At 37.5% G+C, this 109,775-nt stretch overlaps 1 long non-coding RNA gene across 1 annotated transcript; it reads left to right on the forward strand.

Annotated features, from left to right (window-relative positions):
- Positions 1-8,110: 8,110 nt before the first annotated feature.
- Positions 8,111-103,305, forward strand: LOC125378372. Its single transcript, XR_007220235.1, has 3 exons — positions 8,111-8,165; positions 102,504-102,584; positions 103,117-103,305. It is a non-coding gene; the product is annotated as an uncharacterized LOC125378372 (long non-coding RNA).
- The last annotated feature ends 6,470 nt before the right edge of the window (positions 103,306-109,775 follow it).

Here is a 109,775-nt window from a genome sequence, read left to right on the forward strand (position 1 = left end):
AATGGTGCCAAGATCTTGCAAACTCTGTGGTTGGTTCTAGAGAGTGCGCAGACTTCTGCCAAGAGCATCCCAGACGTGTTTGATGGGATTGAGGTCGGGAGACCTTGACGGCCAGTCCATGACGTTGACTCCCGCATTCTGAAGGAAATTCCTTGTCTAACTTGCTGTGTGGGGTCTGGCATTGTCGTGTTGGAAGATCAAACCGGGTCCATGTGCTGTCATAAAAGGTTGGTTGGTTGGTTTGTTGTTTAACGCCGCAATCAGCAATATTCCAGCTATATGACGGCGGTCTGTAAATAATCGAGTCTGAACCAGACAATCCAGTGATTAATGTCATGAGCATCGATCCACGCAATTGGGATCGATGACTTGCATCAACCAAGTCAGCGATCCTGACCACCCGATCCCGTAAGTCGCCTTTTACGACAAGCATATATAGTCACCTTTTACGGCAAGCATGGGTTGCTGAAGACCTATTCTACCTCGGAATCTTCACGGGTTTGCCATAAAAGGCAGAAGTTTTGGTGCCAGTTCCTGGTCGCGGTAAGCAGCAGCGTTGATGTTGCCACGGGTGACAAGAAGCCTGGAACGTGCATTGCCACAGAAAGCACCACACACCATCTGTCAACTTCGTGCACACAACACTGGGCGTAACGTTCATGACGTCGCCTCCACACCCTCGCCCTACCAACAGCAAATCGAAGATTAAATCGGGATTCTCCACTAGTACTGAAGACGACTTAATTCCAATTCCTCTGAGTCCATCGTAAGTGTCGCTGTGCCCACAATTGACGTTGACGTCTGTGTAATTGAGTCAGAATCGGCCCGCAGTATGGCCGTCGTCCTTGAAGGTGAGCAGTTCTCAGACGGTTTCGAACAGTTTGCGCACTCAGTCTACGCCTAAACAGTTATTTTTTGGTTGATGTAGCCGTCAAAAATCGGCTACGGAGGTGACGTAAAGACAATATGTCGATCCCCTGCATGTGACGTCACACGTGGTCGGCCTGGCCGAGGGCGACCAGCGGTGGTACCCGTTTGCTGTAGACGCGCCTGTAAATCACAAACAGTCCGTCGACTACAACCCATCGTGCTTGCGACTTCAGCTACGGACGTTCCCGTCTGCAACATGCCAATGGCACGTTCACGCTGCACATTTGAAAGGCGTGGCATGACAAATGGCCGTTAAGATTTTTGTTTTCTTGTGATTTTTTTGTTTTTTTTATTAATGACTGCTAACAAGTATGGCTGAAAACACGTGCGGTATTATGGCCACGTGACCAGTTGCCACTTTTGCCACTATAGTGCTGTGCACATGATGTTGATCGATTCACCTGCACAAAAACGGGTGTTATCTGAAGACAATACGTGGCCATTACTGTTTAAATACACAAAAAGGGCCCACAATGATAACTGGTCAAAATGTTAAAATTTTAGGATTGTGAAGATTTTAATTTGGTTCAGTATATGTAAAGGCAAGCTTCTTCCCTTTGTTTAGTCAGCAGCTGTCCTCCTGGCTATGAATGTGAAACACAAGCTTTAGGGTTACATATGAATCTTGTTATCATTGTATTTTAATGCGATTTGAATATTATTAGTTACTATCGTACTTACTTCATGTTTTAAATGAGACGTTTTATATTTATATGTCACCACAAATTACAATTTTTGCTTGTAAGCTCGACACAATTGACAAATACTCTAAAAGATATGACTAGTAAACCATTAATGTACGTTGAAAATGCCAAAATGATGTATCCAGGATCAAGTAGAAGATATATGGACAGCAGCGCCGGGAATTTAATCAACAGGCCCGTGAAAACAATACTGCTTTAGCTCAATGTTTAGCGCTCCTGGCGGCCATTATGCAACGGCCATCTCACACACAACCCCGCGCTCACGTCTACAGGTATCTTCCTGTGGTACGGTAATTAGTAGAACCCTCTCCCTCAAGTGTATCCTCCATGATATAACCTACTCTCATTAATTAAATGCTGCCCTTTCCCAGCGTCACGGCTATGGAGCTAAGACAAATAGAACCAACCATCATAAAATAATTAGGGTCCAATGAAAACAATGCTCCACCAAACCTCATAAACATGATCACTGAAAGTCGTACAACAGACGTTTAATGTCAAATCACAAAAAAAACCATTTGAATAGCAATAACATTTAACAGGATCATGTATTCTCTTAACACCATCGGAAAACATCATGTAGAAGCCACAACAGTACTCCTCATATTTTCCAACAAAATCACATCTAAAAATGAGACATCAGCAAGTACATAAAATAAAATGTGTGTTAACATTTTTCGTCAGGAAATCAAAACGTTATCTCCTTGTTACCACGTCCAGGTTCAGCCTGCATGGTGGGACGCAGAGTGTGATAGAGTGAAGTCGGAGAAGTATTTTGCACTGGATAGATTCAGAGACACGGATAGAGATGAAGATTACCAAGTATATAAAAACAGCACAGACGAACCTTTAAAGAATTATGCAAACAGAAACAAGATGAATTTCAGCGTTCACTCAGAGATAGATTTAATGAGATAAAAAGTGATAACAACAAACTGTGGAAAGAAATCAAGAAAATAAAAGGTTGCAGGAAAACAAACAGTATCAGTTCTTGGGGATGGTTTTCATATTTCCAGAATCTATTAAATTCTCCCCGTTCGAAGTCATCTTTTGAAGATTTAGTAAAATCAGAAATCACAGCATGACAATGATGTATGTGAGGCTTGTGAACGTGGATCGCCTGAAGACGTAAACAGAGAGATATCAAGTGATGAAGTGAAGACAGCCATTATCAACATGAAATCAAATAAAGCACCAGGATGTGATGGGATCTCTTCTGAACTATTTCTGAATTCTTTGGATATTATTGTTCCTATATGTGTGCATCTGTTTAACGAGGTAATGAAATCAGGTGTTTATCCGGAATCATGGTGCAGAGCAGTTATATGTCCGCTGTATAAAGATGGAGATACGAACAGTGTGAATAATTATAGAGGCATTTCATTATTACCCGTTTGGGCGAAAATATTCACAAAAATGATCAACGAACGCCTGCAGCTATGGTGTGATGACAATAATATATTATATGAAAACCAGTTTGGTTTTAGAAAAGGACGCTCAACAGTCGACAGTATTTTCACATTGTATGGAATGATACAGAAATACCTATATAAATCAACCGGTGGAAGATTTTATTGTCTCTTCATTGACTTCAGTAAAGCGTTTGACTGTGTTCACCCTAACTTGCTTTGGCATCGGCTTATGAAATATGGTATCCATGGAAACGTTCTAAAAATTCTACGAGATATGTATTCGAAACTAAAAGCTTGTGTGAGAACTGATAATGGTTTAACTGAATATTTTAACTTTTTTATTGGAACACGACAAGGATGCATGATCAGCCCGACACTCTTTTGCCTGTTTATAAATGAATTGGTCAACGAACTAAATCAATCTGACTGTCGTGGAATATTCATCTCAGAAGAAGCACCAAATATTTGTTCTTTATTATAAGCCGATGATGTTGCCAACACTGCCGATACCACTGGAAGATTACAACAACAGATCAACTGTATAAGTGAATTTTGTAAAAAATGGGGACTGTCTCTAAATATGAACAAATCAAAGATAATCGTTTTTAGAAATGGTGGACGTTTAAGGAACTATGAAAATTGGACTTACAGAGAAGAAAAGATAGAGACTGTTTCATCTTATAAATATTTGGGACTATTTGTCACTGCTAAATTGCTATGGACAAAAGCAACGGCAACACTTTCACAACAAGCAGAAAAAAGTATGTCATTATATCTATAAAATAAACTATCTATGTGGAGGATTACCAATCACTACTGCAATCAAGATGTTCGAATCCATGGTTTTACCAATATTAACATATGGCTCTGAAGTTTGGGGTTTCCAATACTACGAAACTATAGAGATGGTACAGACTAAATATTACAAACGGATTCTCTACCTACCAAATAATGCAAGCAATGACGCTGTTCTTGGTGAAACTGGAAGACAACGATTATATGTGTATTATATTAGTAAATGTATTAAATATTGGACAAAATTAATCTCTATGAACACTGATCGTCTACCGAAGCAAACGTATTTAATGATGTACAAATTAGATGAAGCTGGCCGTATATCATGGGCAACATATATAAAAAACATTCTTTTCAAGTATGGATTTGGCTACGCCTGGATAATTCAAGATGTTGGAGATCCGCAAATATTCATTTCACAATTCAAACAACGTATCGTGGACTGTGGTCAACACCGTTGGACTGAAAACCTATCTCAAAAATCAAAACTTAAAACATATTTAACTTTCAAATCGGTATTAACAATAGAAATTTACCTTCAGGAAGTAAACAAGGAGATCTATAAAGAAACCCTAACAAGATTCCGATGCAGCTGCCATACACTTATGATCGAAACTGGACGTCATGCCAATACAGAAGAAAACAAAAGATTTTGCCCACAATGTCAAAAATTTGACTTCAACTACAGTGAAAATGAATATCATTTCCTCCTTATTTGTACTTCATATTCAACATTACGTTTACATTTTATTGATATATATTTTCACACTAATCCATATTATGAAAAATTTGTAAATCTTATGTCTTCTAAATGTAAATACACTATTACACAACTTGCTAAATATATCTCCCACGCTTTTAGATTACGCGAGTCACTCACAATTCACTGATATATTATTTATGTATTATATTAATTTCATGTATTTATGCATACACTTTATTGATATCATGTATGTTCTATGGGCCTATGGCCTGAAACTTGGAGGAAATAAACTCTAGAGAACGTCGAGGTTCAGCTAGACATGGATCCCTACTTTGGACAAAAGTTTGTTCTCCCTCTAATGAGTGTGTCACGCGTTGCACACGGGTATCACACACGTGGCGGGCGGGTTCGAGTGACCAACGGGGTGCACACGGGTTGTGTAACACGTTTCCCATGCGTGTAAGGGGAATGAACTTCAAGGCAGTAGTGTAGCTATACATAGTGATACATGCACACCCTGGAAGTCAGTTTACAACGCAGTTATATATAGTAATACATGCACACCAAGAATGTCAGTATACAACGTAGCTATAAATAGTGACATACATGTATGCACACCTAAGATGTCAGTATACAACGTAGCTATATATAGTGATACATGCACACCGAAGATGTTAGTATAGAACGTAGCTATATATAGTGACACAGGTACACCCGGGATGTTAGTATACAGCGTAGCTATCTATGGTGACACATGCACATCCAGGTTGTTAGTATACAACGTATCTATACATAGTGACACATGTACACACAGGATGTCAGTATTCAACGTAGCTATACATAGTGACACATGTACACCTAGGATGTCAGTATACAACGTAGCTATATAAAGTGACACATGTACACACAGGATGTCAGTATGCAACGTAGCTATATATAGTGACACATGCACACCCAAGATGTCAGTTTTCAACGTAGCTATATATAGTGACACATGTACACCTAGGATTATATATTGTGGTACATGTTCACTCAGAATGATAGTATATAATGTAGCTATATGTAGTGAAAGCTGTACACCCTGGGTGTCAGTAAACAACGTAGCTATATATAGTGGTACATGAACACCCAGGATGTCAGTTTGCAAAGTAGCTATATATAGGGACACATGTACACCCAGGATGTCAGTATACAACGTAGCTATATATAGTGACACATGTACACCCTGGATGTCAGTATACAATGTAGCTATATAAAGTTACACATGTACACCCAGGATGTCAGTATACAACGTAGCTATATATAGTGACACATGTACACCCAGGATGTCAGTATACAGCGGAGCTATATATAGTGACACATATACACCCAGGATGTCAGTATACAACGTACCTATATATAGTGACACACGTACACACAGGATGTCAGTATGCAACGTAGCTATACATAGTGACACATGTACACCTATGATGTCAGTAAGAACGTAGCTGTATGTAGTGGTATATGTATACACAGGATGTCAGTATACAACAGCGTTATACATAGTGACACATGTACACGCAGGATGTCAGTATACAACTTAGCTGTATATAGTGGTACAAATATACAGGGAAATTCAGTATACAGCGTAGCTATATGTAGTGGTAGATGTACATATGTATACACAGGATGTCAGTATACAACAGAGTTATACATAGTGACACATGTAGACCCAGGATGTCAGTATACAACTTAGCTGTATATAGTGGTACAAATATACAGGGAAATTCAGTATACAGCGTAGCTATATGTAGTGGTAGATGTACATATGTATACACAGGATGTCAGTATACAACAGAGTTATACATAGTGACACATGTACACGCAGGATGTCAGTATACAACTTAGCTGTATATAGTGGTACAAATATACGGGGAAATTCAGTATACAGCGTAGCTATATGTAGTGGTAGATGTACATATGTATACACAGGATGTCAGTATACAACAGAGTTATACATAGTGACACATGTACACGCAAGATGTCAGTATACAACGTAGCTATATAAAGTGACACATGTACACAGAGGATGTCAGTATACGACGTAGCTATATATAGTGACACGTGCACGCCAAGTATGTCAGTATATGAAATAGGTTTACCTGGTGACACATGCACAACCAGGATGTTAGTATATAATGTAGCTATATATAGTGACGCATGTACACCCAGGATGTTATTTTACAACGTAGCTATATATAGTGACGCATGTACACACAAGATGTTATTTTACAACGTTCCTATATATTGCGATACATGCACTCCCAGGATGGGAGTACACAACGTATCTATATTTAGTGACACATGCACACCCAAGATGTCAATTTTCAACGTAGCTATATATAGTGAGACATGTACACCTTGGATTATATATAGTGGTACATGTACACCCAGAATGATAGTATATAATGTAGCTATATCTAGTGAAAGGTGTACACCCTGGGTGTCAGTATACAACGTAGCTATATATAGTGGTACATGACCACCAAGGATGTCAGTTTGCAAAGTAGCTATATAAAGTGACACATGTACACCCAGGATGTCAGTTTGCAAAGTAGCTATATAATGTGGCACATGTACACCCTGGATGTCAGTATACAACGTAGCTATATATAGTGGCACATGTATACCCTGGATGCCAGTATGCATCGTGGCTTTTTAAAGTGCTACATGTGCACAGCCCGGTTGTCAACACATAACATTATGTTTCAGACAATGTGTGTAATCAGTCAGCGTGTCAATGGACAATGAACAGATTTGTCACTTAATTTGTAAAATGACTAAAATATTTAGACATTTTAGAAATTGCCTAAATGAATCAGATTTAACACATTGAGTGCAACATGTATATTGGTACGTATTCACATTGGGTGTTAGTGTAGATCATAGCAGGATGCGCATGCGCCTGAATAGCATGTCGCTGAAAAGAATGCTCCGTCACAATCGCGTTAATTATGAGATGATGTTGTGCAAAAATAATGTAATTTGACCTTGAAGCAACCCGGAATGGGTATTTGTGAGTGAATCATGAACATTATTGAGCGTTTTGCTTAAAATCAAGTGTCCAAAATGTAAACAAATGTGAAGGCGAATTTACACAAGTATTGTCACTGCTGACTGACCCAGCGTCCAGGCAATCAACAAACAATGGGCAGCCCGTGCAGGGTCATAGAAGCACTGACCAGTTCTCACAGCAAGGAAGACGATATCCAAAGTGTGGAGGATACACGCATTGACATTTTCAAAGCAATACACAGACGGCTTGGACAACGTGATGGAATTTATTTTGAAAATGAACTGTTTGAAACATACATTGATGATAAAGAAAACGGAACGAAGGGAGGAAGAGTAGACATGAATAGTCGACGTGATCCCCAAAATGGACGTCCACCAAAACGTGTTCACAGAGAGCATTCCAAGAAGTCGGTGATTGAGAAATGTGCGTCTGGTGTATATTGCCTATATGACTTTTTTACAAACACAACCCCCTCCCACTCACTGGAAAAAAAACAAGCACGCAGCAATTGCAAGCCCGAACCCCGCCCGACCCACATGGAGACAGTTCAATGGACAAACAACGAGGTAAAGATTTTTTTACCCTTATCTATACCACGTCCAATTTTCATTCTTTAAACATCCGTTGTCCAGAAACTCTAAGCATTGTGGCCGGTTTTACACAGTTGATCGTGTTGTTTCCACGGAGACATCCTAAGGTGTGAAAAGCGCAGCAATATGTTGTCGAAAAACCACGTGGTGACCAATTTTCCTTTGCACAAGTCTGATATTTTTGGCAGTCAAGACAAGACTGTCTAATATAATTCAATGTTTAGCGTCATGTAAACATTTGTCCCAGGAACCAGCGCGTGTTCCTTCACTCAAAAATCATTTCTTTGTTTTGAAGAAACACAACCGTGTAAATACAAATATCACCAAACGTAAGTTATGCTTTTATTAAATATAATTTAATAGACACTGTGATTTCACAAAAAATCCATGTTGTAAAACAACCGTGTGATAAAACCTGCGCCCTTGTCAACACTTACTTACTTACTTATATTGGAGATTTTACGTGCGCTTTCCGACTGCAGCGTATTTCGCACACGGGCCCGGCCAAGCCATTTAATGTGTTTCCGAAAAAGGGGAAAAAGTTGTTTGGCAATCCAGTAAGGGTGTTTTAGTGGTTGCTGATATAGAGTTTTGGAAATTTTGAGATTTGGAAAAAATGCCAAGAGGGTTTGGGGGGCGAACTAAGGGACCTGAGTATGGAAGTTTGTTAGTTTTGTTAGATTATGTGGTTTGGTTTTGGTAGTTTATTGGGGTTTTAAATGCGATTTATTAGTCCTGTTTTGATTAAGTATACGCCTAAGGCTTTGAATTTTTCTATTTTATTTTGTGGGTATAGTATTGCTTCTAGAGTAAGAGCCTTATTTAGATTTAGGGTGGTTTGTAGTGTAGTTCGGTAGTGGGTGCAGTGTATGAGTGCGTGTTCTGGGGTTTCTTGTTGTTTGCAATGTGGGCAGGTTCCTGTTGCGTGTTTTCTTATTATTTTGAGGTTGTTATTTAGGTTGGTATGTCCTGTTTGGAGTTTAGTAATTACTCTGTCGATTTTTTTGGACGGATGTAGAATTTTTGGTTTGGCTAGGGGTATTTTTAGAACCTTTTTGATTTGGCTATTTGAGTTTTGATATAGATTATGCCATTTTTTGGTGATTTTTTGTTTGTTGACACTTTTAATTTCTGATTTGGAGATGGGTAGGTTTAAGCTTATTTCTAGGATTTTAAGGGATAGTTTAGCTGCTTTATCAGCGTTTTCATTGCCGTATATTCCTACGTGGGCGGGGATCCAAATGAATACTATTTGTTTGCCTGCCTTAGTTAAATCGTTTGAGCTTTTTAGTATTTGATTTATTAGTTCAGGGCGGTTTTTGGTGTTTTTATTTTGGAGGGCTTGTAGTCCACTGAGCGAGTCGGTAAGTATTAGGATTTTTTGGTTTTTTTTAGATTGTTGATTATGAAGGGCTGAGGCCATGCCCATTAGTTCGGCCGTGAATATTGATTGATTGTTTGGGAGTCGGTAGGATTGTGTGGCTTTAGTCGGTTGTGTGATGTGGACTCCGAAACCTGTGTGTTTGGAGATCGGATCTGAGGATCCGTCTGTGTAAATGTGACACCCAATTTGGCCAATTTTCATGTATGTATGCTAGTGTGGTGGTTTTTGCTATGTTTGGGTCGGTTTGTTTATTTATTGTGCTAGCTAGTGTTTTCTCTATTTTTGGTGTTTTAAGTTTTGGGGTGAAGATATTTGATTTTTTACAGTTTTGTTTAAGATTGTTTATTTGGTGTTCATTTAAGTAATTGGTTATTCTTTGGGATATTGGAGTAAGTAGAGGGTGTTTTCGAGCTAGGGCTTGGTTTTTGGGGCTGATATTTTTGTTTATTAGGTTTTGAATTAGGGGGTTGGATTGAGACGCGGCCCAGAAATTTAGAGTTCATTGTTCCCTACGTAGATTTAGTGGCATTTCTCCTGTTCAGGCCTGGAGTGAAGTGTAGGAGGTACCATGTTGAGTGCGTGTTATTAGTTTTAGAGCCTGATATTGGATTGAGTCTTGTTTTTTGCTTAGAGATTGGTTTAGGGTGTCGTATATTGCACATCCGTAGTCTATTTTAAATCTAATTAGTGATATATAGAGTGAGAGGAGGGTGTCTTTGGAGGCCCCCCAGTTTGAGCCAGTAAGGCATCTTAGCGTATTTAGATCTTTGCTACATTTAGTTATTAGATTATTTATGTGAGCGTCCCAGGAGAGATGTTCATCGAAAATTAGTCCTAAGAATTTGGTTTGTTTTAGGAATTGGATTGGTTTGTTGTTTAGCTGGAGTTTTGGGGAGGCGGGTTTCATGTTTTTGTGTTTAAATACTATTCCTGTAGTTTTTTCCGAGTTAAGGGAGAAGCCCCATTTGTCAGCCCATTGCTGTATTTTGTTTAGAGATTTTTGAAGTAGGTTTTGGGCCATTTTAATGCTTTTTGTGCGGATCCAGAGGGCTCCATCATCCGCGAATTTAGATGTGTTTATTTTAGGGGATAGGCCCTCGAATAGATCATTTATCATTATATTGAAGAGTGTGGGGCTGAGGATACTGCCCTGGGGAGTGCCATTTTCTAGGGGACATTGGTCCGATAGCGTTTGGTCCATACCCACGGTTATTTTACGATTGTTTAGGAAGTCCTGGATGTAGTTTATTATTTGACCTTTGAGTCCTATTTTTTGTAGTTTTTGTAATAGCCCGTCGTGCCATACCATGTCGAAAGCTTTGGAGAAGTCTAAGAAGATGCCTGTAGTATATTGTTTGCTGAGTTGTCCTGTTTTAATGTCCTGCTCTAAACGGGCGAGGTTATCTAAGGTTGAGCGGCCAGGAGTGAAACCACTTTGATCTGGGTTTATGATGTTATTTTGAGTTAGGTAATGTTGTAGTCTGTATTTAGCCATAGATTCCATTACTTTACATAAGTTTGAAGTTAAGGAAATTTGTCTATAGGAGTTAGCCTGATTAGCTGGTTTATTAGGTTTAGGGATTGGTATGACTAAGGCCTGTTTCCAGGGAGTAGGTACTTGTCCGTTTTGATAGATGAGATTGTATAGTTTAAGTAGTGCCTGGAGTAGTTTAGGGGGGAGTTTTTTAATTATTTGGTAGGAAGTTAGGTCCAATCCTGGGGCTGTGCCCTTTTTCCTGTTTTGGATGACGTAGAGTAGCTCCTCCATTGTGTAAGGGTGGTTTATTTCTAGGTTGTCATTATTTGGTTCTTTGGTGTATTTGTTTTCTGTTTTAAGTTTATCTTGAAATATTTGGCTAAAGTTGTTGTTGCTGCCAACGGCCGAAAAGTGGTTGGCGAGGTTATTTGCCTTTTCAGCGGGGTTTGTTGAATTATTAATGTTCGGTGTTTTTTTATGACGTTTTAAGCCTCTTATGGCGTGGATTTTGCGCCAGACCGTTCTGGCGTCTGTACGGTTATTTATTTCTTCACAGAATTTTTTCCAGTTTCTGGTTTTAGATATTTTGACTAGACTTTGAACTTGGTGGTTTAGTTCGTGAGCTATTTTTAGATGTTTAGGGTCGCGTTTGGCTTTATTGAAGGCCGATTTGCGTTTACGTCTAGTTTGTTCTCTTTCCTCGTTCCACCATGGTACTGCAGGTTTCCCTGTTTTAGTTGTTTTAAAAGGGATGGAGGTTTTGGCTGCTTTTATTATGTAATCTGTTAGGTTTTTACAGTAGATTTCTGGATCATTATTTTCTAATTCGTTTAAATTAGAAAATAATGATCTTGTCAACACCTACCGTTCGATATTTATGATCAGTCAGACGGGTGATTGGTAAAACAATGAGGGTAGGGGTGGGGTACTTGTGTTAGGAGGGTCACCTCACCTGTTAGTGACAGCTTGGTGTGTCACTTGTAACAGGACAGGCTTTGGGCACATTTAGACACCTAATATTTTCATGACTTTGCGTTGTGATTTTTTTATCAAGGAGATATTGATGCCGAAAATACTAAAGAATGTGTCTACGGTCCCTCCGCCTATCCTTTACGACCTCAGTTCGTTGGATGTAGGGAGGTGATTCACGACAAAATATAATCAAGTTTCAACAGTTTATTACAGAAAATAAAAAACACACAACAAAATATAAAACAACAATTACAAATTAGTCAATACTATTCCTTACTAAAATTTACATTATTAAGCCAAAAATCCTACTTACTTATACCTTAAGAATAAAACCCAGAAGCAGCCTAAAGCAGACGAACAAACCCCTAACTAAGCCACTTTAATAAATAATCACTACAGCATCCTTAACACAGTCTACGAGGACAAAAAAAACACCCTTCCAAACCTCCCAACACAATCGGTCAATGTAGCTACATCACATTGCTTACATTATTTCCAAATTAAATCCACCCGTCCAACCAACCTTTATAACCATAAAACACTAAATCGGCATGCAACCGACAAACGCACGTGCCCGCACGTGGGGCAAGATCTGAAACGTGCTGTCCCAAAGCGAACTACATATCGGTAAGGAGCTATTAACCACGTAAATGATATCATATATCCAAATAATCAGAGGAAATTTTAATGTTTCTACACCAGAATAAGGGTAGGGAGTTCGGACATTACCGCAACAATCAGATGCACTTTACAACATGCGCATGCGCCGCAATGTAACATGTCTGCAGTTTCTAAATACGATGTCTATATTGAATGTTTACTGATAAAAGAAGCTGTCATATTACGATTTCGCGACAGAAACCCTGTAAATTCATTTACAAGTAATTGCTGCAGTTTGTCAACATTCATTGTTACTGACTAGTATATCACATAGATGTTTCTTTGACGATATTCATCTTTACTCACGTGCTTCCAAAAGCTTTACATTCTCAAGTTCGACTACTTCAAACGTGTAAACCTAATTAAATTGCATCAAACGTTATCTTGAAATGAAATGGCATAGTTTTCGTATTTACAGCTGTTACTTCCGTGTGTTTACCGATTAGCATACACCGCTTACACAATAACATAGCGAAACAGATGGTCATGAGCGCCTATTGAAAATCTTTATTAACAAAGTATGTACGTAATTAAAGTTTTAATGCCAGAGTAATTTATACGTAATTTAAAGTCTTAATTTTGGAGACAAAAAGGTCTTGCCGTGACCTCGTGAACAGAAAGTAATGAACTATTACTCAGTGAACTCTGACATAATCTCTGGTGTTCTCACGAGTAGTGTCGGTTATGGTCGACACATTTCACTCACTACCCCGAACATAACTCGGTGTCTGTTTGTTGCATAACATTGATGAGACATGAGTTGACTGTCAAGCCAGTATTCCTCTTTTAAACAGCAAGATACTACTTTGTATACACCGGTCTAATGCTCATTTAATTGTAAAATACTCTTTGTTAGCCATTTAGAAGTTGTAGGAACATGGGGACATAAAACAGTTATGGATAGCAACTTTAATGTTTGTAGCGATGTTTCAGGGTTACTCTATCATGCGAATACTGAGTAAGATTATTGAGTAACATTGTTTTTCACACATCACACATCACGCATCACATATTACATTTCATACATGCTACCCGTCATCTATCGCATGGCACACATGACATGACACATAACGCATTTCACATGTATCCACGAGGAATCACAAATATCAAATATCACATGAAACATATAACATAAGGGCCGATGGAGTAGCCTTGTGGTTAAAGCGTTCGCTCGACACGCTTCAGACCCGGGTTCGATTCCCCACATGGACACAATGTGTGAAGCCCATTTCTGGTGTCCCCCGCCGTGATATTGCTGGAATAATGCTAAAAGATGCGTAAAACTATACTCACTCACTCACTCATTCACTATAACATATTACATAACATTCAATGTATGCCATGACATATTTCGCGTGACACAACACATGATACATCACACAAATCACATTTCACATGATACGACATACGACATATGAGACGTATATATCACCTAGGACATGACACATGACAAAACAGGACACTACACACATCATATGCCACATGACAAATACCGGACGCCCCATATTACGAAAAACCTTTCGGGGCTCATATCACAGAATACATGACACATATCACAGGTAAAATGATACATATCATAAACATATCGAATATCACATGAAACAAGACACATCACGCATAAAAAATTAATCACATATCACATAACACATTACAGAACACATATCACAGGATACATGATATATATGGCACATTACTTAGTACATGACGCACGATACAGGACACATATAAACGAACTCATGACAAACGTCACATGAAACATATCTCCTGATATATATCGCAAGACACAGGACACATTGCATATAACATCGCATTACACATATATCACCTCACATATAAAATGACAAATGATATATGAAATGAAAAAAACCCACATGATATGACGCATATGGCACGCATACATGACATATATGGCACATCACAAATATCAATTGATCACATCACATATAACAAAACAAAAAATTGCATGCTACAGATCACAGGATACATGACACATATTGCACATGGCACATCACACTTATACAATTACTCACATAACACAAAAAATACATGACAGATATGGCACATGCCACATCACACATATACAATGACTATGATATGACGCATATGGCACGGATACATGACAGATATGGCACATGCCACATCACACATATACAATGACTATGATATGACGCATATGGCACGGATACATGACATATATGGCACATCACAAATATCCATTGATCACATCACATATTACAACAAAAACATTGTATGACAGATCACATGATGCATGACATATAAAACACATCACATATATACAGTTACACACATTACATGACATATATCACGGGATACATGGCGCATATGGCATATCACACATATACAATTTCTCCTGTCATATATCACAAACAACATTCCATGACACAGATCACTGGGCCCAACGTTAGATTACGCCTGTTTTAATCCTCAATACCTCCCTGGCAGCCAGAAATGTTTGTACCAATCTGGTTAAAATATCAGGTAACAAGCCCTACTTTTTGCAAACTGAAATCACTTTGAACTCTAGCCGTGAAAGAATTGAAATAAAAAGAAATATTCAAAGTTAAAAACATGTAAAGAATCATATCTTTTTCAGAAAATATACACATCATAATCAAACTTTGCACCAACATTGGCCCAACGTAGGACCGCCGATCAAAATAACGTTGGCCCAATGTTGATAGCTAACGTTGGCCCACTTTGAACTCTAACCATGAAAGAGTTGAAATAAAAATAAATACTCGAAGTTAAAAACATGTAAAAAATCACATTTTTCCGAAAATATACACATCATAATCAAACTTTGCACCAACGTTGGCCCAATGTAGGACCGCCGATCAAAATAACGTTGGCCCAATGTTGATAGCCAATGTTGGCCCAACGTTAGATAACGCCTGTTTTATTTCTCAATACCGCCAAGTCAGCCTGAAATGTTTGTACCAATCTCGTTAAGACATAGGGTAACACGCACTTCATTCTGCAAGCTGAATTCACTTTGAACTCTGACCATGAAAGAGTTGAAATAAAAAGAAATATTCGAAATTAAAAACATGTAAAGAATCATATTTTTCAGAAAATATACACATCATAATCAAACTTTGCACCAACATTGGCCCAATGTAGGACCGCCGATCAAAATAACGTTGGCCCAATGTTGATAGCCAATGTTGGCCCAACGTTAGATAACGCCTGTTTTATTTCTCAATACCGCCAAGTCAGCCTGAAATGTTTGTACCAATCTCGTTAAGACATAGGGTAACACGCACTTCATTCTGCAAGCTGAATTCACTTTGAACTCTGACCATGAAAGAGTTGAAATAAAAAGAAATATTCGAAATTAAAAACATGTAAAGAATCATATTTTTCAGAAAATATACACATCAAAATCAAACTTTGCACCAACATTGGCCCAACGTAGGACCGCCGATCAAAATAACATTGGCCCAATGTTGATAGCTAACGTTGGCCCACTTTGAACTCTAACCATGAAAGAGTTGAAATAAAAATAAATACTCGAAGTTAAAAACATGTAAAAAATCACATTTTTCCGAAAATATACACATCATAATCAAACTTTGCACCAACGTTGGCCCAATGTAGGACCGCCGATCAAAATAACGTTGGCCCAATGTTGATAGCCAATGTTGGCCCAACGTTAGATAACGCCTGTTTTATTTCTCAATACCGCCAAGTCAGCCTGAAATGTTTGTACCAATCTAGTTAAGACATAGGGTAACACGCACTTCATTCTGCAAGCTGAATTCACTTTGAACTCTGACCATGAAAGAGTTGAAATAAAAAGAAATATTCGAAATTAAAAACATGTAAAGAATCATATTTTTCAGAAAATATACACATCATAATCAAACTTTGCACCAACATTGGCCCAATGTAGGACCGCCGATCAAAATAACGTTGGCCCAATGTTGATAGCCAATGTTGGCCCAACGTTAGATAACGCCTGTTTTATTTCTCAATACCGCCAAGTCAGCCTGAAATGTTTGTACCAATCTCGTTAAGACATAGGGTAACACGCACTTCATTCTGCAAGCTGAATTCACTTTGAACTCTGACCATGAAAGAGTTGAAATAAAAAGAAATATTCGAAATTAAAAACATGTAAAGAATCATATTTTTCAGAAAATATACACATCATAATCAAACTTTGCACCAACATTGGCCCAACGTAGGACCGCCGATCAAAATAACATTGGCCCAATGTTGATAGCTAACGTTGGCCCACTTTGAACTCTAACCATGAAAGACTTGAAATAAAAATAAATACTCGAAGTTAAAAACATGTAAAAAATCACATTTTTCCGAAAATATACACATCATAATCAAACTTTGCACCAACGTTGGCCCAATGTAGGACCGCCGATCAAAATAACGTTGGCCCAATGTTGATAGCCAATGTTGGCCCAACGTTAGATAACGCCTGTTTTATTTCTCAATACCACCCAGTTTTCCGGAAATGTTTGTACCAATCTAGTTAAGACATCAGGTAACAAGCACTTCATTCTGCAAGATAAATTCACTTTGAACTCTGACCATGAAAGAGTTGAAATAAAAAGAAATATTCGTAATTAAAAACATGTAAAGTATCATATTTGTTTTCCGAAATTATACATATCATAATTAAACTTTGCACCAACGTTGGCCCAACGTTGGACCGCCGATCAAAATAACGTTGGCCCAATGTTGATAGCCAATGTTGGCCCAACGTTAGATAACGGCTGTTTTATTTCTCAATACCGCCGAGTCAGCCTGAAATGTTTGTACCAATCTAGTTAAGACATAGGGTAACAAGCACTTCATTCTGCAAGCTGAATTCACTTTGAACTCTGACCATGAAAGAGTTGAAATAAAAAGAAATATTCGAAATTAAAAACATGTAAAGAATCATATTTTTTCAGAAAATATACACATCATAATCAAACTTTGCACCAACGTAGGCCCAACGTAGGACCGCCGATCAAAATAACGTTGGCCCAATGTTGATAGCCAATGTTGGCCCAACGTTAGATAACGCCTGTTTTATTTCTCAATACCGCCAAGTCAGCCTGAAATGTTTGTACCAATCTATATGAGACATGATGTAACAAGCACTTCATTCTGCAAGCTGAATTCACTTTGAACTCTATCCATTAAAGAGCATGTCAATGAATGCGCTGTCTTCTGGCAGGGTACCTCGGCATACATAGTTTCAAATACGGCCAAGACAAAATTCAAAATGTTTTTAATTACGTGAACAATTTCGTGATATAATATTTACTTTCCAAAACAATTTTCAAGACTATGTGCAAATTGTTCACAAGTGTTTCAACACTATTAAAATATATATGATTTTCCCACGAGTTTGCAAATTAAAACCATCAGACAATAAGCCCGGCACAAATTGAAACATTTAATTTTCCTTGCCCTTATCCCATACATTCAGCATTGAGAGCAACACTGAGACAGGCAAAATAGTCCATGCATCGGATGTCCTATGATTGATTGCCTTGATCCATTAAAAAATATGATGACAGCAACAAAATGACAATAGAGTTCTGGTTTAGGTGACCTTTATTTATTTGTTAAATGACAAGTCAGAACTTGGGCTGAGTGGTTGAGGAGCCTTTTCAGTCCTCAAATGAGGAATCAGACAAACTTATCACAGGGTGGATCTTCAACCTTATCCATGGTCACTGCTTTTGCCTTGGTAACTGAATAAAACAATTACACAAATATAATTAAATTCCAAGGTAAGAGACATAATTTTGATCCTTAAAAAGTTGCCTTCCCTCAAACAATAATTTGATGTCTGAAAAAGTTTCAGCAGTGCTACCTCCACCCGTCCAAGTCATTAAACTGTTCAAAACTGCTAAAACTGGGAAGGTGACATGGACAGTAATACCATGATGCTCTTGAATCATACATTGGCAGAAAAGCTTTTAACACTAAAATGAACAAGGGTAACCTCAACTCATTCAAACAATACTTGTTCCGAAAATACACATATCAAAATCAACATTTGGACCGCACCTCTTCTATTAGTATAGAAAGTGTTTCTCATATTTGGAAAGAATCCATGCATCAGTTCTCAAGTAATGGGTAGCACAAACATAGAATTAAAAACAACATTCTAGGTTCAAAATATGCAAAAAATCATATTGTTTCATAAAATACATATATGTAAATCAACAGTTGCACTGCACCTCTTCTATTAGTATAGAAAGTGTTTCTCACATTTGGAAAGAATCCATGTGGGAGCTCTCAAGTAAAAGGTAGCACAAACATAGAATTAAAAACAACATTCTGTGTTCAAAACATGTGAAAATTTCATTTTGTTTCATAAAATAGACATATCAAAATCAACCTTTACACTACATCTCTCTAATTAATATCTCAAAATAAAGGTCGCACAATGTTGAATTAAAAAAAAATTCTAAGTTCAAAACAAGTAAAACATCATATTGTTTCATAAAATATACATATCAAAATCAACCTTCCACTACACTCACAAAAAAAAATGTCTTTGGATAAACGGACAGACGGATATCCTTGGTATGTCTTTATCAACCCGCCCTTTTAGATTCGGGCTATCATTAAAAAAGAAACATCTAATTTTTTATTATTAAAGATGTTTGTATATATTATTGCAGGGCACATCACACATTAACACTTAATCACATCACATATCGCATAAAAAGACATTAGATGACACAGATCAAAGGGTATATGACACATAAGCCACATGGCACATCACAAATATACAATTAATCACATATCACACAAAAAAATACATAGCACAGATCACAGGATACATGACACGTATGTTACATGGCACATCACACATATAAAATCAATCATATCGCATATCACAAACAAAAACATAAAAAGGACACAGATCACTGGATACATGACACATGGTACATAGCACATCACACATCACACATCACACATATAAAGTTAATCACATTGCATATTAAAAAAACCAAACATTTCAATGACACATATCACAGGATACATGACACATATGGTACATGACAGATCACACATCACACATAAAAAATATAATCACATTGCATGTAAAAATTAAAAAAACCAAAAACATTCCATGACACATAGCACAGGATACACGACACATATGTGACATGGCACATCACGGATATACGAATAATCACATCACATATCACCAAATAAAAACATCACATGACACAGATCACAGGATACATGACACATATGGTACATGGCACATCACTCATCACACATATAAAATTAATCACATTGCATATAAAAATAATAATTTTAAATTCAATGACACATATCACAAGATACATGACATATATGTCAGATGGCAAATCACAAAAATACAATTAATCACATCACATATCACAAAAAAATACATGACACAGATCACTGGATACATGACAAATATGGTTCATGTCACATAACGCAAATACAAATAATCACATCACATATCTCAAACAAAAACATTACATGACACAAATTACAGGATACATGACACACACGGCACATGGCACATCATAAATGTACAATGAATGACATATTACGAAAATACGTTACATGACACAGATCACGGGATACATGACACATATGGTACGTAGCACATCACATATATAAAATCAATCACATCACATATCACAAACAAAAACATTACATGATACAGATCACTGGATACATTACACATATGGTACATGGCACATCACACATCACACATATAAAATTAATCACATTGCATATAAAAAAAATTATTAAAAATTCAATGACACATATCACAGGATTCATGACATATATGTCAGATGGCAAATCACGCATATGCAGATAATCACATCACATATCACACACACACAAAAAAACATGACACGGATCACAGGATACATGACACATACATGTATTGTACATGGCACATCACACATTACAAATATGCAATTAATCACATCAGTTATCACCAAAAAAAATATTACATGACACAGATCACAGGGTACATGACACATCCCAGAAAGAAATCAGACGTTGTGCCATCCGTCAAAACAACGTTGGCCCAACGTTGATAGACAGCGTTGGCCCAACGTTAGATTACGCCTGTTTTATTCCTCAATACATTCCAGGCAGCTTGAAATGTTTGTACCAACCTGGTTAAAATATCAGGTAACAAGCAGTAAGTTCTGCAAGCTGAATTCACTCTGAATGAACTCTATCCGAGGAAGAGCATGTAAATGAAATGCGCTGTCTTCTGGCAGGGTACCTCGGCATACATAGTTTCAAATACGACCAAGACAAAATTCAAAATGTTTTTAGTTACGTGCACAATTTCGTGATAAAACATTTACTTTCCAAAACAACTTTCAAGACAATGTGCAAATTGTTCACAAATGTTTCAACACTATTTAAAGATATATGATTTTCCCACGAGTTTGTTAATTAAAAATCATCAGCCTGGCACAAAATGAAACATTTAATTTTCCTTGGCCTTACCCAATACATTCAGCATTGAGAGCGACACTGAGACAGGCAAAATAGTCCATGCATCGGATCTCCTATAATTCATTGCCTTGATCCATTGAAAATTATGATGACAGCAACAAAATGACAATATAATTCGGGTTTAGGTTACCTCTATCTATTTGTTAAATGACAAGTTAGAAATTGGGTCGAATGGTTGAGGAGCCTTTTCAGTCCTCAAATGAAGCATCAGACGAACTTATCACTCTCAAGTAAAAGGAAGCACCCGTTAAAGGTCGCACAATGTTGAATTTTAAAAAAACCCATTCAAAACTTGTAAAAAAACTAATAATGTTTCATAAAATACACACATCAAAATCAACATTTCGACTGCACCTTTTATATTAGAATAAAATGTGTTTCTTACATTTGGAAAGAATCCATGTTGCAGCTCTCCAGTAAAAGGTATCACAAACATGGAATAAAAAAAAACATTCTTGTTTGATATATCTCCTTTTTACTATCCCATCACACCACGAAATCCGGTTGAATTGTAGTGATTTTGTTGATTGAATACCCAGAATAAGTTTGCATTAGTTTCAAAATATACGTTAATATTAGTTTGCAATATACATGTAAAAAGAAATATAATTATATGGATCGATTGTTATATATTCATTGGTACCAAATCACGTATTATTTTGGGTAGAAAATATTTTTATGGTACGTCACAAACATCACGTGTATCTTGTTTCATCCGTTCTGAGATAGGCTGTCGGATAGCATAGTGGTTAAAGCGTTCGCTCGTCACGCCGAAGACCCGGGGTAGATTCCCGACATAGGTACAATGTGTGAAGCCAATTTCTGGTGTTCTCCACCGTGATATTTCTTGAATATTGAAAAAAGCGGCGTAAAACCATACTCACTCACCCACCCATCCCTTCTGCGAACGGGAGATTCTCAGAAAAAGTTTGTAAAGACTTTCTAAATTGTTCTTCTTGCAATGATAGACCAATAACACCATTATTTGGATACAATTATGTCACATCAATATGTTATATATCTATCCCCGCCGCCCTGTTTCAGAAAACAATTCGAAAATCATCGAGCGTAGAATCCATGACTATTTCCGATTTCGGCTTCAAAACTTAGACTTCGATATGTACAATGCTGTATGTGCTTCCGATTTCAGCAAGGAGTCATAAAATTACAAATAGTTTGATTATTTTACATAATCTGCATTATACTGCAAATAAATTGTTTTGTTACTATGTAAATAAGTTCAGATTATAAATAAACTTATTAAAGTTTTGATACTTAGAAAGCTTGAGGCAGAAAAGTTTCAAGAGGATATTTCGAAGCAATGATTGCAAAGAATGTAATAAGTGGCACTTCTCTGGGGACACCCTGGGGGTTGAAGAGATCCAATAGGACTGTCACGAAGACACCCTGAAGGCAGACGATTTCTCAGATAACATTTCGAGGCATTGACTGCTGAGATGGTATTCAGTGACACGTGGCACCTCACTGGCACGAATACACCCCAGAAGAGAGCTAAGAGGACATTTCGAGGCATTGATCGCTAAACAAATATTCAGTGACTCGTCACTGTCACGAAAGGCAGAAGGTATGAAACTGCACATCTAGAGGCATTAATTGCTAAGAATGTATCAAGTGGCACTTTTCTGACACGAATACACCCTGGAAGCATAAGATTTCTAATTGGACATTTCGAGGCATGATTACTAAGAAAATATTCAATGATACGTCACTGTAACGAAGACACCCTACAGGCAGTAGGTTTCTGAGAAGACATTTCGAGGCATTGATTGCTTAGAAGATAGTCAGCGATATTTCACTGCCACGAAGACACTCTGGAGGCACAAGAGATCCAGGAAGACATCTCGAGGCATTCATTGACAAGAATATTCCAAGTGACACTTCTCTAGAAGAGATCTAATAGGACATTTCGAGGCAATGATTGCTAAGAATATATTCAATGATACTTCACTGTCACAAAAGACCCGTGAAGATTCCGGGATAGAATAGATCTTCAGCAACCCATGTTTGCCGTAAAAGGTGACTCCGCTTGTCGTAAAAGGCGTTTAACGGGATCGGGTGATCAGGCTCGCGTACTTTGTTGATGCATGTCATCGATCCCAATTTCGTGTATCGATGCTCATGATATTAATCACTGGATTGTCTGGTCCAGACTCGATTATTAACAGACAGCCGTCATACAGCTGGAATATTACTGAGTGCGGCGTTAAACAACAAACCAACCAACCAGTGTCACAAAGACACCCTTGGGTCAGAAGAATTCTATAAGGACGGTCACGAAGACATCCTGGAGGTAGAAGATTTCTAAGAGGACATTTCGAGGCATTGATTGCTAAGAAGATATTCAGTGACACTTTACTGTCACGAAGACACCCTGGATGCAGTAGAATGCCATGAGGACATCTCGAGGCATTGATTGCCATGAATATATCAAGTGACACTTCTCTGTCATGAAGAGACAGCAGAAGAGATCTAATAGGACATTTCGAGGCATTGGTTGCTAAGAATATATTCAATGACACTTCACTGTCACGAAGACACCCTGGGGGCAGAAGAGATCAAAGTGCATATTTCGAGGCATTGATTGCCAAAAATATACCCTGAAAGCAGAAGTGTGCTAAGAGACATTGATTGCTGCAAAGATATTCAGTGACACTTAACTGTCACGAAGACACACTAGAGGCAGAAGCGTCCCATTAATACTGTCACGAATACGCCCTGGATACAGAATTCAATGAGGACATATCGAGGCATTGATTGCTAAGAAAATATTCAGTGGTAATTCACTTTCACGAAGACAAACTGAAGGCAGAAGTGTGCTTAGGGGACATTTCGATATTCATTGACACTTCACTGTCACGGAGACACCCTGGAAGGAGAAACGTTTCAATAGAACATGTCGAGGTATTGATTGCTGAACAATCATTAATACTGTCACGAAGACACCCCGGAGGCAGGACAGGGCCAATAAGCCATCTATGAGTTATGATTGCCAAAAAGATTTTCAGTGAAAATTCACTTTCACGACGGCGTCCTGCAGCTCATGAAGCAATTGATTCCTAGATGATATTCGGTGACAATTCACTGTCAAGAAGACATACTAGAATTCTTGAACCAATGACTGCCAAGAAGATATTCAGTGGCACTTCACTGTCATGACGACACCATTGAGGCTGAAAGGTGCCTTGATTTCTTCTGGAAACATTGCTGTCCAAGAGGATAGTCTGTAACAAATCACAGAAGAGACACAGACGAGTTGCAAGGAGACGTCTGGAGGCAATATTTGCCAAGAAGCTGTTCAGTGGCAATTGACTGTCACGAAGAAACACTGGAAGCATTAGAGTGCCAACAAGACTTCTGGGGGCGGAAAATGACCAAGAAGACATCTATTGGAATATGTCTGCCAATAAGACATCATTGAGGCAAAAGGCATCACCAGGAGACTCTCCAGGACCAGGTTTCCCAACTCCCATGGTCACTGGTACCCAAAATAAGACCTCTGGAGGCCTCGAGCTAAGGGTCGGGTATGCTTCTGAGGCACGTTAGGTTCAGAGACTTAACACTGTACTAACCTGCACTAACCCGCACTAACAACCTGCACGTAGGCGCATCACTTTATAGAAAGACACTTCCAAATTATTTAGAATTAGGTTCAAAATCGGGGATTGTTTGGTTGTCAGAGGCAGTGTCAGCCTCTTTGTATCCGCCTGAAGCATGCCTGACCACTGGATAACGACGGTCACACACTGGAGGCAAAAAGGGGTCAAGAAGACTTATGAATGCAGTGATGCTGCTAATAAGATATTCAGTGGAAACTGACTGTCACGAAGGCACCATGGAGGCAGAAGAGATCAAGTGCACATTTCGAGGCATTGTTTGCCAAGAATTATTAAGTGGCACTTCTCTGGCACGAAGACACCCTGGAGGGAAAACAGCGACATTGCGCATCTTGAGGCAATGAATGTCAAGAAGATATTCAGTGGCACTCACTGTCATGAAGACACTCTGGATGCAGAAACGTTTCAAGAGGGCATTTCGAGGCATTGATTATTAAGAATATAGTCAGTGACATTTCACTGTCACGAAGACACCCTAGAAGCTGTCATGAAGATATCCTGGAGGCATTGAATGCTGCCAAGAATATATCAAGTGACACTTTGCTGTCACGAAGACTTTCTGGAGGAAGAAAAGATTTCCAAGAATGTATTAAGTCGAACTTCTCCTTCACGAAGACACCCTGGAGGCAGAAGATTTCTAGGAGGTAATTTTGAAGCATTGATTGCTGAGAAGATATTCAGCAACACCTCACTGTCACGAAGACATTCTGGAGAGAAACGGTGACATAACGCATCTTCAGGCAATGAATGCCAATAAGATATTTAGTGACACGTCACTGTCACCAAGACACCCTGGAGGCAGAAAGCTTCCAATAGGATATTTCGATTAGTATAGAAAGTGTTTCTTACATTTGGAAAGAATCTATGTAGAAGCTCTCAAGTAAAAGGTAGCACAAACATAGAATAATTAAAAAAACATTCAAAACATGCATGTTCAAAACATGCAAGAGTTTCATATTGTTTCATAAAATCAACACATCAAAATCAACCTTTGCACTGTACCTCCTATTTGTATAGAAAGTGTTCCTCAAATTTGGAAAGAATCCATTTAGCAGTTCTCCGGTTAAATGTAGCACACACTTTTGAATGACATATTTTGACATAAAAAATGTTAAAAATAATAATTTGATGTCTGAAAAAAGTCTCACAAGTGCTACCTCCACCCGTCCAAGTCATTAAACTGTTCAAAACTGCTAAAACTGGGAAGGTGACATGGACAGTAATACCATGATGTTATTGGATCATACATTAGCAGAAAAGCTTTTAATTCTAAACTGAACAAGGGTAACCTCGACTTATTCATTTTTCAAAGTTCAAAACATGTACAAAATCATATTGTTTTATAAAATACACATATGAAAATCAACCTTTGCTCTGCACCTCTCCTATTTATATAGACAGTATTCCTCAAATATGGAAAGAATCCATGTAGTAGTTCTCAAGTTAAAGGTAGCACAATGTTGAATTAAAAAACACATTCTCAGTTGAAAACATGTAAAAATTCATATTGTTTCATAAATTATACATATCAAAATCAACATTTGCAATGCACCACTCCCATTTGTATAGAAAGTGTTCCTCGAATTGGAAAGAATCCATACAGGAGCCTTCAAGTAACAGGTCGCACAATGTTGAATTAAAAACAACATTCTATGTTCAAAACTTGTAACAAATCATATTGTTTCATAAAATACACATTTCAAAATCAACCTTTGCACTACACCTCCTATTTTAAAAAAAAGTGTTCCTCAAATTTTGAAAGAATCCATCTAGTAGTTCTTAAGTTAAAGGTCGCACAATGTTGAATTAAAAAAATCATTCTCGGGTCAAAACCGGCAAAAAAATTCATATTGTTTAATAAAATACATATATGAAAATCAACATTTGCACTGCACCTCTTCTATTAGTATAGAAAGAGTTTCTTACATTTGGAAAGAATCCATGTGGGAGCTCTCAAGTAAAAGGTAACACAAACATAGAATAATATTAAAAAACACATTCCATGTTCAAAATAAGCAAGAATTTCATATTGTTTCATAAAATAAACATATCAAAATCAACTTTTGCAAAACATCTCTCCAACTGATATCTCAAGTCAAAGGTCGCACAATGTTGAATTAAAAAAACATTCACAGTCCAAAACATTTACAAAATCATTTTGTTTCATAAAATATACATATCAAAATCAACATTTGCAATGCACCACTCCCATTTGTATAGAAAGTGTTCCTCGAATTTGGAATGAATCCATGTAGTAGTTCTGAAGTTAAAGGTCGCACAATGTTGAATTAAAAAACACATTATCAGTTAAATACATGTAAAAAATCATATTGTTTTCATAAAATACATATATCAAAATCAACATTTGCACTACACCTCTCCCTTTTGTATAGAAAGTGTTCCTCAAATTTGGAAAGAATCCATGTAGAAGTTCTTAAGTTAAAGGTCGCACAATGTTGAATTAGGAAAATCATTCTCAGTTCAAAATATGCAAAATATCATACTGTTTAATAAAATACATAAATCAAAATAAACATTTACAATGCACCTCTTCTATTATTGTCTCCAATTAATATATCAAGTTAAAGGTCTCACAATGTTGAATTAAAAAACACATTCTAAGTTAAAAACATGTACAAAATCATATAGTTTAATAAAATACATATATCAAAATCAATATTTGCACTACACCTCTCCCTTTTGTATAGAAACTGTTCCTCAAATTTGGAAAGAATCCATGTAGAAGTTCTTAAGTTAAAGGTCGCACAATGTTGAATTAAGAAAATCATTCTCAGTTCAAAATATGCAAAATATCATACTGTTTAATAAAATACATATATCAAAATCAACATTTGCAATGCACCTCTTCTATTAGTATAGAAAGAGTTTCTTACATTTGGAAAGAATCCATGCAGCAGTTCTCAAGTAAAAGCTTGCACCAACATAGAATTAAAAACAACATTCTCAGTTCAAAATATGCAAAATATCATAATGTTTCATAAAATACACATATCAAAATGAACATTTTCACTGCACTCACACACAAAATGTCTTTGGAAGGACGGACAGACGTATATCCTTGGTATGGCTTTATCAACCCGCCCTTTTAGATTTGGGATATCATTAAAAAAGGAAACATCTACATTTTTATTATAAAAGATGTTTGTATATATTATTGCAGGGAACATCACACATTAACACTTAATCACATCACATATCGCATTAAAAAAATTACATGACACAGATCAAAGGGTACATTACACATATGGCACATGGCACATCATAAATGTACAATGAATCACATATCACGAAAATACGTTACATGACAAATATCACTGGATACATGACACATATGGTACATGGCACATTTAAAATCAATCACATTGCATATCACAAACATAAACATTACATGACACAGATCACTGGATACATAACACACATGGTACATGGTACATCACACATATAAAATTAATCGCATTGCATATAAAAAATTAAAAAAACATTCCATGAAACATATGACAGGATACATGACACATATGTCACATGGCAAATCACGCATATACAAAAGATCATATCACATATCACAAACGAAAACATTACATGACACAGATCACAGGATACATGACACATGTGGTACATGGCACATCACACATCACAAATATGCAATTAATCACATCAGATATCACAAAAAATATTACACGACAGATCACAGGGCACATGACACATCCCAGAAAGAATTCAGACGTTATGCCGTCCGTCAAAACAACGTTGGCCCAACGTTGATAGACACCGTTGGTCCAACGTTAGATTACGCCTGTTTTATTCCTCAATACCTCCCAGGCAGCTTGAAATGTTTGTGTCAATCTGGGTAAAATATCAGGTAACAAGCAGTAAATTCTGCAAGCTGAATTCACTCTGAACTCTATCCGAGGAAGAGCATGTTAATGAGATGTGCTGTCTTCTTGCAGGGTACCTCGGTATACATAGTTTCAAATACGGCCAAGACAAAATTCAAAATGTTTATAATTACATGCATAATTTCGTGATATAATATTTACTTTCCAAAACAGCTTTCAAGACTATGCGCAAATTGTTCACAAATGTTTCAACACTATTAAAAGATATATTATTTCCCCACGAGTTTGCAAATTAAAAACCATCAGACAATAAGCCCGGCACAAATTGAAACATTTAATTTTCCTTGGCCTTACCCAATACATTCAGCATTGAGAGCAACACTGAGACAGGTAAAATAGTCCATGCATCGGATGTCCTATGATTGATTGCCTTGATCCATTAAAAAATATGATGACAGCAACAAAATGACAGTCGAATTGTAGTTTAGGTGACCTTTATTTATTTGTTAAATGACAAGTCAGAACTTGGGCTGAGTGGTTGAGGAGCCTTTTCAGTCCTCAAATGAGGAATCAGACGAACTTATCACAGGGATAATCATCAACCTTATCCAAGTAAAAGGTAACACAAACATAGAATAATTAACGAAAAACATTCTATGTTCAAAACATTTTCAAGAATTTCATATTGTTTCATAAAATAAACATATCAAAATCAACTTTTGCAATACATCTCTCCAACTGATATCTCAAGTCAAAGGTCGCACAATGTTGAATTAAAAAAACATTCACAGTCCAAAACATTTACAAAATCATATTGTTTCATAAAATATACATATCAAAATCAACATTTGCAATGCACCACTCCCATTTGTATAGAAAGTGTTCCTCGAATTTGGAATGAATCCATGTAGTAGTTCTCAAGTTAAAGGTCGCACAATATTGAATTAAAAAACACATTCTCAGTTAAATACATGGAAAAAATCATATTGTTTCATAAAATATACATATCAAAATCAACATTTGCAATGCACCACTCCAATTTGTATGGAAAGTGTTCCTCGAATTAGAAAGAATCCATACAGGAGCTCTCAGGTAAAAGGTAGCACAAACATAGAATTTAAAACAACATTCTGTATTCAAAACGTGTGAAAATTTCATATCGTTTCATAAAATAAACATATCAAAATCGACCTTTGCACGACATCTCTCCAATTAATATATCAAGTTAAAGGTCGAACAATGTTGAATAAAAAAACATATTCTAAGTTCAAAACATCTACAAAATCATATTGTTTCATATAATAAACACACCAAAATCAACCTTTGCACGACATCTCTCCAATTAATATCTCAACTTAAAGGTCGCACAATGATGAATTAAAATAAAACATTCTAAGTTTAAAACATGTACAAAATCACATTGTTTCATAAAAAATACACTTATGAAAATCAAGCTTTGCTCTTCACCACTCCTTTTTGTATAGAAAGTGTTCCTCAAATTTGGAAAGAATCCATGTAGCAGTTATCCGGTGAAAGGTAGCACAATTTTGAATTAAAAAACACATTCTAAGTTCAAAACATGTACAAAATCATATTCTTTCATAAAATAAACACATCAAAATCAACCTTTGCACTGCATCTCTCCAATTAATATCTCAAGTTAAAGGTCGCACAATGTTGAATTAAAAAAAAACATTCTAAGTTCAGAACAAGTAAAAAATCATATTGTTTCATAAAATACACATATCAAAATGAACCTTTTCACTGCACTTACACACAAAATGTCTTTGGAAGGACGGACAGACAAGATAAATTCACTTTGAACTCTGACCATGAAAGAGTTGAAATAAAAAGAAATATTCGTAATTAAAAACATGTAAAGTATCATATTTGTTTTCCGAAATTATACATATCAAAATCAAACTTTGCACCAACGTTGGCCCAACGTAGGACCGCCGATCAAAATAACGTTGGCCCAACGTTAGATTGCGCCTGTTTTATTCCTCAATACCGCCAAGTCAGCCTGAAATGGTTGTACCAATCTGTTTGAGACATGATGTAACAAGCACTACATCCTGCAAGCTTACATTATTAAGCCCAAAATCCTACTTACTTATACCTTAAGAATAAAACCCAGAAGCAGCCTAAAGCAGACGAACAAACCCCTTACTAAGCCACTTTAATAAATAATCACTACAGCATCCTTAACACAGTCTACGAGGACAAAAAAACCACCCTTCCAAACCTCCCAACACAATCGGTCAATGTAGCTACATCACATTGCTTACATTATTTCCAAATTAAATCCACCCGTCCAACCCACCTTTATAACCATAAAACACTAAATCGGCATGCAACCGACAAACGCACGTGCCCGCACGTGGGGCAAGATCTGAAGCGTGCTGTCCCAAAGCGAACTACATATCGGTAAGGAGCTATTAACCACGTAAATGCTACCATATATCCAAGTAATCAGAGGAAATTTTAATGTTTCTACACCAGAATAAGGGTAGGGAGTTCGGACATTACCGCAAAAACCAGATGCACTTTACAACATGCGCATGCGCCGCAATGTAACATGTCTGCAGTTTCTAAATACGATGTCTCTACAAATATTGAATGTTTACTGATAAAAGAAGCTGTCATATTACGATTTCGCGACAGAAACCCTGTAAATTCATTTACAAGTAATTGCTGCAGTTTGTCAACATTCATTGTTACTGACTAGTATATCACATAGATGTTTCTTTGACGATATTCATCTTTACTCACGTGCTTCCAAAAGCTTTACATTCTCAAGTTCGACTACTTCAAACGTGTAAACCTAATTATATTGCATCAAACGTTATTTTGAAATGAAATGGCATAGTTTTCGTATTTACAGCTGTTACATCCGTGTGTTTACCGATTAGCATACACCGCTTACACAATAACATAGCGAAACAGATGGTCATGAGCGCCTATTGAAAATCTTTATTAACAAAGAATGTACGTAATTAAAGTTGTATTGCCAGAGTAATTTATACGTAATTTAAAGTCTTAATTTTGGAGACAAAAAGGTCTTGCCGTGACCTCGTGAACAGAAAGTAATGAACTATTACTCAGTGAACTCTGACATAATCTCTGGTGTTCTCACGAGTAGTGTCGGTTATGGTCGACACATTTCACTCACTACCCCGAACATAACTCGGTGTCTGTTTGTTGCATAACATTGATGAGACATGAGTTGACTGTCAAGCCAGTATTCCTCTTTTAAACAGCAAGATACTACTTTGTATACACCGGTCTAATGCTCATTTAATTGTAAAATACTCTTTGTTAGCCATTTGGAAGTTGTAGGAACATGGGGACATAAAACAGTTATGGATAGCAACTTTAATGTTTGTAGCGATGTTTCAGGGTTACTCTATCATGCGAATACTGAGTAAGATTATTGAGTAACATTGTTTTTCACACATCACACATCACGCATCACATATTACATTTCATACATGCTACCCGTCATCTATCGCATGGCACACATGACATGACACATAACGCATTTCACATGTATCCACGAGGAATCACAAATATCAAATATCACATGAAACATATAACATAAGGGCCGATGGAGTAGCCTTGTGGTTAAAGCGTTCGCTCGACACGCTTCAGACCCGGGTTCGATTCCCCATATGGACACAATGTGTGAAGCCCCTTTTCTGGTGTCCCCCGCCGTGATATTGCTGGAATAATGCTAAAAGATGTGAAAACTATACTCACTCACTCACTCATTCACTATAACATATTACATAACATTCAATGTATGCCATGACATATTTCGCGTGACACAAACGTGATACATCACACAAATCACATTTCACATGATACGACATACGACATATGAGACGTATATATCACCTAGGACATGACACATGACAAAACAGGACACTACACACATCATATGTCACATGACAAATACCGGACGCACCATATTACGAAAAACCTTTCGGGGCTCATATCACAGAATACATGACACATATCACAGGTAAAATGATACATATCATAAGCATATCGAATATCACATGAAACAAGACACATCACGCATAAAAAGTTAATCACATATCACATAACACATTACAGAACACATATCACAGGATACATGATATATATGGCACATTACTTAGTACATGACGCACGATACAGGACACATATAAACGAACTCATGACCAACGTCACATGAAACATATCTCCTGATATATATCGCAAGACACAGGACACATTGCATCTAACATCGCATTACACATATATCACCTCACATATAAAATGACAAATGATATATGAAATGAAAAAAACCCACATGATATGACGCATATGGCACGCATACATGACATATATGGCACATCACAAATATCAATTGATCACATCACATATAACAACAAATCATTGCATGCTACAGATCACAGGATACATGACACATATTGCACATGGCACATCACACTTATACAATTACTCACATAACACAAAAAATACATGACAGATATGGCACATGCCACATCACACATATACAATGACTATGATATGACGCATATGGCACGGATACATGACATATATGGCACATCACAAATATCCATTGATCACATCACATATTACAACAAAAATATTGTATGACAGATCACATGATGCATGACATATAAAACACATCACATATATACAGTTACACACATTACATGACATATATCACGGGATACATGGCGCATATGGCATATCACACATATACAATTTCTCCTGTCATATATCACAAACAACATTCCATGACACAGATCACTGGGCCAAACGTTAGATTACGCCTGTTTTAATCCTCAATACCTCCCTGGCAGCCAGAAATGTTTGTACCAATCTGGTTAAAATATCAGGTAACAAGCCCTACTTTTTGCAAGCTGAAATCACTTTGAACTCTAGCCGTGAAAGAATTGAAATAAAAAGAAATATTCAAAGTTAAAAACATGTAAAGAATCATATCTTTTTCAGAAAATGTGGATATCAAAATCAAACTTTGTACCAACATTGGCCCAACGTAGGACCGCCGATCAAAATAACGTTGGCCAAATGTTGATAGCTAACGTTGGCCCACTTTGAACTCTAACCATGAAAGAGTTGAAATAAAGATAAATACTCGAAGTTAAAAACATGTAAAAAATCACATTTTTCCGAAAATATACACATCATAATCAAACTTTGCACCAACGTTGGCCCAATGTAGGACCGCCGATCAAAATAACGTTGGCCCAATGTTGATAGCCAATGTTGGCCCAACGTTAGATAACGGCTGTTTTATTTCTCAATACCGCCAAGTCAGCCTGAAATGTTTGTACCAATCTAGTTAAGACATAGGGTAACAAGCACTTCATTCTGCAAGCTGAATTCACTTTGAACTCTGACCATAAAAGAGTTGAAATAAAATGAAATATTCGAAATTAAAAACATGTAAAGAATCATATTTTTTCAGAAAATATACACATCATAATCAAACTTTGTACCAACATTGGCCCAACGTAGGACCGCCGATCAAAATAACGTTGGCCAAATGTTGATAGCTAACGTTGGCCCACTTTGAACTCTAACCATGAAAGAGTTGAAATAAAAATAAATACTCGAAGTTAGAAACATGTAAAAAATCATATTTTTTCAGAAAATATACACATCATAATCAAACTTTGCACCAACATTGGCCCAACGTAGGACCGCCGATCAAAATAACGTTGGCCCAATGTTGATAGCCAATGTTGGCCCAACGTTAGATAACGGCTGTTTTATTTCTCAATACCGCCAAGTCAGCCTGAAATGTTTGTAGCAATCTATATGAGACATGATGTAACAAGCACTACATTCTGCAAGCTGAATTCACTTTGAACTCTATCCATTAAAGAGCATGTCAATGAAATGCGCTGTCTTCTGGCAGGGTACCTCGGCATACATAGTTTCAAATACGGCCAAGACAAAATTCAATTTTTTTTAATTACGTGAACAATTTCGTGATATAATATTTACTTTCCAAAACAATTTTCAAGACTATGTGCAAATTGTTCACAAGTGTTTCAACACTATTAAAATATATATGATTTTCCCACGAGTTTGCAAATTAAAACCATCAGACAATAAGCCCGGCACAAATTGAAACATTTAATTTTCCTTGCCCTTATCCCATACATTCAGCATTGAGAGCAACACTGAGACAGGCAAAATAGTCCATGCATCGGATGTCCTATGATTGATTGCCTTGATCCATTAAAAAATATGATGACAGCAACAAAATGACAATAGAGTTCTGGTTTAGGTGACCTTTATTTATTTGTTAAATGACAAGTCAGAACTTGGGCTGAGTGGTTGAGGAGCCTTTTCAGTCCTCAAATGAGGAATCAGACGAACTTATCACAGGGATAATCATCAACCTTATCCATGGTCACTGCTTTTGCCTTGGTAACTGAATAAAACAATGACACAAATATTATAAAATTACAAGGTAAGGGACATATTTTGACATACAAAATGTTGCCTTCCCCCAAAAGATAATTTGATGTCTGAAAAAAATCTCAGCAGTGCTACCTCCACCCTTCCAAGTCATTAAACTGTAAAAACTGCTAAAACTGGGAAGGTGACATGGACAGTAATACCATGATGCTCTTGAATCATACATTGGCAGAAAAGCTTTTAACACTAAAATGAACAAGGGTAACCTCAACTCATTCAAACAATACTTGTTCCGAAAATACACTTTTCAAAATCAACATTTGGACCGCACCTCTTCTATTAGTATAGAAAGTGTTTCTCATATTTGGAAAGAATCCATGCATCAGTTCTCAAGTAATAGGTAGCACAAACATAGAATTAAAAACAACATTCTAGGTTCAAAATATGCAAAACATCATATTGTTTCATAAAATACATATATGTAAATCAACATTTGCACTGCACCTCTTCTATTAGTATAGAAAGTGTTTCTCACATTTGGAAAGAATCCATGTGGGAGCTCTCAAGTAAAAGGTAGCACAAACATAGAATTAAAAACAACATTCTGTGTTCAAAACATGTGAAAATTTCATTTTGTTTCATAAAATAGACATATCAAAATCAACCTTTACACTACATCTCTCTAATTAATATCTCAAAATAAAGGTCGCACAATGTTGAATTAAAAAACATTTCTAAGTTCAAAACAAGTAAATCATCATATTGTTTCATAAAATATACATATCAAAATCAACCTTCCACTACACTCACAAAAAAAAATGTCTTTGGATAAACGGACAGACGGATATCCTTGGTATGTCTTTATCAACCCGCCCTTTTAGATTCGGGCTATCATTAAAAAAGAAACATCTAATTTTTTATTATTAAAGATGTGTGTATATATTATTGCAGGGCACATCACACATTAACACTTAATCACATCACATATCGCATAAAAAGACATTAGATGACACAGATCAAAGGGTATATGACACATATGGCACATGGCACATCACAAATATACAATTAATCACATATCACACAAAAAAATACATAGCACAGATCACAGGATACATGACACATATGTTACATGGCACATCACACATATAAAATCAATCACATCGCATATCACAAACAAAAACATAAAAAGGACACAGATCACTGGATATATGACACACATGGTACATGGCACATCACACATCACACATCACACATATAAAGTTAATCACATTGCATATTAAAAAAACCAAACATTTCCATGACACATATCACAGGATACATGACACATATGGTACATGACAGATCACACATCACACATAAAAAATATAATCACATTGCATATAAAAAATTAAAAAACCCAAAAACATTCCATGACACATAGCACAGGATACACGACACATATGTCACATGGCACATCACTCATCACACATAAAATTAATCACATTGCAAATGAAAAAAAAACACACCAAAAAACATTCCTTGACACATATCACAGCATACATGACACATATGTCACATGTCACATCACGCATATACAAATAATCACATCACATATCACCAAAAGAAAACATTACATGACACAAATCACAGGATACATGACACATATTGTACATGGCACATGGCACATCACACATCACAAATATGCAATTAATCACATCATACATCACAAAAAAATATTACACGACGCAGATCACAGGGTACATGACACATCCCAGAAAGAAGTCAGTCGTTGTGCCGTCCGTCAAAACAACGTTGGCCAAACGTTGATAGACAGCGTTGGCCCAACGTTAGATTACGCCTGTTTTATTCCTCAATACCTCCCAGGCTGCCTGAAATGTTTGTACCAATCTGGTTAAAATATCAGGTAACAAGCACTACATTCTGCAAGCTGAATTCACTCTGAACTCTATCCATGAAAGAGCATGTCAATGAAATGCGCTGTCTTCTGGCAGGGTGCCTCGGCATACATAGTTTCAAATACGGCCAAGACAGAATTCAAAATGTTTATAATTACGTGAACTTTTTTGTGATATAATATCTACTTTCATAAACATTTTTCAAGACTATATGTAAATTGTTCACAAGTGTTTCAAACACTATTAAAAGATTTATGATTTTCCCACGAGTTTGCAAATTAAAAATCATCAGACAATAAGCCCGGCACAAATTGAAACATTTAATTTTCCTTGGCCTTACCCAATACATTCAGCATTGAGAGCAACACTTAGACAAGCAAAATAGTCCTTGCATCGGATGTCCTATGATTGATTGCCTTGATCCATTAAAAAATATGATGACAGCAACAAAATGACAATAGAGTTCTGGTTTAGGTGACCTTTATTAATTTGTTAAATGACAAGTCAGAACTTGGGCTGAGTGGTTGAGGAGCCTTTTCAGTCCTCGAACGAAGCATCAGACGAACTTATCACTCTCAAGTAAAAGGTAGCACAAACATAAAATAAAAATACATTCTAAGTTCAAAACATGCAAAATTAAATATTGTTTCATAAAATACATATACCAGAATCAAGCTTTGTAATGCATGTCTCCAATTAATATAAAAAAGTGTTCCTTAAATTTGAAGAGAACCCATGGAGCAGTTCTCATGTTAAAGGTCGCACAATGTTGAATTAAAAAAACACATTCAAAACTTGTAAAAAAATAATATTGTTTCATAAAATACACACATCAAAATCAACATTTGGACTGCACCTTTTTTATTAGAATAGAATGTGTTTCTTACATTTGGAAAGAATCAATGTTGCAGCTCTCCATTAAAAGGTAGCACAAACATGAAATAAAAAAAATATTCTTGTTTTAAAATGTGAAAAGGAAACCTACAGGCGATATATCTCCTTTTTACTATCCCTTACACCACGAAATCATAATTTCTGTTGATTGAATACCCAGAATAAGTTTGCATTAGTTATGCAAGATATACGTAAATATTAGTTTTATACTTTTTAATTTACAATAATTTTCCTATCAAAACATTACAATCAACTAAGGTTTAATCAATTTCACTGTCCTATCAGAACCAAACAATCAGTTTGAGTTTTGTCAATTGGATTCCCCTCACTCAGTCACATTCATTCATATTCATCAGTCATATCATAAAATTGATCATATGTTTTTTTACATGTTCTGCTCATTTACTATTGCTTGCAACATACATGTTGTAAAAAGAAATATAATTATAGAGATCGATTGTTATATATTCATGGGTACCAAATCAATAAACATTTTGGGTAGAAAATATTTTTATGGTACATAACAAACATCACGTTTATCTTGTTTTATCGGTTCTGAGAGGATAGCATAGTGGTTAAAGCGTTCGCTCGTCACGCCGAAGACCCGGGGTAGATTCCCGACATGGGTATAATGTGTGAAACCAATTTCTGGTGTTCTCAACCGTGATCTTGCTTGAATATTGAATAAAGCGGCCACCCACCCATCCGTTCTGAGAACGGGAGATTCTCAGAAAAAGATTGCAAAGACATTCTAAATTGTCCTTCATGCAATGATAGATCAATAACACCATTTTCCAATTTCGGCTTCAAAACTTAAACTTCGATATGTACGATGCTGTATGTGCTTCCGATTTCAGCAAGGAGTCATAAAATAACAAATAGTTCGATTATTTTACATAATCTGCATTATGCTGCTATTAAATCGTTTTGTTACTATGTAAATAAGTTCAGATTATAAATAAACTTATTAAAGTTTTGATACTTAGAAAGCTGGAGGCAGAAAAGTTTCAAGAGGACAACTCGAGGCATTGATTGCCAAGAATATATTTAGTGGCACTTCTCTGGCACGAAGACACCCTAGAGGCAGAAGAGTTCTATGAGGACATCTCGAAGCATTGATTCTCAAAAATATTTTGAGGGGCACTACACAGTCACGAAGACAACCTGGAGACTGAAGAATTCTAAGAGGACATTTTGAAGCATTGATTGCCAAGAGTATACCAAGTGACACTTCTCTGCCACGAAGACACCGTACAAGAGGCATTTCGAGGCAATGATTGCTAAGAATATGTTCCAATGACATTTCACTGTCACGAAAACACCCTGGAGGCAGAAGATTTCTGAGAGGACATTTCGAGGCATTGATTGCTAAGAATATATTCAATGACATTTCACTGTCACGAAGACAACCTGGAGGCAGAAGAGTTCCATCAGGACTGTAACGAAGACATCCTGAAGGCAGATTTCTAAGAGAACATTTCGAGGCATTGACTGCTGAGAAGATATTCTGTGACACCTCACTGGGAGGAAGAATGCCAGAAGAGATCTAAGAGGACATTTCGAAGCAATGATTGCAAAGAATGTATTAAGTGGTACTTCTCTGTCACGAAGACACCCTGGGGGTTGAAGAGATCCACTTCAATGTCACGAAGACACACGATAGGCAGAAGAGATGAAACTGCACATCTCGAGGTATTGATTGCTAAGAATGTATCAAGTGGCACTTTTCTGACACGAATACACCCTGGAAGCAAAAGATTTCTAAGAGGACATTTCGAGGCATTAATTGCTAAGAATATATTTAATGGCACTTCACTGTCACGAAGACACCCAGGAAGCAGAAACGTTTCAAGAGGACATGTCGAGGCCTTGATTACTAAGAAGAAAGTCAGTGGTAATTCACTTTCACGAAGAAAGGCAGAAGGCAGAAGTGTGCTAAGGGGACATTTCGAGGCATTGATTGCTGAAAAGATATTCAGTGACACTTAACTGTCACGAAGACAACCCGGAGGCAGGTAGGGCCAAAAGGTCATGAGTTATGATTGCCAAAAAGATTGTCAGTGAAAATTCACTTTCACGACGGCGTCCTGCAGCTCATGAAGCAATTATTTCCTAGAAGATATTCAGTGACAATTCACTGTCAAGAAGACATACTAGAATTCTTGAACCAATGATTGCCAAGAAGATATTCAGTGGCACTTCACTGTCACGACGGCACCATTGAGGCTGAAAGGTGCCTTGATTTCTTCTGGAAACATTGCTGTCCAAGAGGATAGTCTGTAACAAATCACAGAAGAGACACAGACGAGTTGCAAGGACACGTCTGGAGGCAATATTTGCCAAGAAGCTGTTCAGTGGCAATTGACTGTCACGAAGAAACACTGGAAGCATTAGAGTGCCAACAAGACTTCTGGGGGCAGAAAATGGCCGAGAAGACATCTATTGGAATATGTCTGCCAATAAGACATCATTGAGGCAAAAGGCATCACCAGGAGACTCTCCAGGACCAGGTTTCCCAACTCCCATGATCACTGGTACCCAAAATAAGACCTCTGGAGACCTCGATCTAAGGGTCGGGTATGCTTCTGAGGCACGTTAGGTTCAGAGACTTAACACTGTACTAACCTGCACTAACCCGCACTAACAAACTGCACGTAGGCGCATCACTTTATAGAAAGACACTTCCAAATTATTTAGATTTAGGTTCAAAATTGGGGATTGTTTGGTTGTCAGAGGCAGTGTCAGCCTCTTTGTATCCGCCTGAAGCATGCCTGACCACTGGATAACGACGGTCACACACTGGAGGCAAAAGGGGGTCAAGAAGACTTATGAATGCTGTGATGCTGCTAATAAGATATTCAGTGGAAATTGACTGTCACGAAGGCACTATGGAGGCAGGAGAGATCAAAGTGCACATTTCGAGGCATTGATTGCCAAGAATTATTAAGTGGCACTTCTCTGGCACGAAGACACCCTGGAGGGAAAACTGTGACATGACGCATCTTGATGCAATGAAGGCCAAGACGATATTCAGTGACTCATCAGTCACGAAGACTCCCTGGAGGCAAAAGAGTTCCAAGAGGACATTTCGAGGCATTGATTGCTAAGAATATATTCAATGACACTTCACTGTCACAAAGACACCCTAGAGGCAGAAAAGTTCCATTAGGATTGTTACGAAGACATCCTGAAGGCAGACAATTTCTTAGAGGACATGTCGTGGCGTTGATTGCTAAGAAGATATTCAGTGACACTTCACTGTCACGAAGACACCCTGGAAGCAGAAACGTTTCAAGAGGACGTTTCGAGACATTGATTACTAAGAATATATTCAATGACACGAAGACATCCTGGAGGCAAAGGATTTCGGAGAAGACATCCCAAGGCATTGATTGCTGCCAAGAATGGGAGGAAGAAAAGGTCAAAGTGCACATTTCGAGGAATTGATTGCAAAGAATGTATTAAGTCGTACTTCTCCTTCACTAAGAGAGAAGATATTCAGTAACACCGCACTGTCACGAAGACATCCTGGAGAGAAACGGTGACATAACGCATCTTGAGGCAAAGAATGCCAATAAGATATTTAGTGACACATCACTGTCACAAAGACACCTTGGAGGCAGAAAGATCCAAGAGGACATTTCGAGACATGAGACACTGATTGCCAAAAATATGTTCAATGACACTTCACTGTCACGAAGACATCCTGGAGGCAGAAAGCTTCCAATGGGACATTTCGATAAGTATAGAAAGTGTTTCTTACATTTGGAAAGAATCTATGTAGAAGCTCTCAAGTAAAAGGTAACACAAACATAGAAGAATTAAAAAACATTCAAAACATGCATGTTCAAAACATGCAAGAATTTCATATTGTTTCATAAAATCAACACATCAAAAGCAACCTTTGCACTGCATCTCTCCTATTTGTAAAGAAAGTGTTTCTCTAATTTGAAAAGAATCCATGCAGCAGTTCTCCGGTTAAAGGTAGCACAATTTTGAATTACGAAACATATTCTTAGTTCAAAACATGTGCAAAATCATATCGTTTCATAAAATAAACATTTCCAAATCAACCTTTACACTGCATCTCTCCTATTTATATAGACAATATTCCTCAAATATGGAACAAAAACCGTGTAGTAGTTCTCAAGTTAAACGTAGCACAATTTTGAATTACGAAACACATTCTTAGTTCAAAACATGTACAAAATCATATCGTTTCATAAAATAAACACATCAAAATCAACCTTTACACTGCATCTCTCCTATTTATATAAACAATATTCCTCAAATATGGAAAAAATCCGTGTAGAAGTTCTCAAGTTAAAGGTAGCACAATTGTGAATTACGAAACACATTCTTAGTTCAAAACATGTAAAAAAATCCTATTGTTTCATTAAATATACATATCAAAATCAACCTTTGCACTGCACTCAGACAAAAAAAAAGAATATCTTTAGAAGGACGGACAAACGGATATCCTTGGTATGGCTTTATCAACCCGCCCTTTTGGATTGGGGGTATCATTAAATAAGAAACATCTAAATTTTCATTATCAAAGATGTTTGTATATATTTTGCAGGGCACATCACACATTAACACTTTGTCACATCACATATCGCACAAAAAACATTACATGACACATATCAAAGGGTACATGACACATATGGCACATGGCACATCACAAATATACAATTAATCGCATATCACAAAAAAATACTTATCACAGGGATGATCTTCAACCTTATCCATGGTCACTGCTTTTGCCTTGGTAACTGAATAAAACAATGACACAAATATTATAAAATTACAAGGTAAGGGACATATTTTGACATACAAAATGTTGCCTTCCCCCAAATAGTAATTTGTTGTCTGTAAAAAGTCTCAGCAGTGCTACCTCCACCAGTCCAAATCATTAAATTGTTAAAACTGCTAAAACTGGGAAGGTGGAATGGACATCAATACCACGATGCTCTTGGATCGTACGTTGGCAGAAAAGCTTTTAACACTAAAATTTGTTCCGAAAATACACATATCAAGATCAGCATTTGCACGGCTCCTCTCATATTTGTATAGAAAGTGTTTCTCACATTTGGAAAGAATCCATGTGGCAGCTCTCAAGTAAAAGGTAGCACAAACATAGAATAATAAAACATTCTATGTTCAAAACATGTAAAACTTTCATATTGTTTCATAAAATAAACATATCAAAATCAACCTTTCCACTACTTATTTCCAATTAATGTCTCAAGTTAAAGGTAGCTCAATGTTAAATGAAAAAAAAAAACATTCAAAGTTCAAAACATGTAAGAAATCATATTATTTCATAAAAAACACATATCAAAATCAACATTTGCACTGCACCTCTCCTAATTGTAGAAAAAGTGTTCCTCAAATTTGGAAAGAATCCATGTAGCAGTTCTTCACTTAAAGGTCGCACAATATTGAATGAAAAAAACAAACATCCTAAGTTCAAAACATGTAATAAATCCTATTGTTTCATAAAATACACATATCAAAATCAATCTTTTCCACTGCATCTCTCCAATTAATATCTCAAGTTGAAGGTCGCACAATATTGAATTAAAAAGAAAACATTCTAAGTTCAAAGCAAGAAATGAAATCATATTGTTTCATAAAATAAACATTTCCAAATCAATCTTTGCACGGCACCTCTCCTATTTGTATAGAAAGTTTTCCTCAAATTTGGAAAGAATTCATGTAGCAGTTCTCCGGTAAAAGGTAGCGCAATTTTGAATTAAAAAACACATTCTTAGTTCAAAACATGTACAAAATAATATTGTTTTCATAAAATAAACATATCAAAATCAACATTTGCACTGCATCTCTCCAATTTATATCTCAAGTTGAAGGTCGCAAAATGTTGAATTAAAAAGAAAACATTCTAAGTTCAAAACAAGAAAAGAAATTATATTGTTTCATAAAATATACATATAAAAATCAACCTTTCCACTGCACTTACACAAAAAAATGTCTTTGAAAGCACAGACAGATATCCTTGGTATGGCTTTACCAACCCGCCCTTTTAGATTGGGGGTATCATTAAATAAGAAACATCTAAGTTTTTATTATCAATGGTGTTTGTATATATTTTGCAGGGCACATCACACATTAACACTTAATCACATCACATATCGCGAAATCTTTTTTAAAAAATGACACATATCAAAGGGTACATGACACATATGGCACATGGCACATCACAAATATACAATAAATCACATATCACAAACACATATATGACACAGATCACAGGATACATGACACATGCGGCACATGGCACATCTTAAATGTACAATGAATTACATATCACGAAAATATGTTACATGATACAAATCACTAGATACATGACACAAATGGTACATGGCACATCACACATATAAAATCAATCACATCACATATCACAAACAAAATCATTACATGATACAGATCACAGGATACATGACACATATGGTACATGGCACATCACACATCACACATATAAAATTAATCACATTGCATATAAAAATAATAATTTTAAATTCAATGACACATATCACAGGATACATGACATATATGTCAGATGGCAAATCACAAATATACAATTAATCACATCACATATCACACAAAAATACATGACACAGATCACTGGATACATGACAAATATGGTTCATGTCACATAACGCAAATACAAATAATCACATCACATATCTCAAACAAAAACATTAAATGACACAAATTACAGGATACATGACACATACGACACATGGCACATCATAAATGTACAATGAATCACATATTACGAAAATACGTTACATGACACAGATCACGGGATACATGACACATATGGTACATAGCACATCACATATATAAAATCAATCACATCACATATCACAAAAAAAACATTACATGATACAGATCACAGGATACATGACACATATGGTACATGGCACATCACACATCACACATATAAAATTAATCACATTGCATAAATAAAAAAAATAATTTTAAATTCAATGACACATATCACAGGATACATGACATATATGTCAGATGGCAAATCACGCATATGCAGATAATCACATCACATATCACACAAAAAAAACATAACATGACACGGATCACAGGATACATGACACATACACGTATGGTACATGGCACATCACACATTACAAATATGCAATTAATCACATCAGTTATCACCCAAAAAAATATTACATGACACAGATCACAGGGTACATGACACATCCCAGAAAGAAGTCAGACGTTGTGCCATCCGTCAAAACAACGTTGGCCCAACGTTGATAGACAGCGTTGGCCCAACGTTAGATTACGCCTGTTTTATTCCTCAATACATCCCAGGCAGCTTGAAATGTTTGTACCAACCTGGTTAAAATATCAGGTAACAAGCAGTAAGTTCTGCAAGCTGAATTCACTCTGAATGAACTCTATCCGAGGAAGAGCATGTTAATGAAATGCGCTGTCTTCTGGCAGGGTACCTCGGCATACATAGTTTCAAATACGGCCAAGACAAAATTCAAAATGTTTTTAGTTACGTGCACAATTTCGTGATACAACATTTACTTTCCAAAACAACTTTCAAGACAATGTGCAAATTGTTCACAAATGTGTCAACACTATTTAAAGATATATGATTTTCCCACGAGTTTGTTAATTAAAAATCATCAGCCTGGCACAAAATGAAACATTTAATTTTCCTTGGCCTTACCCAATACATTCAGCATTGAGAGCAACACTGAGACAGGCAAAATAGTCCATGCATCGGATCTCCTATGATTCATTGCCTTGATCCATTAAAAATTATGATGACAGCAACAAAATGACAATAGAGTTCTGGTTTAGGTGACCTTTATTTATTTGTTAAATGACAAGTCAGAACTTGGGCCAAGTGGTGGAGGAGCCTTTTCAGTCCTCAAATGAGGAATCAGACGAACTTATCACAGGGATGATCTTCAACCTTATCCATGGTCACTGCTTTTGCCTTGGTAACTGAATAAAACAATGACACAAATATTATAAAATTACAAGGTAAGGGACATATTTTGACATTAAAAAGTTCCCTTGTCCCAAATAGTAATTTGTTGTCTGTAAAAAGTCTCAGCAGTGCTACCTCCACCAGTCCAAGTCATTAAATTGTTAAAAACTGCTAAAACTGGGAAGGTGGCATGGACATCAATACCATGATGCTCTTGGATCGTACGTTGGCAGAAAAGCTTTTAACACTAAAATGAACAAGGGAAACCTCGACTCATTCATTTTTCAAAGTTCAAAACATGAAACAGATCATATTTGTTCCGAAAATACACATATCAAGATCAGCATTTGCACGGCTCCTCTCATATTTGTATTGAAAGTGTTTCTCACATTTGGAAAGAATCCATGTGGCAGCTCTCAAGTAAAATGTAGCACAAACATAGAATAATAAAACATTCTATGTTCAAAACATGTAAAACTTTCATATTATTTCATAAAATAAACACATCCAAATCAACCTTTGCACTACTTCTCTCCAATTAATATCTCAAGTTAAAGGTCGCACAATGTTAAATGAAAAAAACAAAAACATCCTAAGTTCAAAACATGTAATAAATCCTATTGTTTCATAAAATACACATTAAAACTCAACATTTGCACTGCGCCTCTCCTATTTGTAGAAAAAGTGTTCCTCAAATTTGGAAAGAATCCATGTAGTAGTTCTTAACTTACAGGTCGCACAATGTTGAATTAAAAAAAACACATCCTAAGTTCAAAACATGTAATAAATCCTATTGTTTCATAAAACATACATATCAAAAACAACCTTTCCACTGCATCTCTCCAATTAATATCTCAAGTTAAAGGTCGCACAATGTTGAATTAAAAAGAAAACATTCTAAGTTCTAAACAAGAAAAGAAATCATATTGTTTCATTAAATATACATATCAAAATCAATCTTTGCACGGCACCTCTCCTATTTGTATAGAAAGTTTTCCTCAAATTTGGAAAGAATTCATGTAGCAGTTCTCCGGTAAAAGGTAGCGCAATTTTGAATTAAAAAACACATTCTTAGTTCAAAACATGTACAAAATAATATTGTTTTCATAAAATAAACATATCAAAATCAACATTTGCACTGCATCTTTCCAATTTATATCTCAAGTTGAAGGTCGCACAATGTTGAATTAAAAAGAAAACATTCTAAGTTCAAAACAAGAAGAGAAATCATATTGTTTCATAAAATATACATATAAAAATCAACCTTTCCACTGCACTTACACAAAAAATGTCTTTGAAAGCACAGACAGATATCCTTGGTATGGCTTTACCAACTCGCCCTTTTAGATTGGGGGTATCATTAAATAAGAAACATCTAAATTTTTATTATCAATGATGTTTGTATATATTTTGCAGGGCACATCACACATTAACACTTAATCACATCACATATCGCAAAAAAAATAAAAAAATGACACATGTCAAAGGGTACATGACACATATGGCACATGGCACATCACAAATATACAATCAATCACATATCACGAAAATACGTTACATGACACATATCACTGGATACATGACACATATGGTACATGGCACATCACACATATAAAATCAATCACATCACATCACAAACAAAAACATTACATGATACAGATCACAGGATACATGACACATATGGTACATGGCACATCACACATCACACATATAAAATTAATCACATTGCATAAAAAAAATAAAATTTAAATTCAATGACACATATCACAGGATACATGACATATATGTCAGATGGCAAATCACGCATATGCAGATAATCACATCACATATCACACAAAAAAACCATGACATGACACGGATCACAGGATACATGACACATACATGTATGGTACATGGCACATCACACATTACAAATATGCAATTAATCACATCAGTTATCTCAAAAAAAAGTATTACATGACACAGATCACAGGGTACATGACACATCCCAGAAAGAAGTCAGACGTTGTGCCATCTGTCAAAACAACGTTGGCCCAACGTTGATAGACAGCGTTGGCCCAACGTTAGATTACGCCTGTTTTATTCCTCAATACATACCAGGCAGCTTGAAATGTTTGTACCAACCTGGTTAAAATATCAGGTAACAAGCAGTAAGTTCTGCAAGCTGAATTCACTCTGAATGAACTCTATCCGAGGAAGAGCATGTTAATGAAATGCGCTGTCTTCTGGCAGGGTACCTCGGCATACATAGTTTCAAATACGACCAAGACAAAATTCAAAATGTTTTTAGTTACGTGCACAATTTCGTGATACAACATTTACTTTCCAAAACAACTTTCAAGACAATGTGCAAATTGTTCACAAATGTGTCAACACTATTTAAAGATATATGATTTTCCCACGAGTTTGTTAATTAAAAATCATCAGCCTGGCACAAAATGAAACATTTAATTTTCCTTGGCCTTACCCCATACATTCAGCATTGAGAGCAACACTGAGACAGGCAAAATAGTCCATGCATCGGATCTCCAATGATTCATTGCCTTGATCCATTAAAAATTATGATGACAGCAACAAAATGACAATAGAGTTCTGGTTTAGGTGACCTTTATTTATTTGTTAAATGACAAGTCAGAACTTGGGCCAAGTGGTGGAGGAGCCTTTTCAGTCCTCAAATGAGGAATCAGACGAACTTATCACAGGGATAATCATCAACCTTATCCATGGTCACTGCTTTTGCCTTGGTAACTGAATAAAACAATGACACAAATATGATAAAATTACAAGGTAAGGGACATATTTTGACATACAAAATGTTGCCTTCCCCCAAATAATAATTTGATGTCTGTAAAAAGTCTCAGCAGTGCTACCTCCACCAGTCCAAGTCATTAAATTGTTAAAAACTGCTAAAACTGGGAAGGTGGCATGGACATCAATACCATGATGCTCTTGGATCGTACGTTGGCAGAAAAGCTTTTAACACTAAAATGAACAAGGGAAACCTCGACTCATTCATTTTTCAAAGTTCAAAACATGAAACAGATCATATTTGTTCCGAAAATACACATATCAAGATCAGCATTTGCACGGCTCCTCTCATATTTGTATAGAAAGTGTTTCTCACATTTGGAAAGAATCCATGTGGCAGCTCTCAAGTAAAATGTAGCAAAACATAGAATAATAAAACATTCTATGTTCAAAACATGTAAAAATTTCATATTATTTCATAAAATAAACACATCCAAATCAACATTTGCACTGCACCTCTCCTATTTGTATAGAAAGTGTTTCTCAAATTTGGAGGGGCGTTCGGGTAGCCTAGTGGTTAAAGCGTTCGCTCGTCACGCGGAAGCCCCGCGTTCGATTCCCGACATTGGTACAATGTGTGAAGCCCATTTCTGGTGTCCCCCGCCGTGATATTTCTCGAATATTGCTAAAAGCGGCGTAAAACCAAACTCACTCACTCACTCAAATTTGGAAAGAATTCATGTAGCAGTTCTCCGGTAAAAGGTAGCGCAATTTTGAATTAAAAAACATATTCTAAGTTCAAAACATGTACAAAATAGTATTGTTTCATAAAATAAACATATCAAAATCAACATTTGCACTGCATCTCTCCAATTAATATCTCAAGTTGAAGGTTTCACAATTTTGAATTAAAAAGAAAACATTCTAAGTTCAAAACAAGAAAAGAAATCATATTGTTTCATAAAATATACATATCAAAATCAACCTTTCCACTGCACTTACACAAAAAAATGTCTTTGAAAGGACAGACAGATATCCTTGATATGGCTTTACCAATCCGCCCTTTTAGATTGGGGGTATCAATAAATAAGAAACATATAATTTTTTATTATCAAAGATGTTTGTATATATCTTGGAGGGCACATCAAACATTAACACTTAATCACATCACATATTGCATAAAAAACATTACATGACACAGATAAAAGGGTACATGACACATATGGCACATGGCACATCTTAAATGTACAATGAATCACATATCAAGAAAATACGTTACCTGACACAGATCACAGGATACATGACACATAAGCTACATGGCACATCACACTTCACACATATAAAATTAATCGCATTGCATATAAACATTTTTTTTTTAAACAACAAAACATTCCATGACACATATCACAGCATACATGACACATATGTCACATGGCACATCACGCATATACAAATAATCACTTCATGTATCACAAAAAAACCATAACATGACACATATCACAGGATACATGACACATATGGTACATGGCACATCACACATTACAAATATGCAATTAATCTCACCAGATATCACCAAAAATAAAGAAGTCAGACGTTGTGCCGTCTGTCAAAACAACGTTGGCCCAACGTTGATAGACAGCGTTGGCCCAACGGTAGATTACGCCTGTTTTATTCCTCAATACCTTCCAGGCAGCTTGAATTGTTTGTACCAACCTGGTTAAAATATCAGGTAACAAGCAGTAAGTTCTGCAAGCTGAATTCACTCTGAACTCTATCCGAGGAAGAGCATGTTAATGAAATGCGCTGTCTTCTGGCAGGGTACCTCGGCATACATAGTTTCAAATACGACCAAGACAAAATTCAAAATGTTTTTAATTACGTGCACAATTTTGTTATATAATATTTACTTTCCAAAACAACTTTCAAGCCAATGTGCAAATTGTTAACAAATGTTTCAACACTATTTAAAGATATATGATTTTCCCACGAGTTTGTAAATTAAAAATCATCAGCCTGGCACAAAATGAAACATTTAATTTTCCTTGGCCTTACCCCATACATTCAGCATTGAGAGCAACACTGAGGCAAAATAGTCCATGCATCGGATCTCCTATAATTCATTGTCTTGATCCATTAAAAATAATGATGACAGCAACAAAATGACAATATAATTCGGGTTTAGGTTACCTCTATCTATTTGTTAAATGACAAGTTAGAAATTGGGCCGAATGGTTGAAGAGCCTTTTCAGTCCTCAAATGAAGCATCAGACGAACTTATCACTCTCAAGTAAAAGGAAGCATCCGTTAAAGGTCGCACAATGTTGAATTTTAAAAAAACCATTCAAAACTTGTAAAAAACTAATAATGTTTCATAAAATACACACATCAAAATCAACATTTCGACTGCACCTTTTATATTAGAATAGAATGTGTTTCTTACATTTGGAAAGAATCCATGTTGCAGTTCTCCAGTAAAAGGTAGCACAAACATGGAATAAAAAAAACATTCTTGTTTTAAAATGTGAAAAGGAAACCTACAGGCGATATATCTCCTTTTTACTATCGCATCACACAACGAAATCCGGTTGAAATGTAGTGATTTTGTTGATTGAATACCCAGAATAAGTTTGCATTAGTTTCAAAATATACGTTAATATTAGTTTGCAATATACATGTAAAAAGAAATATAATTATATAGATCGATTGTTATATATTCATTGGTACAAAATCACGTATCATTTTGGGTAGAAAATATTTTTATGGTACGTCACAAACATCACGTGTATCTTGTTTCATCCGTTCTGAGAGAAGCTGTCGGATAGCATAGTGGTTAAAGCGTTCGCTCGTCACGCCGAAGACCCGGGGTAGATTCCCGATATAGGTAAAATGTGTGAAGACAATTTCTGGTGTTCTCCACCGTGATATTTCTTGAATATTGAAAAAAGCGGCGTAAAACCATACTCACTCACCCACCCATCCGTTCTGCGAACGGGAGATTCTCAGAAAAAGTTTGTTAAGACTTTCTAAATTGTTCTTCTTGCAATGATAGACCAATAACACCATTATTTGGATACAATTATGTCACATCAATATGTTATATATCTATCCCCGCCGCCCTGTTTCAGAAAACAATTCGAAAATCATCGAGCGTAGAATCCATGACTATTTCCGATTTCGGCTTCAAAACTTAGACTTCGATATGTACAATGCTGTATGTGCTTCCGATTTCAGCAAGGAGTCATAAAATTACAAATAGTTTGATTATTTTACATAATCTGCATTATACTGCAAATAAATTGTTTTGTTACTATGTAAATAAGTTCAGATTATAAATAAACTTATTAAAGTTTTGATACTTAGAAAGCTTGAGGCAGAAAAGTTTCAAGAGGATATTTCGAAGCAATGATTGCAAAGAATGTAATAAGTGGCACTTCTCTGGGGACACCCTGGGGGTTGAAGAGATCCAATAGGACTGTCACGAAGACACCCTGAAGGCAGACGATTTCTCAGATAACATTTCGAGGCATTGACTGCTGAGATGGTATTCAGTGACACGTGGCACCTCACTGGCACGAATACACCCCAGAGGAGAGCTAAGAGGACATTTCGAGGCATTGATCGCTAAAAAAATATTCAGTGACTCGTCACTGTCACGAAAGGCAGAAGGTATGAAACTGCACATCTAGAGGCATTAATTGCTAAGAATGTATCAAGTGGCACTTTTCTGACACGAATACACCCTGGAAGCATAAGATTTCTAATTGGACATTTCGAGGCATGATTACTAAGAAAATATTCAATGATACGTCACTGTAACGAAGACACCCTACAGGCAGTAGGTTTCTGAGAAGACATTTCGAGGCATTGATTGCTTAGAAGATAGTCAGCGATATTTCACTGCCACGAAGACACTCTGGAGGCACAAGAGATCCAGGAAGACATCTCGAGGCATTGATTGACAAGAATATACCAAGTGACACTTCTCTAGAAGAGATCTAATAGGACATTTCGAGGCAATGATTGCTAAGAATATATTCAATGATACTTCACTGTCACAAAAGACCCGTGAAGATTCTGGGATAGAAAAGGTCTTCAGCAACCCATGTTTGCCGTAAAAGGTGATTCTGCTTGTCGTAAAAGGCGTTTAACGGGATCGGGTGATCAGGCTCGCGTACTTTGTTGATGCATGTCATCGATCCCAATTTCGTGTATCGATGCTCATGATATTAATCACTGGATTGTCTGGTCCAGACTCGATTATTAACAGACAGCCGTCATACAGCTGGAATATTGCTGAGTGCGGCGTTAAACAACAAACCAACCAACCAGTGTCACAAAGACACCCTTGGGGCAGAAGAATTCTATAAGGACGGTCACGAAGACATCCAGGAGGAAGAAGATTTCTAAGAGGACATTTCGAGGCATTGATTGCTAAGAAGATATGCAGTGACACTTTACTGTCACGAAGACACCCTGGATGCAGTAGAATGCCATGAGGACATCTCGAGGCATTGATTGCCATGAATACAGCAAGTGACACTTCTCTGTCATGAAGAGACAGCAGAAGAGATCTAATAGGACATTTCGAGGCATTGGTTGCTAAGAATATATTCAATGACACTTCACTGTCACGAAGACACCCTCGGGGCAGAAGAGATCAAAGTGCATATTTCGAGGCATTGATTGCCAAAAATATACCCTGAAAGCAGAAGTGTGCTAAGAGACATTGATTGCTGCAAAGATATTCAGTGACACTTAACTGTCACGAAGACACCCTAGAGGCAGAGGCGTCCTATTAATACTGTCACGAATACGCCCTGGATACAGAATTCAATAAGGACATCTCGAGGCATTGATTGCTAAGAAAATATTCAGTGATAATTCACTTTCACGAAGACAAACTGAAGGCAGAAGTGTGCTAAGGGGACATTTCGATATTCATTGACACTTCACTGTCACGGAGACACCCTGGAAGGAGAAACGTTTCAATAGAACATGTCGAGGTATTGATTGCTGAACAGATATTCAGTGGCATTAATACTGTCACGAAGACACCCCGGAGGCAGGACAGGGCCAATAAGCCATCTATGAGTTATGATTGCCAAAAAGATTTTCAGTGAAAATTCACTTTCACGACGGCGTCCTGCAGCTCATGAAGCAATTGATTCCTAGATGATATTCGGTGACAATTCACTGTCAAGAAGACATACTAGAATTCTTGAACCAATGACTGCCAAGAAGATATTCAGTGGCACTTCACTGTCATGACGACACCATTGAGGCTGAAAGGTGCCTTGATTTCTTCTGGAAACATTGCTGTCCAAGAGGATAGTCTGTAACAAATCACAGAAGAGACACAGACGAGTTGCAAGGAGACGTCTGGAGGCAATATTTGCCAAGAAGCTGTTCAGTGGCAATTGACTGTCACGAAGAAACACTGGAAGCATTAGAGTGCCAACAAGACTTCTGGGGGCAGAAAATGACCAAGAAGACATCTATTGGAATATGTCTGCCAATAAGACATCATTGAAGCAAAAGGCATTACAAGGAGACTCTCCAGGACCAGGTTTCCCACCTCCCATGGTCACTGGTACCCAAAATAAGACCTCTGGAGACCTCGAGCTAAGGGTCGGGTATGCTTCTGAGGCACGTTAGGTTCAGAGACTTAACACTGTACTAACCTACACTAACCCGCACTAACAACCTGCACGTAGGCGCATCACTTTATAGAAAGACACTTCCAAATTATTTAGATTTAGGTTCAAAATCGGGGATTGTTTGTTTGTCAGAGGCAGCGTCAGCCTCTTTGTATCCGCCTGAAGCATGCCTGACCACTGGATAACGACGGTCACACACTGGAGGCAAAAGGGGGTCAAGAAGACTTATGAATGCTGTGATGCTGCTAATAAGATATTCAGTGGAAACTGACTGTCACGAAGGCACCATGGAGGCAGAAGAGATCAAGTGCACATTTCGAGGCATTGTTTGCCAAGAATTATTAAGTGGCACTTCTCTGGCACGAAGACACCCTGGAGGGAAAACAGTGACAATACGCATCTTGAGGCAATGAATGTCAAGAAGATATTCAGTGGCACTCACTGTCATGAAGACACTCTGGATGCAGAAACGTTTCAAGAGGGCATTTCGAGGCATTGATTATTAAGAATATAGTCAGTGACATTTCATTGTCACGAAGACACCCTAGTAGCTGTCATGAAGATATCCTGGAGGCATTGAATGCTGCCAAGAATATATCAAGTGACACTTTGCTGTCACGAAGGCTTTCTGGAGGAAGAAAAGATTTCCAAGAATGTATTAAGTTGAACTTCTCCTTCACGAAGACACCCTGGAGGCAGAAGATTTCTAGGAGGTAATTTTGAAGCATTGATTGCATTCGGCAACACCTCACTGTCACGAAGACATTCTGGAGAGAAACGGTGACATAACGCATCTTCAGGCAATGAATGCCAATAAGATATTTAGCGACATGTCACTGTCACCAGGACACCCTGGAGGCAGAAAGCTTCCAATAGCATATTTCGATTAGTATAGAAAGTGTTTCTTACATTTGGAAAGAATCTATGTAGAAGCTCTCAAGTAAAAGGTAGCACAAACATAGAATAATTAAAAAAACATTCAAAACATGCATGTTCAAAACATGCAAGAGTTTCATATTGTTTCATGAAATCAACACATCAAAATCAACCTTTGCACTGTACCTCCTATTTGTATAGAAAGTGTTCCTCAAATTTGGAAAGAATCCATGTAGCAGTTCTCCGGTTAAATGTAGCACACACTTTTGAATGACATATTTTGACATAAAAAATGTTGCCTTCCCCCAAATAATAATTTGATGTCTGAAAAAAGTCTCACAAGTGCTACCTCCACCCGTCCAAGTCATTAAACTGTTCAAAACTGCTAAAACTGGGAAGGTGACATGGACAGTAATACCATGATGTTATTGGATCATACATTGGCAGAAAAGCTTTTAATTCTAAACTGAACAAGGGTAACCTCGACTTATTCATTTTTCAAAGTTCAAAACATGTACAAAATCATATTGTTTTATAAAATACACATATGAAAATCAACCTTTGCTCTGCACCTCTCCTATTTATATAGACAGTATTCCTCAAATATGGAAAGAATCCATGTAGTAGTTCTCAAGTTAAAGGTAGCACAATGTTGAATTAAAAAACACATTCTCAGTTGAAAACATGTAAAAATTCATATTGTTTCATAAATTATACATATCAAAATCAACATTTGCAATGCACCACTCCAATTTGTATAGAAAGTGTTTCTCGAATTGGAAAGAATCCATACAGGAGCTCTCAAGTAACAGGTAGCAAAAACTAGAATTAAAAACAACATTCTATGTTCAAAACTTGTAACAAATCATATTGTTTCATAACATATACATTTCAAAATCAACCTTTGCACTACACCTCCTATTTGTAAAAAATAGGAGTTCCTCAAATTTTGAAAGAATCCATCTAGTAGTTCTTAAGTTAAAGGTCGCACAATGTTAAATTAAAAAAATCATTCTCGGGTCAAAACCTGCAAAACAATTCATATTGTTTCATAAAATACATATATCAAAACCAACATTTGCACTGCACCTCTTATATAAGTATACAAAGTGTTTCTTACATAAGGAAAGAATCCATGTGGCAGCTCTCAAGTAAAAGGTAGCACAAACATGGAATAATATTAAAAAACACATTCCATGTTCAAAATAAGCAAGAATTTCATATTGTTTCATAAAATAAACATATCAAAATCAACATTTGCACGACATCTCTCCAATTGATATCTCAAGTTAAAGGTCGCACAATGTTGAATTAAAAAACACATTCTAAGTTCAAGACAAGAAAAACATCATATTGTTTCATTAAATATACATATCAAAATCAACTTTTGCACTGCACTCACAAAAAATGTCTCTGAAAGGACAGACGGATATTCTTGGTATGGCTTTATCAACCCGCCCTTTTAGATTTGGGGTATCATTAAATAAGAAACATCTAAATTTTATTATTAAAGATGTTTGTATATATTATTGCAGGGCACATCACACATTAACACTTAATTACATCACATACCGCATAAAAAAACCATTACATGACACAGATCAAAGGGTACATGACATATATGGCACATGGCACATCAGAAATATGCAATTAATCACATATCACACAAAAATACATGACACATACGGCACATGGCACATCATGAATGTACAATTAATCACATATAACGAAAAAACGTTATATGACACAGATCACTGGATACATGACACATATGGTACATGGCACATCACACATATAAAATCAATCACATCACATATCACAAATAAAAGCATTACATGACACATATGGTACATGGCACATCACACATATCAAATTAATCATATTCCATATAAAAAACAAAAACATTACATGACACAGATCACTGGATACATCACACATGCGGTACATGACAGATCACACATCACACATAAAAAAACCCACAAAAAACAAACATTACATGACAAAAAAACAAAACAAAAAAACATTACATGACACATACCACAGCATACATGACACATATGTCACATGGCACATCATGCATATACAAATAATCACTTCACATATCACTAAAAGAAAACATTACACATCACAAATATGCAAATAATCACCTCATATATCACAAAAAATATTACATGACAGAGCATGTCAATGAAATGTGCTGTCGAATTGGAACGAATCCATTCAGGAGCTCGCAAATAAAAGGTCGCACAAACATAGAATTAAAAACAAGATTCTATGTTCAAAACATGTGAACATTTCATATCGTTTCATAAAATAAACATATCAAAATCAACCTTTGCACGACATCTCTCCAATTAATATCTCAAGTTAAAGGTCGAACAATGTTGAATAGAAAAACACATTCTAAGTTCAAAACATGTACAAAATCATATTGTTTCATAAAACATACACATCAAAATCAACCTTTGCAGTGCACCTCTCCTATTTGTATAGAAAGTGTTCCTCAAATTTGGAAAGAATCCATGTAACAGTTCTCCGGTTAAAGGTAGCACAATGTTGAATTAAAAAACACATTCAATGTTCAAAACATGTACAAAATCATATTGTTTCATAAAATAAACATATCAAAATGAACATTTTCACTGCACTCACACATAAAATTTCTGGAAGGACGGACAGACGTATATCCTTGGTATGGCTTTATCAACCCGCTCTTTTAGATTTGGGATATCATTAAAAAAGAAACATCTAATTTTTTATTATTAAAGATGTTTGTATATATTATTGCAGGGAACATCACACATTAACACTTAATCACATCCTTTATCGCATAAAAAAACATTACATGACACAGATCAAAGGGTACATACCACATATGGCACATGGCACATGGCACATGATAAATGTACAATGAATCACATATCACAAAAATACGTTACATAACACAGATCACTGGATACATGTTACATGTTACATGGTACATCACACATCACTCATCACACATCACACATATAAAAGTAATCACATTGCATATGGAAAATGAAAAAATTCCATGACACATATCACAGGATACATGACACATATGTCACATGGCAAATCACGCATATACACATAATCATATCACATATCACAAACGAAAACATTACATGACACAGATCACAGAATACATGACACATATGACACATATAGTACATTGCACATCACACATCACAAATATGCAATTAATCACATCAGATATTACAAAAAATATTACACGGCACAGATCAAAGGGTACATGACACATCCCAGAAAGAAGTCAGACGTTATGCCGTCCGTCAAAACAACGTTGGCCCAACGTTGATAGACATCGTTGGTCCAACGTTAGATTATGCCTGTTTTATTCCTGAATACCTCCCAGGCAGCTTGAAATGTTTGTACCAATCTGATTAAAATATCAGGTATCAAGCACTAAATTCTGCAAGCTGAATTCACTCTGAACTATATCCATGAAAGAGCATGTCAATTAAATGTGCTGTCTTCTGGCAGGGTACCTCGGCATATATAGTTTCAAATACGGCCAAGACAAAATTCAAAATGTTTATAATTACATGCATAATTTCGTGATATAATATTTACTTTCCAAAACAACTTTCAAGACTATGCGCAAATTGTTCACAAATGTTTCAACACTATTATTTCCCCATGAGTTTGCAAATTAAAAACCATCAGACAATAAGCCCGGCACAAATTGAAACATTTAATTTTCCTTGGCCTTACCCAATACATTCAGCATTGAGAGCAACACTGAGACAGGCAAAATAGTCCATGCATCGGATGTCCTATGATTGATTGCCTTGATCCATTAAAAAATATGATGACAGCAGGAAAATGACAGTCGAATTCTAGTTTAGGTAACCTTTATTTATTTGTTAAATGACAAGTCAGAACTTGGGCTGAGTGGTTGAGGAGCCTTTTCAGTCCTCAAATGAGGAATCAGACGAACTTATCACAGGGATAATCATCAACCTTATCCATGGTCACTGCTTTTGCCTTGGTAACTGAATAAAACGATGACACAAATATGATAAAATTACAAGGTAAGGGACATATTTTGACATACAAAATGTTGCCTTCCCCCAAATAATAATTTGATGTCTGAAATAAATCTCAGCAGTGCTACCTCCACCCGTCCAAGTCATTAAACTGTTCAAAACTGCTAAAACTGGGAAGGTGACATGGACAGTAATGATGCTCTTGGATAATACATTGGCAGAAAAGCTTTTAACACTAAAATGAACAAGGGTAACCTCAACTCATTCAAACAATATTTGTTCCGAAAATACACATATCAAAATCAACATTTGTACTGCACCTTTCATATTTGTATAGAAAGTGTTTCTCACATTTGGAAAGAATCCATGCAGCAGTTCTCAAGTAAAAGCTAGCACAAACATAGAATTAAAAACAACATTCTAGGTTCAAAATATGCAAAATATCATACTGTTTAATAAAATACATATATGAAAATCAACATTTGCACTGCACCGCTTCTATTAGAATAGAAAGAGTTTCTTACATCTGGAAAGAATCCATGTGGGAGCTCTCAAGTAAAAGGTAACACAAACATAGAATAATTAACGAAAAACATTCTATGTTCAAAACATTTTCAAGAATTTCATATTGTTTCATAAAATCAACATATCAAAATCAACTTTTGCAATACATCTCTCCAACTGATATCTCAAGTCAAAGGTCGCACAATGTTGAATTAAAAAAACATTCACAGTCCAAAACATTTACAAAATCATATCGTTTCATAAAATATACATATCAAAATCAACATTTGCAATGCACCACTCCCATTTGTAAAGAAAGTGTTCCTCGAAGTTGGAATGAATCCATGTAGTAGTTCTCAAGTTAAAGGTCGCACAATGTTGAATTAAAAAACACATTCTCAGTTAAATACATGTAAAAAATCATATCGTTTCATAAAATATACATATCAAAATCAACATTTGCAATGCACCACTCCCATTTGTAAAGAAAGTGTTCCTCGAAGTTGGAATGAATCCATGTAGTAGTTCTCAAGTTAAAGGTCGCACAATGTTGAATTAAAAAACACATTCTCAGTTAAATACATGTAAAAAATCATATCGTTTCATAAAATATACATATCAAAATCAACATTTGCAATGCACCACTCCCATTTGTATGGAAAGTGTTCCTCGAATTGGAAAGAATCCATACAGGAGCTCTCAGGTAAAAGGTAGCACAAACATAGAATTTAAAACAACATTCTGTATTCAAAACATGTGGAAATTTCATATCGTTTCATAAAATAAACATATCAAAATTGACCTTTCTACGACATCTCTCAAATTAATATATCAAGTCAAAGGTCGATCAATGTTGAATAAAAAAACACATTCTAAGTTCAAAACATCTACAAAATCATATTGTTTCATAAAATAAACACACCAAAATCAACCTTTGCACGACATCTCTCCAATTAATATCTCAACTTAAAGGTCGCACAATGATGGATTAAAATAAAACATTCTAAGTTCAAAACAGGTACAAAATCACATTGTTTCATAAAAAATACACTTATGAAAATCAAGCTTTGCTCTTCACCACTCCTTTTTGTATAGAAAGTGTTCCTCAAATTTGGAAAGAATCCATGTAGCAGTTCTCCGGTGAAAGGTAGCACAATTTTGAATTTAAAAACACATTCTAAGTTCAAAACATGTACAAAATCATATTCTTTCATAAAATAAACACGTCAAAATTAACCTTTGCACTGCATCTCTCCAATTAATATCTCAAGTTAAAGGTCGCACAATGTTGAATTAAAAAAAACCCATTCTAAGTTCAAAACAAGTAAAAAATCATATTGTTTCATAAAATACACATATCAAAATGAACCTTTTCACTGCACTCACACACAAAATGTCTTTGGAAGGACGGACAGACGTATATCCTTGGTATGGCTTTATCAACCCGCTCTTTTAGATTTGGGATATCATTAAAAAAGGAAACATCTAAATTTTTATTATAAAAGATGTTTGTTTATATTATTGCAGGGAACATCATACATTAACACTTAATCACATCACATATCGCATTAAAAAAATTACATGACACAGATCAAAGGGTACATGACACATATGGCACATGGCACATCATAAATGTACAATGAATCACATATCACGAAAATACGTTACATGACACATATCACTGGATATATGACACATATGGTACATGGCACATTTAAAATCAATCACATCGCATATCACAAACATAAAACATTCCATGACACAGATCACTGGATACATAACACACATGGTACATCACACATATCAAATTAATCGCATTGCATATAAAAAAAATAAAAAAACATTCCATGAGACATATGACAGGATACATGACACATATGTCACATGGCAAATCACGCATATACAAATAATCATATCACATATCACAAACGAAAACATTACATGACACAGATCACAGGATACATGACACATATGGTACATGGCACATCACACATCACAAATATGCAATTAATCACATCAGATATCACAAAAAATATTACACGACAGATCAAAGGGCACATGACACATCCCAGAAAGAAGTCAGACGTTATGCCGTCCGTCAAAACAACGTTGGCCCAACGTTGATAGACAGCGTTGGTCCAACGTTAGATTACGCCTGTTTTATTCCTCAATACCTCCCAGGCAGCTTGAAATGTTTGTATCAATCTGGTTAAAATATCAGGTATCAAGCAGTAAATTTTGCAAGCTGAATTCACTCTGAACTCTATCCATGAAAGAGCATGTCAATAAAATGTGCTGTCTTCTGGCAGGGTACCTCGGTATACATAGTTTCAAATACGGCCAAGACAAAATTCAAAATGTTTATAATTACATGCACAATTTCGTGATATAATATTTACTTTCCAAAACAGCTTTCAAGACTATGCGCAAATTGTTCACAAATGTTTCAACACTATTAAAAGATAGGGGCGGTCGGGTAGCCTAGTGGTTAAAGCGTTCGCTCGTCACGCCGAAGACCCGGGTTCGATTCCCGACATGGGTACAATGTGTGAAGCCCATTTCTGGTGTCCCCCGCCGTGATATTGCTGGAATATTGCTAAAAGCGGCGTAAAACCATACTCACTCACTATTAAAAGATATATTATTTCCCCACGAGTTTGCAAATTAAAAACCATCAGACAATAAGCCCGGCACAAATTGAAACATTTAATTTTCCTTGGCCTTACCCAATACATTCAGCATTGAGAGCAACACTGAGACAAGCAAAATAGTCCATGCATCGGATGTCCTATGATTGATTGCCTTGATCCATTAAAAAATATGATGCCAGCAACAAAATGACAGTCGAATTCTAGTTTAGGTAACCTTTATTTATTTGTTAAATGACAAGTCAGAACTTGGGCTGAGTGGTTGAGGAGCCTTTTCAGTCCTCAAATGAGGAATCAGACGAACTTATCACAGGGATAATCATCAACCTTATCCATGGTCACTGCTTTTGCCTTGGTAACTGAATAAAACAATGACACAAATATTATAAAATTGCAAGGTAAGGGACATATTTTGACATACAAAATGTTGCCTTCCCCCAAATAATAATTTGATATCTGAAAAAAATCTCAGCAGTGCTACCTCCACCCGTCCAAGTCATTAAACTGTTCAAAACTGCTAAAACTGGGAAGGTGACATGGACAGTAATACCATGATGCTCTTGGATCATACATTGGCACATAAGCTTTTAATACTAAAATGAACAAGGGTAACCTCAACTCATTCAAACAATATTTGTTCCGAAAATACACATATCAAAATCAACATTTGTACTGCACCTTTCATATTTGTATAGAAAGTGTTTCTCACATTTGGAAAGAATCCATGCAGCAGTTCTCAAGTAAAAGCTAGCACAAACATAGAATTAAAAACAACATTCTAGGTTCAAAATATGCAAAATATCATACTGTTTAATAAAATACATATATGAAAATCAACATTTGCACTGCACCTCTTCTATTAGTATAGAAAGAGTTTCTTACATCTGGAAAGAATCCATGTGGGAGCTCTCAAGTAAAAGGTAACACAAACATAGAATAATTAACGAAAAACATTCTATGTTCAAAACATTTTCAAGAATTTCATATTGTTTCATAAAATCAACATATCAAAATCAACTTTTGCAATACATCTCTCCAACTGATATCTCAAGTCAAAGGTCGCACAATGTTGAATTAAAAAAACATTCACAGTCCAAAACATTTACAAAATCATATCGTTTCATAAAATATACATATCAAAATCAACATTTGCAATGCACCACTCCCATTTGTAAAGAAAGTGTTCCTCGAAGTTGGAATGAATCCATGTAGTAGTTCTCAAGTTAAAGGTCGCACAATGTTGAATTAAAAAACACATTCTCAGTTAAATACATGTAAAAAATCATATCGTTTCATAAAATATACATATCAAAATCAACATTTGCAATGCACCACTCCCATTTGTATGGAAAGTGTTCCTCGAATTGGAAAGAATCCATACAGGAGCTCTCAGGTAAAAGGTAGCACAAACATAGAATTTAAAACAACATTCTGTATTCAAAACATGTGGAAATTTCATATCGTTTCATAAAATAAACATATCAAAATCGACCTTTCTACGACATCTCTCAAATTAATATATCAAGTCAAAGGTCGATCAATGTTGAATAAAAAAACACATTCTAAGTTCAAAACATCTACAAAATCATATTGTTTCATAAAATAAACACACCAAAATCAACCTTTGCACGACATCTCTCCAATTAATATCTCAACTTAAAGGTCGCACAATGATGGATTAAAATAAAACATTCTAAGTTCAAAACAGGTACAAAATCACATTGTTTCATAAAAAATACACTTATGAAAATCAAGCTTTGCTCTTCACCACTCCTTATTGTATAGAAAGTGTTCCTCAAATTTGGAAAGAATCCATGTAGCAGTTCTCCGGTGAAAGGTAGCACAATTTTGAATTTAAAAACACATTCTAAGTTCAAAACATGTACAAAATCATATTCTTTCATAAAATAAACACGTCAAAATTAACCTTTGCACTGCATCTCTCCAATTAATATCTCAAGTTAAAGGTCGCACAATGTTGAATTAAAAAAAACCCATTCTAAGTTCAAAACAAGTAAAAAATCATATTGTTTCATAAAATACACATATCAAAATGAACCTTTTCACTGCACTCACACACAAAATGTCTTTGGAAGGACGGACAGACGTATATCCTTGGTATGGCTTTATCAACCCGCTCTTTTAGATTTGGGATATCATTAAAAAAGGAAACATCTAAATTTTTATTATAAAAGATGTTTGTTTATATTATTGCAGGGAACATCATACATTAACACTTAATCACATCACATATCGCATTAAAAAAATTACATGACACAGATCAAAGGGTACATGACACATATGGCACATGGCACATCATAAATGTACAATGAATCACATATCACGAAAATACGTTACATGACACATATCACTGGATATATGACACATATGGTACATGGCACATTTAAAATCAATCACATCGCATATCACAAACATAAAACATTCCATGACACAGATCACTGGATACATAACACACATGGTACATCACACATATCAAATTAATCGCATTGCATATAAAAAAATTAAAAAAACATTCCATGAGACATATGACAGGATACATGACACATATGTCACATGGCAAATCACGCATATACAAATAATCATATCACATATCACAAACGAAAACATTACATGACACAGATCACAGGATACATGACACATATGGTACATGGCACATCACACATCACAAATATGCAATTAATCACATCAGATATCACAAAAAATATTACACGACAGATCAAAGGGCACATGACACATCCCAGAAAGAAGTCAGACGTTATGCCGTCCGTCAAAACAACGTTGGCCCAACGTTGATAGACAGCGTTGGTCCAACGTTAGATTACGCCTGTTTTATTCCTCAATACCTCCCAGGCAGCTTGAAATGTTTGTATCAATCTGGTTAAAATATCAGGTATCAAGCAGTAAATTTTGCAAGCTGAATTCACTCTGAACTCTATCCATGAAAGAGCATGTCAATAAAATGTGCTGTCTTCTGGCAGGGTACCTCGGTATACATAGTTTCAAATACGGCTAAGACAAAATTCAAAATGTTTATAATTACATGCACAATTTCGTGATATAATATTTACTTTCCAAAACAGCTTTCAAGACTATGCGCAAATTGTTCACAAATGTTTCAACACTATTAAAAGATAGGGGCGGTCGGGTAGTCTAGTGGTTAAAGCGTTCGCTCGTCACGCCAAAGACCCGGGTTCGATTCCCGACATGGGTACAATGTGTGAAGCCCATTTCTGGTGTCCCCCGCCGTGATATTGCTGGAATATTGCTAAAAGCGGCGTAAAACCATACTCACTCACTATTAAAAGATATATTATTTCCCCACGAGTTTGCAAATTAAAAACCATCAGACAATAAGCCCGGCACAAATTGAAACATTTAATTTTCCTTGGCCTTACCCAATACATTCAGCATTGAGAGCAACACTGAGACAGGCAAAATAGTCCATGCATCGGATGTCCTATGATTGATTGCCTTGATCCATTAAAAAATATGATGCCAGCAACAAAATGACAGTCGAATTCTAGTTTAGGTAACCTTTATTTATTTGTTAAATGACAAGTCAGAACTTGGGCTGAGTGGTTGAGGAGCCTTTTCAGTCCTCAAATGAGGAATCAGACGAACTTATCACAGGGATAATCATCAACCTTATCCATGGTCACTGCTTTTGCCTTGGTAACTGAATAAAACAATGACACAAATATTATAAAATTGCAAGGTAAGGGACATATTTTGACATACAAAATGTTGCCTTCCCCCAAATAATAATTTGATATCTGAAAAAAATCTCAGCAGTGCTACCTCCACCCGTCCAAGTCATTAAACTGTTCAAAACTGCTAAAACTGGGAAGGTGACATGGACAGTAATACCATGATGCTCTTGGATCATACATTGGCACATAAGCTTTTAATACTAAAATGAACAAGGGTAACCTCAACTCATTCAAACAATATTTGTTCCGAAAATACACATATCAAAATCAACATTTGTACTGCACCTTTCATATTTGTATAGAAAGTGTTTCTCACATTTGGAAAGAATCCATGCAGCAGTTCTCAAGTAAAAGCTAGCACAAACATAGAATTAAAAACAACATTCTAGGTTCAAAATATGCAAAATATCATACTGTTTAATAAAATACATATATGAAAATCAACATTTGCACTGCACCTCTTCTATTAGTATAGAAAGAGTTTCTTACATCTGGAAAGAATCCATGTGGGAGATCTCAAGTAAAAGGTAACACAAACATAGAATAATTAACGAAAAACATTCTATGTTCAAAACATTTTCAAGAATTTCATATTGTTTCATAAAATCAACATATCAAAATCAACTTTTGCAATACATCTCTCCAACTGATATCTCAAGTCAAAGGTCGCACAATGTTGAATTAAAAAAACATTCACAGTCCAAAACATTTACAAAATCATATCGTTTCATAAAATATACATATCAAAATCAACATTTGCAATGCACCACTCCCATTTGTAAAGAAAGTGTTCCTCGAAGTTGGAATGAATCCATGTAGTAGTTCTCAAGTTAAAGGTCGCACAATGTTGAATTAAAAAACACATTCTCAGTTAAATACATGTAAAAAATCATATCGTTTCATAAAATATACATATCAAAATCAACATTTGCAATGCACCACTCCCATTTGTATGGAAAGTGTTCCTCGAATTGGAAAGAATCCATACAGGAGCTCTCAGGTAAAAGGTAGCACAAACATAGAATTTAAAACAACATTCTGTATTCAAAACATGTGGAAATTTCATATCGTTTCATAAAATAAACATATCAAAATCGACCTTTCTACGACATCTCTCAAATTAATATATCAAGTCAAAGGTCGATCAATGTTGAATAAAAAAACACATTCTAAGTTCAAAACATCTACAAAATCATATTGTTTCATAAAATAAACACACCAAAATCAACCTTTGCACGGCATCTCTCCAATTAATATCTCAACTTAAAGGTCGCACAATGATGGATTAAAATAAAACATTCTAAGTTCAAAACAGGTACAAAATCACATTGTTTCATAAAAAATACACTTATGAAAATCAAGCTTTGCTCTTCACCACTCCTTATTGTATAGAAAGTGTTCCTCAAATTTGGAAAGAATCCATGTAGCAGTTCTCCGGTGAAAGGTAGCACAATTTTGAATTTAAAAACACATTCTAAGTTCAAAACATGTACAAAATCATATTCTTTCATAAAATAAACACGTCAAAATTAACCTTTGCACTGCATCTCTCCAATTAATATCTCAAGTTAAAGGTCGCACAATGTTGAATTAAAAAAAACCCATTCTAAGTTCAAAACAAGTAAAAAATCATATTGTTTCATAAAATACACATATCAAAATGAACCTTTTCACTGCACTCACACACAAAATGTCTTTGGAAGGACGGACAGACGTATATCCTTGGTATGGCTTTATCAACCCGCTCTTTTAGATTTGGGATATCATTAAAAAAGGAAACATCTAAATTTTTATTATAAAAGATGTTTGTTTATATTATTGCAGGGAACATCATACATTAACACTTAATCACATCACATATCGCATTAAAAAAATTACATGACACAGATCAAAGGGTACATGACACATATGGCACATGGCACATCATAAATGTACAATGAATCACATATCACGAAAATACGTTACATGACACATATCACTGGATATATGACACATATGGTACATGGCACATTTAAAATCAATCACATCGCATATCACAAACATAAAACATTCCATGACACAGATCACTGGATACATAACACACATGGTACATCACACATATCAAATTAATCGCATTGCATATAAAAAAATTAAAAAAAACATTCCATGAGACATATGACAGGATACATGACACATATGTCACATGGCAAATCACGCATATACAAATAATCATATCACATATCACAAACGAAAACATTACATGACACAGATCACAGGATACATGACACATATGGTACATGGCACATCACACATCACAAATATGCAATTAATCACATCAGATATCACAAAAAATATTACACAACAGATCAAAGGGCACATGACACATCCCAGAAAGAAGTCAGACGTTATGCCGTCCGTCAAAACAACGTTGGCCCAACGTTGATAGACAGCGTTGGTCCAACGTTAGATTACGCCTGTTTTATTCCTCAATACCTCCCAGGCAGCTTGAAATGTTTGTATCAATCTGGTTAAAATATCAGGTATCAAGCAGTAAATTTTGCAAGCTGAATTCACTCTGAACTCTATCCATGAAAGAGCATGTCAATAAAATGTGCTGTCTTCTGGCAGGGTACCTCGGTATACATAGTTTCAAATACGGCCAAGACAAAATTCAAAATGTTTATAATTACATGCACAATTTCGTGATATAATATTTACTTTCCAAAACAGCTTTCAAGACTATGCGCAAATTGTTCACAAATGTTTCAACACTATTAAAAGATAGGGGCGGTCGGGTAGCCTAGTGGTTAAAGCGTTCGCTCGTCACGCCGAAGACCCGGGTTCGATTCCCGACATGGGTACAATGTGTGAAGCCCATTTCTGGTGTCCCCCGCCGTGATATTGCTGGAATATTGCTAAAAGCGGCGTAAAACCATACTCACTCACTATTAAAAGATATATTATTTCCCCACGAGTTTACAAATTAAAAACCATCAGACAATAAGCCCGGCACAAATTGAAACATTTAATTTTCCTTGGCCTTACCCAATACATTCAGCATTGAGAGCAACACTGAGACAGGCAAAATAGTCCATGCATCGGATGTCCTATGATTGATTGCCTTGATCCATTAAAAAATATGATGCCAGCAACAAAATGACAGTCGAATTCTAGTTTAGGTAACCTTTATTTATTTGTTAAATGACAAGTCAGAACTTGGGCTGAGTGGTTGAGGAGCCTTTTCAGTCCTCAAATGAGGAATCAGACGAACTTATCACAGGGATAATCATCAACCTTATCCATGGTCACTACTTTTGCCTTGGTAACTGAATAAAACAATGACACAAATATTATAAAATTGCAAGGTAAGGGACATATTTTGACATACAAAATGTTGCCTTCCCCCAAATAATAATTTGATATCTGAAAAAAATCTCAGCAGTGCTACCTCCACCCGTCCAAGTCATTAAACTGTTCAAAACTGCTAAAACTGGGAAGGTGACATGGACAGTAATACCATGATGCTCTTGGATCATACATTGGCAGAAAAGCTTTTAATACTAAAATGAACAAGGGTAACCTCAACTCATTCAAACAATATTTGTTCCGAAAATACACATATCAAAATCAACATTTGTACTGCACCTTTCATATTTGTATAGAAAGTGTTTCTCACATTTGGAAAGAATCCATGCAGCAGTTCTCAAGTAAAAGCTAGCACAAACATAGAATTAAAAACAACATTCTAGGTTCAAAATATGCAAAATATCATACTGTTTAATAAAATACATATATGAAAATCAACATTTGCACTGCACCTCTTCTATTAGTATAGAAAGAGTTTCTTACATCTGGAAAGAATCCATGTGGGAGCTCTCAAGTAAAAGGTAACACAAACATAGAATAATTAACGAAAAACATTCTATGTTCAAAACATTTTCAAGAATTTCATATTGTTTCATAAAATCAACATATCAAAATCAACTTTTGCAATACATCTCTCCAACTGATATCTCAAGTCAAAGGTCGCACAATGTTGAATTAAAAAACACATTCTCAGTTAAATACATGTAAAAAATCATATCGTTTCATAAAATATACATATCAAAATCAACATTTGCAATGCACCACTCCCATTTGTAAAGAAAGTGTTCCTCGAATTTGGAATGAATCCATGTAGTAGTTCTCAAGTTAAAGGTCGCACAATGTTGAATTAAAAAACACATTCTCAGTTAAATACATGTAAAAAATCATATTGTTTCATAAAATATACATATCAAAATCAACATTTGCAATGCACCACTCCCATTTGTATGGAAAGTGTTCCTCGAATTGGAAAGAATCCATACAGGAGCTCTCAGGTAAAAGGTAGCACAAACATAGAATTTAAAACAACATTCTGTATTCAAAACATGTGAAAATTTCATATCGTTTCATAAAATAAACATATCAAAATCGACCTTTCTACGAAATCTCTCCAATTAATATATCAAGTCAAAGGTCGATCAATGTTGAATAAAAAAACACATTCTAAGTTCAAAACATCTACAAAATCATATTGTTTCATAAAATAAACACACCAAAATCAACCTTTGCACGACATCTCTCCAATTAATATCTCAACTTAAAGGTCGCACAATGATGAATTAAAATAAAACATTCTAAGTTCAAAACATGTACAAAATCACATTGTTTCATAAAAAATACACTTATGAAAATCAAGCTTTGCTCTTCACCACTCCTTTTTGTATAGAAAGTGTTCCTCAAATTTGGAAAGAATCCATGTAGCAGTTCTCCGGTGAAAGGTAGCACAATTTTGAATTTAAAAACACATTCTAAGTTCAAAACATGTACAAAATCATATTCTTACATAAAATAAACACGTCCAAATTAACCTTTGCACTGCATCTCTCCAATTAATATCTCAAGTTAAAGGTCGCACAATGTTGAATTAAAAAAAAACCATTCTAAGTTCAAAACAAGTAAAAAATCATGTTGTTTCATAAAATACACATATCAAAATGAACCTTTTCACTGCACTCACACACAAAATGTCTTTGGAAGGACGGACAGACGTATATCCTTGGTATGGCTTTATCAACCCGCTCTTTTAGATTTGGGATATCATTAAAAAAGGAAACATCTAAATTTGTATTATAAAAGATGTTTGTTTATATTATTGCAGGGAACATCATACATTAACACTTAATCACATCACATATCGCATTAAAAAAATTACATGACACAGATCAAAGGGTACATGACACATATGGCACATGGCACATCATAAATGTACAATGAATCACATATCACGAAAATACGTTACATGACACATATCACTGGATACATGACACATATGGTACATGGCACATTTAAAATCAATCACATCGCATATCACAAACATAAAACATTCCATGACACAGATCACTGGATACATAACACACATGGTACATCACACATATCAAATTAATCGCATTGCATATAAAAAAATTAAAAAAACAAACCATGAGACATATGACAGGATACATGACACATATGTCACATGGCAAATCACGCATATACAAATAATCATATCACATATCACAAACGAAAACATTACATGACACAGATCACAGGATACATGACACATATGGTACATGGCACATCACACATCACAAATATGCAATTAATCACATCAGATATCCAAAAAAATATTACACGACAGATCAAAGGGCACATGACACATCCCAGAAAGAAGTCAGACGTTATGCCGTCCGTCAAAACAACGTTGGCCCAACGTTGATAGACAGCGTTGGTCCAACGTTAGATTACGCCTGTTTTATTCCTCAATACCTCCCAGGCAGCTTGAAATGTTTGTATCAATCTGGTTAAAATATCAGGTATCAAGCAGTAAATTTTGCAAGCTGAATTCACTCTGAACTCTATCCATGAAAGAGCATGTCAATAAAATGTGCTGTCTTCTGGCAGGGTACCTCGGTATACATAGTTTCAAATACGGCCAAGACAAAATTCAAAATGTTTATAATTACATGCACAATTTCGTGATATAATATTTACTTTCCAAAACAGCTTTCAAGACTATGCGCAAATTGTTCACAAATGTTTCAACACCATTAAAAGATATATTATTTCCCCACGAGTTTACAAATTAAAAACCATCAGACAATAAGCCCGGCACAAATTGAAACATTTAATTTTCCTTGGCCTTACCCAATACATTCAGCATTGAGAGCAACACTGAGACAGGCAAAATAGTCCATGCATCGGATGTCCTATGATTGATTGCCTTGATCCATTAAAAAATATGATGCCAGCAACAAAATGACAGTCGAATTCTAGTTTAGGTAACCTTTATTTATTTGTTAAATGACAAGTCAGAACTTGGGCTGAGTGGTTGAGGAGCCTTTTCAGTCCTCAAATGAGGAATCAGACGAACTTATCACAGGGATAATCATCAACCTTATCCATGGTCACTGCTTTTGCCTTGGTAACTGAATAAAACAATGACACAAATATTATAAAATTGCAAGGTAAGGGACATATTTTGACATACAAAATGTTGCCTTCCCCCAAATAATAATTTGATGTCTGAAAAAAATCTCAGCAGTGCTACCTCCACCCGTCCAAGTCATTAAACTGTTCAAAACTGCTAAAACTGGGAAGGTGACATGGACAGTAATACCATGATGCTCTTGGATCATACATTGGCAGAAAAGCTTTTAACACTAAAATGAACAAGGGTAACCTCAACTCATTCAAACAATATTTGTTCCGAAAATACACATATCAAAATCAACATTTGTACTGCACCTTTCATATTTGTATAGAAAGTGTTTCTCACATTTGGAAAGAATCCATGCAGCAGTTCTCAAGTAAAAGCTAGCACAAACATAGAATTAAAAACAACATTCTAGGTTCAAAATATGCAAAATATCATACTGTTTAATAAAATACATATATGAAAATCAACATTTGCACTGTACCTCTTCTATTAGTATAGAAAGAGTTTCTTACATCTGGAAAGAATCCATGTGGGAGCTCTCAAGTAAAAGGTAACACAAACATAGAATAATTAACGAAAAACATTCTATGTTCAAAACATTTTCAAGAATTTCATATTGTTTCATAAAATCAACATATCAAAATCAACTTTTGCAATACATCTCTCCAACTGATATCTCAAGATATCATTAATGTCCAAAGAAGGACTTTAATTAACGGTGGTAACTATAATTTGTTCCAAGCACTTACGGTATTCGGTAATAACATCAACAGTTTAAATCATAAGTCCCAAGCACGAGAATCTGCTGGCACACAAGTTCGGTAGCGTATATGGCCATCATGTGCGTTGACAACTGCCACACAATGCCTCCGCATGGACCTTTTGATGCTTGTGAACACATGATTGGAAAGACGACGCCATTGTTGCTGCAAAATGGTGCCAAGATCTTGCTAATTCTGTGGTTGGTTCTGGAGAGTGCGCAGACTTCTGCCAAGAGCATCCCAGACGTGTTCGATGGGATTGAGGTCGGGAGACCTTGACGGCCAGTCCATGACGTTGACTCCCGCATTCGGAAGGAAATTCCTTGTCAAAATTGCTTTATGGGGTCTGGCTTTGTCGTGTTGGAAGATCAAACCGAGTGCATGTGCTGCCATAAAAGGCAGAAGTTCTGGTGCCAGTACCTGGTCGCGGTAAGCAGCAGCGTTGAGGTTGCCACGGATGACAAGAAGCCTGGAACGTGCATTGCCACAGAAAGCACCCCACACCATGACACTTCCGCCTCGAAATCTGTCAAATTCCTGTACACAACACTAGGCGTAACGTTCATGACGGCGCCTCCACACCCTCGCCCTACCATCAGCAAATCGAAGATTAAATCGGGATTCATCACTGAAGACGATATGATTCCGATTCTTCTGAGTCATTCGTAAGTGTCGCTGTTCCCAGAAATTGACGTTGACGTCTGTGTAATTACGTCAGAATCAGCCCGCAGTATCGTGGCCATTACTGTTTTAATACACAATAAAGGCCCACAATGATAACTTGTCAACATGTTAACATTTTAGGATTGTGAAGTTTTTAATTTGGTTCAGTATACAGTCAATGACACTTCACTGTCACGAAGACGCCCTGGATGCAGAAGAGTTTTATGACATCTCGAGGCATTTATTGCCAAGATTATATTGAGTGGCACTTCATTGTCACGAAGACACCCTTGAGAAAAAAAAGAGTTTGAAGAGGATAATTCCATTCATTCATTGCTGAGGATACGTTCAGTGACACTTCACTGTCAGGAAGACACCCAGGAGGCAAAATATATCCATGAGGACATTTCGAGGCATTGATTGCTAAGAATACATTCAGTGACACTTCACCGTCACAAAGATACCCGAGGGGCAGAAAAATTCCCTGATGACATTTCGAGGCATTGCTTGCTGTGAATACATTCAGTGACACTTCACTGTCACGAAGACACCTTGGTTTCAGAAGAGATCCATGACAACTCGACGCATTGATTACCAAGATTTTATTAAGTGGCACTTCATTGTCATGAAGACACCCTCGAAACAGAAGAGTTTGAAGAGGATATTTCGACTCATTGATTGCTAAGAATACATTCAGTGACACTTCACTGTGTCGAAGACACCTTGGATGCAGAGGAGTTCTCTCGAGGCATTTATTGCCAAGATTATATTGAGTGGCACTTCACTGTCAGGAAGACACCTTTGAGACAGAAGAATTTGAAGAGGATACTTCGAGGCATTGATTGCTAAGAATATATATAGTGACATTTCACTGTCACGAAGACACCCTAGAAGCAGAGGAATTCGATGAGGACATTTCGAGGCATTGATTGCCAAGAATATACTGAGTCAAATTAAAAACTTCACATATTTAAAAGTAATCCCATGTATGATATATACCGGACAAATGTATCAGAGAAGGTAATTTTTAATCATTAATGTCCAAAGAAGGTTTTTAATTAACGGTGGTCACCATAATTTGTTCCAAGCACCTACGGTATTCCGTAATAACATTAACAGTTTAAAGTTCGGTAGCGTATATGGCCATCATGTGCGTTGACAACTGCCACACAACGCCTCTGCACGGACCTTTTGATGCTTGTGAACACATGATTGGAAAGACGACGCCATTGTTGCTGCAAAATGGTGCCAAGATCTTGCTAATTATGTGGTTGGTTCTGGAGAGTGCGCAGACTTCTGCCAAGAGCATCCCAGACGTGTTCGATGGGATTGAGGTCGGGAGACCTTGACGGCCAGTTCATGACGTTGACTCCCGCATTCGGATGGAAATTCCTTGTCAAAATTGCTTTATGGGGTCTGGCTTTGTCGTGTTGGAAGATCAAACCGAGTGCATGTGCTGCCATAAAAGGCTGAAGTTCTGGTGCCAGTACCTGGTCGCGGTAAGCATTAGCGTTGAGGTTGCCACGGATGACAAGAAGCCTGGAACGTGCATTGCCACAGAAAGCACCCCACACCATGACACTTCCGCCTCGAAATCTGTCAACTTCCTGTACACAACACTAGGCGTAACGTTCATGACGACGCCTCCACACCCTCGCCCTACCATCAGCAAATCGAAGATTAAATCGGGATTCATCACTGAAGACGATATGATTCCAATTCCTCTGAGTCCATCGTAAGTGTCGCTATTCCCACAATTGACGTTGGCGTTTGTGTAATTGAGTCAGAATCAGCCCGCTGTATGGCCGTCGTGCTTAAAGGTAAGCAGTTCTCAGACGGTTTCGAACAGTTTGCGCACTCAGTCTACCCCTAAACAGTTCATTTCTGGTTGATGTAGCCGTCAAAAATCGGTTACGGAGGTGATGTAAGACAATCTGACGATCCTCTGCATGTGACGTCACACGTGGTCGACCTGGCCGAGGGTGATCGGCGGTGGTACCCGTTTTCTGTAGACGCGTCTGTAAATCATAAACAGTCCGTCGACTGCAACCCATCGTCCTTGCGACTTCAGCTACGGACGTTCCCGTCTGCAACATGCCGATGGCACGTTCACGTTTCAGATTTGAAAGGCGTGGCATGACAAATGGACGTAAAGACTTGTTTTCTTGTGTTTTTCTTTTTTTATTAATGACTGCTAACAAGTATGGCTGAAAACACGTGCGGTATTGTGGCCACGTGACCAGTTGCAGGTGAAGAAACCCTTTTGTCACTATAGTGCTGTGCACATGATTTTGATCGATTCACCTGCAAAAAATGGGAGTTATCTGAAGACAATACGTGGCCATTAATGTTTAAATATACAATAAGGGCCCACAATGATAACTTGTCAAAATGTTAAAATTTTAGGATTGTGAAGTTTTTAATTTGGTTCAGTATACAGTCAATGACACTTCACCGTCACAAAGGAACCCTGGAGACAGAAGAGTTTGAAGAGGACATTTCGCGGCATTGATTGCTGTGAATACATTCAGTGACACTTCACTGTCACGGAGACACACTGGAGGTAGAAAAATTCCATGAGGACATTTCGAGGCACTTCATTGCTAATAATACATTCAGTGACACTTCACCGTCACGAAGACACACTGGAGGTAGAAAAATTCCATGAGGACATTTCGAGGCACTTCATTGCTAATAATACATTCAGTGACACTTCACCGTCACGAAGACACCGTCACGAAGACATTTCGCGGCATTGATTGCTGTGAATACATTCAGTGACACTTCACTGTCACGGAGACACACTGGAGGTAGAAAAATTCCATGAGGACATTTCGAGGCACTTCATTGCTAATAATACATTCAGTGACACTTCACCGTCACGAAGACACCTTGGATGCAGAAGAGTTTCATGACATCTCGAGGCATTTATTGCCAAGATTATATTGAGTGGCACTTCATTGACGCGAAGACACCCTTGAGACAGAAGGTTTTGAGAGGATATTTGGAGGCATTGATTGCTATGAATACATTCAGTGACACTCCACTGTCACGAAGACACTTTGGATGCAGAAGAGTTCCTTGACATCTCGAGGCATTGATGGCCAAGATTATATTGAGTGGCACTTCATATTCACGAAGACACCCTTGAGACAGAAGAGTTTGAAGAGGATATTTCTATTCATTCATTGCTGAGGATACATTCAGTGACACTTTACTGTCCAGAAGAAACCTTAGATGCAGAAGAATTCTATGGCATCTCGAGGCATTAATTGCCAAGATTATATTAAGTGGCACTTCACTGTCACGAAGACACCGTTGAGACAGAAGAGTTTGAAGAGGATATTTCTATTCATTCATTGCTGAGGATACGTTCAGTGACACTTCACTCTCACGAAGACACCATGGAGGCAAAAGAGTTCTATGACTTCTAAACACACGGATAACCAAGATTATATTGAGTGGCACGTCACTGTCACAAAGACATCCTTGAGACAAAAGAGTTTGAAGAGGATATTTCTATTCATTCATTGATGAGGATTCGATCAGTGACACTTTACTGCCACGAAGACACCTATGAAGCAAAATATGTACATGAGGACATTTCGAGGCATTGATTGCTAAGACTACATTCAGTGACACTTTAATGTCACGAAGACACCAATGAGGCAGAAAGAATTCTATGACATCTAGACGCACTGATTGCGAAGATTATATTGAGTGGCACTTCATTGTCACGAAGACAGCCTTGAGACAGAAGAGTTGGAAGAGGATATTTCTAATCATTCATTGCTTAGGATACGTTCAGTGACACTTCACTGTCAGGAAGACACCCTGGAAGCAGAAGAATTCCATGAGAACATTTCGAGGCATTGATTGCTATGAATACATTCAGTGACACTTCACTGTCAAGAAGACACCCTAGGGGCAGAAAAAGTCCATGTTTTCATATCGGGGAATTGATTGATAAGAATACATTTAGTGACACTTCACTGTCACAAAGACACCCTGGAAGCATAAGAATTCCATGATAACATTTCGAGGCATTGATTGCTATGAATACATTCAGTGACACCTCGGATGCAGACGAATTTTATTTCATCTCGAAGCATTAATTGCGAAGATTATATTGAGTGGCACTTCATTGTCACGAAGACAGCCTTGAGACAGAAGAGTTTGAAGAGGATATTTCTATTCATTCATTGCTTAGGATGCGTTCAGTGGCACTTCATTGTCACAAAGACAGCCTTGAGACAGAAGAGTTTGAAAGAGGATATTTCGATTCATTCATTGCTGAGGATACGTTCAGTGACACTTCACTGTCACGAAGACACCTTGGATGCAGATGAATTTTATTTCATCTCGAAGCATTAATTGCGAAGATTATATTGAGTGGTACTTCATTGTCACGAAGACAGCCTTGAGACAGAAGAGTTTGAAGAGGATATTTCTATTCATTCATTGCTGAGGATACATTCAGTGACACTTCACTGTCACAAAGACACCTATGAAGCAAATAAATTCCATCTCGAGGCATTGATTGCCAAGATTATATTAAGTGGCACTTCACTGTCACGAAGACACCCCTGGGATAGAAGAGTTTGAAGAGGATATTTCGAGGCATTGCTAAGTCAATCAGGACATTTCGATTAATTGATTGCTAAGAATACGTTAAGTGACACTTCACTGTCACGAAGACACCTTGAATGCAGAAGAATTCTATGACATCTCGAGGCATTGATTGCCAAGATTATATTGTGTGGCACTTCATTGTCACGAAGACGTCCCTGAGACAGAAGAAGTCGATGAGAACATTTCGAGGATTGATTGATAAAAATACATTCATTGACACTTCACTGTCACGAAGACACCTTGTATGCAGATGAATTCTATGACATCTCGAGGCATTTATTGTCCAGATTATATTGAGTGGCACTTCATTGTCACGAAGACACCCTTAAGACAGAAGAGTTTGAAGAGGATATTTCTATTCATTCATTGCTGAGGATACATTCAGTGACACTTCACTGTCACAAAGACACCTATGAAGCAAATAAATTCCATCTCGAGGCATTGATTGCCAAGATTATATTAAGTGGCACTTCACTGTCACGAAGACACCCCGGAGGCGGAAGAAGTCAATCAGGACCTTTCGATTCATTGATTGCTAAGAAAACATTCTGTGACACTTCACTGTCACGAGGACACCTTGAATGAAGAAGATTTCTATGACATCTCGAGGCATTGATTGCCAAGATTATATTAAGTGGCACTTCACTGTCACGAAGACAGCCTTGAGACAGAAGAGTTTGAAGAGGATATTTCTATTCATTCATTGCTGAGGATACGTTCAGTGACACTTTACTGTCACAAACACACCCTTGAAACAGAAGAGCTTGAAGAGGATATTTCTATTCATTCATTGCTAAGAATACATTCAATGACACTTCACTGTCACAAAGACACCTATGAAGCAAAATAATTCCATCTCGAGGCATTGATTGCCAAGATTATATTAAGTGGCACTTCACTGTCACGGAGACACCCCTGGGATAGAAGCGTTTGAAGAGGATATTTCGAGGCATTGATTGCTAAGAATACATTCAGTGACACTTCACTGTCACGAAGACACCCTGGAGGCAGAAGAAGTCAATCAGGACCTTTCGATTCATTGATTGCTAAGAAAACATTCTGTGACACTTCACTGTTACGAAGACACCTTGAATGCAGAAGATTTCTATGACATCTCGAGGCATTGATTGCCAAGATTATATTAAGTGGCACTTCACTGTCACGAAGACCCCCCTGAGATAGAAGAGTTTGAAGAGGATATTTCGAGGCATTCATTGCTAAGAATACATTCAGTGACACTTCACTGTCACGAAGACACCCTGGAGGCAGAAGAAGTCAATCAGGACCTTTCGATTCATTGATTGCTAAGAAAACATTCTGTGACACTTCACTGTTACGAAGACACCTTGAATGCAGAAGATTTCTATGACATCTCGAGGCATTGATTGCCATGATTATATTAAGTGGCACTTCACTGTCACGAAGACCCCCCTGAGATAGAAGAGTTTGAAGAGGATATTTCGAGGCATTCATTGCTAAGAATACATTCAGTGACACTTCACTGTCATGAAGACACCCTTGAGGCAGAAGAAGTCAATCAGGACATTTCGATTAATTGATTGCTAAGAATACGTTAAGTGACACTTCACTGTCACGAAGACACCTTGAATGCAGAAGAATTCTATGACATCTCGAGGCATTGATTGCCAAGATTATATTGTGTGGCACTTCATTGTCACGAAGACGTCCCTGAGACAGAAGAAGTCGATGAGAACATTTCGAGGATTGATTGATAAAAATACATTCATTGACACTTCACTGTCACGAAGACACCTTGTATGCAGATGAATTCTATGACATCTCGAGGCATTTATTGTCCAGATTATATTGAGTGGCACTTCATTGTCGCGAAGACAGCCTTGAGACAGAAGAGTTTGAAAGAGGATATTTCGATTCATTCATTGCTGAGGAAACGTTCAGTGACACTTCACTGTCACGAAGACACCTTGGATGCAGACGAATTTTATTTCATCTCGAAGCATTAATTGCGAAGATTATATTGAGGGGCACTTCATTGTCACGAAGACAGCCTTGAGACAGAAGAGTTTGAAGAGGATATTTCTATTCATTCATTGCTGAGGATACATTCAGTGACACTTCACTGTCACAAAGACACCTATGAAGCAAATAAATTCCATCTCGAGGCATTGATTGCCAAGATTATATTAAGTGGCACTTCACTGTCACGAAGACACCCCTGGGATAGAAGAGTTTGAAGAGGATATTTCGAGGCATTGCTAAGTCAATCAGGACATTTCGATTAATTGATTGCTAAGAATACGTTAAGTGACACTTCACTGTCACGAAGACACCTTGGATGCAGAAGAATTCTATGACATCTCGAGGCATTAATGGCCAAGATTATATTGTGTGGCACTTCATTGTCACGAAGACGTCCCTGAGACAGAAGAAGTCGATGAGAACATTTCGAGGATTGATTGATAAAAATACATTCATTGACACTTCACTGTCACGAAGACACCTTGTATGCAGATGAATTCTATGACATCTCGAGGCATTTATTGTCCAGATTATATTGAGTGGCACTTCATTGTCGCGTAGACAGCCTTGAGACAGAAGAGTTTGAAAGAGGATATTTCGATTCATTCATTGCTGAGGAAACGTTCAGTGACACTTCACTGTCACGAAGACACCTTGGATGCAGACGAATTTTATTTCATCTCGAAGCATTAATTGCGAAGATTATATTGAGGGGCACTTCATTGTCACGAAGACACCCTTGAGACAGAAGAGTTTGAAGAGGATATTTCTATTCATTCATTGCTGAGGATACATTCAGTGACACTTCACTGTCACAAAGACACCTATGAAGCAAATAAATTCCATCTCGAGGCATTGATTGCCAAGATTATATTAAGTGGCACTTCACTGTCACGAAGACACCCCTGGGATAGAAGAGTTTGAAGAGGATATTTCGAGGCATTGATTGCTAAGAATACATTCAGTGACACTTCACTGTCACGAAGACACCCTGGAGGCGGAAGAAGTCAATCAGGACATTTCGATTAATTGATTGCTAAGAATACGTTAAGTGACACTTCACTGTCACGAAGACACCTTGAATGCAGAAGAATTCTATGACATCTCGAGGCATTGATTGCCAAGATTATATTGTGTGGCACTTCATTGTCACGAAGACGTCCCTGAGACAGAAGAAGTCGATGAGAACATTTCGAGGATTGATTGATAAAAATACATTCATTGACACTTCACTGTCACGAAGACACCTTGTATGCAGATGAATTCTATGACATCTCGAGGCATTTATTGTCCAGATTATATTGAGTGGCACTTCATTGTCACGAAGACACCCTAAAGACAGAAGAGTTTGAAGAGGATATTTCTATTCATTCATTGCTGAGGATACATTCAGTGACACTTCACTGTCACAAAGACACCTATGAAGCAAATAAATTCCATCTCGAGGCATTGATTGCCAAGATTATATTAAGTGGCACTTCACTGTCACGAAGACACCCCGGAGGCGGAAGAAGTCAATCAGGACCTTTCGATTCATTGATTGCTAAGAAAACATTCTGTGACACTTCACTGTCACGAGGACACCTTGAATGAAGAAGATTTCTATGACATCTCGAGGCATTGATTGCCAAGATTATATTAAGTGGCACTTCACTGTCACGAAGACAGCCTTGAGACAGAAGAGTTTGAAGAGGATATTTCTATTCATTCATTGCTGAGGATACGTTCAGTGACACTTTACTGTCACAAACACACCCTTGAAACAGAAGAGCTTGAAGAGGATATTTCTATTCATTCATTGCTAAGAATACATTCAATGACACTTCACTGTCACAAAGACACCTATGAAGCAAAATAATTCCATCTCGAGGCATTGATTGCCAAGATTATATTAAGTGGCACTTCACTGTCACGGAGACACCCCTGGGATAGAAGCGTTTGAAGAGGATATTTCGAGGCATTGATTGCTAAGAATACATTCAGTGACACTTCACTGTCACGAAGACACCCTGGAGGCAGAAGAAGTCAATCAGGACCTTTCGATTCATTGATTGCTAAGAAAACATTCTGTGACACTTCACTGTTACGAAGACACCTTGAATGCAGAAGATTTCTATGACATCTCGAGGCATTGATTGCCAAGATTATATTAAGTGGCACTTCACTGTCACGAAGACCCCCCTGAGATAGAAGAGTTTGAAGAGGATATTTCGAGGCATTGATTGCTAAGAATACATTCAGTGACACTTCACTGTCACGAAGACACCCTGGAGGCAGAAGAAGTCAATCAGGACATTTCGATTCATTGATTGCTAAGAAAACATTCTGTGACACTTCACTGTTACGAAGACACCTTGAATGCAGAAGAATTCTATGACATCTCGAGGCATTAATGGCCAAGATTATATTGTGTGGCACTTCATTGTCACGAAGACGTCCCTGAGACAGAAGAAGTCGATGAGAACATTTCGAGGATTGATTGATAAAAATACATTCATTGACACTTCACTGTCACGAAGACACCTTGTATGCAGATGAATTCTATGACATCTCGAGGCATTTATTGTCCAGATTATATTGAGTGGCACTTCATTGTCGCGTAGACAGCCTTGAGACAGAAGAGTTTGAAAGAGGATATTTCGATTCATTCATTGCTGAGGAAACGTTCAGTGACACTTCACTGTCACGAAGACACCTTGGATGCAGACGAATTTTATTTCATCTCGAAGCATTAATTGCGAAGATTATATTGAGTGGCACTTCATTGTCACGAAGACACCCTTGAGACAGAAGAGTTTGAAGAGGATATTTCTATTCATTCATTGCTGAGGATACATTCAGTGACACTTCACTGTCACAAAGACACCTATGAAGCAAATAAATTCCATCTCGAGGCATTGATTGCCAAGATTATATTAAGTGGCACTTCACTGTCACGAAGACACCCCTGGGATAGAAGAGTTTGAAGAGGATATTTCGAGGCATTGATTGCTAAGAATACATTCAGTGACACTTCACTGTCACGAAGACACCCTGGAGGCGGAAGAAGTCAATCAGGACATTTCGATTAATTGATTGCTAAGAATACGTTAAGTGACACTTCACTGTCACGAAGACACCTTGAATGCAGAAGAATTCTATGACATCTCGAGGCATTGATTGCCAAGATTATATTGTGTGGCACTTCATTGTCACGAAGACGTCCCTGAGACAGAAGAAGTCGATGAGAACATTTCGAGGATTGATTGATAAAAATACATTCATTGACACTTCACTGTCACGAAGACACCTTGTATGCAGATGAATTCTATGACATCTCGAGGCATTTATTGTCCAGATTATATTGAGTGGCACTTCATTGTCACGAAGACACCCTTAAGACAGAAGAGTTTGAAGAGGATATTTCTATTCATTCATTGCTGAGGATACATTCAGTGACACTTCACTGTCACAAAGACACCTATGAAGCAAATAAATTCCATCTCGAGGCATTGATTGCCAAGATTATATTAAGTGGCACTTCACTGTCACGAAGACACCCCGGAGGCGGAAGAAGTCAATCAGGACCTTTCGATTCATTGATTGCTAAGAAAACATTCTGTGACACTTCACTGTCACGAGGACACCTTGAATGAAGAAGATTTCTATGACATCTCGAGGCATTGATTGCCAAGATTATATTAAGTGGCACTTCACTGTCACGAAGACAGCCTTGAGACAGAAGAGTTTGAAGAGGATATTTCTATTCATTCATTGCTGAGGATACGTTCAGTGACACTTTACTGTCACAAACACACCCTTGAAACAGAAGAGCTTGAAGAGGATATTTCTATTCATTCATTGCTAAGAATACATTCAATGACACTTCACTGTCACAAAGACACCTATGAAGCAAAATAATTCCATCTCGAGGCATTGATTGCCAAGATTATATTAAGTGGCACTTCACTGTCACGGAGACACCTTGAATGCAGAAGATTTCTATGACATCTCGAGGCATTGATTGCCAAGATTATATTAAGTGGCACTTCACTGTCACGAAGACCCCCCTGAGATAGAAGAGTTTGAAGAGGATATTTCGAGGCATTCATTGCTAAGAATACATTCAGTGACACTTCACTGTCACGAAGACACCCTGGAGGCAGAAGAAGTCAATCAGGACCTTTCGATTCATTGATTGCTAAGAAAACATTCTGTGACACTTCACTGTTACGAAGACACCTTGAATGCAGAAGATTTCTATGACATCTCGAGGCATTGATTGCCATGATTATATTAAGTGGCACTTCACTGTCACGAAGACCCCCCTGAGATAGAAGAGTTTGAAGAGGATATTTCGAGGCATTCATTGCTAAGAATACATTCAGTGACACTTCACTGTCATGAAGACACCCTTGAGGCAGAAGAAGTCAATCAGGACATTTCGATTAATTGATTGCTAAGAATACGTTAAGTGACACTTCACTGTCACGAAGACACCTTGGATGCAGAAGAATTCTATGACATCTCGAGGCATTAATGGCCAAGATTATATTGTGTGGCACTTCATTGTCACGAAGACGTCCCTGAGACAGAAGAAGTCGATGAGAACATTTCGAGGATTGATTGATAAAAATACATTCATTGACACTTCACTGTCACGAAGACACCTTGTATGCAGATGAATTCTATGACATCTCGAGGCATTTATTGTCCAGATTATATTGAGTGGCACTTCATTGTCGCGTAGACAGCCTTGAGACAGAAGAGTTTGAAAGAGGATATTTCGATTCATTCATTGCTGAGGAAACGTTCAGTGACACTTCACTGTCACGAAGACACCTTGGATGCAGACGAATTTTATTTCATCTCGAAGCATTAATTGCGAAGATTATATTGAGTGGCACTTCATTGTCACGAAGACACCCTTGAGACAGAAGAGTTTGAAGAGGATATTTCTATTCATTCATTGCTGAGGATACATTCAGTGACACTTCACTGTCACAAAGACACCTATGAAGCAAATAAATTCCATCTCGAGGCATTGATTGCCAAGATTATATTAAGTGGCACTTCACTGTCACGAAGACACCCCTGGGATAGAAGTGTTTGAAGAGGATATTTCGAGGCATTGATTGCTAAGAATACATTCAGTGACACTTCACTGTCACGAAGACACCCTGGAGGCGGAAGAAGTCAATCAGGACATTTCGATTAATTGATTGCTAAGAATACGTTAAGTGACACTTCACTGTCACGAAGACACCTTGAATGCAGAAGAATTCTATGACATCTCGAGGCATTGATTGCCAAGATTATATTGTGTGGCACTTCATTGTCACGAAGACGTCCCTGAGACAGAAGAAGTCGATGAGAACATTTCGAGGATTGATTGATAAAAATACATTCATTGACACTTCACTGTCACGAAGACACCTTGTATGCAGATGAATTCTATGACATCTCGAGGCATTTATTGTCCAGATTATATTGAGTGGCACTTCATTGTCACGAAGACACCCTAAAGACAGAAGAGTTTGAAGAGGATATTTCTATTCATTCATTGCTGAGGATACATTCAGTGACACTTCACTGTCACAAAGACACCTATGAAGCAAATAAATTCCATCTCGAGGCATTGATTGCCAAGATTATATTAAGTGGCACTTCACTGTCACGAAGACACCCCGGAGGCGGAAGAAGTCAATCAGGACCTTTCGATTCATTGATTGCTAAGAAAACATTCTGTGACACTTCACTGTCACGAGGACACCTTGAATGAAGAAGATTTCTATGACATCTCGAGGCATTGATTGCCAAGATTATATTAAGTGGCACTTCACTGTCACGAAGACAGCCTTGAGACAGAAGAGTTTGAAGAGGATATTTCTATTCATTCATTGCTGAGGATACGTTCAGTGACACTTTACTGTCACAAACACACCCTTGAAACAGAAGAGCTTGAAGAGGATATTTCTATTCATTCATTGCTAAGAATACATTCAATGACACTTCACTGTCACAAAGACACCTATGAAGCAAAATAATTCCATCTCGAGGCATTGATTGCCAAGATTATATTAAGTGGCACTTCACTGTCACGGAGACACCCCTGGGATAGAAGCGTTTGAAGAGGATATTTCGAGGCATTGATTGCTAAGAATACATTCAGTGACACTTCACTGTCACGAAGACACCCTGGAGGCAGAAGAAGTCAATCAGGACCTTTCGATTCATTGATTGCTAAGAAAACATTCTGTGACACTTCACTGTTACGAAGACACCTTGAATGCAGAAGATTTCTATGACATCTCGAGGCATTGATTGCCAAGATTATATTAAGTGGCACTTCACTGTCACGAAGACCCCCCTGAGATAGAAGAGTTTGAAGAGGATATTTCGAGGCATTCATTGCTAAGAATACATTCAGTGACACTTCACTGTCATGAAGACACCCTTGAGGCAGAAGAAGTCAATCAGGACATTTCGATTAATTGATTGCTAAGAATACGTTAAGTGACACTTCACTGTCACGAAGACACCTTGAATGCAGAAGAATTCTATGACATCTCGAGGCATTGATTGCCAAGATTATATTGTGTGGCACTTCATTGTCACGAAGACGTCCCTGAGACAGAAGAAGTCGATGAGAACATTTCGAGGATTGATTGATAAAAATACATTCATTGACACTTCACTGTCACGAAGACACCTTGTATGCAGATGAATTCTATGACATCTCGAGGCATTTATTGTCCAGATTATATTGAGTGGCACTTCATTGTCGCGAAGACAGCCTTGAGACAGAAGAGTTTGAAAGAGGATATTTCGATTCATTCATTGCTGAGGAAACGTTCAGTGACACTTCACTGTCACGAAGACACCTTGGATGCAGACGAATTTTATTTCATCTCGAAGCATTAATTGCGAAGATTATATTGAGGGGCACTTCATTGTCACGAAGACACCCTTGAGACAGAAGAGTTTGAAGAGGATATTTCTATTCATTCATTGCTGAGGATACATTCAGTGACACTTCACTGTCACAAAGACACCTATGAAGCAAATAAATTCCATCTCGAGGCATTGATTGCCAAGATTATATTAAGTGGCACTTCACTGTCACGAAGACACCCCGGAGGCGGAAGAAGTCAATCAGGACCTTTCGATTCATTGATTGCTAAGAAAACATTCTGTGACACTTCACTGTCACGAGGACACCTTGAATGAAGAAGATTTCTATGACATCTCGAGGCATTGATTGCCAAGATTATATTAAGTGGCACTTCACTGTCACGAAGACAGCCTTGAGACAGAAGAGTTTGAAGAGGATATTTCTATTCATTCATTGCTGAGGATACGTTCAGTGACACTTTACTGTCACAAACACACCCTTGAAACAGAAGAGCTTGAAGAGGATATTTCTATTCATTCATTGCTAAGAATACATTCAATGACACTTCACTGTCACAAAGACACCTATGAAGCAAAATAATTCCATCTCGAGGCATTAATTGCGAAGATTATATTAAGTGGCACTTCACTGTCACGAAGACACCCCTGGGATAGAAGAGTTTGAAGAGGATATTTCGAGGCATTGATTGCGAAGAATACATTCAGTGACACTTCACTGTCACGAAGACACCCTGGAGGCGGAAGAAGTCAATCAGGACCTTTCGATTCATTGATTGCTAAGAAAACATTCTGTGACACTTCACTGTTACGAAGACACCTTGAATGCAGAAGATTTCTATGACATCTCGAGGCATTGATTGCCATGATTATATTAAGTGGCACTTCACTGTCACGAAGACAGCCTTGAGACAGAAGAGTTTGAAGAGGATATTTCTATTCATTCATTGCTGAGGATACGTTCAGTGACACTTTACTGTCACAAACACACCCTTGAAACAGAAGAGCTTGAAGAGGATATTTCTATTCATTCATTGCTAAGAATACATTCAATGACACTTCACTGTCACAAAGACACCTATGAAGCAAAATAATTCCATCTCGAGGCATTAATTGCGAAGATTATATTAAGTGGCACTTCACTGTCACGAAGACACCCCTGGGATAGAAGAGTTTGAAGAGGATATTTCGAGGCATTGATTGCGAAGAATACATTCAGTGACACTTCACTGTCACGAAGACACCCTGGAGGCGGAAGAAGTAAATCAGGACCTTTCGATTCATTGATTGCTAAGAAAACATTCTGTGACACTTCACTGTTACGAAGACACCTTGAATGCAGAAGATTTCTATGACATCTCGAGGCATTGATTGCCATGATTATATTAAGTGGCACTTCACTGTCACGAAGACCCCCCTGAGATAGAAGAGTTTGAAGAGGATATTTCTAGGCATTCATTGCTAAGAATACATTCAGTGACACTTCACTGTCATGAAGACACCCTTGAGGCAGAAGAAGTCAATCAGGACATTTCGATTAATTGATTGCTAAGAATACGTTAAGTGACACTTCACTGTCACGAAGACACCTTGAATGCAGAAGAATTCTATGACATCTCGAGGCATTGATTGCCAAGATTATATTGTGTGGCACTTCATTGTCACGAAGACGTCCCTGAGACAGAAGAAGTCGATGAGAACATTTCGAGGATTGATTGATAAAAATACATTCATTGACACTTCACTGTCACGAAGACACCTTGGATGCAGATGAATTCTATGACATCTCGAGGCATTTATTGTCCAGATTATATTGAGTGGCACTTCATTGTCGCGAAGACAGCCTTGAGACAGAAGAGTTTGAAAGAGGATATTTCGATTCATTCATTGCTGAGGAAACGTTCAGTGACACTTCACTGTCACGAAGACACCTTGGATGCAGACGAATTTTATTTCATCCCGAAGCATTAATTGCGAAGATTATATTGAGTGGCACTTCACTGTCACGAAGACAGCCTTGAGACAGAAGAGTTTGAAGAGGATATTTCTATTCATTCATTGCTGAGGATACGTTCAGTGACACTTTACTGTCACAAAGACACCCTTGAAACAGAAGAGCTTGAAGAGGATATTTCTATTCATTCATTGCTAAGAATACATTCAATGACATTTCACTGTCACAAAGACACCTATGAAGCAAAATAATTCCATCTCGAGGCATTGATTGCCAAGATTATATTAAGTGGCACTTCACTGTCACGGAGACACCCCTGGGATAGAAGCGTTTGAAGAGGATATTTCGAGGCATTGATTGCTAAGAATACATTCAGTGACACTTCACTGTCACGAAGACACCCTGGAGGCAGAAGAAGTCAATCAGGACCTTTCGATTCATTGATTGCTAAGAAAACATTCTGTGACACTTCACTGTTACGAAGACACCTTGAATGCAGAAGATTTCTATGACATCTCGAGGCATTGATTGCCAAGATTATATTAAGTGGCACTTCACTGTCACGAAGACCCCCCTGAGATAGAAGAGTTTGAAGAGGATATTTCGAGGCATTGATTGCTAAGAATACATTCAGTGACACTTCACTGTCACGAAGACACCCTGGAGGCAGAAGAAGTCAATCAGGACCTTTCGATTCATTGATTGCTAAGAAAACATTCTGTGACACTTCACTGTTACGAAGACACCTTGAATGCAGAAGATTTCTATGACATCTCGAGGCATTAATTGCGAAGATTATATTAAGTGGCACTTCACTGTCACGAAGACACCCCTGGGATAGAAGAGTTTGAAGAGGATATTTCGAGGCATTGATTGCGAAGAATACATTCAGTGACACTTCACTGTCACGAAGACACCCTGGAGGCGTTAGAAGTCAATCAGGACCTTTCGATTCATTGATTGCTAAGAAAACATTCTGTGACACTTCACTGTCACAAAGACACCTTGAATGAAGAAGATTTCTATGACATCTCGAGGCATTGATTGCCAAGATTATATTAAGTGGCACTTCACTGTCACGAAGACAGCCTTGAGACAGAAGAGTTTGAAGAGGATATTTCTATTCATTCATTGCTGAGGATACGTTCAGTGACACTTTCCTGTCACAAAGACACCCTTGAAACAGAAGAGCTTGAAGAGGATATTTCTATTCATTCATTTCTAAGAATACATTTAATGACACTTCACTGTCACAAAGACACCTATGAAGCAAAATAATTCCATCTCGAGGCATTAATGGCCAAGATTATATTGTGTGGCACTTCATTGTCACGAAGACGTCCCTGAGACAGAAGAAGTCGATGAGAACATTTCGAGGATTGATTGATAAAAATACATTCATTGACACTTCACTGCCACGAAGACACCTTGGATGCAGATGAATTCTATGACATCTCGAGGCATTTATTGTCCAGATTATATTGAGTGGCACTTCATTGTCGCGAAGACAGCCTTGAGACAGAAGAGTTTGAAAGAGGATATTTCGATTCATTCATTGCTGAGGAAACGTTCAGTGACACTTCACTGTCACGAAGACACCTTGGATGCAGACGAATTTTATTTCATCCCGAAGCATTAATTGCGAAGATTATATTGAGTGGCACTTCATTGTCACGAAGACACCCTTGAGACAGAAGAGTTTGAAGAGGATATTTCTATTCATTCATTGCTGAGGATACATTCAGTGACACTTCACTGTCACAAAGACACCTATGAAGCAAATAAATTCCATCTCGAGGCATTGATTGCCAAGATTATATTAAGTGGCACTTCATTGTCACGAAGACGTCCCTGAGACAGAAGAAGTCGATGAGAACATTTCGAGGATTGATTGATAAAAATACATTCATTGACACTTCACTGCCACGAAGACACCTTGGATGCAGATGAATTCTATGACATCTCGAGGCATTTATTGTCCAGATTATATTGAGTGGCACTTCATTGTCGCGAAGACAGCCTTGAGACAGAAGAGTTTGAAAGAGGATATTTCGATTCATTCATTGCTGAGGAAACGTTCAGTGACACTTCACTGTCACGAAGACACCTTGGATGCAGACGAATTTTATTTCATCTCGAAGCATTAATTGCGAAGATTATATTGAGTGGCACTTCATTGTCACGAAGACACCCTTGAGACAGAAGAGTTTGAAGAGGATATTTCTATTCATTCATTGCTGAGGATACATTCAGTGACACTTCACTGTCACAAAGACACCTATGAAGCAAATAAATTCCATCTCGAGGCATTGATTGCCAAGATTATATTAAGTGGCACTTCACTGTCACGAAGACAGCCTTGAGACAGAAGAGTTTGAAGAGGATATTTCTATTCATTCATTGCTGAGGATACGTTCAGTGACACTTTACTGTCACAAACACACCCTTGAAACAGAAGAGCTTGAAGAGGATATTTCTATTCATTCATTGCTAAGAATACATTCAATGACACTTCACTGTCACAAAGACACCTATGAAGCAAAATAATTCCATCTCGAGGCATTGATTGCCAAGATTATATTAAGTGGCACTTCACTGTCACGGAGACACCCCTGGGATAGAAGCGTTTGAAGAGGATATTTCGAGGCATTGATTGCTAAGAATACATTCAGTGACACTTCACTGTCACGAAGACACCCTGGAGGCAGAAGAAGTCAATCAGGACCTTTCGATTCATTGATTGCTAAGAAAACATTCTGTGACACTTCACTGTTACGAAGACACCTTGAATGCAGAAGATTTCTATGACATCTCGAGGCATTGATTGCCAAGATTATATTAAGTGGCACTTCACTGTCACGAAGACCCTCCTGAGATAGAAGAGTTTGAAGAGGATATTTCGAGGCATTCATTGCTAAGAATACATTCAGTGACACTTCACTGTCACGAAGACACCCTGGAGGCAGAAGAAGTCAATCAGGACCTTTCGATTCATTGATTGCTAAGAATACGTTAAGTGACACTTCACTGTCACGAAGACACCTTGAATGCAGAAGATTTCTATGACATCTCGAGGCATTGATTGCCAAGATTATATTAAGTGGCACTTCACTGTCACGAAGACACCCTTGAGACAGAAGAGTTTGAAGAGGATATTTCTATTCATTCATTGCTGAGGATACATTCAGTGACACTTCACTGTCACAAAGACACCTATGAAGCAGTTTGAAGAGGATATTTCTATTCATTCATTGCTGAGTATAAGTTCAGTGACACTTCACTGTCAGGAAAACACCCTTGAGGCAGAAGAATTCCATGAAGACGTTTCGAGGCATTGATTGCTAAGAATACAGACACCTTGGATGTAGAATGGTTCCATGATATTTCCAGGCATTGATTGCCAAGATTATATTGAGTCGCACTTCACTGTCAGGAAGACACCTTGGATGCAGAAGAATTCCATGAGGGCATTTTGAGGAATTGAGACACTTCATTGTCACGTAGACACATTTCAGACAGAAGAAATGAAAAGGATATTTTTATTCATTCATTGCTGAAGATACGTTCAGTGACTTTTCACTGTCACGAAGACACCCTTGAGACAGAAGAGTTCTATTACATCTCGAGGCATTGATTGCCAAGATTATATTGAGTGGCACCTTGAGACAGAAGTGTTTGAAGAGGATATTTCTATTCATTCATTCCTGAAGATACGTTCACTGACACTTCACTGTCACAAAGGCACCCTGGAGGCAGAAGCATTCCATGAGGACATTTTGATTCATTGATTGCTGAGACAACATTCAGTGACACTTCACTGTCACGAAGAGACCTTTGATGCAGAAGAGTTCGGACATTTCGATTCATTGATTGCTGAGACAACATTCAGTGACACTTCACTGTCACGAAGAGACCTTCGATGCAGAAAAATGGTATTTCGAGGCATTGTTTGCCATGATTATATTGAGATTGAGGGGCACTTCATTTTCACGAAGACCCCCTTGTCACAGCAGATGTCGATGAAGACATTTCGGTTCATTGATTGCTATGAATACATTCCTTGACATTTCACTGTCACGAAGTCACCCTAGAGGCAGAAGAACTCCAAGAGGACATTTCGAGGCATTGATTGCTAAGAATACATTCAGTGACACTTCAAAATCACAAAGACGTCATTGAGGGAGAAGAGTTCTAAAAGGAAATCTCGAGGCATTGATTGCCAAGAATACATTCCTTGACATTTTACTGTCACGAAGACACCCTGTAGTCACAAGAGCTCCAAGAGGACATCTCGAGACATTGATTGCTGAGAATATTTTAACTGGCACTTCACTGTCACGACGACACCATGGAGGCTGAAAGGTGCCTAGATATCTTCTTGGAACATTGATGTCCAAGAGGATTGTCTGTAACAAATCACAAAAGAGACAGACGAGTTTCAAGAAGACGTCTGGAGGCAATGCTTGCCAAGAGTCTGTTCAGTGGCAATTGACAGTCACGAAGAAACACTGGAAGCATTAGAATGCCAACAAGACTTCTGGGGGCAGAAAATGACCAAGAAGACCTCTATAGGAATATGTCTGCCAATAAGACATCCGTGAGGCAAAATGCATCACCAGGAGACTCTCCAGGACCAGGTTTCCCACCTTCCATGGTCACTATTACCTAAATAAGACCTCTGGAGACCTCTATCTAAGGGTCGGGTATGCTTCTGAGGCACGTTAGGTTCAGAGACTTAACACTGCACTAACCCGCACTAACAACTTGCACGTAGGCGCATTACTTTATAGAAAGACACTTCCAAATCTTTAGATTTAGGTTCAAAATCGGGGATTGTTTGGTTGCCAGAGGCAGTGTCAGCCTCTTTGTATCCGCCTGAAGCATGCCCGACCACTGAATAACGACGGTCACACACTGGAGGCAAAAGAGGGTCAAGATGACTTATGAATGCAGTGATGCTGCTAATAAGATATTCAGTGGAAACTGATTGTCACGAGGGCACTCTGGAGGCACAAGAGATCAAAGTGCACATTTCGAGGCATTGATTGCCAAGAATTATTAAGTGGCACTTCTCTGGCACGAAGACACCCTGGAGGGAAAACAGTGATATGAAGCATCTTGAGGCAATGAATGCCAAGAAGATATTCAGTGACACTTCACTGTCAGGAAGACATCCTTGAGACAGAAGACTTTAAAGAGGATATTTCGAGTTATGTATTACTAAAAATATATTCAGTGACTTTTCACTGTCACGAAGACACCCGGGCGGCAGAAGAATTCCATGAGGACATTTCGAGTCATAATGTGCCAAGATTATATTGAGTGGCACTTCATTGTCACGACGATACCCCTGACGCAGAAGAATTTGATGAGGACATTTCGAGGCATTGATTGCTAAGAATACGTTCAGTGACACTTCACTATCACGAAGACACCTTGGATGCAGAAGAGTCCCATGATATCTCGAGTCATTAATTGTCAAGATTCTATTGAGTGGCACTTCATTGTCACGAAGATACCCCTGACACAGAAGAATTTGATGGGGACATTTCGAGGCATTGATTCCTAAGAATACGTTCAGTGACACTTCATTGTCAGGGAGACACGTTGGATGCAGAAGAATTTGATGAGGACATTTCGATTCATTGATTGCTAAGAAAACATTCAGTGACACTTCACTATCACGAAGACACCTTGGATGCAGAAGAGTTCCATGACATCTCGAGGCATTGATTGTCAAGATTATATTGAGTCGCACTTCAAGACAACCTTGCGACAAATAAGTTTAAAGAGGATATTACGAGGCATGGATTGCTAAGAATATATTCAGTGACACTTCAATGTCACGAAGACACCTTTGATGCAGAAGAATTCAATGATGGGATTTCGAGGAAATGATTCCTATGAATACATTCAGATACACTTCATTGTCACGAAGACACATTTGAGACAGAAGAGTTTGAAGAGGATATTTCAAGGCATGTATTGCTAAAAAGTTATTCAGTGACTTTTCACTGTCACGAAGACACATAGGAGGCAAAAGAATTCCATGAGGACATTTCGATTCATTGATTGCTAAGAAAACATTCAGTGACACTTCACTATCACGAAGACACCTTGGATGCAGAAGAATTCAATGATGGCATTTCGAGGAAATGATTGCTTTGAATACATTTAGAGACACTCCACTGTCACGAAGACACCTTGGATGGAGAAGAATTCAATGATGGCATTTCGAGGAAATGATTCCTATGAATGCATCTCGAGGCATTGATTGTCAAGATTATATTGAGTGGCACTTCACTGTCACGAAGACAACCTTGCGACAGATAAGTTTAAAGAGGATATTACTAGGCATGGATTGCTAAGAATATATTCAGTGACACTTCACTGTCACGAAGACACCTTGGATGCAGAAGAATTCAATGATGGCATTTCGAGGAAATGATTGCTTTGAATGCATTCAGATACACTTCATTGTCACAAAGAAACATTTGAGACAGAAGAGTTTGAAGAGGATATTTCGAGGCATGTATTGCTAAAAAATTATTCAGTTACTTTTCACTGTCACGAAGACAACCTTGCGACAGATAAGTTTAAAGAGGATATTACTAGGCATGGATTGCTAAGAATATATTCAGTGAAACTTCACTGTCACGAAGACAGCCTTGAAACAGAAGAGTTTGAAGAGGATATTTCTATTCATTCATTGCTGAGGATACGTTCAGTGACACTTCACTGTCACAAAGACAGACTTGAAACAGAAGAGTTTGAAGAGGATATATCGATTCATCGATTGCTATGAATACATTCCTTGACACTTCACTGTCAGGAAGAAACCTGGAATGCAGAAGAGTTCTATGACTTCTCGAGGCATTGATTGCCAAGATTACATTCGGTGGCACTTCACTGTCACGACGACAGCTTGGAAGCAAAAGAGTTCCATGACATCTCGAGGCATTGATTGTCAAGATTATATTGAGTGACACTTCACTGTCACGAAGACAACTTGGATAGAGAAGAATTCAATGATGGCATTTCGAGGAAATGATTCCTATGAATGCATTCAGATACACTTCATTGTCACAAAGAAACATTTGAGACAGAAGAGTTTGAAGAGGATATTTCGAGGCATGTATTGCTAAAAATTTATTCAGTGACTTTTCACTGTCACGAAGACACCCAGGAGGCAGAAGAATTCCATGAGGACATTTCGATTCATTAATTGCTATGAAAACATTCTGTGACACTTCACTGTCACGAAGACACCTTGGATGCAGAAGAGTCCCATGATATCTCGAATCATTGATTGTCAAGATTATATTGAGTGGCACTTCACTGTCACGAAGACACCCTTGCGACAGATAAGTTTAAAGAGGATATTACTAGGAATGGATTGCTAAGAATATATTCAGTGACACTTCACTGTCACGAAGACACCTTGGATGCAGAAGAATTCCATGAGGACATTTCGAGGAATTGATTGCTTTGAATACATTCAGTGACACTTAACTGTCACGAAGACACCTTGGATTTAGAAGAATTCTATGACATCTCGAGGCATTAATTGTCAAGATTACATTGAATGGCACTTCATTGCCACGAAGACACATTTGAGACAAGAGTTTGAAGAGGATATTTCGATTCATTCATTGCTGAGGATACGTTCATGGCACTTCATTGCCCCGAAAACACCCTTGAGACAGAAGAGTTTGAAGGGGATATTTCTATGCATTCATTGCTGAGGATACGTTCAGTGACACTTCACCGTCACGAAGACACCTTGGATGCAGAAGTGTTCCATGATATTTCCAGGCATTGATTGCCAAGATTATATTGAGTGGCACTTCACTTTCACGAAGACACCCTTGAGACAGAAGAGTTTGAAGAGGATCTTTCGAGGCATGTATTGCTAAAAATATATTCAGTGACACTTCACTGTCACAAAGACAACCTGGAGGCAGAAGAAATACCTGAGGACATTTCGAGGCATTGATTGCTAAGAATACATTCCTTTAACACTTCACTGTCACGAAGACACCTTGAATGCAGAAGAATTCTATGACATCTCGAGGCATTGATTGCCAAGATTATATTGAGTGGCACTTCACTGTCATGAAGACATCCTTGAGAGAGAAGGGTTTGAAGAGGATATTTCGATTAATTGATTAAATACATTCAGTGACACTTCACTGTCACGAAGACACCTTGGATGCAGAAGAATTCCATGAGGACATTTCGAGGAATTGATTGCTTCGAATACATTCAGTGACACTTAACTGTCACGAAGACACCTTGGATTTAGAAGAATTCTATGACATCTCGAGGCATTAATTGTCAAGATTACATTGAATGGCACTTCATTGCCACGAAGACACATTTGAGACAAGAGTTTGAAGAGGATATTTCGATTCATTCATTGCTGAGGATACGTTCAGTGGCACTTCATTGCCCCGAAAACACCCTTGAGACAGAAGAGTTTGAAGGGGATATTTCTATGCATTCATTGCTGAGGATACGTTCAGTGACACTTCACCGTCACGAAGACACCTTGGATGCAGAAGTGTTCCATGATATTTCCAGGCATTGATTGCCAAGATTATATTGAGTGGCACTTCACTTTCACGAAGACACCCTTGAGACAGAAGAGTTTGAAGAGGATCTTTCGAGGCATGTATTGCTAAAAATATATTCAGTGACACTTCACTGTCACAAAGACAACCTGGAGGCAGAAGAAATACCTGAGGACATTTCGAGGCATTGATTGCTAAGAATACATTCCTTTAACACTTCACTGTCACGAAGACACCTTGAATGCAGAAGAATTCTATGACATCTCGAGGCATTGATTGCCAAGATTATATTGAGTGGCACTTCACTGTCATGAAGACATCCTTGAGAGAGAAGGGTTTGAAGAGGATATTTCGATTAATTGATTAAATACATTCAGTGACACTTCACTGTCACGAAGACACCTTGGATGCAGAAGAATTCCATGAGGACATTTCGAGGAATTGATTGCTTCGAATACATTCAGTGACACTTAACTGTCACGAAGACACCTTGGATTTAGAAGAATTCTATGACATCTCGAGGCATTAATTGTCAAGATTATATTGAGTGGCACTTCATTGTCACGAAGACACCTTGGATGCAGAAGGGTTCTATGACATCTCGAGGCATTTATTGCCAAGATTATATTGAGTGGCACTTCACTGTCACGAAGACACCCTTGAGACAGAAGAGTTCTATTACATTCGATGAGGACATTTCGAGGCATTGATTGTCAAGATTACATTCAGTGACACTTCACTGTCACGAAGACACCTTGGATGCAGAAGAATTCTTTGACATCTCGGGGCATTAATGGTCAAGATTATATTGAGTGGCACTTGATTGTCACGACGACACCCTTGAGACAGAATAGTTTGAAGGGGATATTTCTATTCATTCATTGCTGAGGATACGTTCAGTGACATTTCACTGTCACAAAGACACCCTGGAGGCAGAAGATTTCCGTAGGGACATTTCGAGGCATTGATTGCTAAGAATACGTTCAGTGACACTTCACTGTCACGAAGACACCTTGGATGCAGAAGAGTGTCATGACATCTCGAGGCATTGATTGCCAAGATTATATTGAGCGGCACTTCATTGTCACGAAGACACCCTTGAGACAGAAGGCTTTGAAGAGGATATTTTCTATTCATCAATTGCTAACGATACGTTCCGTGCCGTGACACTTTACTGTCAGGAAGACACTCTGGATGCAGAAGAATTCCATGAGGACCTTTCGAGGCATTGATTGCTATGAATACATTCCTTGGCATTTTACTGTCACGAAGACACCCTAGAGGCAGAAGAATTCCATGAGGACATTTCGAGACGTTGATTGCTAAGAATACATTCAGAGACACTTCACTGTCACGACGACAGCTTGGAAGCAAAAGAGTTCCTTGATATCTCGAGGCATTGATTGCCAAGATTATATTGAGTCGCACTTCATTGTCACGAAGACACATTTGAGACAGAAGACTTTGAAAAGGATATTTCTATTCATTCATTGCTGAGGATACGTTCAGTGGCACTTCACTGTCACGAAGACACCCTTGAGACAGAAGAATTCTATGACATCTCGAGGCATTAGTTGTCAAGATTAGATTGAGTCGCACTTCATTGTCACGAAGACACCTTGAAGGTAGCAGAATTCGATGAGGACATTTCGAGGCATTGATTGCTAAGAATACGTTCAGTGACACTTCACTGTCACGAAGACACCATTGAGACAGAAGGGTTCTTAGAGGATATTGATGGGCCATCGGATAGTCTGTAATAAATCACAGAAAAGACACAGACGAGTTGCAAGGAGACGTCTGGAGGCAATGTTTGCCAAGAAGCTGTTCAGTGGCAATTGACTGTCACGAAGAAACACTGGAAGCATTGGGTGCCAACAAGACTTCTGGGGGCAGAAAATGAACAAACAGTTCTCTATAGGAATATGTCTGCCAATAAGACATCCTTGAGGCAAAATGCATCACGAGGAGACTCTCCAGGACCAGGTTTCCCACCTTCCATGGTCACTATTACCTAAATAAGACCTCTGGAGACCTCTATCTAAGGGTCGGGTATGCTTCTGAGGCACGTTAGGTTCAGGGACTTAACACTGCACTAACCCGCACTAACAACTTGCACGTAGGCGCATTACTTTATAGAAAGACACTTCCAAATTCTTTAGATTTAGGTTCAAAATCGGGGATTGTTTGGTTGTCAGAGGCAGTGTCAGCCTCTTTGTATCCGCCTGAAGCATGCCCGACCACTGGATAACGACGGTCACACACTGGAGGCAAAAGAAGGTCAAGAAGACATATGAATGCAGTGATGCTGCTAATAAGATATTCAGTGGAAATTGACTGTCACGAAGACACTCTGGAGGCACAAGAGATCAAAGTGCACATTTCGAGGCATTGATTGCCAAGAATTATTAAGTGGCACTTCTCTGGCACGAAGACACCCTGGAGGGAAAACAGTGACATGAAGCATCTTGAGGCAATTAATGTGACGCTTTACAGTCAGGAAGGCAAAGGGATTCCATGGGGACATGTCGAGATATTGATTGCTAAAATATATTCAGTGACATTTCCCTGTCACCAAGACACTAAGGATGCAGAAGAGTTCCATCGGGACATCTCGAAGCAATGATTGTCGATAATATATGTGGTGACATTTCCCTGTCACGAAGACACCCTTGAGGCCGAGGAGTGTCAATAACTCCACGAGGGGCAATGATTGCCAAGATTATATTCATTGACAATTCTCTGTCACGACGACAACTTGGAGGCAGAAGAGTGGCATTTATCATGAGGAGGCAACGACAGCCAAGGATATATTCAGTGTCAATACAATGTCACGAAAACAACCTGGAAGCAGAAGAATTCCATCTCGAGGCATGGATTGCCAAGAATATATTGAGTGGCACTTTACTGTCACAAAGACACCCCGCATTCAGAAGAGATTCATAAGAGGACATTTCGAGGCATTGATTGCTGAGGATATATTCTATGATACTTCTTCGTCACGAAGACACCCTGGAGCCAGAAGAGTTCCATGAGGACATCTCGATGCATTGATTTCCAATATTTTTAAAATGGCACTTCCCTGTCATGAAGACATCTTGGATGCAGAAGAGTTCTAAGAGGCAATTTCCAGGCATTGATTACTAAAAAAATTTAAATGACACTTCACTGTCATGAAGACACCCAGGTTGCAGAAGATTTCCATGAGGACATATCGAGGCATTAATTGCCAAGAATATATTTTGCGTAACTTCACTTTCACGATGACACCGTGGAGACAGAAGAATTCCAATCGGCCGGTTTGAGGCATTGATTACGAAGAATATTTTCAATGACACTTCACTGTCATTAAGAGGTATGAAAGTTCCAAGAGTGTTAATCTCGAAGCATTGATTGCTAAGAAAATATTCAGTGATAATTCACTGTCACGAAATTATTCGAGACCTCTTGAGGAAATGATTGCCAGAAGATATCCAGTGTCACTGTCACGAGGACACCCTGGAGGCAGAACAGTGCCTTTCACTTCAGTGTCTATTTCTGCAGATATTTGTTAAGTCACAGTGACCTATTTTCAATGAAAAGCATGTACCATATTTTCGTTGTTACATTGAATTCCACCATGAGACTTCATATTTGGTTTTATATACTGGTTAACCCTTGAAAATATTGCAGTTGATATTGATAATGTCAAGGTCACGTGTTCTCAATAATAAAAACGTTCAATGTAGTTACAATTAATTGAAATGACGAAGACCTACTATAAGGTCTAAATGACAAGGCAATCAAATGCAATTTTCCATTATAATCCCCCAAATGTTTTTACGTCGAAGGTTTGTTTTGTTTTTGTTAAGTGTATTCTAGATTCTCTGGACATGGCACTGAAAAACATTAAAATGACACAAACCAATTAATTCCTAAGATCGATTGGTTGGCACGTCACTCGTTCAGCAATTATGATTTTACAACCAGTTCTCATCACCAGTTGTGGATTGACGACGTCCTGAGGGCGGCGCTTTGAAGTGGTGAGGTTTTGAGTGACCTTCTATAAAGATTAAGATCACTGGATTGGTCTGTCTTAAGGTACTTATGCTCCTTTATGTACTGAGGATATAATGTGTGTGTATAACATGTTTGTAAGAGCTTACACCTATGTTTTCAACTAAAAATAATCAAACATGTGATTCTCTTAAATTGAGGTCAAGGTCATTACACCAAAAGTGCTTATAACTTTCTGTTTATGGTAGCTAGTGGAATAACACTTTCTGTTTTGAAGTTGTCTTCTTTCCAAACGGGAAATGATGTCATTAAACTGGAAGTGCCAACAACTTTCTTAGTAATGTTGGTGCAGAACTGTTTTTAGGTTGTGATGCATTGAGCTTATGTTATGTTTGGCCTTTACTGCAATTAAGTCAGTTTGTCTGTTTTCCCATTACAGAGGTGAAGTTATCAAACCAAGAGTGCTTACATTGACAGCTTGAGGCACAGGACTAATTTCTACTGCATTTGGCAACATGAGGTATCCGTGTTGAATCTAAAACATGTATTGATGAGGTCATCTGTCACTTGAGCAGATGGACGTTAAAATGGGTCATGATACACGTTTGTTGTGGTAAAGTTTTCGCTATTCAAGAAAAATTATGTAGGGACTAGTTCTGTGTTGCATGTAATTTAATATATTTATTCATATATGTTTTACATGTTTGTCCTTGCATCTGTAGGTAGTTGTAGAATAGCATTACTGTTGTAAACATGTAAGCTTAGTGCCATAAGGTAGAAATGGATCCCATACACCTGGGAATATTGTAACAATTTAAACCTTTAAAATTATGGTCACGGTTGTTTGATCAACATCCATGGCGAGATGAAGTATGAAATTCATTGCTTCAATGCTGTCAGTGCCATTCAAATTGATCAGCAGAGACAGATAGCATTAATTATGAGAAACAAAACGCGCTGATGGCTGAAAATCAATGTTACGACAATACTAATTCTACATGCCACCAATATGTAAGTGCTTACTTGTAACGTTGTCTTTCTTTTTCATTCAGTATGAATCACTTGATCCACCAAGACTTGAACGAGCTGTGGAGGACAAGTAGTTGGTACCTGACAAAGGCCACTGTGATGGGCATTACTTGGACCGGGTACCACCTGGAAAACTCGCAGTTGTGCCCCGAATGATTGTGCACCGTCCTCTAATCACTCGAACGTGATGCCACACTTACAACTACTGTGGGACTAGGTAGTTTCAATATCATACTTGTGAGGCTCACTTTCATGAACTATGGTGTCACGCCATTTTTCTGTATCAAACCATGTATAATAAAAGTATGAAAAATCCACCATTTGGTTTTCATTGTAGCTAATCGGGCATTTGAAGCCAGGGGAGTATGAAATGATTTGTTGAAAATCTTGATATGATTCCCTTGTCTATCAGGCGAAATGATTTTCTCTTACTGCAAAATATATTGATTGACCACAGAGCCTAATGTTTCAACACAAACGTGTTGTTTACTACAAAAATGACTGCTGAGCGATATTTTGAAGTACATAATACAAAGTGGTAAATAATAAATGTCTGGCAGAAATTTCTGGAGGTATAAAAAAGATTCTTCCAGAAATTTCTGCAGTACAAAACAAATCAGTCAGAATTTTCTTCAGAAATGCATTTGAGTTCATTTGAGGAACATAAACTTTCCAATGTTATTAAGTGTGTTCCTGTAGGCTCGATCCCTTCGGACTGCTGACCATTCCAAAGTTGTATCGCCTCTCCTTCATGTAAGTTATATCCCAGCGTGTTACATGTAGGTTCATGCGGAGGAAACGTCTGAAGCGGTACAGAACGTAGGAGAACCCAAATGTCAGTAAAAGGATAAAATAAAATTCGAAAATTAGGCTACAAAAAATACAGTGCTCTTGCTGTCAGTTGACAATGCATTTAGTTAAAAACAACTCTCGCAATGCAATTTAATTTAGATTTTCTAACAAAAATGATCACACATATCTTCACACCACGATTAAGTTGTATCAAAGGTGAAATATTCACGTGAAACGTGTGACGCACCACCTGAGATGGGATGTATCAGGGTGTTTCTGTTCAAATAATGTTTTCTCATCAACTGACCTGACATAAATGATCAAACGTGCTCCATTCATTCAATATTTGGCGAGAAATGACATATGCCCTCTTCTATTGAAACTCATTGAAACACAAAGAAAGTAGTTCCTGCAGCTTCGTTTTATTGAAAATGTTTCCACTGACGCGTACAGCAAAACTCAGCGTTCTAAATGAACGAACACCACAACATGGACAGATCAGAATATTTTAGCGAAAGGACGTATGCTTTGAGGACAAAAGACGCATCAACAGCCACTGTTTTATTCGACTATTTAACGTTACAAAAACATCAGTTGAAAAAAGAGGAAGTAAGAAATATAAGGAAACAAAAAGCGAAACATAAAAAGTAGCCAGTTCCTGGGACTACATATCACCAATTCGGAGTCACTCGGGTGAATGAGAGAGCTCAGCATAATTCCTGACGTAAAATGTTAAAATTGCAGAATAAAGTAGTTTAACTATGCGCTGCTTGTTGGTCAGTTCGGGGAACATGCGTCTACGGGTAATTGATGGGTGGTGACACCAGAAACCCTGGATCTGCCTATGCCTCTGCTTGCTACACAATAATATAAAATATAATTTCCGTCGCTAGCTTGTCAGTTTTTGCTGACTGTCGTTAAACAAAATTCAACATAATATACCACACATCACTTCACCTACAAAAGAATAATTGTGGATATCCTATCTTGTGTAAACGGGACAATTATAATAGCTTTTCGTCACAGGGATCACGTTTTACACATGATTCTTATTATTGACCATAAGAGAGAATGTTCAGAGGAGATAATGCCGGACTGCACGTCCCATTCTTGCCTATGAATACATTACATTACCACTTTCACATGGCTGTCCAAATCGCCAAACATTAAAGCCACAGAACATTTGGGCTAGCTAGGAACCAAAGCCTTCTTCACTCATGACGATGCGGATCAGTTTTGGAGTCACGTAGTGGTCTCAATAGCTACCGAGAACAAGGCCCATATGTGAACTGACATCATCACTGCTTAAACTTTTATTGACTTATTTACAAGAACTAACATTCTCACATTAAGGCCATCATTTTTATGTGAGACGTTGACTTGCCTTTACACGTGTTCGCAATGTGTGGGGCAGAAAAATCGCACCTTTTCGCAAACATCCGATGTCATCACTACTTTTCAGTTATTCATGAACACTTGATATGGTCGCACTCGTAGAATGTACACGGATGTCACTTTTATTTCCAAGTTCTAATTTGAGCGGTTACACTGTGTGTAACACTCACGCATATTAATTTAATTCATCAGGGAATGGTGTTGGCGTTTGCTGTATATTACAAGATACATGTGGAATGGAGCAATGCCTTTGATGCCGTGTGTGACATGTTGTATTATAAGAGTGATTGGTGATTAATGAACTGTCATAAAAATATCGAGCAATTAAATTTGGAGAATCGACATCTGATGTTGATATGGCAAACGTTGAATTACGAATTGTTGTATAAGAGCACCAATTACTGCATTTTTAAGATATCACATAATCCCCAAATCATTAACGATACATCCAACAATGGGTATATATATCCAATCAACAACATTAGTAATCTATGTTAAAATAGAAAGCATGTAAGTCTCCTAAAAGTAAGGCTTGACCAACTTACTGGTACATTAGCATCAAATAGGATATCAATATGGTCTAATCAATGTATTGATGTACGTGGGGAAACCTGGCCAGCATACATGTGTAATAATATACAAAGCAATATGTCATCAGGTCGGTTCGTGACCAGTGAAGATCCGGGGTAGAATAGATCTTCAGCAGCCCATGCATGCTGTAAAAGGCAACTATGCTTGTCGTAAGAGACAACTAACGGGATCGGATGGTCAGGCTCGCTAACATGGTATCCCAATTGCGTGGATCAATGCTCATGATATCAGTCATATATCATGAAACACTGACCATTGAACCATATATGTAATCCTGACACAGGACACCTCACATTTGAAGTCAGGTTTTGTGTGAGTCAGTGTGTTGGGTTTAACGCTGTTTTGAACAGTATCCCAGTTATATCGCGGCGTGCCAGCTAGACGTTGGATGAAAGCCCATAGTGATGCAGGTTTCAAACGTTTATCACCTTGGTGAAACCCACAAGCACGGGTGTGGTGCTGGCAAACCTAGAAAGGTAATCGGGGCGAACCGGGATTCGATCTCACAATCATATGTTTTCAATGGACCTAACTCTGCACAGTGAATTGCTGAGCCTTAGACGACTGGGGCATCCATGGACTCAAATCAGAATTTGATCAACAACTGTTAATGCAACGTTGCGTGGGCACCTTTTTAAAACGACGTCCAAGCTAATACTTGATTATCTGCTATTCTATGCATTGAACCAATGACCTGCATGCACAAAACATGATAATGATGTATGATGAAACTATTCCATTGTCACAATGGATGTTATGTGTGGATAGTGCTTGAATAGGATCCGACCCGTGAAGATCCGGGGTAGAATAGGTCTTCTGCAACCCATGATTGTCGTAAGAGGCGACTAACGGGATCGGGTGGTCAGTCTCGCCGACTTGGTTGATGCATGTCATCGTATCCCAATTGCGTGGATCGATGCACATGATGTCAATCACTGGATTGTCTGGTCCAGACTCGATTATTTACAAACCACCTTCATATAGCTGGAATATTGCTGAGTACGGCGTTAAACAGCAAACAAACAAGCTGTTGATAGAATTTTAGATCTTCACAATCACCGGGTGTGACTATATAGACAGAATCTCGTTAGGGCTTGTGATTTTTACATTTGCCCAATGACCATGGTGAGTGATGTTGGGGATACCAAAGGTGACAGTTTACTATTAGAGGAAATTGGTTGTGAATACTTATACCATTTGGATAGGAAATCTTTAGGATTTTAATCCTTTCTTTCTCTGTGGGTAATCCTTTCACGTTGGTGGAAGTAAGTCACTCAACCAGGTCATGACAATGGTTATGCGCAAGACTCGGAATCACGACTAGATCACTGGGGGTGTTGATGCAGGCTGGACATGCAGCATACAGCATTTCCAGTGTAGGCTGGCCACTCGTCTTTGTTTCACTCGGTTTTTAAAACCTTGACCATTCACAGGTGCATTTGTCTATTTACAATGAAGTTGTTTGGCGTTCCCAGTATTTATATAATATCTCACTGATTACTTGTTAACTGGTCACTGCAAGTGCCTGAATTATTTAAGTTTTAGTGAACTGAGTTTATTCACATGTTAGCTTTCAAAGGTTGTGATAGATACTTGTAAAATCCTCAGTTGAGTTTACTCACTAACTACTGTGAGCGTTTTTGGCATGATATCTGTGGGAATTGTATAAACACAGTAACTGCTTAAAGCGGCGTAAAACCATGCTCACTCACAGTAACTGTTAATCCTCTGCATTGTGCTGGCAAATTGGAGATAAACCTGTGACGGTCAAACTCAGTTAGAATCCTTGTTTATCTGTGACATCTTCAAACTGGAGACATTTTTGTAAACTTAGTTAGAATCCTTGTTTATCTGTGACATCTTCCAACTGGAGACATTTTTGTAAACTTGAAAAGTGATGATGAATTTTAATATTCATATTATTGAAACCGTCCTTTTTAAGGGACCGTTTATGCCTAGAATTTTTTCGGGGAATTAACTCCGGGATCTCCACGACTTCAAAAACAGACAGAGAGGTTCCCAGGCGAAATGCAGGAATGACCCTATGCCAAGATACCCCTGCATTTATACCCGACACCTCCAGTCCACGTTTGAAAGCATGGCACTACCCATCTGTCCGGTTTGGAATTGATAACAATGGTTTCCCACATGGTGGTCAAATTTTGCAAGTTTTGATGTGCTGACTTGCTTAGTTAATTGTTTATAGGCTGGTCGGCTGTGTTTGAAACTGGTCAGTCGGCTAGGGAATTTCAATACATGGAATTGATAACAATGGCTTCTCACATGTTGGTCAAATTATGCAAGTTTTGATGTGCTGATTTGCTTAGTTAATTGTTTATTGGCTGGTGAATTTCAATAGCGCTAGCTGATTAGCATCTGCCAGCTCGTTTGACTGGTTTCGACAGCTTGCATCTCCAAGCGTTACGTATTATGATAGACGTCCTGTAAACTATGTAGCTTTTACTGGCTTGGGAATGTGAATAAAACTTGAAGAAAAACATAATGATTTTCGCACTGTTATATTATTATACTTTTTCAAATTGTCAATAAAACTTTGATAAAATTGTGCTACACTTTCTGGAGAAAATGTATTGTCTGTGGGTAAGTTTATATGTCACGTCACATCAGCATTTTTTCAGTTATATTGTGGCGAAATAATTGCCAGCTTTACGTACTACATGTAACATGGCTGCTTTTATATTTCTTATACAGGTGCTTTGCTGCCTCAGTAGTGCATGATCAATTGGATTTTTTATTGTGTAAACAAATCAGTCCAGTTTGCAACAATAGATGAATAAATTAAATAAATCTGGACCGCAGTTACCGATTAACAACTTAAGACATAGAGACAGGCAGTCGATATATAACAAACGTTAAGGTCTTGTAAAGACGATTGAAAGTTAGAACGTTGGAGTAAATGACCCTATATTGTAGGGTCAATCGCTTTTGACACGTTTAAACTCACTTTAAGGCACACGACAAGTCAAAGCTGGCCGCCCTGATCACGTTCTTATGTTTGACAGAAACTATGCCCGTGCATTTCAGAGAAAGATATGATTTTTTACCTTGATCTCATTACAATAGGCGAAAATGTCTCCAAAGTTTGTTGAAAAGTACAAAAATAACTGTGTTAAAAATCAACGTTTTCTTTTATTGAACACAATATTTGAACTGTATTGCTGTAAATAATCTAGCCTGCTGCCTATGTAACTTAAACATATTTATGTATGATCTTCTTATGCCACGTCTTATGACCTCTATTATCCCTGCTGACGCTATCATAATGTTCAATTTTAGTCTGGCACACCAAGCGTGAATAAGCTTTATACATGTGTTGATAAAGCACACTGACGCATATACATTTTGGTGGATATGAAACATTCTAGATAATTGTGGATACACTGGATACATAAGAAAACCACGTGACCGATGAAAGAATCTTGTTTATTTCAAGGCCATCCTGGTCATCGTTTACTCCTACTTTATGCATGGTTAGAGGCAAGATCAAAGGCGCCGCCCAGCATTTATTAGACATCAGATAGGATTGTCTGTTTCGCTTTGAACCGCAATCCCCACCCTGTCGGTAGGTGTTTATCTAATCGGTGAGCACATAACTGTGTCCAGTCTACCGCGGGGTTTGATGCGGTGTCAGTGTCGAATGGTTTGGTGATAGTTGTGCAAATATGCGTTGTATATCGTATATTTTGTTACTAACTATCCTCTTATTTGCTAAAAGAAAACGGATATTACCAACAGTAAGTTAGCCAACTGGAAGATCCACTGCCTGCTACATTCCTTATATAGGCTAAACGGTCTTGTTTGTGTGTACTAGACGTAACATCCGAAGACTAATAAAGTCAATTTTAAGACAGTACTATGGAGCCGAAAGGTAATATGACCAGAA

This window comes from Haliotis rufescens, unplaced genomic scaffold (genome assembly GCF_023055435.1).
Source record: "Haliotis rufescens isolate VD_foot unplaced genomic scaffold, xgHalRufe1.0.p SCAF_12, whole genome shotgun sequence".
In the NCBI taxonomy this organism is placed as follows: Eukaryota; Metazoa; Mollusca; class Gastropoda; order Lepetellida; family Haliotidae; genus Haliotis; species Haliotis rufescens.